The sequence below is a fragment of the Castor canadensis genome, chromosome 6 (genome assembly GCF_047511655.1).
Source record: "Castor canadensis chromosome 6, mCasCan1.hap1v2, whole genome shotgun sequence".
NCBI classification, from domain to species: domain Eukaryota; kingdom Metazoa; phylum Chordata; class Mammalia; order Rodentia; family Castoridae; genus Castor; species Castor canadensis.
Window position 1 is genome coordinate 94,884,237 of NC_133391.1, and position 144,179 is coordinate 95,028,415.

At 37.9% G+C, this 144,179-nt stretch overlaps 1 protein-coding gene and 1 pseudogene across 2 annotated transcripts; both read right to left on the reverse strand.

Moving 5' to 3' along the window:
• Nucleotides 1–24,793: 24,793 nt before the first annotated feature.
• Rgmb (repulsive guidance molecule BMP co-receptor b) lies at nt 24,794–66,864 on the reverse strand. Of its 2 annotated transcripts, XM_074077037.1 has the most exons (6): nt 66,730–66,864; nt 66,224–66,489; nt 65,217–65,292; nt 61,952–62,214; nt 56,287–56,795; nt 24,794–43,366 (listed from the first exon to the last, which is right to left on the reverse strand). In XM_074077037.1, exons 3-6 carry the CDS (start codon nt 65,219–65,221, stop codon nt 42,698–42,700), a joined length of 1,446 nt encoding a protein of 481 aa, XP_073933138.1. In that variant the 5' UTR covers nt 65,222–65,292; nt 66,224–66,489; nt 66,730–66,864; the 3' UTR covers nt 24,794–42,697. The 2 variants fall into 2 exon arrangements, with proteins under 2 accessions (XP_073933138.1, XP_020026654.2); XM_020171065.2 differs by lacking the exon at nt 66,730–66,864 and having other exon boundaries at nt 66,224–66,570.
• Nucleotides 66,865–131,738: 64,874 nt separating this feature from the next.
• LOC141424473 (small nucleolar RNA SNORA73 family) lies at nt 131,739–131,860 on the reverse strand (annotated as a pseudogene).
• Between the last annotated feature and the right edge of the window lie 12,319 nt (nt 131,861–144,179).

Consider the following 144,179-nt stretch of genomic DNA (forward strand, 5'->3'; position numbering starts at 1 on the left):
CAAAAAAAAAAAAAAAAATCTTATTCGTGCCTTCACAATCTTTACACTTTTTTTTTTTTTTTTTGGCCTTAATGTATTTTATAGGGTCTCTAATATCAAGAGTGAACATCTTTGCCTTATTCCTGTCTGGGGTGGAGAAAATTAAGAATTCAGTTTTTAACCACTGTGTATGGAATTATCCATAGGAATATTTTTTTTGTAATGTGCTATCTTGTTAAGGAAATTTTCCTCTAATCTTAGCTGAGAATAAAAATAATATTTGTATTCTTAATGCTAAGTACTTATTTACAGAGTTTGTGTACTTTTGCATGACTCATCAAAATCATATGGGAAACTGCCACACTCATTACCTGTTGTGTATTAATTTTCTCATGGAACTTGCTTTTTATCAAAGAAACAGCTAAGCAAGAGCTTTATAATGCAGTGGGGTTTCATGTTGAAACTGTGAGCTTCCCAAGTTCATGCTATTTTGGATATATGAACATTATCACTGGTCCCTTCCAGGGTTTCCTGCAACACGTACCCCTATACCCCTGTGTTTTCTCTGCATTTGTACACCATAACACTGATCCACACTCAGCTTTTAAGAATTCATTAAAATTTAGCTGCTTTTTTCTTATCTACTTGACACACTGTCTTTCTGACATGTACCAACTATAGTATAGTTTGTCTATTTCAGCTCACTCCCTGTCTTGCTGTCTTGCTCAGTCTCTCACTTTCTTTCACCCTCTTGCTCTCTCAGGAGTTGAACACAGCTTCCTGCATGCTAGTGAAGTAAACCACTGACCGATTTTGCCCAGACTGGCCTCAGCCTCATGGTCTTCCTGCCTCTGCCTCCTGGATAGCTGGGATCAGAGGACTGTGCCAGCATGACCAGCTTCAGCTTTTTTTGGCTGTTATGGGGTTGGAATTCAGGGCTTCCTGCTTGCAAGGCATGAGCTCTATTGCTTGAGCCAGGCCTCCACCCCTTCATTTCCTCTTCAAGTGTCTTGTTACTCAGAATTCAGCTGACTTTGTAGACTCATGACCACTGTGCCGATGAATTAAAAATAATATATAGATTTCCATCTTTTTTTTCTTAGGATGGGTGGAATATTCTCTTACAATTACAACCTAAGAAGGGAAACAACTGAGTTACTTTTCTCTTCCCCCAAAAGTTTTCATTGTGCCCTTCTCTATCCCCATTCCTAAACAATGGCCCAGGAAACCACTGACCTGCTTTAAATTACTGTAGGTTAGATTCACCTATACTAGAGTTTCAAGTTGTCAGGATCATTCAGCATGTACTCTTTGTGTTTGACTGACTGCTATTGCACAACAGTGCTTTTGAGATTGGTGCCTGTGAAACAATGCCATGTGTACATAGACTGCTCACCTAATGAAGGGGTTCTTCCTGGGTTTTGATTAATTGAATAAAAAGTTCTATAAACATTTATTTGCAAGTTGTTCTATGTGTTTTCAGCTTGGTCACATGGCAAGTACATAATGAATTTTTACAAAAGCTGCCAAACTTCACACTGGCGGTACCATTCGGCAGTATACGAAAGTGCAATGGTTTTGCATCTTTGACAGCTCTAACTACTATTTTTTAAAACTACTACAATAATTGTGTAGTGGAGTCACATTGTGGCTTTAATTTCCATGTTATTGGTGATTAATAATACCTTTTGAATCTGCTTTTGGCCATTTGTTTACTTTATGTGAAGTACTTAGCAAATCCTTTGCCCATTTTGTACTAGGCTTGTTTTCTTGTTACTGGCTTGTAAATATTTTTAATATATTCTGAGTACAAGTCCTTTGTCTGGTATCTGTATTACAAATTTATCCCCCAACATCATCTTATTAATAATATTTTCAAAGAGCAAATGTTTTTCATTTTAAATTTACATTTTCTCATTTTTCCTTAATTAATACATTTTGGATCTTACCAAAGAAACCTTTGCCTACCCTAAAGTCACTAAGATTTTCCTGTTCTTTTAATTTAAATTTTAACTTGCACATAAAAACAAAAACTACATATATTTAAGGGGTGCCATGTAATGTTTCCTTACATAGATACATTGTGTGATACTTAAAGCAAACATACTATCTCCAGAAACATCTATCATTTCTTTGTAGTAAAAGCTTTCAGGACTCGGGTGTGGCTCACACAGTAAAAGCACCTGTCTAGCAAGAATGAAGCCCATAGTTCAAACCCCAGTACTGCCTCCCCTCCAAATAAATGGATTTTACATGTTTGGGATGAGACTGTAGCTCAGTACTAGAGCACTTAATTATTACCTGGCATGCCTTAGACCCTTAATTTTATCTCCAATGAACAAATAAAATGAAAATATATACCCACAATGGAATATTCAACAACAAAGAACAAAATGTCATAAGCACATTAAGTGAAATAAACCAAGCATAGAAAGACAAGTACAAGCGGAAGTAAAAAAACTTGATGATATAGAAGCAAAATACTTCTGCTCCAACACACACTAATACTTTGGACTGGAGGTGTGGCTCAAGTGGTAAAGCAATTGCCTAGCAAGCTCAAGGCCCTGTGTTCAAATCCCAATACCTCCAAAGGCAAAAAAACCCCTCAAAATTGTTTCTCCTAGTTTCTTGAAATGTATAGTGTATCACTGTGTTCTGCAATCTCCCTACTGTGTAACAGCACTTCCTATTTCTAATTATAACCTACTATCCTCTAATCAACCTTTCCCCCATCACTCCATCTACCTCCCTCCCTAATGTCCTCAGCTGGTAACCACTATTCTATAACATCGAGTTTTTTACTTCCGCTTGTACTTGTCTTTCTGTGCTTGGTTTATTTCACTTAATGTGCTTAATGCGCTTATGACATTTTGTTCTTTGTTACTGAATATTCCATTGTGGGAATATATTTTCATTTTCTTTATCTGTTCATTGTTCATAAATACGTAGACTGGTGCCATAATTTGGCTGTTGTGAATAGTGCTGGGTGTGCAATTATCTATTGTATGCTTAGATTCCTTTGAGTATATACTAAGTAGTGGAACAGGAGGATCATATGGTGGTTCTACTTTAGTTTATTGAAGAAACTTCAAACTGATTTCTACAGTGGCTGCACTAATTTATATCCCCTCAACAGTGTGTAAGGTTTCCTTTTTCACTGCATCCTCACCAGCATTCATTGTTTGTTTTCTTATAGCCATCATCACTGAGTTGAGATAAAATATTAATGTAGTTTTGACTTGCATTTAATGGACTTAATGGACAAAGATATTGAACATTATTTTTCATGTATTTATCAGACATTTGTACTTCTTTTCAGAAATGGCTGTTCAGTGTATTTGCCTACTTAACTGACTGGAGGCATGGCTCACATGTTAGAATACCTGTCTAACCAAGTGCAAAGCACTGAGTTCAAACCCTAGTACCACTCCCCCCCCCCAAAAAAAAAACCCTACTTACTGATTAGGTCATTTGTTATTTTAGTTTTTAATTTTTTTGAGCTCTTTACATATTTTGGATTTTAATCCCTTGTCAGATGAATATCTGACAAAGATTTTTCTCCCATTCTTTGAATTGTCTCTTTATTCTGGTAATTCTTTCCTTTGTATTGAAGAAGCTTTTTCACTTGATGCAATCCCATTTTGTCAATTATTGCACTCATTTTTTGAGATATTAAGTCCTATGCAGAACCTTTTTGCCTATGGCTATATCTTAAAGTGTTTTCCCTGTGTTTTCTTCTAGTAGTTTCAAAGTTTCAAGTCTTACATTAAGATCCTTGATCTAGTTGGAACTGATTTTTGTACAAGATGGGAGATAGGGTTCTAGTTAATATTGTCTCCATGCTGTTATTGTTTTCCCGATACCATTGCTGAAATTTTCTCTTTCTTGACACCTTTGTCAAGAATCAGGTGACTATAGCTGGTGGGTTTATTTCTGGGCCTTCTATTTTATTCCACTGGGCTCTGTGTACATTTTGTGTCAGTATCATACTGTTTTTTTGTTGTTTTATTATGAGGACTTCTCTTTTTTTTTTTTTTTAAATTCTTGGGGTTTGAACTCAGGGCCTCATGCTTGCTAGGCAGGCATTCTACCACTTCAGCCTCTCTGCCAGCCCTTTTTTTGTGCAGGTCTGACATTTTTAATGTGTTGTTAATTCAGCTGAGAAATATTAAGGATTTTTGTGAGTGTTCATCAAGGAATTGATCTAAGTTTTTCTTTTTCATTGTGTTCTTATCTAGTTCTGGTTTTAGAGTAATAATGGTTTCATACAATGAGTATAGGAGCTTTAATGTTCATTCTTTTCTTAAAGGTCTGATAGAATTCAGCAGTGAAGTGATCTGGTTTTGTGGTTTTCTTTGTTGGGGCACTCTTTAATAAAGTTTCAATCTCATTTCTCATTATAGATGTGTTTAAGTTGTTTATATCTTGGTTCAATTTTGGTAGGCCATACATATCTAGAAATTCATCCATTTCTTCTAAATTTTCTAACCTATTGAAATATAATTTTTCAAAATATTCCCTTGTCATTCTCTAGATTTCATTGTTATCCATTATAATATCCCCCTTTTCTGTAACTTTATTAATTTTAATAATTCATTGAGTTAGTTTGGCTCAGGGTTTATCCATCTTGTTTTTCTTTTCAAAGAACCAACTTTTTTTCATTGGTGCTTTGTATTGTTATTTTAATCTCAGTTTTATTTCTGCCATGATCCTTATTGTTTCTTTCCATTCATTGCCTAATTTGGGTTTGGCTTGTTCTTGTTTTTCTAAGATCTTGTATATCATTGGGCTATTGATCTCAAACAAATTTTGAGATTTCTCTGAGTTTTTAATATAGTCTATATGGTAAAAAATAAAATGTGATCTATTCTGGCAAAAGTTCTTTGAGCTGCTGAGAAGAATTATATTCTATAACTGGTGGACTGAATATTATGTCATTGTCAACTCTATTTGCTCAGTGGCTCAGTCTGACTTGGAAGTTTCTTTTTTTCTTTTTGGTCTGTACTATCTGTTGATGAGAGTGGTGTATTGAAATTACCCACTATTACTGTATCTGGACCTGTTTGTGCCTTTAGATCCAGTAGCGTTTGTTTTATGAAACTGGGTACACCAACATTCAGTGCATATATATTTACAATCATGATAGTTTTCTTGATGGATTGTTATCTTTACTAATATATAGTGACCTTCTCTATCTCCTCTAATTTTGGCTTAATGTCTAATTTGTCAGATATGAGTACAGCTGTTCCTGTGTCCTTTTGACTTCTATTTGCTTGTATACTATTTTTCCATCCTTTGACTTTCAGTCTGGTGTGTCTTTGCCAGTGAGGAATGTTGTTTATAGACAACAAACAGTTGGATATTGTTTTTTAATCGAACTAGCATGTCTTCATCTTCTAATTAGAAAGTTAAGACTATTTACATATAGGGTAAGTATTGAGAGATATTTTCTGATTCCTGTAATTGTGTTGGGCTGTTTTTTTTTTTTTCTGATTAATTAGAGTATGGTTTGTTCTTTTTTCTTTTTCTTTGTGTTACTGGAAATTGAACTCAAGGCCTTCACATTGAGCCACTCTGCCAGCCTTTTTGTGATGGGTATTCTCAAGATAGGGTCTCATGAACTATTTGACTTTGTACCATGATCCTCCTGATCTCTGCTTCCTGAGAAGCTAGGATTATAGGCATGAGCCACCAGTGCCTGGCAGTTCATTCTTTTCTTTCTCTCTTATTCATACTATGACTTTTCTGGTTTACTGAGTTGAACATGTTTAATTCTGTCCGAATTCTCATTTGGTCATCTATTCCTCTTGTGAAATTTGTTCTTTCCTATGTTCTTGTGTTTGGTGACTGTCTTCCTCATCTGTGTGTAGGATTCCTTTAAGTACTTTTTGCCATGAATACTTAATGGTCATGAATTGTTTTAGTTTGTGCTTATCTTGGAAGGCCTTTATTTCTCCATCAATTTGAAAGATAACCTTTCTGGATATAGTAATCTAGGTTGGTATTTATTTACTCTTGGAGTTTTAAATATATCATTCCACGCTTTTATGGTTTCTGCTAAGAGGCCTGGTGTTCTGATGAGTTCCCTTTAAGTAAACTTAGTGTTTTCCTCTTAGCTTTCAGTATTCTTTCTGTCTTGGCATTTTAACTAAAATGTGACGTGAAGAGGTTCTTTTCTGGTCATGTTTCTTTGGGGTTCTAATTGTCTTCTCTACTTGAATGTCCATATCCTTTATATGCTATAATTTGAGTAGATTTTCTATGCCTTTAGCTTGGCTCATATGATAGCTCCGTCTTCTACCTATGAATTCTTAGGTTTGGGTCTTTCTTTGGGGCGGGGGGAGGGGCTGTTGAATTCAGGGCTTTGCACTCTACTGCTTAAGCCAGATCTCCAGTCCATCTTGCTCTGGTTATTTTGGAGATGCTGGTCTCATGAACTATTTGCCCAGGCTTTTAAAGTAGCTAAGATTACAGGCATGAGCCCCTGGCACTCAGCAGGTTTGGTCCTTAATTGTGTCCCAGAGTTCTTGAAGGTTGTGGTCAAGTTTTTTTGTTTGTTTGTTTTTCTTCCTGTCCGAATATAATATTTTCTTGATCGTCTCTTCTATTCCTGATATTCTTTCTTCTGTTTGACCTACTCTCTTAGTGATGCCTTCCCCACTGTGTTTCTTATTTGATTTATTAAGTTTTTCATTTCCAACAATTCTTTTTTTTCACTGTCTCAAATTCCATGTAGCTGATTTTTTCTTGTCTAAGCCTTGAATTGATTTCCTTACTTCATTTGTCTGTTTGAAGTCATTGATCACTTTAAAAACAAGATTTTTAAATTCTTTGTCCTACATTTCATCCATTTTACAATGTTTGAATTCAATTACTGGGGAGTGATGAGAGTTTGGAGGAGTCATATTGTCTTGCTCTTTCATATTTCTTAGGTTTCTACATTGTGATTTGTACACCAGAGTTCAGGCTGCAGTTCCAGCAATGTGTTCATCCTCAACTTCCCTTCTCTATGCAGCTCACACTGTCTACCCAAACAGATCTGTGTCTGTGAGCCTGAATCCATGTCATTCATGTCAAATCTTTGGTCCACAGTGATTCTCAGGGAAGTCACTGATTTAGTCAGTGGAGCGGAAGGAAGCTTATGTTTTATCTCAGATTCATGGAGATGCAAGCATCCCCCAATCTGTACCTGCCTCTTATTATTGTGCAGGAGCCTGGGGACAAAGACAGAGGAAAGAGGCTATGTATGCTTACAAATGCCTTATTATTTGTTCTTTAAAAATATTCCTTGTTTCTTATTTTTAAATATACTTTATGCTGGACATACTGGTATATAACTGTAATCCCAGCACTGGGGAGGCTGAGGCAGGATCATTTCAAGTCTCAGGTCAACTTGGGAAATTTAGCTAGACCCTACTCAAAACCAAACAATGAATAAAAACGCCTTTATTTTTTAGAGAAGTTTTAGGTTCATAGCAAAATTCAGAAGAAATATAGACATATACTATATATTTCCTGCCCCTGCTCATGCATAGCTTCCTCCATTGTCAACATTCCCCATCTGCACTGCACTTGTTGCAATATTTGAATCCACACTGATACATCATTATCAGCCTCCCAGGTACCTAGGATTGCAGGTGTGAGATTATAGGTATGAGCTACTGACACATGGCTTGCATTTACTTTTCTTGTCTTTTCATGACATGGTACTCCATTCTTTTTTTTAAATATTTTTAAATTTTATTTTACTTTTTGATTAGTATACATTGATAGTGCCAGGAGGTTTCATTGTGATAATTCCATAGATGAATACCATATACTCTGAATAAGTCTACCCCCTCCATTATATTCACTTGCCCCCTAGCCCATTCTTTGTAGCACTGCATATTTCATTGTCTGGATGTACGACATTCACAAACTGAAGGACATGTTCACTTACACGTTTTGGCAATTATGAATAAAGCTGTGTGCAAATTTTTGCATAATACAAGTTTTCAGCTCTTTTGGGTAAAAACGAAGGAGCACTCTTGTTGAATATTATGGTTAAGGGTATGTTTAGTTTTGCAAGAAGCTTTCAAAGTGACTAGACCATTTCGCATCCTCGTTGACAATGACATTTCCTCTTCATACCCCATTCTCATTACAACTTACTGTTATCAGTGTTTTGGATGTGGTGGTTCTAATGGGCATGCAGTGATGCCATCTCTAGTGGAATTCCATGGTGACGTATGATGTGGAGCATCTTTTTTCAGCTTATTGTCTATTTTCGATGGTGAAGTACCTGTTTAAATCTTTGGCTTATTTTTTTAAACTGAGGTTGTTTTCTTATTACTGAGGTTTCAGCATTCTTTGTATATTTTGGATAACAGTCTTTTATCAGATTTGTCTTTTGTAACTATTTTCTCTCAACCTGTAACTTGTCTTTTCATTCACTTAATAGTGACTTCCAAAGAAAAGAAAAATTTAATTTTGAAGTTCAGTTTATTTTTTCATGATTTGCACCTTCGTTGTCTTATCCAAAAGGTCATTGACAGTTGGGTGTGGTGGCGCTCACACACAATCTCAGCTGCACAGGAGGTGGCAACAGGAGGATCATGGTCTCGGGCCGACTCTAGACAGCACAAGACTCTATCTTAAAAGAAAATACACCAAAGAAAAAAAGGCTACACGAATGGCTCAAGTGGTAGATAGAGTGCTTGCCTAATGAGAGCAAAGCCTTGAGTTCAAACCTCAATACTTCCAAAAAAAAAAAAATTAAAAATAAATATGTCAGTACTAAGTCCAAAGCCACCTAAATTGTATCTATTATCTCATTATTTTATTGATTTATTTCTATCATTTCTTTACTTCTAATGTTTTTAATTCTTCTTTTTCTAATTTCCTGATGTGATAGCTAAGTTCATTGATTTTGAGCCTTTCTTTTATTCTAATATAATCATTGAAGGCAACAAATTTTCCTCTGAGCAATACCTCTACAGCAAATTTTGCTGTTCAAAATATTTTCTAATTTATTTCATGAATTATTTTTTGAACTATATGTTAATTAAAACCTTATGGTTTAATTTCTAAATATTTTAAATAGCATCACAATTGTTTATTATTGGGATTTGGGGGATAAATGACTGATATGAGACATAGGCCTATACAGTTTTAATATGTGTGACTAATTTATCAAGGAGGACCGCTGCAGAAAGCTGAAGAATGTGAATATGGGAGATAGACTTCCACATTCAGTTAGGAAATTGCAGTTGCAGTGGTAAAAGAAAGTATTTAATAAATTTGGCTAAGGAGATTTCTAAGTTCAACATCGGAGGTCCTTATTTCTTTTATTGGTATATAATAAGGTATTGCTAAAAAGAGATTAGCTGGAGAAGGAATCATTTCTTGAGAAGACTTTAGAAAAATACAGAGGACTCAACACGTATCTATCCCTCACAAGAATTCTGAAGAGCTTAAAGCTGTACCTTATAGACCTTCTCATATAGTCAATAGTTCTCCCAAAAAGTTTTAAGCATTACCACACAGCAGCCTGGTATGTCCAATGCAGAGTAAAGAATGAATTATGAATGTCTTTTGGAGGCATTAAGCCAACCCAATAAAAATCTCACAAAATATTTAAAAGCATTTTATTGCTAACCCCTCCTCCCACCTTCTTGGAATAAATGAAAAGAAGCCCCTGGATCTCCAAATTTCCATAAGAAAGAAACACAATGAGAAAACCACTGAGCTATAAAAATGGACCATTTCTTTTGAAAAAGTAAAAGAGACCAGGAGGTAGAACTAAAAATTACAGAGAGAAACAGATTGGGAACTGGCCCCTATTAAAGGAACTCTGCCTTCTTCCAGGTTAGGGGTGCTGATTATGAGAGACAGGTGGGTTTCAGAAGTGCTATATGGTTTACTGCTGTGTGCCGTCCTTTAGTGTCTATCACAGTTGTCTTATCCCCTTTTCATTGTGTAGTAGGTGTTTGGGATGCAAACACTTTGTTTTTCTACTTCTTAGTTCTCCAGAATAATAGGAATAACTCCTGAAGAGTTTCATGATACTCAGTCTGATTCAGATGATTACATCTAGGCTTAAGCTTAGCATCATAAATGAATGAAACCTTGGAGTCTTGGGATGGAGGAAGGGAGTTATTTTGCATGAGTGTGAGGATATGAATTGTAGACAGAAGGCAGACTCCAAAGCAGAACACTGATATTTCATCCCAATCTGTACACATATGTTGTATCTAGAATTAAGAGGTGGAATCTATTTTTCCTATTGAATCTTGGCAAGCCATGTGACTCACTTTGATTAATAAAATGTGGTCAAAACTTGACTTCTGGGCTGAGACCTTAAAAGATGCCACAGCCTCCATTTTCTTCCTTTTGGATTTATTCAATATGTAAAGAAGCTTGGGATAAACTTTAGAATTACGAGACTCATGTGGAGAAAGAGGCACAGACAGCTTCAAGCCATTTCAGTCACCTCAGATAAGACATCAGATATGTGATGTGAGTCAAGCCACCAGGGTTCCTGTAGCCCCTGTTGAACCATTCCAGCCAAGACCAGATGGACCCAAGATGAGCCATTTACAGCTGAGCTCTGCTCAAACTGCAAGAATTGTAAAGCAATAATAAATGATTGTCATTTTAAGCCACTGATTTTGAGATTTTTTGTTACACAGAGATATAGAACTGTAACACATATGAACATATGTATGCATATATATGTTACCCAATTTATTAAAATAAATTCTGTCATTTTCATCCTACTCTTATATTTCCATCTACATAATTAATGACTTGCCCATTAGGAGACCTTTAATCTGGTTCCTTTGTCTTTTTCCTAGATCCATTGACTTGACTTAAAAGCATTTTTTTTCTTTCTGGCAACAAAAGCATTTTCCAGACCCATCTTTATTTTTTTAAATGCCCTGTAATAGAATCATATTCATTCACTCTAAGGAGTTCTGATTCTTTTTTTTTTTTTTTTTTTGTCAGTACTGGGGATTAAACTCAATGCCTTGTACTTGCTTGCTAGGCAGGTGAATACCACTTGAGCCACACCCATAGCCCCTCTTCTTTAGTTATTTTTGAAACAGGCTCTTGCATTTGTGTTCAGGCAGGCCTGGACCATGACACATTGCCCAGCTTTTATTTTCGGTTGAAATGGGACCTTGTGAACTCCCTCCTTCTCCCCCTGGGCTGTCCTGGAATAAAGATAATCCTGATCTCTGCCTCCTGAGTAGCTAGGATTATAGGCATAATTCTTTATATGAGGATAATATAGATTAAATGATTAACTGGGGTTTAGCACATGTATGTTGGTAGATCAAAAGTGCTATTCCTGTAAGATTTTTTTATTGTCATTTTTTTCTACTTCTGCCAAAACGATCTTTAATAGTCCTTTCATTCCAGTTAACCACAGTGGATCATTTAAATAATGATTTTTGCCACTGTTTTCCTCAGACCATAGTACCAGTTCCTTTTATGCCCTTTGCATTAGCGAACAACCAAACCTAGGTTTTGGTCAGATTTCTTAGTTACACACAACAGAATCCACTCTGGCTAATTTAACCAAAGGACTAATTTAACAAAGTACTTAAATTACATTGGAGAGTTACAAAAACTTGATTTGTCAGACAACCAAAATTGGTCAGGAACAATGCAGCAGGGCAAGACCCATCGACTGTTCCTGTAAATTCTCTTTGGCTGCCACTGCTCTCGCAGCATGTGTGCATTGAAATCAGTTTTGAAAAGCTAAATGCATACCCGTCAAAATTCAGCATACCAGAGACTGTGTTCCTGGAACAGTCTGATGATTGCTAGAATATATCCAAGAATATTAAGTATATTCAGTGCATCATTCACTAAGAATCTCTTTGGCTGAAGAGTTCCAATGTAACCTGTCGCTGATGAAGCCATTAGAACTGTAGGCTCAATCGTTCTATTGAATCACCAATGTCTCAGTGCTTTGTTCTGTACAGCACCACGTGGCTGTATGTGGTTAGTCATGATTTTTTGCCGGTGAGAGTTTTGAAACAAATAGACAATTTGCTCATACCATTTACAGAAATATTTCTTGTTCATCAGGGAAGACTGACCTACAGATGGGCTCTTTTGGGTTGCTGTAACCATCAGTGAGTAATTCCATAAATGTGTGATTTGGTTTGTTCATTGTTTTTTCTTTTTTTCTTCAGTACTGGGGTTAGAACTCAAGGCCTACACCTTGAGTCACTCCACCAGCCCTTTTTTGTGATGAGTTTTTTTGAGATAGAGTCTTGTGATCTATCTTCCCTGTTCTGACTTTGAACCTCTGTACTCCTGATCTCTGCCTCCTGAGTAGCTACAGTAACTTGATAAAATAAAAAGTGTTTCTATTTTTATTTTTAAATTTTTCAATTAAAATATAATATCATTGGTGTTTGCTTTAAGATAAATGCTTATAGCATAGTTCCAATTATGTGGAGGCCATGGTGCATAATTGTACCTGCTACTTGGGAAACTGAACTGGAAGGATTGAGAGCCCAAGGCCAGCCCAAGCAACTTAGGGAGACTTTATCTGCAAAAGAAGTAACTGGAGTTCAAGGAGAATCTGTTTGAGGGTAGGGGTAGTAAGAATTGTTTGTTCTTAAAAGAAGCAGATACTTCATGTTATTTTTTACTGATGGAAAAGTTCCCACCAAGAGAAAAGTGATGCTGCAGAGCAGAGAGGGCAAACAAATTGTTTTCATGGCCGACTGAGTCATCAAGTCCTAATTTTCAGTCTTGTTAAAGTCCAGAGTTCATAAAACTTGCTATTATTTAATGCAATGTCTGTTTTCCCACATGCTGCAGGTTCAGATTTGAGCCTCGTGTATTCTTGACCATTTCAGCCACCAGAGGGCAGTAGACTCCACCAGTTTAACCAGATCATAGACAGAAAGTTAATTTTGACAGGCAATTTACAAAATACTTCATTTTAGTCTGCTTAATAATTTCAAAAACTGACTCCACTCAAATAATTTAAGTTTATATCTGCAGTTGTTAAAAATAAGGACATAATTATTTTGTTATAATAAAACAGTTCTGCTGTATTTTAGGTACTGACATTTAGAAAACTCTTCCACGTGTCCCACCACCATCCATTTAAAGATGGTATGGAGGGCTGGTGGAGTGACTCAAGTGGTAGATGCCTGCCTAGCAAGTGTGAGGCCCTGAGTTCAAGTCCCAGTACCGCCAAAATTTTTTTATAAGTTAAAATTTAAAATGGCATGCAGAGGGGTAGAAAAGGGAGGATACCAAGGAACTTCTGCTTTCTTCCCCTGTGTGGTCTGGCCTCATCTTTGTATTTAATTAATTAAACAATACTTTTTTTTTTTTTTTATAAAACCCAGGCTTGAACTCCTGGGCTCAAGTGATCTTTCTGCCTCAGATTCCCCATTAGGTGGGACCACATGTACTGCCCCTTTTTAAACCTAAAAGAAATACACACACACTTTCTTTAACAATTGGGAAATTTTTATTTCTACCTTCTTCTACTCACCCGCCTCCCTCCTCTTACCTCTTGGTTTTTTGAGACAGGATCTTACTCTGTAGCCAGGCAGGCTTAGAATTCGTAATCCTCCTGTCTCAGCCCCCCAGCTGCTGGGATTACAGCCATGCACTACCATATCTGACATATATTTTTTTCTAAACTTAAATGTAAATTGCATTTCCATCATAAAATACATTCTTTTAGAATTTTTTTGATGACCTCATCATTCTTGCAATGTAAATATATAATTGAAATACATTTTCTGAAAAGTTTCGAGTAATCATACGACTCTAATTATGATAATATTAATATGTGATTAGCCAAAATAGCATACATGTATTGTATGTGTTGAAAATAATTATTAAACCTAAATAGCAAAGCTGTAATTGAAATGTAGCTATTAATGAAGTGAATAGAGATGTACTGATTTTAATATGAGAGAGGATTCAGCATCAATGTTATTTTTGACAGACTTGGTTACATAAATAAGTAGTTAGAAGTGGAAATTTTATTCAGACATCATCACAAAATTTCTCCAAATTCTCTCACGTCATATGACAAAAGTTGCCCTTGTGATTGATCATTATTATAATGATCAATTTACTTACAACTGCTTAGATCCTCCTACTATTTTGTGGTAAGGAAGAAAATTACTTGATTTGAAAAATGATCATCACCAAATGTTTACAATCATTTACTCTTAAGCAACATTATGAATTGTACCATTTCTTGATACTTCAGAGGTTTTCCAACTCTGGAGTTTGTTCCATGGTGCTTAGGTCTTCACTGTCCCCCAAAGTCTCATGTGTTGTAGGCTTGGTCCCTCATGCAGCAGTGTAAGAGGTGGGCCTTTGGAGGCGGTTAGATCATAAGGGCTGTGACCTCATCAATGGATTAATCCGTTTATGGATTCATAACTTAATTGGCTATTGGAACTGGAGGTGGAAACTGAGAAGTGGAGCCCAGTTGGAGGAAGTAGATCAGTGGGATGTGCCCATGACATGTACCATGAGGTAAGCAGCTTTACTTGCCACAAGCTCGCTGACATGATGTTCTGGAGTCAAATGACCATGGGCTGAAACCATGCCCCAAAATAAATCTTTCTTCCTTTTAAATAGTTTCTCGCAGATATTTTTCACAGCAATGAAAAACTGACTAAAACACATGGATACTGTACTGTGATCACAGTATTTGTAATACTGTGCCCTTGTGATTGATCATTATTATAATGATCAATTTACTTACAATGCTTAGATCCTCCTACTACTTTGTGGTAAGAAAGAAAATTACTTGATTTGAAAAATGATCATCACCAAATGATTACAATCATTTACTCTTAAGCATTTGTAATACTGTGATTACAAATTAAATATCTTCTCTTCCTTGGAATTCGTGCCTTGGTTTTCCCTTACTTAATTTTTCATGTGCTAAATCTGGTCTGAGTCTCCCATAATTGTATAAACCTTTAATTAATATTTTCGAACACATTAGGTACTGTACGATTTCACCTTCTTTAAGTCCTCCAAAGTCCTGTGGCCTTTCCTTTTGAGGTTGCTGTGCTTCTAGTCTGCTGCTCAACCATGCCATAGATCTTCCTTCACTCACAATAAGGACTTTCTGTGCTTCATCCTTGGTTCTTAGATCCCTGTCTTCCTACTTGGTTTACTCTTTTATTTTTGTGGGCATATTCTGTAATATTATTCTGAGAAAGGATGAATAGGAATTAATTGGAATGTATTTTGAAAATTACTTTTTTCTTACCTCTAACTTACTTGATAATTGGACAGGTTTTAAAATTCTAGGTTGGAAATAATTTATTTTGTCTAGTTAATGTGCTTATTGGAATATATTACTTTTAATCTTTCTCACACTTCTGCGACCTTCTTCTCTTTGCCAAAAATCCACTCTTTTAGGCACTCACAACCAGATTTGGAAGTTCTTTAAAATATATGCTTTTACCTGTGGTAGAGCTTTGAAATTAAAAAAAGAAGAGTGCTAAACTTTAAAACTAAAAATAAATGGAAATGTACTTATCATCATTGAGGAAACAAGGAATCTCCCTTTGAGTGAACTTTGTAGACATTTTTATCTCCTATCTACTGTTTTACACTCCCCAAAACTGGTCTGCTCACTGACCCAAACTTACCTTGATTATCACATTTCTTGAACTCAAAATGTTTCTGTATCAGACTCCAGTCTGTCCTTCAAAGTTCACTTGATTTCCTATTCCCTTCATGACATTTTCGTAATTTACTTCTAACAGAAAAGGTATTTATTCTATTTTAAATATTTTACCCAAGTTTACTCCAGTGACTATGGGCCTATTAAATGAAAATTACAAACATCAGTTTTTAGACAAATAAGGAAAAATGAATTCATTACAATTTTTAAAAAGGAAAGCAAATACCTAAAATGTTAATGATTTTTGTTTCAAATCACATAAATGAATGGCAGTCTTTATGAAGGTAGCACAGTGACGTTTCATATCTAAAAGGTTTTCTATCTTGATCCTCATTGCAAATGAATTAGAAAATAACATTTGTGAATCCCTGAGAATGGAAGTAACTGGTTGATTACAATTAGCTTTCCATGTTTGTATTGAATGTGAACCCAGAAGTTAAAGAGATTGCTCACTAAAAATGCTTTCATCACTTTGATGATACATGTTGATGAGTTAGCCTATGAAAACAACAACAGCAACAATTGAGGTTGAACTTGTAGGTCTCATTTAGCTCTGGAATGTTTCTTTTTTTTAACACCATTTTTCTTTTTTTGTATATTTGTTAATGGGTGTATATGATATGCTTTCATCATATTTATTTCCCTCTTACCCTCTCTTGTCTCTCCTGCCTCTTTCTGCTGGTTCCCTTCCCAAATAGTAATCATTCTACTTATTTTTTTCAAATCTAGATTTTACATATAAAAGAAAACATGCAATATTTGTCTTTCTGAGTGAGTATGGCTTATTTTGCTTAGCATGATCTCCAGTTCCATTCATTTTCCTGCAAATGACAATTTTGTTCTTACAGCTAAATAATACTCCACTATGTATATAGACCACATTTTCCTTATTCAATCATCTGTAAATGGATAATGACTGATTCCATAACTCAGTTATTATGAATAGTGCAGCAATAAACATGGATATGCAGGTATCTCAACTGTATGCTGACTTAGACTCCTTTGGGTATATGCCTGAGAATAATATATCTGGATCATATATGGTAGCTGTATTTTGAATTTTTTGAGAAAACTCTACATTGGTTTCCGTATGTCTGCACTAATTTGCATTCTCATAACAGTGTATAAGGGTTCCTCTCTCTCCTCTCACTTCCTGGTTAGCATTTGTTGATTGCCATTCTGACTGGGGTAAGATGAGGTAGGTCCTAATGTAGTTTTGATTTGCATTTTCCCGATGGTTAAACATGTTGAACATTTTTTCATGTATTTATTGACCATTTGTACTTCTGTTCAGTACTGTCTGTTCAATTTATTTGCCCATTTATTGATTGGATTATTTGTTCTTTTGGTGTTTAATTTTTTGAGCTCTTTATATATTTTGGATACTAATCCCCTTTCAGATGAACAGCTGGCAAAGATTTTCTCCCATTCTGTTGGATGTCTCTTCACTCTTGTAATTGTTTCTGGAACATTTCTTTAAGTTCTGTTTCAGAATTGGAGTGGGAGACTTAAAGTGTGTACAACAATAGATCATTCATTTCATTCCCTGAAAAATGAGCAAATACCAAGGCTTGAAAAGAGTAAAACTCAACAATGCAATAATTTGAGCCACAACTTGGTCTTCTTAAGAAAATTTCTATCTCCTATTCAACATACAAACTTGTAAGATTTTGGTGTTGAAGTGGTGAGATCTGGCTATTCTCAAGAGTAACACATCATGACACTAAAAATATGATCTTTGCTGACATTTTCAAGGATGTGATACAGTGTTTGAATTTCATTTCTCCTTTTCAAAGCCCAAACAACTTCCCCTTCAAAAGCAAGGTACTGTGGTCTGAAAAAGCACAATCATTTTCTTACTTCTGGCTTCTTCACATAGCTTGAAGATAGGAGTTATGGTCATTACCACAGCTTAGTTTTATCAATACTTTTAATGATTTCATTTAGTGCTAAATCATTTAGGATCAGGTGCCATATTTTCTAAATCTCTTTTCTATGACTTAAACAGTGTATAATTGGTATTAATGTATAAATTATTTTATTTACAATTTATTTTTTTTCCTTCCTGCATATCCAGCAGGAGCATTGGAGCCACCTATTGCAGTTTGTGTCAGAAGTCAGTACATATTTTCTGTAAATGACCAGAAAGTGAGTGTTTAGATTTTGCAAACCCTATGGGCTCTGTTGCAACTTTTTGGCCTTTGTAGCATGAAAATAGACACAAATAGCACAGAATCAAACAATGTCCTTGTGCTAAAACAAAACTGTATTTATGGATGCTGAAATCCCAAATTCATATAATATTCGTGTTAGAAAGTATCAATCTAAGAATTTTATTCTTTTAAACTCCATAGAAATATAAATCTTAAACTAGCAGATTAAAAGGTACTGGATCAGATTTGACCTGGGGGCCTTATATTTTTCCAACCCCTCCCCTGTATCAGGAAAAAAAATTAACTAAATGAAAATTCTATTCTCATGTACTCCTGGTTTTCAGTAATAAAACAAATGAAAATCATCAACTATTTCTACTTATATGTATAGCATATATGATTAAGTCTGTGTCATAATTTGATCACCAGTGACTGTGTAATAGTGAGGTGGATTATCTGCTAGCACATGAAAAACTGTGCTTTCTCCATTGTGTACCACTCATGGCATATAACATCTAATAAAGTCACTTGAAAAAGGATTTTCTTTACCAATAGCTTAATTTTTCATTATTTGCTCATTAGCAGACAAATACAATTTTTGATATTCAAATTTTATAACAAATTTGTTCCACTCCAGCTCAGATATTTTTATTCCCCTGGTAAAAATTGTACTCAAGACATCCCAGCTCAAGGTCAATTGCTCTTTTAAAAAAAAAAATGTGTTTGTGGGGAGGATGGGGGAAGGAGGGTGGGAGAGAGAAACTTGATTTGTGTCTTTCATCAATTTTGGAAAATATTCAGCCATGCTCCCACTTGCTCTAATAGTTCCCTCTGAAACACCTATTATCACATGATGGACCTGACATTCTATTTTCTTAATATCTTCTTTATGTGTCTTACATAGTCTTAAGTTTTTTTTACTATAAACTATTTTAACTATAAAGTAGAAAATTACAGAAAATAATACTATCTATACCGATAAGCCATTTTTGTCAACTCATAGTATTTTGTCATATATGCTTTTTTGTTTATTATTGTGTTGTGTGGGGTACATTGTGGCATTTACAAAAGTTCTTACAATATATCAAATATATCATAATTGAATTTACTCCCTCCACTGTTCTCCTTTATCTTTCCTGCCCCCATTCTTGGAATAACTTCAACAGATATCATTTTTCCATTTACACATGTGTGTACCATATTTGTACCATGGTTACCCTCCTTCACCATTTCCCCAACTCCTCTCCTCTCCCATTGGTACCCCCCCTGCCACAGGACCTGTTCCATCCTCCTGTTCTCCAATTTTGTATAAGAAAAACAGAAAAGGAAAAAAAGCGACATTTTTGTTTGTTTAAGATAGCTACACAGGGAGTTTCCTTGTGGCACCTCCATGTATGTGTGTATTATAGCCCAATTTGCTTCATATCCTCTATTTTTCTTCTTTCTACCTTAGTCTCTTTCTTATGGTGGTTTTAACTGGTTAAAAAATTCTGTATTCATTCCTGTATAGAGAGGATATCAACTATATTCACCTTCTCAGTTTCCTTCTTTTACCTTCCCCCTCTCATAAGTGACCTCCACTTAGTGTGACCAGTTTTTCATAATATTTCTGTATTTGTATTAGGTCACATATGATAGAAAACATGTGGCTTTTGGCCTTCTGAACCTAACTTCACTTAAGATGATGTTCTCCAGTTCCATCCATTTGCCTGCAAGCAACAAAATTTCATTCTTCTTTGTAGCTGAATAAAATTCCTTTGTATATAAGTACCACATTTTTTAAATCCATTTATTACTAGTGGGGCATCTTAACTGTTTCCATAGCTTAGCTATTATGAATAATGCTACAATAAACATGGGTATGCAAGTGTCTTTGTAACCTGACTTAAATTCGTTTGGGTATATCACAAAGAGTGGAATTGCTGGATCAGTCATATATGTTTCTTATACATACTGTTCACCAATAAAGATACAATACATAAGATATATAGTATGTATTAGTTATATAGAAATAATTGAAATTTCCTTGTACCTTCTCTGAATATACTTCTCTTCGTTCTTCTACCAAATGTTTTCATAGTTTTAGTACATAAATATGTCCTAAAATTTCATGTCAAATTTACAGATTTTGATGAAATCAGATATATGAGCCTTTCAATTTATTGAATATGTTTTTCTTTTACCACTGATTTCAGTAGTCACTTATGTTATATATCGAGTCATTCTGTCTCTTTCCATATGTATACATATATTTGCTAGGTCAATTTCTAGCCTCTGTTCTACTAGCTTGTTAAATTCCAAGGCAATTGTTTTGTTTATTTGTTTGCTTGTGTTTTGAGACAGGGTCTTGCTATGTTGCTGAGGCTACTCTTGAACTGATGCTTCTCCCTTAGCCTCCCAAGTGCTAGAATTACAGGTGTGTGCCATCACACCTGGCATGATACTGATTTAATGGTATGTGTTTTACAAGTTATTGATACCTGGTTAGATACACATTTGGACATGGTTTTCTTCAAGACCATTTTACTCTGTCTCCTATATGACATTGACATTTTTGTTCATTTTAAAAGCTTCACATTAATAAAGTATAGCAGTTATATACATATGAATAAATATCAGTTTATAGTTTAGTCACTTATTTGCCTTCAGAAAATAAACAATTGTGTAGTGCTAGCATGATTTTATGTAGTTTTGTAAAACTGATTGATTTTTACAAGAGGAGTTACTATACTTGAAATCCTCTAGGGTTATATGTCACAGTAGACAAGTGCTTTAACAGATAACATATTGGAACTGGTGGCAGTGGATCAATTTTCCAATGCTGTTCCTTTATCTTATATTTGTCATAGAGCTTAATCACTCTTTTCTTCTTTGGCTGCTTGTACAAAATCATTACACATTTAGATTTATTTGCTTCGGTCCATGCAGATTCACAAGCCATTTCACACTGGAGTGCTGCTCCTTTTACTTCCAATCTTATTCTGAGTCAGACTGCTTACATCACCATTGTCATCACTGCTTTCAATCTTAATGAGTGACTTTTGACCTATGGATACATTTTCTTTGAATTGGGATGATAACAATGAAAAATGCAAATGTAACACATGTAAGTGATGATGTCCAATTGACTTGAAAACACCATGAGTCAAGAGGCAATATTTCAGTTTACATGAATGTTAAGCAAAAGTCCAACCTCTGAAAGCTTAGGAATTATTAGAACACAATGAATTCTTTGTGTGTGTGTGTGTGTGTGTGTGTGTGGTACTGAGGCTTGAACTTAGAGCCTACACCTTGAGTCATTCCACCAGCCCTTTTTTGGAATGGATTTTTTGAGATAGGGTCTCTCAAACTGTTTGCCAGAGTTTGGCTTTGAACTTCGATCTACTGATCTCTGCCTCCTGAATAGCTAAGATTACAGGCATTAGCCACTGGTGCCTGGCTCAATAATGAAATATTAAAAAAAAAGTATAATTAATCTTACATTTCAAGTTGTAAGTTTTTTTTTTTAATTTTAATTGTCAAACAGCCTGAGGACCTGTCATAGACCATAGGAGACCTACAATGAAGAGGAAAGAGGAAAATAATTTGAAAAACACTATAGTATAGCATTTACTTCAAGTTTCATAGTTTTGTATATACTGCATTTCAGAGAAGTAGAACTTCGATAACCTGACGACACCTGAGCTAGCAGAAGAGCAATGCAGATCTCAGGTGTAGCCAGATCCATCCCTGCTTTTCCAGGAAGCCCTGGTGTGGTCTTATCCATGTACCACCCAGGTGCTTCCTGCAAACCACAGCCACTGATCAAAGTGTGGTCCTGTCTACAGCTTGAGACGTTTGTATGGACGTTTTCATTATAGTTTTCATTTTTCAGAGTAATCATGCTTCTGGTTTTAAAAAGTTTGATGTATTAAAAGGCTTAAAAATGAACACACTGAGCAGTTTCCCTGTCTCTTTTACATCTGAATACCACTCCCCAAGCAACCAATTTAAATCTTGAGTTTTACACCCCTACTGTTTACCCCCACAGTCCTGTAATTTATTTAATGTTTTCCCTTATTTTTATCAATGTTAATCATTTTAAATTAATTTTTGTGGTAGCACATAATTGTCCTCATACTTATATTGTTCACCTCTTTTTTTTTTTGTTCCAATATAGCACTAAAACTATTAGGTGCACTCATTCAGTGTTCCCATTTGTGATATACAGTCAGATTTTTCTCTTCAGGGAGCCAAGCAGTGCACTACAACTCTTCTTTCTTTCTACTTTGTCTTTGATTTTACTTTTTAGTTAGCATGCATTGGTAGTATAAGGTTTCATTGTGGTAATTCCATGGAGGCATGGAATGTACTTTGAACAAGTTCACTCACTCCTTTACCTTCTCAAACTCCCCCTTTCTCAAACTGTGTTTGGTGGGTTTCATTATGCTGTCTTCACACACACACACACACACACACACACACATACACACACAGTCTACTCACCCCTCAGTATCCTTTTCTTTCCTCTTCCCCCCACTACAACTCTTGTTTGTACAACTTTTTCAATTAATTGTATTACATTTTCATTTGCTTGGCATTCTTCAGATCTCTTCCTTTGAACATTTTTTTCAGCTCAGTTTTTTCGGTAATTACTCAGCTGATAGTCACATCCAAGCTTGACACTTTAAATTAAAAAAAACAAAAACAATAACAAGAACTATTCTGTCAATTTGTTCTGCCATCTTGAAGATTTCCTAGGCTTATTTCCCAATTTTCTAGTGAGAAGTTTAATTCTGATATAGTACATTTTTAATTTCCAAGAGCTCCTTGTTTGTTTTCAGGATTAAATCCATCCACTTGGTCTTGGATGGTTTTATCTGAGGCTGTCCCCCTTGAATTGTTTCCATTTGTATTCTTTTTCTCTCATGGGGTTGGGGGTCAGTAGGGGTTTCCATCCCATTCCTGTGGAGGCTTCCCTTGATTTGCTGGTGAGCCTAGTTTCCTGTTTGTGTATAGGACCCTCAGAGGTTCAGTGAAAGGTCCATGAGCATTGTAGGTGCTAATACCCAGTAGTTGAGCTTCACTGAAGGACCATGGGGAGCACATCTGTGATTTTTATTTTCTCCTTCAACTGCGGTATCCATCCATAGGTTGTTTGTCTGGACCAATCTTTTAGAGACTCAGGTTCTAATTGTTTTATATAGTTTCCTTATACTCTGTTGCCAGAATCACTCAAGTCTTTCTTGGTTCATGGCTCCTCCAGTTCCTGAGCCTTTCAGAACTGCTACAGGCAAAATGACTTGCTCCTTACCGGTATCTACCTTCACCTGCTGGGTATTCCTTTACTCTGGTTGACAAGTGACCATTTCATCCCTTACACAGGATTTAGCTAATATGGATTTCTTTTAGTGTCATTAAAATCTGACTTTCTTCTTCTTTTTTTTTTTTTTTTTTGTGCTCATTTTCTGAGACTTGCTGATTTGGTGGTGTTTCATTCAGCTTCTGAGTTTTCCAGAACCAAGAGCATTAGACTTTGAAGAAAGAAAAAAAAAAGGACTGAGTGGCATGGTGGTGCTTGTCTGTAACCCCAGCACTCAGGACGCCGAGGCAGAAGCATCACAAGTTCCAGGCCAGTCTGGGTTACATACTGAGACTATGTCTCAAAAAAGAAAAATCATTTTTGAAATCACTTGAAGCACGTTTCTCTCCCTTTCTCCCTCCCTTCTCTTCCTGTCCTTCCCTCCATGTCTCCCTCTCCCTTCATCCCTCCCTCTTCCTTCCTCTCCTTCTCTTTCTCTCTCTCTGATATATTTGACCCTTTTGGGAAGTAAAGCTATCCATATAAGTGAATTTTTCAGTAACTCTACTTGTTAATTGTGAATTGCCAAATATATATATTTGTTTTCTGAAAAGATTTCCTGTCGATTAAAAGAGATATATGTGCTATGTCTTGTCCCCTAGAGTTTGTGTGCTTGAGACTTGGTCTCCAATGTAATGTGTTGAGAGGTGCTGGGACTGTAATTAGATTATTGGAGCTCAAACCATCATGAAGGAATTAATGTAGTTTCTGTGGAAGTGAGTTAGTTACTGGGAGAGCAGTTTACCCTTAACTCTTTTGTACATGTGCTATTTGCCCTTCTGCTTTTCCACCATGCACAGAACATCATGAAGCCCTTACCAGAATATAATAGACCTTGGTGTCTGTGGGTATAGGTTCCACAGAGTCCACCATTGAGGAAAAACTACAAATGTTCAGGATGCGGAGCTCAGCACTAAACTGGGGATGCTTGCATTTTCCCAATGTGACCCAACTTCCACTAAAGACATGCCACCTCGCAACAATCTCAAATTTTTACTTTATCACTTAAATTAAGCACATTACATTTACCTTGCCCTTTTGGGAACCATTTGCTTTTTGGGAGGAATATTCTCACAATATTAAAGGCAGGAAACACTCAGCAGATCATACAATGATTTAAATACAACTGATGGTAACACAAGACTTGACTAGAGCATCATCACAACTGAGCTGTATAATGCACGCATGGCAATTAAAAATTTTTGGTTTTGATTTTTAAAATATCTTTTACTGCACTTGATCAAACCCATGTGTAATAAATCTTTGAATAAAGCAGACTCACAGTATACAGTCAGTCACTCCATCTTGGACTACCAGCCTCTAGAATTGTGAGCTAAATAGACATCTTTTATTTATAAATTACTCAGTCTAAGGAGTTTTGTTATAGAAACAGAAAGCAGACCAAGATATTACAACTAATCTCACCACCTCAGTTTTTAATTATCTACAAATGGAAATGATAGTCCTTACCACATGGGGTAATTATGAGAACTGCATGAATTAATACCTGTAAAGTACTTGGAACAGAGGTCAACTGATATAAATTATATACAGGAACAAGTTTTAAAAAGTAAAATAACAAAATGCCGTCAATTCAAAATAAGTGAAAGTGAGACAAAAATATGCTAACAAAATACAACACACAAAATAATTTCCACTTGTTTTATTCTTTCATGTCAATAAGGGGGTGAATCCCCATTTGGGTTCAGAGGTTTTTGATAAAGGCAAAGTAGTAACAACAATCAGTTCCATGATTCAAAGAGTCCACAACTTTAGTACAAGAGATACACTTATTCCTAATATGAAAAAGAGACAAGAATTCCACATCCTTATATCTATTATTTCCACTAAGTTTCTCATAATGAATCAAGCAACAATTTTTATTGAATTCAGAATATATTTTAACCTTTTCATGATGATCCGTTACACTATAATGAAACTGATTCTTCAAGGGATGTTGAGATTCACAAGCCTGTTTACTTCCACCCACCAATTTTAGAATGATGTGTCTTTTATTCTGATGTGTGTTTCCAAGTTCTTTTCTCCTACATACAAAGCCATTGTCAGATTTATTTTTCATTGTTTGCCAGTGTTCCTGCTTCTTCTCTCTGCATGTTTGTTGCTTTTCTTCTGGTAGAACAGGAAGTTGGTTGATTAAACATGTAAGAATTGTACCTAACACAAAAGGAAATAATTTTTTTTCTTGTAATATTGAGGTTTGAGCTCAGAAGTAAGTAAGTCTTGAGTACTAGCCAAGAGAGACAATCCTGTGAGTAATATTCTATAAGAGTTCTTTGATGACTCACATAACTTTTCATCTTCCTATTTATTATTGGATGTGCTCTGATAGCTGAGGTTTTTTTTATGGTGGTAGTGGGGTTTGAACTCAGGGCCTCATGTTTGCTAGGAAGGCATATACTTTGAGTGTCATGAATTACTCTGTAAGTCCTGATAGTTGAGCTTGCCAGATAAGTGATCTTTGTTAAAATGTAATATTAATTTACATATTAGATAATATTATGCTGAGTTAATGTCAAAGGGAGAGCTTTCTTGCTAAATACCTCATGAGAGATGAGTGAAGTTCTGCTGAGAAGGCTGGGCATAGTGGTGCACACCTATAATCCTTGCTGCATGGGAGGCATAAGTAGGAAGACTGTGGTCTGAGGCTGGCCCCAGAGAAAAATGCAAGATCCTATCTGAAAAATAACTAAATTAAAAAGGGATAGAGGCATGGCTCAAATGGTATAGCATTTGCCTAGCTAGCATGGCCCTGAGTCCAAACCCAGTAGCACCAAAAAAAAAAAAGTGCGGCTGGGAAATGGGAAATTTGCCCTGTTTTACATAATAGACTAGTCCAGGTAAAGGGTATGGAGGAACCAGATAAACCAGACTGTAGAAGTGAGTCATCCAAGATCCAAAGGTGGGAGTTGAGGTCTTAAGTCTCAGAGCTGCAATGTCCTAGATCCCCACCTGAAGCATCACTTGCCTGCCCTGACAGCAAGAGTTTGGTGTCACTCAACCCAAACTCTTATCATTTTCATATTCCACAGGTGGAGTGAAAGAACATTTCTTCCTTTCTTCTCTGAAATTTGGGCATGTTGCTTCAATTTCATTCAGTAATTTCATTGTTTACCCTAAGCATTTTGAAGTGCCTGGAGATGGGAATGGCTGAGGATAACAGAGGTCATTTTAGTTTTTTAAGGGCATTGGTGTAATCAGCAAGCCTAAGATGTGAAATAAAATTTTCAAGTGAATAAGGAGTGTATAATTTGTAAAAAAAAATGAAAATCCTTGAGATTTACTTTTCTTTCAGAAAAGTATTATCCAAAATGGTGACTGGGACACAGATGCTGACAGCATGAGCTCCAGGAATCAGGGACCTTGCTGAGACACTGGAGGCACACTTGGCTGAGGTAAAGCACAAGGAAGAGCTGAAACTTCAGCACCCTGAACCCCTAGCTTGTGGAAGTCTTCTCCTCTATGATACACTGAAAGAACAGGTGGGCTACCACCCTGATACTGCTAACGCCCACCGGCCTGCCCGCCAGCCCGCCGGCACACCAGCCACCACCCACCACAGGAGGGCTCCAGCACCACCAGACACCAGCTCTCAACCTGCCTAGGAGATGCATACAAACAGGACTGGATGCTAAAGGAGTAACACCAGAACTACTAAGACTGAAATTCTACTGTTTCTAAACTGGGATTTTTTTTTTTTTCTTTAAGTGTTTGTTTGTCTTGTTTACTGTTTGATTGTCCACCATCTCTCCCTGTTGGGTCTCCATTTTTTTCTCTTTCTTTTTCTTTTTTCTCCTTCTTTTTTGTTTTGTTAGTTTTACTATTGTAACTTAGCTAATACTAAATTACCATAGACCAGGGATAGAAACAGTACCAAGTGGAATGAAAGGAAGATGAAGAAGGGATGAAAACCTTTCTCCCCACAAAAAATAAATAAGTACAAGATTCAGAGGGAAATGAAGAAAATGGATACCCAGATCCAGATTCCAACAAAACAAAGATAAACTATACCAAGGAACCCAACAGAGTCCATGAGAACACCCTGTAAGAAGAAATTCTGCAAGTAATCAATGAGAATTACGTAGAGATGTTATTAGATATGGTCAACCAAAATGTAAAAGAGGTACTCAAGAAATTCCAAGACAACAAAAATAGAGAATATGAGAAAACACAAAAACAACTAAATGAACTCATAATAGCCCTAAATAAACACCAAAGTGAAACAGAAAACACCATAAACAGAGAGACAAATGAATTAAGGATGAAAATTGACAATATTAAACAGGAAGTGACCCATGATATGGAAAACCTCAGAAAAAAAGAATGAAACAGAAATACAAAACAAAATGGAAGGCCACTCCAGCAGACTAGAACAAGCAGAAGACAGAATCTCAGAACTTGAAGATGAAATGGTAATTAAAAGAAAAACTGAAGAACTATTAATCAGACAATTCAAATCCTGTGAAAGGAATATGCAAGAACTCACCAACTCCATCAAAAGACCAAACCTGAGAATCATGGCCATTGAAGAAGGAGAAGAGGTGCAATAAAAAGGAATTAATAATATATTCAACAAAATAATAACAGAAAATTTCCCAAATATAGAGAAAGCTATGCCCATCCAGGTACAGGAAACCTCCAGGACACCAAACAGACTTGACTGAAATAGAACCACCCTACAACATATTATCATTAAAACAACAAGCACAGAGACTAGAGAAAGAATACTGAAGGCTGTAGGGGAGAAAAAACACATAACATACAAAGGTAAATCCATCAAAATCACAGCAGATTTCTCAACAGAAACCTTAAAAGCAAGAAGAGCATGCAGTGAAGTATTCCAGGCACTGAATGAAAATAACTTCAACTGTAGGATACTCTACCCAGCAAAACTATCATTCAAAATAGATGGAGCAATAAAATTCTTCCATGATAAGCAAAAACTAAAACAATGTATGACCACCAAGCCACCACTACAGAAGATTCTTCAACAGATTCTGCACACAGAAAGTGAAAGCAAACAAAATGATGAAAAGCCAGGCAGTACCAAACCACATTAGAAGAAAAGGCAAGAAAGTAGAGAGTAACATTGATTCAGGTGCACACAATCAAATCCTTAAACAACAAAGACAACTAAATGACAGGAATCACAACATACCTACCAATACTAACACTGAAAGTTAACAGACTTAATTCCCCCATCAAAAGACACCGCTTGGCAAACTGGATTAAAAAGGAAGAACCAGCGATCTGCTCCCTACAGAAGACCATCTCATCAACAGAAACAAGCACTGGCTTAGGGTGAAAGGCTGGAAGAAAATTTATCAAGCCAATTGCTCTCAAAAACAGGCAGGGGTAACAATATTTATCTCTGACAAAGTAGACTTCAAACTTACATTGATCAAATGAGATAAAGAAGGACACTCCATACTAATAAAAGGGAATAAAACAAAAGGAAATAACAATTATCAACTTATATGCACCCAATGTCAATGCACCCAATTTCATCACTCTGAAGGACCAAAAAACATATATACTCCAACACAGTGGTAGTGGGAGACTTTAATACCCACTTATCACCAATACATAGGTCATCCAAACAAAAAATCAATAAAGAAGTTCTAGAACTAAATCACACCATAGATCAAATGGACCTAGCTAATGTCTACAGAATATTTCATTCAACTTCTGCACAATATACATTCTTTTCAGCAGCTCATGGAACCTTCACCAAAATTGATCATATCTTAGGACACAAAGCAAGCCTCAGCAAATATTTGAAAAGAGAAATAATCCCATGCATTCTATCTGATCATAATGCATTAAAACTAGAAATCAACAACAAGAACAACAGTAAAAAACATGCAAACAATTAGAAGCTGAACAACACATTGCTCAATGATCCATGGGACATCGATGAAATAAAAGACAAAATTAAAAGCTTCCTGGAAGTTAATGAAAATGAAAACATGACCTGCTGGAACCTATGGGACACAGCAAAGGCAGTCCTAAGAGGAAAGTTTATAGCCATGAGTGCATATATTAAAAGGTCAGAAAGATCTCAAATCAATGACCTAATGCTACATCTCAAATTCCTAGAAAAATAAGAAAAGCAAATCCCAAAATAAGCAGAAGGAGAGAAAAAATAAAAATAAGGGCTGAAATCAGTGAAATAGAAACAAATAAAAAAAAAAATACAAAGAATCAGTGAAACAAAAAGATTGACACACCCCTGGCAAACCTGACTAAAATGAGGAGAGAAAAAACCCAAATCAGTAAAATCAGAAATGCAAAAGGGGAGATAACAACAAACACCACGGAAATCCAGAAAATCATCAGAGACAAACTAGTTTGAGTACCTATATTTTAATAAATTTGAAAATCTTGAAGAAATGGACAGATTTCTAGATACTTACGACCATCCAAAACTAAACCAAGAACATATTAATCACTTGAATAGATCTATAATACAAAATGAAATTGAAGCAGAAATAAAGAGTCTCCCAAAAAAGAAAAGTCCAGGACCTGATGGATTCACTGCTGAATTCTATCAGATGTTTAAAGAAGAATTAATACCAACCCTTCTTAAACTGTTCCATGAAGCAGAAAGGGAAGGCACACTACCTAACTCATTTTAGAAAGCCAATATTACATTCATCCCAAAATCAGACAGACACCTCCAAAAAGGAGAGCTATAGGCCAATTTCCTTCATGAACATCGATGCAAAAATCCTCAATAAAATAATGACAAACTGAATCCAACAACACATCAGAAAGATCATCCACCATGACCAAGTCGGCTTCAACCCAGGGATGCAGGAGTGGTTCAACATACGCAAATCTATAAATGTAATACAGCACATCAATAGAAGCAAAGACAAAAATCACTTGATCATCTCAATAGATGCAGAAAAAGCCTTTGACAAGATCCAACACCACTTCATAATAGAAGCTCTAAGAAAACTAGGAATAGAAGGAATGTACCTCAACATTGTAATAGAAGCTCTAAGAAAACTAGAAATAGAAGGAATGTACCTCAACATTGTAAAGGCTATATATGACAAACCTACAGCCAACATACCTAATGGTGAAAAACTGAAATCATTTCCCCTAAAATCAAGAACAAGACAAGGGTGCCCACTATCCCCACTCCTATTCAACATAGTACTGGAATTCCTAGCCAGACCAATTAGGCAAGAAGAAGAAATAAAAGGAATACAAATAGGTAAAGAAATTGTCGAAATACCTATTTGCAGACAATGTGATCCTATACCTTAAAGACCCAAAAAACTCTACCCAAAAACTCCCAGATACCATAAACAGCTTCAGCAAGGTGGCAGGATACAAAATCAACTTACAAAAATCATTAGCTTTTCTATACACCAACAATGAACAAACTGAGAAGGAATATATGGAAATAATTCCATTCAAAATAGCCTCAAAAAAAAAAATCAAATACCTAGGAGTAAACTTAACAAAGGATATGAATGACCTCTACAAGAAGAACTACAAACACCTGAAGAAAGAGATCAAGGAAGACTACAGAAGATGGAAAGATCTCCCGTGCTCATGGACTGGTAGAATCAACATAGTAAAAATGGCTATACTACCAAAAGCAATCTACATGTTAATGCAATTCCCATCAAAATTCCAATGGCTTTCATCACAGAGATTGAAAAATTTACCCTAAAGTTTATTTGGAAATACAAGAGACCACGAATAGCCAAGGCAATACTCAGCAAAAATGCAATGTTGGAGGTATCACAATATCAGACTTCAAACTATATTACAAAGCAATAGTAATAAAAACAGCATGGTACTGGCACAAAAACTGACATGAATACCAGTGGAACATAATAGAGGACCCAGATATAAATCCACACAACTATACTCACCTTATTTTTAACAAAGGTGCCAAAAATATACGACGGAGAAAAAGCCTCTTCAACAAATGTAGCTGGGAAAAGTGGTTATCTGTTTGCAAGAAACTGAAACTAGATCCATGTTTATCACCCTGTATTAGTATCAACTCAAAATGGATAAAGGACCTTAATATCAGACCTGAAATTCTGACATTAGTACAGAATAGAGCAGGAAACACTCTGGAAGTAATAGGTATAGGCAAGGACTTCCTCAATAGAACCCCAGCAGCCCAGCAACTAAGAGAAAGAATGGACAAATGGGACTTCATAAAACTAAAAAGCTTCTGCACAACAAAAGAAATGGTCTCTAAATTGAAGAGACCACCCACAGAGTGAGAGAAAATATTTGCCAGTTATACATCAGACAAAGGACTGATAACCAGAATATACAGGTAACTAAAGAAACTAAACTCTCCCAGAATCAATGAACCAATAAAGAAATAGGCAACTGAACTGAACAGAACTTTCTCAAAAGAAGAATTTCAAATGGCCAAAAATCACATAAAAAAATTCTCACCATCTCTAGCCATAAAGGAAATGCAAATCAAAACCACACTAAGATTCCATCTCATCCGTTAGAATAGCCATCATCAAAAACACCACTAACAAGAAGTGTTGGCGAGGATGTGGAGAAAAAGGAACCCTCATACACTGCTGGTGGGAATCCAAGCTAGAACAACCACTCTGGAAAAAAATTTGGAGGCTTCTTAAAAATCTAAACATAGATCTACCATATGATCCGGCAATCCCTCTCCTGGGGATATACCCAAAGGAATGTGACCCAGGTTACTCTTGAGGTACCTGCACACCCATGTTTATTGCAGTGCTATTCACAATAGACAAGTTATGGAAATAACCAAGATGCCCCACTTCTGACAAATGGTCAAGAAAATGTGGTATTTATACACAATGGAATTTTACTCAGCCATGAAGAAGAATGAAATCTTATCATTTGCAAGTAGATGGATGGAACTGGAGAACATCATTCTGAGCGAGGTTAGCCAGGCTCAGAAGTCCAAAAATCGTATGTTCTCCCTCATATGCGGACTTTAGATCTAAGGCAAATACAGCAGTGTGGTTGGACTTGGGTCACATAACAAGGGGAGAGCACATATGGGATATATGGGGACAGGTAGGAAACCCAAAACATGAAAGTGTTTGATGTCCCCACTGTAGAGGAGCTAATACAGAAACCTTAAAGCGACAGAAGTTAACATGAGAAGGGGATCAGGAACCAGTGTAAAGATCAGTTAGAGATGAATCAACTTGGGTTGTAACACATTTGTACATGAAAGCAATGCTAGTAGTCTTTCAGTATAGCTATTGTTAACTCAACTAGCAAAAATGCTTTGTCTTTCTTATTATGCTTATGTCTTCTCTTCAACAAAATTAGAGATAAGGGCAGAACAGGTTCTGCTTGGAATTGAGTGAGGGAGGCGGAGAGGATTGGAGATGGGGGCAGGGGGGAGAAATGACCCAAACAATGTATGCACATGTGAATAAATGAATAAAAGAAAATAAACTTGCATTGGCCATTAAAAGAAAAAAAAGAAAAGTGTTATCCAACATATAACTAACAAAGAGTACATTTAGAGAGTATTTTTAGGGGCTGGGACTATTTCTGAATAGTACAACATTTGCTTGGCATGCATGAGGACCTCAGTTAGATTCCCTGCACTGAAAAAAAAAAAAAAGACTGTTTAAATTTTATAGTCCACACTCTGTACCTGTTGGAGTATGTGCTTTCCATTTTAATTAGATAACCATTTGCTATCACTGAGCTTCTCAATGCTGCTTGTTAACTTTATAAATCAAATGGAGAGTTTAGAACACTGACCATTTAGTCTTCTAAAAAACAAACCATTCATCTTTGTTTCTGAAATTTCTTTCCACCTTCTGTCACTTTGGTGTCTGTTATTTCCAAACATCCAATGCATCAATTTTTTAGGGGGGGAATTGGCTTCAAAGTGTGTGATCCTTCACTGTGCATTGGCTTGTTCAATTTACTTTAAGGTCCTGTAAAAACATAATAATCGCAATGATAAATAAATTGCTTAAGTTGAGTTCAGAAGGAAGTAGTAACTTTCTTCATTGAGCCACTCCCAGAATTCATTGACCCACATACCCTATTATGTGTTCACAATTCATTTCAACTGTCCTGCAGTGAACCAGCCTCCTGGGAGCCAGCAGTGTTGTCCATGCTGATAAATTGCAGCAAAGCTTGGACTGGGGATGAGAGGTAGAAAAGAGAATTGAAACTGCTCACAGGAAGTGTGTGATGCAGGGTGTGCTTCTCTCCATTGTACCAAAAGACAAGGCAAGTTCTTGTCAGGAAAAATTGCAACTGAGAACTTCTAATATCCTTTTCTCTCTTCCTGCTATAGTAGATCATATTATTTACTATCTGGGATTTTCAAAGTACCTACTTAACTCAACTGTCTTGTTTGTTGTTTGTTTTTGTTGTATTTCCTTTTGAGACAGGGTCTCAGGTTGTCTACATAACAAGTCTCAAACTTGCAGAATGCTCAGATTAGAAGTATGTGTTACCATGATGGGGTTAAATTGTCCTTTAAAAGACCAAAACACATGGAAAGGGAGAAAATTTTAAGCATTGGGAAAATACGTAAAAATGAAGAGTTGCTAACAGTTTCCCAAAGTTAGTTTATGTTAGCCATTATAAAAATTACTCATAGTTCATTTTCTCTGGAATAGTAGGGGAAAATGTTGAGACTATTAGGGTGATCTTGCCTCATTGATGGTAAAGAAGGATACTTAAATGCATTTCTCAATGAATAGGCTTCTTAAAGTTAGTTCTATATTTTGCACAATTTGTTCTTGAGCCATTTTGGAGGGGAGCTACTCACTGAGCTATGTGAACTGTCGCTGAGACTAATCCTGTATGTTTTCTGTCTTTTGACACAGGATGTAAATTCCAGGAAGACAAAATTTCTGGCTTCTAGTACTTTTTTCTTTTTTTTTCCAGTAGCACTGGGGATTGAACTGAGGTTCTTGCATGTGGTAGGCAAGCACTTTCTACTGAGCTACATCCCCAGCTCTGAAGTGTATGTTTTTGTATAGCCCAAAACATTTAATGATATTATGTAAATGGCTATGAATTGTGTACAAGTTAGACTTGAACTTGTTTTACCATTCTGGGGTAGTTCCTTTTTCAACTGAGGTATGTCCTTCTTTCCTATAGGAAAGTGTAGATAGGATCACTTTGCTAGATAAATGGTAATTTGCTGCATCTAAAAGTTTTAGTACAAGGCTAAAATGATGTGAAATGAAACATTACCTGAAACAATAACTTTTCTGTGTCAGATCGTGTTTTCAAAGGTATCTTAAGATATCTTTAATCCCACATTACCTTCTGCAATGTGGTCTGAGTTCTCTCCCTATCTAGAGGTAGAATTTATTCTGTATGCTCTTGAATTTGGGTAAGTCCTGTGAGTACTTTAACCAATAGAGCATAGTGGAAGTGATACTGTGCTAGTTTTTGGTATAGCCCTTAACTGTGTTTGATTTATTATCTTCTCTAGTTATTAAGAACTGCTTCTGCTCTATGCTTCCTTTTGTTATGCTCCCTTTCAGAGTCACCATGCTACAAGAATCCCAAATCAAAGACACAAAGAAAAACCGTATAGTTCACGGCCCCAACTGACCTCTCAGTGCTCTGCTAGTCCTTTGAGTTGGTCATCTTGGATGTCCAGCCCAATGGAGCCTTCAGTTCCCTGCCACTCCAGGTGATTTCTATATTAGAGATCCCAAGGAAGAACCACCCAGTTGAGCCCATCTAATACAGGCCATGAGAGAAAGTACTCTACTTCATTGAAATAATTGCTAGATATTATAAAGATGAATTACACTTGATAGATGAAACTATATTAGCCCATTTAGAAAATTCCAAAATTGAGCACTGAAAGTTGAATATAATATTCCTTCTTGAAGTTTCTCTAGGTTAAGGAAATGTGGCTGTTCAACACTGAATGTATAGCTTTCAACTGAGTGTTTGGATTTCGTAGGTATGAGTACCTATTAAATGTAACAAACATTTATAAGTACCTAATAAATGACTCTCCCTTCCACACTATGGCCAGTCCAATTTTCCTACTCACTGAAATTCAACTGCTCTATTTTATAAGTTAAATTCATAATCCTATCTCATGATTGCCAAAGAATGTGGTTCTGATGAATGGACAAGTTTCAGCACATTCTTACAAAGTAAATAGTAATCCTGAAATTTATATAAGGTTTTATCAACATTATACATATATATATATGTATGTATACAGATGTTTCCACATAAAAACAGGCTAACTATTCTTCAGTGTTTGAACTCATTGATTCAGAAAAAGATGATGAAGTTCATTTTTACAGTAACAAGTGTTTGATAAGTAAGATCATAGGATGACAAGAGTTTCAAATATTTTGGATGAAGCCAGGCAAATGCCTACTGCCCTTTGTGTTACATTGTTTTATGTGGCCTAAACAGAGCCAGAGAAACTCTCACTTGGGACTGAATTTTCTGTAGGTAGATGGAAGCATTCTTTGTAAGAAGGCCTTGTTCTTGCCAAGAGTGTCCAGGAGACAAAGCAATCAGCCTGCAGAGTGAGAGAAGAAAGTGCTTGTTGAGAAGGCGGCAGAGGTGAGACCCAAATAGCTCCCCAGGCTTGGTTTCTAGCCTTGTGTGCTATCTGTATTCTTGCCCTTGGGTTCCATAAGATACCTCTGTAATCTTACAATAGGTTCCTCCTTTTGCCCTTCCTGCTAGAGATAATTTATATTGGATTTGCTGATGTAACAAACAAACAAAAATCTTGGTCCATTATCATGCTCTCCACTGCCTGAAAGACATGTAATACATTTTAAAGGGAAATATATAAAAAAGAGGATACCTGATTCCCCCATGTCACTGCTCTGCTTTATGAATACTTCACATACTGCATGCATTTTCACATCTATTCAGTGTTATTAATTGTATCTACAACTCTTGTCAATCATCTCTCCTTCACCCTTCTATCACTTTGTCCACTTTGGCTTTCCCATTTCATTATATGCCTTGGTATCTTCAGGTATATGGCTCTGAGGGGACTGCAACTGAGGAAAAGCTACAAATACTCAGGATGGGTAGAGTTCAGTGCTCTAATATTACTCAAATTTACCTATACTGTACATATATGTACTGTTCTGTACAATAGGTCTGAACATCCATAATTTGAAATTGCATGGAATAGGTCATGTTATTGTCACAAAAATTAATTAATTTTTGCATTAATTAATGCACATATTAATACTGCTCACCAAAAACAAGATCTTATTTCATGCTCATTATCTTGAATACTGTGAATGCTTGATTCTTAGTGCCACCCAACTTCCACTAAAGACATGCCACCTTTCAACAAGTTCAAATTTTCACTTTATCACTTAAATCAAGCACATTGCATGCCCTTTTTGGCTTGGAAGGATTATCGTAACTTTTGCCATGCTTTCGGGGCACCATTTGCTTTTTAGGAGGTGTATTTTCACAAAATTAAGGGCAGGGAAACACTCAGCAGTTCACGCAAGGATTTAAATAAACACAGCTGAGGAGACTGTGGAACTGACTGAGAGCGTTCCACATCAACTGAGCTGTGTAATGTGCACACAGGACTTAAAATTTTTCGTTTTCGAAATTTCTTTTGATTTTTAAATAATTTATTATTTTTTTTGACCATGCTTAGTCAAAACCATGTGTAATAAATCTGGAATAAAGCAGGCTTATGGTAGTCTTTTAAACATCTTTTCACTAGCTTTTTCTCATGTCTTTTTTATTGAATACATGTGTGTAATTTCTCACAATTCCTCTCCTTCAGCACTTGAAAAAAATCTTAAAATAAAAAGGAAGAACTTTGCTTGGTGGGATCAATCTAAATCTGTCAGCCTCCTGTAGGGGGTCTCTTCTTTATTTTTTAATTCAAGCAGTCTGGATAAGGATGCTATCGCTGGCCTCATTTATTCATGTTATGGTTCAGACATGAACACTGATGCCCTGTTTCTACACCTGATGCCCTGTTTCTACACGTTTTGTATGCAGCATAATCTGTGGAAACATTTCAGAATGTTTTAATCCGAATTAGATGTTTCCCCACTGGGACCCTCATTTGCCAAGGTGTATAAATACATTGTCAGTAATCTCTAGCAATTTAATTTGTAGCAGCTTTCCCTCAGAATTCTATCCTGGGGCCAATCATAATCCCTTAAATTCTGTCCAGGGCAAATTGTTGTTTCACCTGGGTTATTTTCTTAATAGGAGCCTTATGGAATTTATGCTGATATTCCTGGGGTGACTGCAGTGAGCAGGGGAGAGAGGCACATCTATACACTGCTTTGGATTTTTTCTTAGGTGCTCTCCTGGAAGATACCACAGAACGTTCATCTCCTTCATGGATGTTTCTAAACTCTCTGTAGAACTTTGGCTTAGCCCTAAACTCTTGAATGTTCACAAGGCATAAATATAAATTTATTTTCAGGAATAGCTCAGGGGCTTCACAGTTCCCCACGGTGAACATAAAAACTATTTTGGGTACATTTGTAAGTACTGTATGGTCTGTATTTGGCATTATGCTAAGAAATTTAGGTAAAGTAACAAATTTACTCCTCATAATGAATGTTTGAGGTGTGATGTCCTGGGATTCTCACCATAAAGATGAGGAAACAGAAGTTGGAGCAAGGCTTGCCATATCTGAGGATTTAAACTCAAAGCTGTGTGATTCCAAAACCTGTAATCTTGTCCACGATGGCAGGCTGCCTCCTCTCATGTAGAATATGCAGACAAACCCTGAAAAACAGCTCTGTAACTTAGAATGTTACCAGATGCGTTCCATATTTGTCATTTTGATTTGTGAGTTCTCCTGTCTGTTGCTACTCTTCCAGCTTCCCAGATAAACTTTCACCTCTTTCCTCTGAACTCCAAGTATCGCCTACATTTCCAGTCTGACAGGGGGCTAAAGATCTTATACTTTGTTGTATTCCAACCTATTTCAGTATTCTTTTTCCTTTTCCTCCCCAGGAAGGAAAATGAATATTCATGAGGAGACCCCCAGAACCCTTCCTTTGCACTTAAGAGCAATCCAATCAATAACTCCCCCCAGTCCTCATGGCGCTGTCAACCACCAGTGCATTAATGGCATTGCTATTTAGAAGCGCAAGGGAAAGCACACTAGAAAGTAAATTTATTGTTCCTCTCATTCTCCCCTTTCAGTGGATCCTACTTACTGTTTCCTGTTAGGCTTTGCAGGCCCTCTGGACTGCCAAATAGCACCACTTTCCCTTGGCAGTGTTTTTACACTATTGATTGATATAACCTATTTTTAAAAAATGTTTATTAATAACAGGTACAATTATACTTGTATATTCAATCTGGTAGCAGAATGCTTACCATTTTAAAATTTTGGAGTTAGAATTTTCATTATTCAAATAAAAAATGGATCATAGAAATATTACTCATGAAGAACTATCAATTCGAAAATGTTACTCTGTTGCTTTCTTCTTGCGGGAGTTTGATGGACCTACTTTAATACATTCTACTTGAGAAAAATGATTTGCTTAATTGGTGTGAGCATCATTCTAATGAGGCCAAGAGCACAGACTCTGGTTCTGTTTACTTAGTGTAATTAGTGTGTCGTCCTGGCCCTCAATTCCCCAGTGTCTGTAAATCTGCATGCTGTTCACAAGAGAGATGAGACACAAGGACATCACTTTAAACCATGGCATCACATTTTTTGGGTACAAAGGCCAGTATAATTGTATTATTTAGTTCACAGTGTCAAACATGTCCTTACCAATGATGGAGGGGGGATGAGAAAAGTAAATTCAAAGGAAAACATCATCTAAATAATAGTATGAACAGACTTATCCCTTTGGAAGACATAAGGGGATAGAATTAGAAACAAGAAATAATAAAGAATTGTGAACTGCTTTCTTTTGAGTGCCTTCATAAAATTCTGTGAGGGAGATGTTCCTTGGTTCCCACACGTTTATGGGACGTGGGAGGGGGCAATCTGTAGCAAGGTATCTTTGCTCAGAAAAGACAACAGTAATCTAAGACTGTTATCCTGACTGACACTGCCAGTGCATATGACATTAAGGAAGATGAAATACATCAGGTAACTAATGGGATTCTTAGCTTTTGTGTCATCATTTGCTGATTAAGAAAATGAAAATCTCTTTAGGTTTCAGTCCCTGGGAAGCTGGAGGTCTGTGCATGGTGTACATTAAAGAACTGTTTGACTTCTAAGCACAGACTTCACTGTTAACACAGATTGTGTTCATTAAGTGCGAACATACATGACATGTACTCAGTGAATGTTATTATCTCCTATTTTGTGTATCAGCTGGCTTTTTCCTTTTATTTTCTCTGAACTGCTACACACAATTTAAGAACTATGTATATATTTCCCCCATTCAGAATTTTGTTCCATTTAGTATTCTACAGAATAACAGCAACAGTGCTTTCCTGAGCCTTCGAGTTTCTTTCAAACTTTTCTACCCTTTGGGATGTTTCTTTAACAAAAACAAACTTATGATATTGTGATGTCTCTTTTTTAGAACATCAAAGAGGTAAGAATTTACACAAAAACTTTTCAAGGACAGAATATCTGAAATATTCTCCCACCAAGAGTGTTGTTGTAGAACACGCTGCCTTAAAAAGAAATCAGAGTATCTTTGGAGGAAAGTATTACTAAAGACAGACCTTTGGGACAATACCAGTGGATCAGTCTCACAGATACTGGTTTATTTGTAACAGCCTAACATTTATAAAGGAAAAAACTACAGTAGTAGTAAAGTGAGCTAGCAGGCAAGCAGTACAACTCAGTAAATGTTGGGGACTCTCCCTTCTGCAGCTGTTTCTCAGTTATTCCAGCAGGTGTCACTATAATCACAGAACAAACATTCCACAGTATGGTATGTAACTTTATTTTTCTAGCATAATAATTTAAAGTATTTACACACTACACACTCACTGTTTTTTACACAGATACTTATTCATATACCTATGAACCACATCTAAGACTCTTTGCAAAGACTCGACACACTGTGGGTTTTTTCCAAGCATAACAAAGAGAAAAAAATTTTTGAGTCTTTTAAAGATAGCCATGTGGAGCATCTGTGAAAACCAGTGTTTCCCCCAAGTTTTAAGCTCTCCCAGGAGACCTGTGAACAGCTACAGGCTATCCAGGCATTGGTATGATCTGAAACTCTTCTGGTTAAGGACTTCATGAAGCACGTGTAAACAGCATTTTCTCTAGAAACCCTAAAGAAAATAACCTGGCCTTTATCTAGAGAAATAATTTTATTTCTAAAAGCTATCTGCAGGGTTTATAATGGTCTTCTGCGGACAATGATGATAAAGGGAGAGTAAGTCAATAGACTGTTAATAAACCTAGCGATGGAGGCAGGGTGCTATTTAAGTATCCCTTTCAGATAAATGATATGGCAAAACAACCCAAATTTCTCTTCCCAACTATTAGTAGAGGTGGTTGTTTTGTTTACCATGAAAAGAACAAAGGTTATCTCAATTATATATGCTTTAAACCCAGACACTGTAGAAATTTCTACTATTGCTTTTATTTTTTATGCAGTTTGCACAAAGATAGTGGTTAATATCCTCAATAGTTTTCCTCCCTTGTTATACTCAATTACAAAAGTTACTAGCTAACAATACCTTTTGAACTTGGCACGTGGCTCCATAGGTGAGCAAAAGCAACCATGGTTCAGAGCTCATGGTAGGTCAGTCCTAGTCCTAGTCCAGTTTTCTTAAAAGGATTTTAAAGAAAGATCATTTAAAGAGTTAGGTCCCAACTCTCTGGAATAGAACTGCAGAAAGTAGGAAGCTGGGTGCCATCACTATTTCCTTCAAGTTGCTTTGGATTATTCTCTCATACCCTAGAAGGCAGAGAGATTTATTACCTCTACAGGAACTCACAATTTCACCCTGTGAATGTGTATCAGTATACTAAGACACAGAACTTCATAAAATTACATCCTCCTTGTTGCCAGCCTGGGCATCTGCCAGTGCCACTGGTCAATAGGCCAAGGCAAAAGATATCACCTGGCCAAATAAACTAAATTATTATTTCATCTTAAATCAAACTTGAATTTTTAATGTACAAATTCTATCAATTCTTGGAACCAAACACATTTAGATTTAACAATATAAACCTACCCATTCTGAAATTAACTTACTACTGTTGCTGCCTTTTGCAAGGGGTGCCAGCAATGGGTTGGAAAATCAAGGAGTGATTACTTTATTTTATAGGGGTTTTTACTAAGTGACATGAGCAACTGACTAATATTCAACTACAGGTGTTAGAGGGATAGATCTAGAAAAAAAAATAAAAGAATACTTAGGGAGCCTAAGGTTCAAAGGCAATGTCAGGACTAACAAGCACCCATAGTTAAGTGCATACTAAGTCAGGCTAAGGAAGATTTTCTGTCCTTAAGGCCCCACTCCATGTCATATGCATATAGACAAGCTAAGGACTGTGATGAAGATCAAGGAAGAATAGAAGACTTTGTAATGGGATCCGGGCTTCCATATCAGAGAAACACTAACACAGCCTAGTCTGTGGAGTCATAAGGTGAAGATGAGGAGGTCTTACAGGGGTGGGCAGAGAATGGCGTTTGGGGCTCAAATAGCCAAAGAAGAGAAAGCTAAGAAGATGGGCCTTCACACATTATAGAGTAAAAGAGCAGGCATGATTATTTCTAAATTCATGATTTCATGATTTAATGAAGAATAGATTAAAAGAGAAAAACTAGTTAAACAGGGACACAGGACAGGCAAAAGTCTGAGAGCTACTGAGGTCTAGCAAGAAGCCTGGTATTTATCCATGAAACTGCCATCACTAGACCCTACAAAAACATTAGTTTCAGATGGGTCAACAGGATATACTGCATGGGTTCAAAGAAAACAAAGATATAATCAAGAGTAGTAAGAATTGTAGTAGTACTCTCCCCACATTCCAAAAAAGTGACAGCTGTTAGAAAGACAGCTTATATTAAGATCAATGTTTAAGAGAGTCAAAAGCACTTGTAAGGAAGGAATTAACTGTCCTCTCTAATCGAGTGAGGGCACCAGGGGTAAGGACATACTTCAGAGGAAAGTGGCAGTGGCCATTGACAACTGCACACTGTGGTAAAATCAGTAGAAATGGGAAGGGCAGAAGGGAATAGCTAGAATAGCTACAAACAACTGGTCACCTTCAAAGGGAACGCTGCGTATGGTATCTGTGTATATGTACTATGCATACTAACCAGGTACACACATAAATATTTAATATATAAAAAATAAAGTGCTTTCTAACAGGTCCCTGGGCAGGGACATTATAAAACATTTCACAAAACTGCAAAACAAAATTGATACAATCAAAGAACACTACATCCAACATATGTGAAAACAGCCAAACACAGTATGTACAATCTGGTAGTGTCCCAGGACAAACATCCTGTCATATACATGGTATATACATATATACTCTTTCACTCAATATATTATGACAATATATATTTTAAAATTTTGTTATAGACAAAACAAAACAAAACAAAACAAAAAGGACAACCCCTACAAAAACACAGTAAGGATCAAGCATGTGAGTCCTAGAATGACAGGCAAATGGCTGCCTCCATGGGGAGTCCCATTGCTGCTGCTGGGAAAGATGTGCCAGCGTTCCTTCCTTGGGTGCAGCGCCTCTACGTCCTCCAAGGCACTGTGGGCTGCGGTGGTAAAGTTGGCATCACCAGTGGTGAGCAAGTCAAAGACACAGGACTGGAAATAGATGTCCTTCACTGGCATCTTCTCATGGCATTGAGTGTTGGCTGTCTCCAGTGTGTAACCAGACCAGGCCTGTGCCAAGGAGGTGTGAGGCAGGCTGTGCCCCAGGATGGCAGACACCTGGCCCTGCCCATCATCAATGCGTTCACTCAGGGGGCAGCCATTCACACACAACTGCAGGTCCTGGCTTTCCTCGTAGGACATAGCCAAGTCTTCAGGCATTCGAATGGCGAGGGTGAGGTAGCGACCCAGCTGTCGCACAAACACGGTGGTGCCTAAGTAACGGGCATGCATCTCCACATAGCGGCCACTTTCCCTCTCCACGATATGTAAGCTCTTGGCATCACCGTCCCCACCACTGGTGGTGCCATCCACAAAGGCAGCTGGCAGGTCATCTGTCACAGCTTGGTATACTTTCTGATCTGTACACTCATGGTGAGCTTTGAAGATGATTGTGATCTGAGGAAAAGAACACGCACAGAGTTTAACAGGATGGGAAGGAAGAACAGACCTCCCCTCCACTACAAGAGTGCTCTTCCAACTTGGAGTGGAATAACTGCAGACATTCTCCAAATTCAACTCAAAAACTCTTGCCTCATGAATGAATGGTAAAAATTAAACTGTCCCATGTATTTAGAATTAAAATATAACATATATCCAGGGAATGAGTATCAATCAAAAAACAAAACAAAACAAAAGCCCTGTTTACTTTCCTAAGATAAGAGGACAGTATTGCTATTGGGAAACAGGCAATTTTTGACAATTTCTATTTGTCTTCTTCCCAGAATGGATGAGGAGTGGCCTAGCTGTGAATGGGAAAAAAAGGTTCCTTTATAAGTTATACAGAACTTGAAGGGGCTTAATTAACAATATATCTGCCAAAACATTGCTTTCTATAAAGATTCTTCATTGGACTATCACCATGTCCTATGACTCATTCTACAAACTTAGTATAAATACCAACAGAATCAGAGGTGGGGGTGGGGGCAGCCAGCAACAGCTACCAATCATGTGCCTCAGGAAAGATTTCTGTAAGTCCCTTAAACAAATGTTTCACATCACTGACTAATTCCTGTGACCGGGAAACAATTTGGCAAATACAGTCCCTAAGCACTGGCAGAGACCAAATATTCCAAACCTAGTTATAGCAAATGTTCTTCTCAAACAACATTAGGGTCCTTCAACTCCTTGGGTTTTTTTCTCAATTTTCCAAATGAAGTGCAGAATTCAGGGAGAGGGGGGAAAAAAAAACCTATGGATAATATAAAAGTCTCCCTAAGGAATCCTTTAACTAGAACAATCATTTAAAAAATAAAAAAAACAACTGTACCTTTACATACCTTTGCCTACCAACATACAGTTGGTGCTAGAAGGAAGGTAACAAGGAAGAGATAGGCTCTGTGTCACACAAGATGGGAAAACTGTTCCAAAGACAAAGGGACTACATTTTTGAGATGTGTGTTGTTAGTAACTGAGGCAACAGCTTATTTCCTTCTTCCTTCTTAAAAAAATCAGGTAACCTCCATCAAGAAGGAAGACAGACAAGCAAAACACTCTGTGTGTTATCTAGATGGAGGGAACTTTCAGCTCCTGCTAAGAACTAATCAGAACAATAGACCCTTGTTTAAAAGGCCAGAAAATGCCCCCCAAGTCCTCTCCACCATCCTCAAGTTTATGTCTGAAGTTTTCCCCAATTCAGCCAGCATTTGCTCACACTATTTAATCCCAGTGGTGTTACTTGACTGGAATTTTCCAGCCACTTCATTTTACTTCAGCCAGTTATAAAGCCAGATCTGAACCAGCTGCACTACAGTGGTTAAATCCATATCTGCAGTTTGCAGCTGCAACTAAAACCCAGACAATGTGCTATGAAAACGCTGGGTTTTCCCTCCTAATTACCCTGAGCCACAATCTGATTTCACTACCATCCTTCTCACATTTCAACACCCTCTTAACTCAAAGGAGGTGTATCAGAGATCATTTCAGGAAACTTGCTGTGCATTCAACCATAGGACCTTCCACAGTGAATGGGGGCTTTGAGCTAGATATCTAATGGGACTATAAAATAGATTTAGTGGCTCTAAAGTCAGTTGGACAAGTGCTTTTCTTTCTTTTTTTTTAAGGCACTCTGGGATCCACTGGATGTGAAAAGATTAAATCAAGTAAATGCTGCATCTGAATATGTTGAAAGTTAACAATATAGATGGCTAAAATAAGAATTAGTAATAGACTTTCCCCATTTGCAACTATAACACACTCAAAGGCCGAACAAACTCTTCTATAAGAAAGTAGTTTGTCTTTCTAGCCTTACAAACCTCAAGTTTAAACCACCTTGGCATTAGTTGTAAGAACTAGTACTTGTTGTTCTTGTTTGGAAAAGTAAAGAGCAATTGCTTCTGTTGGGACAACAAAGCAGAGATATCCAATTGGAAACAAATTTCTGAAAAGGCAAGCAAGGGTCAATATTAAGATAAATGGAATAGTTCCATATGTCTAACCAAACCTGTTTTTTTCATTAAGCACATCAATTCCAGGTCAGGAACGCAGGAGTCATTTCAAACACCTCTAACATTTTCATCCTCCGCTATGCCTGTGAGGCTAACAAGAATTCCACGTATCTAGATCACACAAAAGCATGATTGCTTCGCTAGACTCTATACTTTAAAAATATCCTAGTCTTCCTCACAGAGTTTTGTGTCCTTCCCATTTACTAGGAGTGATTTTCTCTATGAACATTATGGTGGTATTTGTCATGTGTGTGAGGTAATTCTCACATGGAGCACCTGTATAGAATTATCTGTTGAGTCAACAAGTTGAGGTGATGAATTGATCCCAAAGCATGAGTGAGGTTTCCTGCAAGGTCCTCTGTAGCTCAAGCATGTACTGAACATGTATCTAGATATATAATCAATGTAAAAGTAGAAATCTTTGCATAGTAGTTTCATGTGAATTGAGTTTTGTAAAGCAATTTCATTCCTCACAACTATTACAACATAAGCTCTTAAAGAGCAAGCACTCAGCCACGAAGGGCAAGAAATTCACTTTTAGATTATCTTCCTCTTCAGGAAAGCAAGATTAATTTATTCTTACTAATTCTTACTTCAAAAACATTCAAAATGTTAATTGGCATTTTTAGAAATTCCATACTCTTTGTATTTCCAAATAGCAGCCATCAGAGCAATAAAAACTATTTAAAATTGTGTCCTAAAGCTTTCACACAGCATTTAAAAATGTAAAGATGTCAGCAATGCTGCTTACCCCTTCCCCCATGAACTCCATATGCTGTAATAATTCAATTTGGCACATCTGTTGTATGCCACACCATCTATTATTGATGGATGGCATTTCTGTGCATTTAAAACATCAATGTCTTTTGTTAAACCTCCCCCATCCAGTCCTTGTCCACTCCACCTTAGACAAACTGCTCTCCTCCTCCTCATTCATTTTTAATGCTTTAGTCCCTGAGATATTTACCACCCACAGGGTCTATAAGGAGAAAAGACACCAGCTACAAGTGAACCCTTCCACACAAGAGGCAGCAAGAACTCAAGAAGGTTTGTTGTGATTATCAAAATTAAGGGGCACCTGCTTCTCCCTCCCACCAGCACATACACAAAAAGATGATATATTGAATGAAAATGGGGTGGGGGGGTGTAGCTTAGATGCACAAGACCCTATGTTTGGTCTCCAGCACTGAGGAGGTGGGTGGTGGGTGGGGCGGAGAGCATCTTTGGGTTGGGTACATGGCTCAAATGGCACAGTACCTGCCTAGCAAGTATAAGGCCTTAAGTTTAAACCCCAGTGTGTGGGGGGGATGCTAGAAAATGAGCTAGCCCACAGCAAGGAAAACTTGGTCACTGCCTTGCCAAGAAATACTGAGGTACCTTCCCTAGGCACAACAACCTTGCAAAATGTTTCTTTTTGTTTTTTCCTTTTCCCTTTTGGTAGTCCTGGGGTTTGAACCCAGGACTTGCCCTTGCAGGCCACACACCTTATACCACACCTCCAGCCCTTTTCTCCTTTAGGTTACTTTTCAGATAGGATCTCACATTTTTTGCTTGGTACAGTGGACTGTGATCCTCCCATGTATGCTTCCCACAGAGCTGGGATTACAGAAGTGCACCACACCCAATTTTATTTGTTGAGATGGGGTCTCGCTAAGTTTTTTTTTTTTTACCCAGGCTGGCCTGGAACTGAAATCCTCCCAATGTCAGCCTATGTCTACTTTGTCATGTCCTCTGAATGTAAAATATGTTCAAAAAACAGTTGATTTTAAGGTTTTAAGACTCTCTTGGTCTCTTCACTCTTAAGCATGAGTTGCACACAGCCCTGATAATCAGTCGTCTAAAGAAAACAACAAAACCATTCCAACAAGTACAGCAACTTCAGAAGAAAGAAACATTCAGGCTTTTCTCTGTCTCTAACACAACCAAATTCTACTTTGGAGGATCAATTTTTTTCTAAATGTTGAGAAGTTAAGAGTCCAGAAAGCCTCAAGCTCTGACAGCTCAGCATCTCCCCATCCTACCTTCCCACCTTCCAGGGGAACCACAAGTGTGGGTCTCAGTCCAGCAGAGCTACTTCCATCCAGGTGGGAGGCAGCTATACTTTGGTTACATAACAATGGGGAGAACTGTGTCTCTCTTCCTTTAGTGAGGCAGGGGAAAAAACCACACACATTCATTTAATAGCTTTCTGTCTAAACAATTTCACACAAAACTCAGAGGAGTTTTTACATGGACAATATTTAGGAAAAACTGTTGAGCTGTAAATATGTGATGTCACTGACAAGTTTCCAAAAACCTAGGGATAAGTATCTGTTAGGAAGATGTGAAATTAAGAAGTCTGCTACCTTTACAACAGGTATTCTGCAGGTTGGTCTACCCTGGAGACTCTTTCCAGAGCTCCATTCTCAGAGCCTTCACAGGGTCCAGAGCAGTGGAAAGGATCATACTTATTCCTCGGTGTTGCCCTATGTAATAAACACACGCAGGAACAGGGGCTGCCTTGGCTGCTGGAGGGGTACTTGGCAGCAAATGGAGAAAGAAGCCGCCAAACCAAAGGGAAAGGACACCCACAGCTGAAGGCTGCTAGGGTGGTCCAGAGAAGCATGCCTCTTGGTAGCTGGAAAGAACACCAAGAATGCAGGGGAAGCTAGCCCAAGGATGACACATGAAAGGGACAGGCACAAAAATGCCTCAAGAAGTAATTTCTATACATTTAAAACAAGGAAGGCTGGAAGCACATACAGGCACAGAGACAGGGAAGCTGGCCAGCTTCCTTCTATTCACCAGAGTAACGCTGAGCACGAGGAGGAAAGGTTTAGGCCTGGAAGTTTCAGCCAAACTCCAGAAGAAACACCTCCCTCAGATAGTCTACTGCTTTCAGACTTTGCATTGTGAGGAGGCCAGCAGATGTAAGAGCTCAGGATGCTTCTACATGTGAAGGTGAGCATGTGTGAACAGTATTATAGGGTTAAGTTGCCACTGGCCTTTCAGACCAGAGGCAAAAAATACTTCTCAAAGGTGAGTCTAGGCTGGAGGCAGTAACTCTTTAGCCAGGATCTACCCCAAAGCAGGTCTGCCTTTAGGCATCGCCCTCCAGGTGGGAGTAGGGGGCAGGGCCACAGATCCTGATGGGACCTTGGGCAAATGCTTTGGGCCTAGGTTGCAGCACTGTTGTCCCAAACTGAATATGGAACTACAAACTCTTTGATCACTTCTCAGCACTAGGAAGTAAAAAAGTACAAGAGCTTGAAGGTCTTCACAATACACACAGACCTTGTCACTTCTATGCCATGTCCTCAGGGCTACAAAAAAGGGAAGAAACAACAACAACAACAACAACAACGAAAGGCACTTTTTAAAATCAGTATATATTAATGATAAAGGGTTCCACTGTGGTATTTCACACATGCATATGTTGTGCTTTGATCGGATTAACCCCTTCTATTATCCCATCTCCCTTCCCCCCAAAAAAAGACTCTTGAGAACTCAGAAAGGAAGCTAGAAGCGGTGACAATTTATTTCAAGAAGCCAGCTAACTGGAATGCTACTTAGTAATATACTGGTGTCTGCATTTTCCATAGGCAGGGAGAGAGGAACACATCAATACCCCAAGCACATGTGGCTGTGCACGTGCATGTGAACACACCCTAAATGGAAAGATTAAACCCAGACCCCTGTTTCAGGAACACAGTAGAGCAGATGAGAAGTTAGTATTTAAATGCTGTCATATCAATTCTATCCACAGTATACATACTATGTTCCAACATAAAAGAACACCACCAGAATTAGCCAAATGTTCTTTTGGCTCCAACTCAGACTCTCCAGGCAGAGTTCAAACTCCAATATCACCAAAAAAATTCTCCCTTCTCCACAGAACCAGGTTCACTTGGAGTTCTATCTAGACTCAAAAGCACAGTGTGTTTACAACAAGGCTGTCTACTTCAAGTCTGTATCTTAGATGTGTGTTAGCTGTTCTTGTTACTTATCACTTACCAACAAGTTAAGCAGTTAAGCAGTTTGAAAGTCCTTAAGTTACTACCCCCCCCCACCGCCATGAGAACACAAAATTCAAAACAGTAGAAGAGCAAGTTCTACAGCAGTCAAAACAAATAAAGACAAAATGGGTAAGGTAGTATTTCTTATTGTTCAACCCCGAAGGTAACTTTCTACATGCCACATTCCATACTGACAGAAATTGTTTGCTTAGCATTAATTGAAGCCAACAACAAAAAAAAAGTACCAACCATTTAATGTTTCCTCACTCCTTCCCCCAAAATATTGACTCAAAGAACATTTAGCAGGGCACAGAGAGACATTTGGATATGTGACAAAAAACAAGTTCTAACTCTCAGCTGTGGATCAGACTTTGCTTCCCGCCTCTGATTTAAACTATGGAGTGTGGATTTGTTATAAAGAAGCAGAGGCCCATCACACTCTCATGGAATCCTGCCTGTTTCAGACAGGCTTTTGGTTGATTTCACTTACAAACAGGGAATTCTGAAGTTCTCTTCCTCCTTCCAAGCCACATCTGGGAAAAAGGGAGTGGCACAGTCAGGGAGATTACAAAGATGGTAGAAGACTTGTTACCCAGAATATTTTAAAGCATATGGAGAATATAAAGGAGTACTTTGTTTGAAAAATACGGTATGAAGAATAACCAAGGTGAGCCCATTCATCATACAAAATGATCTTTCATACTTAACAGATTCATCACACAGCTAATAATTTCTCCTCCTTTCACTACAGGTCCTTAAATTTTTTCTTACCTCCAGGTACTTTTCTGAGACTATATGAAGCAAAGTTGAGTGGTTCCTGGGCCTAAGACCTCATAATCCAATACAAAAAAGAGCTATACAGGATATAGGAGAAGACAAATGAAAACACTGCCACCTGGAACTATAACTGATTTCTGTACTTCTAAACCCCATTAGTGAATGTTTCAGAATTGTTTCTAAAATAAATAAATTCAGGAACGATGACAATGTCTAACATATGGTTTCATGAGAATTTTAAAGATGAGGTGGGACCCTGAAAAGTAAATTTAATTGAGACTGGTAACTGGAAATACAGATGCAGGTGAGGGGCCACCTTGACTGGGAGGTGGAAAGAGACTGTGTCAAATCCCAGGAATAGAAATCCTGACTTGTGAAAGCAACCAAGTCAGGGAGGGTGTGTCCTAGATGACAATGTGTGGCAGGTTTTACAGTAGTGGATCTCTCTGGCTCATTCTTACTGCTCTTGACACCCCTGTCAACTTGCTAATCAACTTGGAATCAGCTTAAAAATAAACTTCACCAATGTTCTATGAAGAAACTCTGAAAACAACTGGGTTTAAACACCAATTCCATACTTTTCTACTGACTGCTGCAAATTTAAGTTATGTGCTAGACTGAGGCAGAGGCTACATTCACACCCACATCTCCAACACACAGAGGATCCTTTAAATTAATCACACACTTTATCAGGAAAATGATTACACTGAAGAGGGAACTGTAACTACATCCTCCTTTCCCATTGGTTCCGAATACATCTCAACTCGTCTTAGAACTTTTTAGCATCTTTGCAAAGCAAGGAGGATCATAAGGAAAAAAAAAAAAATCTCAAAGGAGATGGCAAGAATTACCTGAACACATATACTCACAAAAACAGAAAAGCAAACTCAGATTTTAAGGATTAATTACAAATGTGTCTGCAAAATAGTTTGTGCTTTCTGAAAGAAAAGAACTCTATATTCCCAAAGAAGACATGTGTCCCCACCCCCTTAACAGCAACTCATGCAAGAACAGTGCTCACACACTCAAAACACAATTCTGCCAATGGGAGGAAGGAGCATATTTCTTTGTCTATAATATTAAGCTCTACTGTGTAGCTCACGTGGTCTCTACAGAGACACTAAAAACATAATGCGTTTTAAAAACTTGGCAGCAAAATACGTACTAGGCCTGGGGTCAAGAGAGAGCACATTTCCAAAGCTCGATGCAGAGATACACTTAAAATGACAGTTGACAGCCTTTGCCATACAGGAATGTCTGGCTCAGATTTTATAACCAACAGAGAATGATCCAGAACACTGATTTACATGAACATATGTTGGTGTGGGAAAACACCTATACGCTGAGGGTTTTCAAGAAAGAAGAATTAGGCCCACCTCATATCCTAGTTGCCTGCAAGGGACTGGTGTTCACAATGGAAAATGAGGAAGGCCTTAATCAGAAATGAACAAAAGTTGAGTTTTTCTAACCCTCTAGTGGAAAGTGTCAGAAACTTCTATTAGGTAGCTACAGAATTTGAGATTTAGGGATGCTGTTGATGGAATTAAAAAATACATACATGTAAATATCCCTAATGGGCAGGGTCTCCTACAGTGTTTTGGACAGGCACTGAGTATTACCAGGAGCAGGAGGCCCACGGCAGGAGCAGGAATATACAAAGCACCTTGGAGTGCCCACTTACCAGGTCAATAGTCATCTAGTTTGGTCAAGCACAAAAAGTACAGACCCTTCCCAAATGCAAACTGTCTCAGGGTGACTCTGTCTTCCACTCAAGGATGGAGCACAGCAAAATGTGTAGCACAAGATCTGTAACAGGACCTGTATTTGTCCCCAGTCTTCCTTCCTACTCTTTATTTTGTTTTTGAGACTAAAGCACAGTACAAGAAAGTCAGTGTGGTGCAAAAGGTTTGATTACCTTAAAACTAAAAGAAAAAATAAAGTTATTCAAATAGTTTGTAAAAAATTACTAAAAATAGTGCCATTGTTAGGTGTGCAATTTAATAATCAATTTCTGAATGTTTCTGAAAAGCAATCATTTTAAATGAATTTGAGAACTAAAAAAAATAATTTTCTTTTCTTTTTATTTTTTTATGGGGAAGGGGCTGTAACCCAGTGCTTTACTCATGCTAGGCAAGTGCTTCACCACTGAGCTACACCTTGGCCCTGGGGATTTTAATATAAGCTACAAGGAGTGCATTTGTGAAGTACAGAATCCTTCCCTAGAATAGAGGCTTTATACCTCCCCACCCCCTTCTGTGATCACACACACACAGATCCTCACTGAGCACTTTTGTTGAAACACAGAATGAACTAGAGTTGCAGCTGGAACAGAAGCTAACCATCCTCCCAAACAGATGACTGGGTTCCTCCGGAGTATGTGAGATGCATGGGAGCCTATAGGGTGTGGGTTATCACCTCCCACCAAACAAAAACTGCTTCTTCTTCCAGTGTAGCTAACTATGCCAATTCTAAGCCTGCCCCTCACATTTCAACTCTCCCCTAAATACTGCAGCCACCTCTCATAGCAAAAGGTGGGGAAGATGGCCCAGAGCTGATGTGGATCTCAGTCAAGGTGTGTGGGTGTGCCAGAAACCCCTGCAGTCCTGGGGTGGAAAGATGAAAAACCTGCCCTGGCTTCACCTTCAGTAATATATATACCCTTCCCAGCAAGCTGGCTGACTGGTGCAGAGACCTCTGGAGAGTAAAAACATAGCAGTCTGGCAGATGGCACAAACAAAAACAGAGACTCTGAGAGAAACACACTTGTGTACACCACCACCACCTGGAGAACAAGCCCTACCTTTCTTAGGGAAGGGGAGAACAGCAGCAGGAGGTAGAGAGCACAGCAATCAAGGGAAAATCAGGAAACATCACACTGCAGGCCTATCTGCCTTAAACTTACTGCTTATCATGTGACAAAAAGGCTTAACTAATAAATGAACCCTTGGACACAGATGACTTCATTTTCTTCAATTATGTTGTTTAGATTTTTTTTTTTCTCCTATCTTGTCTTTTTGTAATGAGAGAAAGTGGGGCACTTTTCGGCAGGGAGACCTCATTAAACTAGGCTTGAAGATGGCTTATTCAAGAAGCTCTATTCCCAGAACTGAACTGCGTTTGTGACTTCATTGAGCAGCACTTCAGTGCAGCACTGAAGCCAATGAGATGAATGGGTGTTTAGAAACAACACTTTCATTATCACAGCTGGCCAGCCACTGTCTATGAAAGCACTGGTCAGACTTTAAAGACAGTTAATACTGAGCACACAGTCATTACAAATGTTTTGAGCACACAAGGATGGTTTAGCATCTACAATGCATAGTACAAGGTATATTGTGTTATTCAACACTGGTCTATATATGTGTATAATTTCTCAATGTTTACCATACAAAGTGCCTTCCCATCATACCTACCCCTCCGAAAAAGTTTATTTGTTAAATGAGTGGTCCCTGGTTGATGAATTCAATCACTCACTGGATCATGGGGGATTTACTGGGAAGTGGTAGGAAGTAGGTCACTGGGACATAGCCTGGAAAGATAAGCCTTGTCTCTGGCCTCCTCCTATTTCTCTCTGCTTTCTGGCCACCTTGAGATGAGCAGCCTCTGCTACCTGCTCCTGCTGCCAAGGATTTTCTGCCTTGTCTCTGGCCCAAAGTGATGGATCCAGACTGGAACCCCAAAACAATCTTTCCTCCTTTAAAGTGCTTCTCTCAAGTATTTATCACAGTGATGAAAAATCTGACTCACATAGACTGAGGCTCACATGCAAAAAATCCTTTCAAAAGATTTTTTTTCTTTTTTTTAAAAGAAAGCATTGCAGAAATGCAATGAAAAAAATCAGATCTTGTTTGGAACTTATTTTGTAAACACTTTTTACCTCATATACATATTTTTAATCACCAATATCTTTTGATGCTTGGGGTCTTTAAAGGTTTTATTTTGGCCCTATGTAGGTGAAAGGAGATTATATTGCAAGATTTTAGGCCTTTGTTTGGTTTCACTAGCACATATCCTACCAGCATTGAGACAGGACACCAACAGTAACCTTCCAAATGCTTATGGGGCCCTGGAGAGTTACAAAAAGGGGGGAGGGCCCAAAACAAAAATAAAACCCAATAACCACCAGAGGTCCTGAAGCCACAGAGTAATTTGCTGCTAGACAGCATGGTCACCAGATGTGACTTTCTAATGGTGTAATTAAAAAGCCACACACTCTCAACTGTCCTCTTGAATGCACGTCAAACCACTTTTTTCTCTTCTTTTTTGAAATGGTAAAACTCTGCTCCTTGCCAAATACAGGGAGGAAACACAACTTAACTTTTTATTTGATAAAAATTAGGATTCCCTAACTGAAATGATCTTAACTACTGCAATGGACATTGTTCCATACTTTATCAGGTTACTGGTTGTCCTCCAAACATTTTCACCATAATCAGTAAAATACATAGACTTTAAAAAAGTTGAATGATAAACAGCAGCGACACGTGATTGGAGAAAAACAATTTTCCCATGCACACAAATTTTATTCATTTCTATAGTCTTAAAAGGAAGGTGACTAACAAATCCTAGATTATTTGAACAATTGATGACGTTACCCATTTTCAATGGACTGCCTTCTTGAATTTTTTACTTAACAATGACTATTCCTGGGTTTTAGGTGCCCTACAACTCCACAGCAATGATGGATTTTTGGCGATGGTATATCATAACTTCACAATTGTATATTTTATAACATAACTTATCCCAAATATATATTCTGAGATCAATATGTGAAAAATTATTTGCATGCATATAAAAACTAGAGGAAGAAAAGTTTATTTTGAGATACAGAATTTGATAACAAACACAAATGGCAAGCTTGAGCTTCTGTTGAGAGTTGAAGTATAAACATTTGAGGTTCCCTAAGATATCTTGACCAGTCCAGCAGCTGTCTTTGTTCACAGGAATGACTTCTATTTTTAGATTTGCCATACACCCCTGGGTATCTCTAGATATCTCTTGAAGTATAAATTCCCTCCACAAAATGCCAAGTAAAATAATTTAAATTCACTAAAAAAAAACATACTACATGTTTGGAGACAAGGAAGGGTATCCTGAAATCAAAATAACAGCTGCAAGGGTTTCAAAAACTTGACCCATATCAATTATATTTTAGTCTCAACTAGCTTAGGAAAAGATATAATAAATACAGTAAAATAAAGCAAAATGAGATGGTGTATATGCAGTCTTGTGGTTGGGAAGTCTGGGACACATTTTATAGAAAACCCCTTTGGACTATATTTACTAATGCCTGTATTAGCACTGACCGACAGCTGGAAACCCAGTTGATATCTTCTGTCTACCTACTTCCACTAAGACAGTAATGCCTTTAAGTTGGCATCAAGGATCTCTGTACATTATTAGTTTCTTTAAAATAAAGAACATGGATTACAAATTCTTGGTAGATGAAGTAAGCTTAAGTTTGCCAGCTTTTCCCTAAGCTTCTGATTTAAACTATTATCCTGAAGCCATGAGATTACAAGGGCATCATATATCGCCATTCACAGCATCCACTTCTTAACTTCCTTGGTCACCAAGAGGTTAGTAACTAAAACACCATGTGGGTTTGCCACTTAGAAGCATGGCTTAAAGCCATCACACTTACTATGGCTTCTAAATCTCCAATAAAATGTGTTTCCTGATGGGTCATTGACTCAGGCTTCACACCTTTCTTTATGCAGAACACCTACTTCAGTCACCTGATAAATGTGAATATGTATGTCTTCAAGAAAAGTCACATACATAAGCACTCAAAAGTCATCACCGAAAAAAAAGCACACATTTTTTTCATTAAATAGGTCTGCCTTTTCTCCCTAGAGAACTCCATTTTACTGTTTACTTTTTGTTCTTCGTATCATTGCCTATTTAAATTTGGATCCACATTCCAGAGCAAATTCCTTACTAAATTTTTATTTAATCCTTTACCAACTCTGTAATTGCTTTCCAAGAAGACAAGGTTTCCTCAAACTAGGCCCTTTATAACACATTTCAAAAGCTGTCTGGAGAATCAAGTATCTGAAAGTTATGAATAGAAAGAATGAAAAAAAGAAAGTACACTTGCCTTATTTGTAGCAGTAGCACTGGATCCAGGTACCACAGGCACATTTGTCACTTGAACAGAAAGATAATTATTATCTATGAGTGGCCAGGCCCCTTCCACTTTGCAAGTCTGGAAGTGATCCTTGAAAGTTCTAAGGTGAGGATCGCCGAACAAGCCACAAAAAAGGTAACTGGGAGGGTTCTGGTCCCCTCCCCTGTGTTCTCTGGCTTCTGCATGGCTGTGATAGTTACAAGGGTCATGGGTCACTTCGGGGTTCGTAGAGGATGTGGGTCCATCCTTGGAACAGTTCCTCTGGCTCATGAGGTCACTGATACCCAACACAGCAGAATGATATACCAGATTGCCACGGCAGGCTTTTGAAGTTCGTTGTGTGCAGCTGGCATAGGCACGGAGTGCCTTGCAAAACTCAGAGTCAAAGCCATCAATGGCAGAGTTCAGGTGTGAAGTCAGGGACACAAAGTCTGTGGTACACTTCTGGATTCGACATTGGGCTGGCTGTTGGCAGTCACCTATGGGAAAAAAGATAAGACCAAACATGTGTAATCGCTCCAGAACTTCCTGAGCTACGTGAGAAATCGACACTCTCCTCTGGGAACTGTCCGTTCTGTTTCATATATGCTTATTTTAAGAAGCCTTCAGAAATAGGGTTGTATTGTGCTCCCATTTCTCTCAATCTAAGGCACTGGTAGAGAAACTGCATGCAGTTACTTAAAACTTCACAGCATGGCCCTTTGTGAGTCTAGTTTAACATGAGTCCAGTCTAGTGTTCCTGTGTTAACATTATAAGGAATACTCAGTGAAGTATTTCATCAAGTTTGCTATTTGTTTATAGATTTTTGACAAAGATTCTTCTGTTCTAAAGCAAAGCCAAAGACATGAACTTTGTTTTGATTTTGAGAACTGCATGAGTAATTTGCTTTGGAAAGCATTGTAAGGACAGCACTTTGTACCAAGCCATGATTAAAGTGTCCATACCTAAGGAAGGGGTAAAATCCTAAATTATGGCATGATTACTTCAAACACCTTTATCTGATTCTTATATGGCTACAGGGTAAGAATATAAAGAAAAAAAATCTAGGTAGTCAGTTATTCCATCTTCCCTGAGGCATGTTACCAACGAACCACACATACACTACACAGTGTCACAATTTCCTAGTTTCTACAAAACATATACGTATGCTCTGTTTACAAAAATAATGAAGTGATTCACTTGACCAGGCTACATATTTACTTCTCTCTTAACAGCCGTGTCTATCATCCTATCATTCTAGTTCTCACAAGTATCCTAGTCTCACAGACTATGAGTATACTAAATAAAAAGCACAGAACTTCAAAATTATGCTGCAGAAACCAATGACCCCATGCATGTTTTTTTTCAAAAAGAGAATCAGAGAACTACAAAGCAGAAAAATCCCTAGAATATACGTCAACTTAACTTTCCCCCTTAAACCAACAATTCACGTAAACCTAATGACTTAAACAAAGGTAAAATGAAGACTCAAGTGGTACTGCCTCGATTTTCAAAAAAAAACAACCTCAAAATTATCCTTTTTGCCACTAGTCTCTCAAATAACGATTTATCAGGCATAAGGAAAAAGAAATCGCAAATCACAAGAACTGCCAACACTAGGTCAGTCATGTGTACCAAACAATTTAATACTCTGTTCCATAAAGTGAGAAAGACTTACTGAAAAGAGAAATACGTTACCATCAATCTTAAATGTCACAGAAATTAGCTGTAACATGTTTGTGTTACTTAAGATTCTTTCCACGTCTTTAAATTACGGAGGATTCTTAGTTTCTTTTAAGTCTTAGGCTCCTCAGCTGAGAAATGAGGAGGTTGTACTACAATGAACTTTGTGATATTTTCTAGGCATAAAATTGGGGGGGAGGAATAAAAATCAGTGGATTCTCTCTCTCTCTCTCTCTTTTTTTTTTAAGACAAGGTCTTACTGTTATGTAAACCAAGCTGGCCTCAAATTGGAGATCCTCCTGCCTCAGCCTCCCAAGATCTGGGATTATAAGTATACAGCACTATGCCTAGTTAATACCAGTAAATTGTTCTTAAAATAAAATTGTTTCTGGACATAGCTCAAGTGGCAGAGCACTTGCCTAACAAGCCCCAAGCCCTGAGTTCAATCCCCAGTACTGCCACACATACACACATATGTGAGTACTATAAACATCAGGATACTATCAAGATTTAGGACTTCATCTGAGAAAGAACTGTTAGATATTAATCCTAATAATGTTTTAGAAAGATGTCTTAACATTTTTAGTAGTACACTGCTTTTAAATTTAAATTAAATTTTAAAATTAAATTAAAGCCTATAATCTATTTCTGGTTTTAGATGGGAGAAAAGTGCTGGAAATAACGTCTGATAACAATCATTATTTGAGAATTTCAAAGACCAAAGCCTAGGCTTCGCATTCACTTAAACTGGAATAAAAGAGACCATTAAAGTTATTTTAATATTTTGGAGCTATGGATTTATAGCAATCTTCACATGCTTGGCCTATTTCATGCTTGCTTCCTCCAAAACCTGAAAAAAACAGCACCAATACTTCATTGGATTCCTTTCTCCAAAGCACAGCAAGTCATTTTCAGCTACATTTTAATGAAAATAAAAACAAAACAACAAAAAACACACTAACTTCCCAAAAGCCTTAAAGCCATTTTTCAGATGGGAAAGCCAAGGCAAAGTGGTGTTCAAGGCTTTGTTCTGGAGACTACACAGCTTAGTAGGCAGGCCAGGATGTGCTTACTTTCCTTCAGGATGGGCATATCTCCCTTAAATTCCTACCTCTTAACAACAGTAGTACTGATAGCTGAACAAAACACTGGAGTAACTATTCTATGACTTTTTACAAAATCAGATTCACAGCAAGTAGAAAACAAGAAGGAAAAACAGTCAAGGTCACTCAATAATGAACACATCTTAGACTACAAATAAATGACAGCAAACACAAGAACTTTCCGCTAAACTTGCAGTGCCTATTTGTTCTTTTAATGGTCTATAAACTCTATTGGAGCATACATTTTCTTATAATTATTTCAAGTAGTCATAAAATAACTAAAGTAAGAACAGCAGGGAAATAAATGCAGAAGCAACTGTTCAGAATTTAGATACCTAGGTCTTTTCCTTCCTTTCTCCCTAACCCTCACTCTCAACCATTCCTTTATCACAGCAGGTAGGTGCTGATTGCTTGTAGAAATCCCACACAAACCAGAATTCCAGTTCTTTTGCTTTGGATAAGATTTCTAACAGCCTTTTGCTGTAGAAATGACTGGATGGAGGGCTAACTAGAGAGAAAATGTTTTGGGGTCAGCATTTTCAGCTCCATTTCAGGCTCCTGTAAGAATGACTAATTTGTAGCATACACCCAGAATATCCAGGCTTCATGAATTTATAATGACAATGCACACTTTGCCTGTTACAGGCGGTAAAGTAAGCCTCCTGTCAAAATGCCAAGACAATGCAGAGCAGAAACAATCTCAAGGATGTGGCCACAAAGGCCATGAAGTGTATGAGTAAGCAAGAAACTCCCATATTGAATCTCCACTTAGGAACTGCAGAGGCTTACTTAAAATAAGATTTTAAATACATATGTATATACAAATAAGTAAAAGCCATTTCCCAAGGGCAGAATTCAAAAGCTGCACTTACACAGTTCTTTGGGAATCAGATCATCTACAATTGGTGTGACTGTATTTTCAGGCCAGATATTGAAAGTGCTAAGGGATTTGTAGATATAAAGCTTTCAGTTCATCATTTTTTAATGAGTCAGACATAAAGGCTTCACCATTCAAGAGTTTCCCTAAAGCCAGGACTCCATGTGTGAATTTGAAGCACAATCACCAGTTTATAATAAAAGAAACGAGATATGCTGAAGTTGAAGTGAGTGAGCTGCAGAGCCATATGGAGTGCTAAGGCAAATGATATGGATGCAGACATAAAGCATATGCTGCAAAGAGCACTTGATCGGCTCCCTGCCTCTGGGAAACAACCCTGCATTTCAACAGCACTTCTCTTAAAACATATCTCCCAAAAAGAGCCTCTTCTCTATATCCAGATTATTTGCTCCACTCCAAGCTGTCCACAGAAATGGAGCACACAGCCATGGAGTTCACAGCATTTTGGGTTGAATCTAATGGTGACTTAATGAAGACACACTGAGAAATTGAGAAGAGCTTCATGTTCCAAATTCTTAAACTAAGGCACCTTAATTTTGTAAACCTTTAAGCCAACTTCTTATGCTTTTCATAGGGAGCAGAGAAATGATCAAGAACCACACTTCAAACCTGTCATAGGACTCTATGACAACTATGGGAAACAACAATCCAAGCAGCCAAGGGTGACACAGTCCAACCTAGTACTTCAAATTCCATTTCATAAAACCCACACTTTGGAACTACAGACATTTTTTTCATACAGAACACTTTGGAATATATCTTTTGGCGCATTAAGAAAAATTTTCCATGAAATTGCATGCAGACTGATACTGTTTTCTAAGGTTCTAAAGCTACTTAATCGTTCTAAAACGTGTTACTATACTTTCTATTAAGACCAGTCCTTTTCCCCAAGTGACAGAGTTACAGTGTAGCTGTTACATCACAATGCAAAGTTAAAGTAATTTAAATCCTTGCCTTAAATGCCACATTTCCACCCCATGACTTAAAAGACCTCCCTGAATTTTAGCACGACTGGTATGACTTAATAGGTAAAAAGTTCTCCGCACAGTTGGGTGGCATTCAAGTTCAGGAGTCTCCAGATCAGAGCGTTGTGACTGCTATCATGTAAACATAGGACAAAAAGGCCTCGAAGAAAAACCAACCTAGGTTTTCTCGTACTAAAAGATGACTCCTTTTTCAATTCTGGCATTAAAGAAAAACTCTTTGCCCAAACTTCTCAAATTAAGTAGTCATTTGTAAAGAGCGCCCCGGATGTCAATGAAGCAGTTTTTAAAAAGGCCAGGCATCACGCGTTAGAGGCTCACGCGCATCCCTCCCTGAGAACACATTCCTCAAGGCGGGCCGGCCTCCAGCAGGCAGCGCGGATCTGTCAACCCCTCCCGAACCCCAAAGCGCGGCTAGCCACAAAGCACGAGTTTTCCAAGAGAGGCCGGACGCTGAGCTCAAAGCAGCCTTTGCAAAAAAAAAATCCCCGGTTCCAGTAAGTTTAAGTTACTTCGGGATTAACCCTCAGGTTTTAAAAACTGGTGAAAATCTTCCCATCTGGGGCGATTCGCTGGCCTCGCCGCCACCCCCAACTCCAGGGAGGCAGCACAAGGCTCCTTGTCTTCGCTTGGAGGCGGCGGCGGAAACCTGATCCCAGCCTGACTTTCAGTAAACACCAAGGCAGAGAGCAATAAAGCATCCGGAACATTTGTCCCGGGGGCTGCCGCAGCGCCCGCTCGCCCGCTCCGGTTTTTGATAAGCGGCTGCTGGACACGAGATTTATCCTCCGTCCCAGGCGAAGGCGGCGAGGGCGACCGGCAGGAAGGAGGGCTCTGACCCGCATGCAGAAGGTCGGCGGGGGCTCCCGGCTAAGGTGCGCGCCCGGAGCTCCGAGGCCTCGCCCATCGCGCCACGCCGCCTTCCGCCCCAAGTGAGCGCCCTGGCAATCTGGGGGCTGGAGGGGAACAAAGCCCGCGCACATCGTACCTGCGTGGAGCAGCCCGAGGCTGAGCAGCAACAGCAGCAGCAGCGCCAGCGGCGGCGGCGGGCAGAGCCGGGGGCGGCGGCGCTGCTCAGCCCCGGCGGCAGCGGCGGCGGCGGCGGCGCAGGAAGGTGCTGCTCTCAAGCCCATGCCCGTCCATGCAGGTCTCGTGGGCTCCGGCGAGGGTGGCGGCGCGGGCGCCGTGGCGGGTCGGGGCCCGTGGCTGCGGCATGGGCCGGGGGGCACGCCTCGCTTCCTCTTCTTCCTCCTTCAGGCCAGTACAGAAGATGGACCGCCGCAGAGAGCGGCGCGCCGCGGGCGGAGCGAGTCAGCGGCGGTGGCAACGGGGCGCAAAGGCATCGCGGCGGCCGGGCGGAGAGAGAAGGGCGGGAGAGAAGACACAAAGACCGTGAGCGAGTGCTAAGACCAGTCCCGAGCGGGCGGGCGCCCCGGCCCTGGCCAGCGTGGGCTCGGCGGGCGTAGACCTCCAGAAGGGGGACCAGCCCTAGCTAGCCACCCTGGGCGGCCCGGATATCTCTGCACGCTGGACTCCGCGGTCAATCAATCTCAGCCCCACAGTGCCGCCCCGCCCCGCCTGTCATCCGCCAATCTGCGTCGGCCACACCCCCAGCCACACCCCTCTCTCCTTCCCTATTGGCTGTAAGCGCGCGTCCGCCAGGACTAGCTCGCCACTCTCAGGTCTCAAAGCGCCTGCCTCCGCGCCTCCTCCCGCCTCCTTCATGCAACTCAAGTTCCGCGTCCGCCCGCTGCCGGGCGTTTTGCTGCGCCCGAGCCCATCCTCCCTCTCCGCTTCCTTCTGCTTTCTCTCCTCCACCACCCCCTTCCGCGATTTACTGCTCCCTTGCACCCAATAGAAACTCTCACTCTGCCGGCGGTACAAGGGAATTGGCCTTTAACCTGTGCTTGAGTTAATGTGGTCAGGTTCAACTTCCTCCAAGTTTTTTTTAAATTTGTAATCACCCTTTCTTTCCCGTCCGCCCCCTGCCAACTCCAGCTTCTTGGAGGAAGCCGGCGTTTGTCCAGAGCTCTGTGCAGCAGGTCCCCTCTCAGCCAATCGTATCTGCTGGCTCCGAGCCCTGCTGGGTTAGCTATCGAAAGGACTCCGCGGTCGGGAGCAGATTCGATGGGCCGGGAAGGTACCTGCGAGCCCACAGCTGACAGCTGCGTGACACTTCCCTGCCTCAAAGCGGCGAGGGGTGGGAGAGGGGGCGAACTTCAACGTGTTCGGTTACAATGTAATTAGATTAACGAGAGTGGTGAGTTTTTATGCAGTGTAATTATGCCATGCTTTGTTGTTGCTCAGTGGCTTTTCCACAAAAATTTCTCTTCTATTAGATTTATTCAATAGCAGATCACTTTCTACTTTTGAATTTTTTCCAAAAGTGTGAGGAAAGCCATCCAATTTTCTCCAAGCAAAATACAGACCGAGGAAAGCAGTTGTGAGATTGCTAATCGGGCTCCAATTTATTTATCAGTAGGTGTGAAGTGCTATCTCCTCTCAAGAATGGCCTCAAGGGTAGGAGCCACTTCGTACTTCCCAGGCCTCTGCGATTCCCCAAACCGTTCAGGGCTGCCATTTTAAATCTACTTACTGTGGATCCAAATTACAGTTTGCAACGTTACCCGCTACATTACTCAGAATCTCTAATTAGGAATTTTGTATCAACCACAGACACGTTAATATTCCACATGTTACAATGTGCTAATCAATGGACCAGGATAATTGGGGGGGCAAACCTCAGGTCTCACCAGCTTACTCATTAAGACACATTGTGAATTACTCAAACCACTAGGTCCCTAATGAAGGACACCTATGTGTTTTTACTGCAATTTTTCATTACTTATTACACACTATGATGACTCAAGTGGTAAACACACCTTTCACTAGCCACGATATAATCCAAGCCCTGTGTCTAGCTTTAATATGCTTAATAATAGCTTCAGAGTTGCCTGGAGAAATGACTTTTGATGGGGGCAAGGGCAGAATGTATCTGACACTTTTATGTAATTTGGGGTACTAAATGTTATTAGAGCAAAAAAAAAAATTCCTCTCTTGCAATCACTACATATGATCCATGAAATACGGTACACGAAATGCTAGTAAATGTGTTTTAAAAACTAATGTATGAGACACTTTTTGAAAGTGTTTAGCTAACAAAGACTAACAGTAAAATGTAGGGTTTTCACTCTTAAACCAAGATTTAATCCGATGTCTATAAAAAAACACCCAACTTTATTGACCATACTTCAAAACATGTTACCAAAGGTTAAGGATCAATAAATACAAATGGGCTTGATGACTTTTTTCCCCTCTCTGACACCATCCTGTTCTTTAAATACAAAGATGTTCTAGATTTTCTTACCCATAGAGGGCACCCTCGAGTCACTGCAAATCCGTGTCACGAAACAGAACTGTTCTTCAGAGGGAAAACTTCATCTTCTCTAAGGTGCTTTATTGCTCCTCTGTTGTAAAATTTGACAAGCTCAAGATTTATAAGCCTAACAATTCACTTTTTATTGCTGCATAAGTGTTCAGCCGCAAGAGGGAAATGCTAATTTTCACAATTAAACCGCAAGGTGGTTCCTATTTTCAAGACATTAGGCCAGTTGACACACTCGCGGGTAAATTTGGACTGTTGGCAGGATCTGAAATCGTCTTGGAAATCAAGAGCGTGCTGAACGGTCTTTTACAGTGCAGCCATTCCTCAAGCTGCAAGTTTAAGGGAGATTTTGGAATCCACAAAGAAAATACGGGGAGGGCAACTGGAAAATAAACATAAAATTGATGACTTATAAAAGTTTTACATTTTAATCAGAAAAAAACCATGAGGTGACTGGCAACTTGAACGACTCACATATTCACTCTGTTGCCACTTTTATTCTTTCTCCCGTCCTCTTTGTTTTCAGGAAAGAAAGATGAGACCAGAACAGTACATTCAGGGGACCCAGCAAGCATACCACTGTATGAATGTGCAAGTGGACAGAATTAAAACACATGCCAGAAACATTAATGGATTCTAAGTTTCATTTCCTGAACACATACGTGATGTCTTAACTGTTCCCCAGTTATATATATCTCCATTTCCAGAAATCTAACACGAGGATCTCTGCTTAACAGATCACCTAGGGCAGAGAAGCCAGGAATCAGACCTGAGGTTGCGATTTGTGCAAGCCATTGTAGAGAATGCAGGGGCAGAAATAGCCCGAGTCCAGTAGCCCAGCATCAAACAGCTCGTTCTTGGTACTTACATCATTCTTAACCCTTCTGCTCCTGGAAGGGGCTCAGCTGGATCAGGGGGCCCCCAAGCTCCGGAACACGCAGGACCTGGGTGTGAAAGAAGAGCCCCAGAGCTCGGCGTGAGTGCCGAGACCCCGGAGGGAGAGAGGCCGGGGTGCGCGGGGGTTCATCACCCGCGCTTACACCACGCGCCCACGCTCCCTGCGGACTCCGGCGCGGCTTGTACCGCTCAAAGCGGCAGGTGCAAAAAGCATTTGGAAGCTGCTTGCCAGTGCGCGGAGGTAATGCGCTTCCTGTCCATTTATCTCAGGAAACCAGCGCAGTCTTCCTTTCGAAACAAAATTAACCTCTCATTAGCCAACCACTCACTCCCAAGAAGGCCTTAAAAGCTTTACCAGCCTGCTAATGTATTTAGGCTTTTCTTCCAGGCAAACGCAGCCACGGCGGTGACTAACATCAGCCTAGGGGGTTCCTCTGGGCTCCTTCAGGAGTCAACCACCTACCTCTCTCCAGCCTTAAGTATGGGAAACTCAGGCTAACCTGGGATCCAAGTTTGTAGTACCAGGCAGACCTGACACCCCTGAACGAACTTCACACTAGACACCTCCAGAAGTGCTTTCCTCTAATTTCATATCAAAACCTCAGTTGCACTATCCTCAAGGCATGGGGAAGGGCACTTGGGAGGAATTTCAGTGACCAACTGTTCCCCCGGGTCGTGGGGTCTGCCTGCCCTTGGCAACGCCAGGGGTGCGGGAAGTGTCGATGGAGAGCGTGGTGGGGTGTGGGCAGCGTTAGCTAAGATTGTGGTGGGTTCCAGGCATGGAGAATTAAATGTGGTCCTAGACCTGCAAGTGGCGAAAAGGGGCTTTCTCACCCTGGTCCCCCGCCGCCTTAGGCTGGCAGATTTATACCACACAGGTGGATGGAGACCTAAACAAAACAGTCCCGGCCACTGCCTGCAGCTCGCCCCCCACGTTCTCCTGGCCCACCGCAAACTTCAACAAAATAAACAACTCACCACAGGCATTCCCTTGTCTGCAGCGCGATGCTTGCCAGCTGGGAAAATAAGCCGCAAGCCACGCGGCGGAGGCGCAGAGGGAAGGCAGCGCGGCTCCCGCCCCTCTCCTCTAGCTGTGTTTGGTGCGGGGGAGGGCGGAGGGGGTGCGGAACAGCACCCAGGGTGGGAGGACGCTCCTCCCGGGGAGTGTTCCCTAGCTCTCCGACTCTGGAGAGTGCTCCCGGCGAGGGGTTGCACCCTTGCAGCCAAAGTAATCTCTTTGTCACCTAGGGAAGAGGGCGGGGAGCCAAATCCCTCAATCCCTCTCCCCAACTTCCTCGAAACTGCTTTCTCCCCACTTCTGTCTCAAATTGATCGGGATAGAACGCCCCCCCTCCTCCTTCCCCGCCCCAGCAACCTCTCCAGCTCCACTCCGCCCCCTGACGGCGCTACCCGGATTGTTCTAGTGCGGCTCAGAGTGGGAGTGTAGGGTCTCCCAGACCCCTGCTTCCAGGCCTCTGCTTAACTCTCTCTTCTCCCCGCGTCCTACGCCGGCTCTGGCACAAAGACGTCTTTCACGCCGCCAATGCCACCCTCTGCTCCGCTCTCCAGCGCGCATCCGCTTGTCCACCCGTGCATCCGCTTGTCCACCCGCGGCACCAGCCAGTTCCCGTGGGTGATTGTGTGGTTTTACGCACCGGGCTGCAGGCAGCGCGTGCGGGCTGTTTCCCAGTCAGCGCTTCGCACGGGCAACAGACATATCTCCCCTCCCCCTTTCTCTAGCTGCCCACCAGCGCCACAAAAGGTGCCCCTTACCCTCCACAAATGATCCTTGGGGGAGAAGGGGTTCCTAATGTGTCTAAAAATGGGGGAGATAGCAGGACTGTTTCTTTGGACTTCTGCGGAAATAAGAGATCCAGTGATCTTTCCTGTCCACTTGAGTTGCCAATGTACTGGAACTTGCAAGGGCTAAAGAAACCCTAAGACCCAGGTAAGGAATAGTGTTGTGAAGAACAAGCCCAGTCAGCTTTAATCAGCGTGGAAGGGTGGGAGAGTGGGGAAAGCGATTAATGTTTTTGCCTAGGCTAATCTTTCAAGGTTGAAAATAAGCTTCGCAAATATTCAGCGGCAGTTATTCAGGTTGTTCAAGGTCTAGAACGAGCGTGCTACTTCTTCTAGTGGAGGCACAGGATAAGCATCTTTGGCTCTCTCCAGCCCTTTGCTTTTTCCTCTCCTCACCTAACCCTTCCTTACAGTTTCTCCATCTAACGCTAGAGGCAGCGTAAGGCAGTACAAAGAGGACAGGAGGGAGACTCCAACAAGAAAAGTCTATCTAGTTCTGATATTCTGGGCTTGGTCTTAGGCCACTGATTAACGTCTTTGAGCCTTGGAATCAATATCAAGAAAGATGTATAGGTATGATGATCCACATCCTCCCAGTTCTGAAATTCTATGACAATAGACCCCTCTTCTCATCCTCTGCAGTTCCCTTTTTTATGTTTTCTCATCTTGCTTTATCTTCTCCAAATGCAAATCAACCTGAAAAAAAAAATATGGAGAACGTTTCAAGGTAAATGTAAGATGCATTGAAACATGCTCAAATACTACCCAGAATTAAGAAGAAGAGAAAAAAAACTTTTGGTCTACAGAAACAAGGAATTTTAATGTCTCCACTTGCTTTATCTTTGAAAAGCCACTCCAGCAATCAGCAAAGCAGAGCTTTGATTTAGAAACTAAAGGCCAGTCTCCCATGTTTTTCCTTTTCCTTCTACCAACACAAAGACAAGCTGCTGCATAAAATAATAATGAAAAAGAGTTCAAAGCAAGCCCAGAAGCCAGCGCAAAGGATGTTTTCTAATGCAGCCCCAGTCCTTCACAACTCCCCTGCTAAGCTAGCTGTGGATGGTACAAAAAAATACAGGCCTGCCAGAATCCCTTCTTCCTCCCACCCATCTCCTACAAATACTGGTCAGTTCAACCTGGATGTTAACTTACCAATCATCGTATAAATGACCATCAAATCATACCTTTAATTTTTCCCTAGTTTCATACCTTTACTATTCTAAGTAGTAGTAGTTCTAATACTATGATTAATGAGGAATATATTTATTTTAAAATAGGAGAAAATTCCATTTTAACCATGTTTCAGTATATATTGTTTAGTTTAATCTTATCGAAGTACCAAATTCTTTTTTGTTTAATAGAGTCAGTTTTAAATTGATTGAAAAGATAAAGGTAAAGACATATTTCTATTTGAAAGGGTGAAAATTTGTTTTGCTTTTTTCCCCTCATGAGGATCCAAGATAATCTTAAACACTTCATGTTATGGTTAAGGTAAGAAATTCTGGTAAATTATAAATGTTTAAAAAATGAACCCCTGAACACATAGCCAATGAACAAAGAAAATTCAAAGAGATCAGAGTGGGGGTACAGGTCTGTGGTAGAATACATGCCTGGCATGCATTTGCCCCTGGGTTCAATTCCCAGCACCACACACACACACACACACACACACACACACAATTAAAAATAAAATCTTCACATGCTATCAGCAATGTAAGTATAATTTTCAACAGAGATCTTGCAATTCAAAAGTATTCCTACATAGGTACACAATAAAATAGGTAAATGAATGCATATTAAATTAGTAAAGTCAATATTCATAAAGAAATATATGAGTAGAAAAGAAAATTGACAATAATCTCCTTGAAGGACTAGGGAAAAAACATTTTGTTTTGGTCTACTTAATATTAGAAAAGCTCTTTTCATGTAACTTAGCCCTTTAACACAGAGTAAAATAGAACATAAAACAGCAGAGGATTGCAGTTTACCTATTGTACTTGTAGATTACAGTTGCAGTCTATAAATAGACACACACACAATCTTTTTTAAATCTTGTAAGTCTGAAGGGGAAAATATATATACCAAGATATCCATACTTATACATTATATTTCTCTGTAAAAATGAACTTTGAGAAACTTTTGAGAGCTTAACAGCAGTAAAGGTGTACATCTCTGAATAATTTACACTTATCATCATAATTTATAGTTTCTTTCTACAGTCCTTAAAGCACCATGAAATCTAAGACAAATAGGAAATTGAATACCTTCTATTCTAATAGCCAATACTATCAAGGCTTTAAATTAAAGGGGAAAACTGTGTATAATATGCAGATAAAACATTATATCTTACCAACAGTAGCAAAAACTCCAAGGACATATACTTTCAATCAACTTAATAAATTAAAAGAATCAGACCAAAGAAATCAATGCTCAAATTATTACAAACATAAAAATATTCAGTATACTTTTTTTTCTCACATTTCATCATCCTATCATTTCAAATTATCTGAGAGAGGCTCGGGTAGTATTTGTGCCACAAGCAAGTTTAGACTCAGGCCTGAGAATGTACTCAGAGATGAAAATAGTGCATGTTGACAAGAAGTTTGCATGAAAGAAATCTGGTTGAATTCAGGAGTGAGACTTGTTTCAAAAGAAGGTAGCTTGGGAATAGGACAGGCTTCTTAGAGGCCTGGGTGGTTGCTATTGAGTTGTTAATGTGCTCTTCAGCTGTCCCAGCTGGGACTGTCCATCAATGAAAAATGTGAGGAATGCATGACTGGTGCAGGCATCTAGGCAAAAAATGAAGTTTCCCTTTCTCCTGCTTCTTGGGGAGTGGAGGCTAGCAGAGAAGATGAAGCCCCATACCTCCTGGTAAGCAAGCAACATCCTTCGTCCTTGCTCCCTGTCAAGAAATGATTTAATACACACTCACACTCAGGTAAAAATCTGCTAGTTTCCCTAAATTCAAACCCCAATACTGAAGAAAAAAAAGCCATTAATTCACTAATTCTTTTATGTTTCACCCATTAGTGGGTGTTTTTTGAGCACCCACTAATGAGACTGGCAATCTTCTAAGTTCTGGGAATACTACTGTAAGCAATTGCAACAGCCTCGAGAATGTGCATTCTGGCGGTAGGAGGATAAACTGGTAAATCAATCAATAAACAAAGTAATTTCTATAAGACTATAAAGCTTAAGGTATGATGGAGAGTAACATGGGGTGAAAAGGAGCCACCACTCATGAAAGGGACAATTTTAGACACCACATTAAGGCCTGAATATGATACAGTTATGTAATAATATGGGGAAAAGTGTTCTAGGAAGAGGTCAAGATTTCTAGGTAAGAACAACACTAGAGTATTAAAAGAACAAAAATGGGCTGGAGCAGTGGCTCAAGTGGTAGAGTACTAGCCTAACAAGCATAAGCCCTGAGTTCAAGCTTCAGTACTGCTAAAAAAAAAAAAAGGAAATAAAAGGAACAAACACTATGGCAGAAAATATCATACATACCCAGGAGAATTTTTAGCAATCCAAAGCAAAGTCCATTAATTTCAAATGGACATTTGAGTGAGGGAAATATATTAGTTGTTCCCAAACCTCAGTGAAGTAAGGAATGGAAACAGCATTTATTTAGTAAACTCCACCTGGGGTTTGCACTTCCCTGATTGTGTGTACCATCACAACCTCTCGAAAGCACAGATGTTATCTTCATTTTGAAATTTAGATTGAAAGATTTAAAAACCTGCCTAATATAAGACAATGTATAAGCATAAATGTATCATATAAACGGATAAGTACAAAATGTTTTACAGAAACTACAATAATTAAAACAGAATGGTACTTGCTTAAAGACAGACATACAGACAAATGAACACAGAATACAGAGCTTAGAAATAAATCTGGAAATACATTGTCAACCAGTCTTTGACAATAGGGCCAAGAATATGGAAAGGAGAAAGGAAAATCTCTTTAGCAAATGGTGTTCAGAAAAGGGGATACGCATATTCAAAGAATGTAATTGGACTCTTATATCCCAATATACATAAAAATCAACTGAAAATTAATTAAAATTTAAATATAAGATCTGGAGCTATAAAAATAGTAAAAGAAAAACAGGAGGAAAAGCTCCGCCCCACTGGTTTTCGCTATGACTTCATGGATAGTGCATCAAAAACTCAGACAACAAAAGCGAAAAAAGACAAATGGAACTATATCAAACTAAAAATCTTCACAGCACTGGAAATAATCAATGGAGTAAAAAGGCAAGCTAAGAAATTGGCAAAAAATATTTGTAAACCACATAAGGAATTAATCGCTAAAATATATAAAGAATCCCTTTGCTCATGAGCAAAAAAACCCCTAATAACCAAATTAAGAAATGGGTTAAAGACTTGTCCAAAGAATACACAAAAATGGCCAAACCCAATATGAAAACGTACTCAATATCACTAATAATCAGGGAACTACAAATTAAAACCACAACAAGATACCACCTCATGCCTGTCATAAAAAATAAATAAAAATAAAAATTAAAAGCAGCATTAGTTAGGATGTGGAGAAATTGGAACTTTGTACCTGGTAGGAATGCAAAAATGGTTCAGCTGCTACAGAAAACAGTATGGCAGTTCCTAAAAAAATTAAAAATAGAACTACTATGTGATCCAGGATCCTGCTGGTTTTTTTATCCAAAAGAATTGAAATGAGAATCTTGAAGAGATGTTACCAATCTCATATTCATGCAGCATTATTCACAATGGCCAAGATTGTAAACCACCTAAATGGCCATTGATGGATGAATGGATAAAGAATATGACTGGACACACACACACATACCACACAAACACACACACACACACACACACACACACTATTCAGACTTAAAAAGAATGAAAAATTTCAAAATGTAACCACACAGATGAACCTGAGGATGCGCTATTAAAATGAAATAATCCCACCACAGATGGACAAACACTGTATGATTCCACTCATATAAAGTGTTTAACATAGTTCAATCCATAGACTCAATGAGTGGAATGGTCAATTCCAAAGCCTAGGGGGAAGGACAAATGGTGAGTTACTTAATCAATGGGCATAAGGTTTTGTTGTAGGCTTGTGTAGTCTCTAATCAGAAAATTCCCAAATTCTTTGTGTCCCACATGGAAACATCCAGGCAGGACACCTGGATGTAATAAAGTTTATTAAAGGTTAGGGGGAAAGTTACAGCCATGATTAGCCAGGTATGAGGCATGTTAGAAATAAAGTTAGTGGTGGTCCATTTTCAAGGCATTTAACCCTAGCTGCTTACTTGCATATCAGCTTGTGGATGTTAGGGGAGGGGCAACTGATATGGAAACTTAAACTGGGTGAGGTAAATCACAATAGAGTGAGGGAATGGGTTATGTGCCAGAAAGCACATATCACATGGAGACCTTCCCTCCACAAAGACAGATAGCCACCTAAAGCCCAACTCTAAAATTTGACCAATCTCAAGAGGCATATTTTAAGTACTTCAATAGCAATTAGGTGATGTCCAAGAAAAGAATGTATACTCCACAGTACTCAGTCAATGAGTAACCAAAGGAGGGACTTGCAAATTAAGCAATATAATGCTTATTGTAACAGCTTCTGGTGTCTCTGCTTGTCAGGCACTCAACCTTGAAAGGTTGCCATTAAAGTCTCACTTCTACTGTACTCCTCATGTCTCTGAGTCCATTCTTTGAGTCTGGACAGGTGAGCATATTTCTCACAGCCAGAAGCAGAGAAAGAAGGCTCTTCCTGTTTCCAGGTGCTAGTGTGGTGGGTGGTATGAGTTGTCCTTGTGCTAGGGCAAGAATGATCTGCACATATTGAAAAGAAGGCTCAGAGAAAGATAAAAGTGCTCAATTTGACATACAATATTGCCATACATATTTTAAGAGTCCTGAACTTTTCCTATCTTAGTCTGCCTCAATTTTAGTTAAGCGAAAAGAATAACTTCTGGAGATCTACTGTACAACATTATCCCTATAGTTAGTAAAACTATCCTGTACACTTAAAATTAGTTTGTAAGGTAGCTTTCATGCTAAATGGTTCACAATGAATTTAAAGAAACCTACTAAAAGATACATAATAAATTGTTGACACAGGATTTGAACCTAGTCTTCCAGTTCTGAAGACCAGTTGTTTCCATTAGACTGCATTGTTCTATGTCATGTACTGGATAGTTCTGATGTTAGGATGCACAAAAATTCATAATAAAGGGTTTGAGTCAATGGCAAATAAGTATCACTAATGGGGAATTGAAAATGTACTAACTGAAGGAAAAACTTTAATACTTATTTTTAGAAACTTTAAATCTATGGTCTTCTTTTAGCCCAATAAAGAACCTCACCTTAACAGTATAGAAAGCTAAAGAGTGTCTTATATCCTCAGTTCACATTCTTTCACTCTATGTGGCAGTTGTTAAAAGCTGAATGAACATTCTTGATCTGATTAAATGCCTAGTAACTGATCTTGGGAATACAGATTTGATACTAGTTCAATTGGAAAACTTTATTATGAAATTACCTTATATGCATACTCTCAAATGATTTACAATTTAGCTTGTGTCATTTCTTTGTGCTTTCCTGATTTAGGGTTGTATGATCATGGTGATGCATGCGTGGTATCCATGATGCTATGAAATACTTGTGATTTCCTGTTACATTCAGAACCTGGAAAGACACTGAGAGTAATGGTGTGGATAAAGTTCAATAGAATCTGATAGAATAATAATGTCACCATTTATAAATCGGTGGCCATTTTATCCTCAGACCTCATTTGAGAAACTTCCAAGGAAGTTCCTATGCTCTAAGACAGCCCCACCTGTAACAGAGACTACCAGGCATGTGCTAACTTCCTTAACCTCCCCCTTCTATAAAAGCCACGCCTGGCCCAGAATCACTGCTACGCCATCTTTTCCACGGCCAGCCTGGCAGTTTGGGCCTGCCATTAAACTTTGCTCTATGGACGTGAGACTTTTCTCATGAGCTTTCTTTGTGAGCAGCATTTTTCCTAACATTTGGTGCCGTGACTCGAATCGGGGTGCACTCCTGGCACTGACCTTGCTCTCCTGGCCTCCTCCACCCCATCCCACTCTCTCTCTCTCTCTCTCTCTCTACTCCCATTTCCTTCCTCCGGGATCAGGGTTGCTTTGCCAGAACCCCCGATCCTAGAAAGCAGTGTTCCCTCACTAGCTCACAGGGAATTTCCTCCACCCCAGCATGCCTCCAATTGCCATCCACCACCGGCCAATCTTCCCTCAAGGTCCTCTCTCAGTGAGTCCTCGCATGCAGAGCCATCTCTCTCTCATTTCCTTGAAATCCTAGTGCTAGGTCTTGGCTTGCTCCCATCCCTGGGATCTGGGTTCCCCACTAAGGACTGTGGACCCCTGTGGTGAAGATGTTCCCTCTGGGTACTCCACATCTCTCTCCCTCTCTCTCTCTCCTGAGGACCTGATATTTTGGGGACCCCTGCCATATATCTCCTCAATTCAGGCCTCACCATGAGAGTTGGGCCATCCAGAATTCCTTCAGACTCCCCATTGGGATGTCTTCTGGCCAATCTTGAGCCCCTACACCTAACACCTGATCCTAAATCATGAAAGCTTACTTTTCTCTGTAATCAAGCATGGCCCCAATACCCATTAGACAATGCCTCCAAATATTTTAAGGGATTTATACAATTTCTGTGAGCATGCTGGTAAATGGAAGGAACTTCCTTATGCACAATCCTTTTCCTATCTCAACACCAAAACCCTCCCTCTGTATTTCCTGTTCCCCTGCCCAGGTTCTATTAGCCTCTAAACCAGCTTCTAAATAAACCAAATCCTCTCCTGAACCTCCTCCTTCCCCATGTAAGCAGACTTCTTGCTCTGCTCACGCTGCCTGCCTCTTCCTATCTTCCTGAGGGACTTTCCCGTCATGGAGTTAAGCAAGCCACTCCATGCCAACTCTGGCCTCAAGGCAATTCCAGCTCTGGGAGAGCTCATGCTCCCTCCCTGTGGGCTGAGACCAAGCCTGGGGTTCATTCAGGTATGCCTCACACTACATTAGGGGAGTCCTGTTTGATTATGGCATCTGATGACTGCTTCTCTTTCCCCCCTTCATGTCTAATGCCCCTTCTTCCTGAGACAGCGACCAGAGAATGGAGGTTCCATTTTGCTGAAAGTGTTCCAGTACCAGTCAATGGGAGTGACCTAGAGACACAGTGATGGCTAATCCCTCAGGTGTGTGTCATGCCTTCAGGCTCTGCCTTCCCCTCCCTTACCTAAGATGTCAGGACACCTTTTCTGCCTCCTCCATGGTCTCACCACGTGTCCATTGTCTCTTTCTGCCTTCTCCTTCCTGGGCTTACTGGGACCCTACATCCCATGAAAAACTTGTAGCATATGACTTAAGTTATTCCAACTAGTTTGCCAGGTCTCTCAGTCTAAAGTAACTTTAAGTCAGCTGCTTTACAAAAAGCGCTTACAAAAAAACTATAGCTGCCACACTAAAGCTGTAGCTCTGCCTTCACAAGGGGAGGAGGGGAAGCAAATAGGTGCACTTGTGCACAGCGGGAATGCCAGCCATAGCTAAGAGAACCCAACACACATCCTAGGCCGCCAGCCGCACATATTAGTGGCTGTGGCCCACTGCCACTTCCCCTAGAATAAACACGTGCAGAGTACACGGGGGGGGGGGGGTGATCAGGCATAGACAGTCAGGCTCCCTTGTCCCAGGTGTGTGTGTAGGGAGTGGCGCCTTGCACAAGGCCTGCTCCTAGCCCCATCTCACACCTTGGGGCACCAGACCCAGCCCTTGTAAGCCAATTGTTAGCTCAAGGTTATAGTCCCAAAAATAACAAAATGGACATTAGTATAATAAACTTCTCATTTAAAATTTTCTATACTTTCAGCTTCAGCATAAATTTTTCCCTTCAAACATTAACACTAGTTGTCCCATACGATACTGTTATTGGCCCGAGATGCCCTCTGAATGCCCTTCTATAACTTTACAGATGATTTATTCCTTTGTTTAAAAAAGTAGCCTTTATTAAAGAGGCTGCCTGCTGTTAACTAACAGACAGGGTCCTAATGTCTTGTTCTTTCTAGATGGGATCTGTACCATCTGTACAAGCCAGTCTTCTGGCTTGTAGATGTTGGAAGCTTTGTACTGAGGCCTGGCCTCAGTATGCCTTGGGTGACCAAGAGAAGTGGCCTTCACAGGGTTCCTTAAATTGCAATACCATACTCTAATTAGACCTTTTCTATAAAAGGGAAAAAAATGAACTAAGGTCCCCTATACAAATTTCTACCTTTTAAGCCACCCTAATATTCAGAGCCTCCTAATGGGTGCTTCCCCCTTCAACAGGTAATGGTAGGAGGAGGGTAAATCTTATGTCCCCTTCCAGTTATCAGATCTAAGGGAAATTTAAAAACATCTGGACGGCTATACTGATGCCCAGACAAATACATTCAAGTCTTTATCTCTGTAATCCAAACCTTTCAATTGACACGAAAGGACATTATGCTTCTACTAGACCAGACTGTTTTCTCATTAGAAAAGCAATGGGGACTGGCCCAGGCCACTCAGGTTGGAAATGATTACCATTTACAATGAGCCCCAATACTAGTGGCACCTGGAAATGAGGGAATAAATGTGCCTATCTACAGGGGCACAGGCAGTCCCCTTGACAGATCCACACTAAAAGGGGCTGGTGATATGACTCAAGCAGTAGAGTTCTGCTTTACAGGCATAAAGTCCTGAGTTCAAATCCAGTACAGCCAAAGACAAAAAAGATATTTGGGGCTGAGGAAGTAGCTCAGTGGGAGAATGTTTGCCCAGCATGTGCAAGGTCCTGGGTTCAATTACTCAGCATTGCTAAAAAAAAAAAAAAAAAATGGTAAGAAAGATAAGTGGTGTTAATGTCACTTCAGCCATCTTATAGTGGAAGAAAGTAGTTTAACCTAGACCAGATCCCTCATTCTTCAAGTGAAGAAACTGAGGCCCAGAACAGTTCAGAGACCTGCTCTCCAGAGTGTCAGGTGTCAATGTAAAATACCAACTTTACTGTACAGCAACACCTTAAAGAAAATACCCTTACCTTTCTACAGCATCTTAAGGATGCTATCAGAAAGCATACCATGGTGGACCCAGAGTCACAGGTGAGAGAGGTTCTCCTCAAAGGTAAGTTTCTAACAGTCATCCCCAGATATTTGTAGAAAACTTAGTCTGTGGCTTAAGGAGAAAAGTCATTGGATTAACTAGTACAACTAGCCATGTCTGTGTACTAAGAGACATGACCTCATTGCTGCCCCCACTGACTGGGGCCTACATCTCGAGTTTGCTACCATGGTGGACAGGAGGGGCATTTTTGCAGAGAATGGTTAAGGGGGGACAGCCCAAGAGAGAGCCCTGCCCCCAACCAGGACCCTGCCCTCTCTGAAAAGGTAACCACTGGAGGTCTAAGTGCCCCCATCTTCAGATGAAAGGCAAGGTGCCACCTCCTATGGATTGATGGGTCCTGGCCTCCTGTCCACGCTCCACTTCTTGGCATCGATGTTGAGGAGCCTCATGGTAGCCATTATGGCAGAAAAACAAAAGATCATTTTCTGGCTAGAGAGTAGAGCTCAATTCTCTGTTTTACCTTTCTCTCCTGGTTCCAGGTCCAATGACAAGGTTACTGTTTGGGGCATATCTGGCCATCCCCTAGAGTGCTATTTTACCTGGCCTGTGGCCTGCTCTTGGGGAGACCTCCTCTTCTGTCACTCTTTCCTCATAGTACCTAAAACTCCAATGTCTCTGCTGGGACAGGATTTATTATCTCAACTAAAAACTCAAATTCTCCTCCCCCCGGGCAGCTATCTCTGCTGCCCCCTCCTTCAGGAACAAATAAATTCCACAGTGTGGACTGATGAGATGAGTGTAGGGTGAGCCAGGATGGCCCTTCCTATTCAAATAAAACTCAAAGATCCCTCACAGTTTCCACACCCAAAACAATATCCCCTCAAGCCTGAGGGATGATAAGGCCTTATGCCTATCATCAATTCCTTAAAAAACAAGGGCTACTAATTAGTTGCTCCAGCCCCTATAATAAATTTTAAATTCTTATAAAAGTTAATTTTAAAATATAAGTTACAAAGTCAACAACTGGAAAGGATATAGATAGGTAATAAATGTATTTTTTGAGATGTTAAAGGGAAAAGGAATGTTTTTAGAAGAGAAAGGATTTTGTAAAGAAGGGTTTGTCCTAAAGACTATTTCAAATAGCAGGGATAAAGACAAGCCATTAAAGGGTTTAGTATATTATATAAAGGTCTGAGTAAGTTTTAAAATTGTATAATAAAAAGCTTCGGTGTGTGATAAAGTTAAAGAGTTAAGAGTTGCCTAAAAGATTTTTAGGGTCATGTCAAACTAAAATCAAATTCTCTATGTCTATAAAATAACAGGGTTATCTTAATATTGTTCTGCTCTGAGTAACATCTACAAAAAACCATTACAGAGAAAGACTTTATCAAAGAAACTATTTGTGTTTTCTGCTGATCTTGTCAAGCTTTAAGTACTACTAAATCAGAGTTCATTTACATATTTGCTTGTGTGTCTTAAATGACCACCTTGTAACAGTGTTATGTTATGCTTTATCTAAATATGGTACAAACATTTACAAAGTTGTATAAAAATGAGCTAGAGCTCTCTTTTATCCAAGAGTGTTACACTTAATCTAAATCCTGACAGCCCCTGCCTCCCACAGGTCACCTGCCTTAAAGGTACAGACTCACTCTGTGAGTCATGAGTGCATCAACCCAATCTTCCATTTCCCTCTCCCTCATACTATAAGGCAGCTTAGAGCTTTCTTGGGAGTTAAAGGATTTTGCAGAATCTGTATCCCTAGATATGCAGTCCTTTAGCAGACACCTTTTATGCTCCTTCTAATAAACTTGCCTCCAACAGACTCTGCTCCTCTGGCTGACTACCTACCTTACCTTAACCTTCTCAGGGAACTTCTCAGAGCGCATGCAGACCAGATCCTGCCCCATCCTAGTACAATTTCTGTTAAACCAGGGGATCTTGTTCTCCTAAAGGATCTTCTACCCTCTCCATTGGGACTTCAGTGGACCAGCCCTCATCTGGTCATTCTCATGACACCCACTGCTGTCAAGCTCAATGGGATCCCCCAGTGGTGGCACCTCTCAAGGAATAGTTAAAAACATGGAGAAGGGAATTGGAGGACCCTTGAAATTGTTTAGGGAACAACATTTTGCAGTGGTTCTCCTGGCTAATGCCCATCCTAATGCCTATGTTTCTTGCTTTCCTGTTCTTAAGCTTCCTCCCTTGTATCACACTACATGTCTGCTCTTGCTAATCAAAAGTTTAACCAGCTGTACCTCCAGGAATATCAACCTACCAGGATGCAGGAGCCTGAGGATCCTGCCCCATACAATGCTCCCTGCCAGCAGGAAGCAGCTAAAGAGGCCAATGCTTTGCCCCAATTCCTGATCCTAAGCCCCTACCCCCATCATTATTAAAGAAAAAATGGGGGAATGATAGAACAATAATGTCACCATTTATAAATTGGTGGCCATTTTATCCTCAGGTCTCACTTGAGAAACTTCCAAGGACAGCCCTGCCTTTAACAAAAATTCCCATGCTCTAAGACAGCCCCACCCCTATCAGAGACTACCACACCTGCACTAACTTCCTTAACTTCCTCCTTCTAGAAAAGCCATGCCTGGCCCAGAATTGCTGCTGCACCATCTTTTCCCCTGCCAGCCTGGCAGTTTGGGTCTGCCATTAAACTTTGCTCTATGGATGTGAGACTTTTCTCATGAGCTTTCTTTGTGAGCAGCATTTTTCCTAACAGAATCCATAATGGACAATAATTCTGGTCATCCGAGCACAGCTTCAGCACATGTTATTACTTTAAACTCATAGCTTGTTTATGTATTCATTCATCCATTCAGTCCGTTAGTTGTTTGGTCAATCAGTCTTTCAATAGACATTTACTGAGCTACCTACTATGTGCTGGACATTCAGACACTAGAGATATATCAATGATATAGAAAAAGAGAAACTAAGAAATATATTAACCAATGAAACATAATCCTTCTCCCTCTTAGAGGGGAGATATATTATAATCATAAAACCAAGACTATTCTGCAATTCATTAAAGGGTGTAAAGTGTTCTGTGGCCAACCAAGCATAATAGGATATGGAATGTGTATGTATAGTTTTTAAATGGTGGCTAGGATGGACTTCACTGAGTGAATACTTGAAAGTGACACAGGATAGAATTAGGGACAGTTCAGGACTCAGAAACTATACTACATTTCAGATTTACCAAGTTCTGGTCCAGGGATTGCTCTTACCTAGCCCAACTGCCCATGCCTCTCCCCACTTATTGATTATTGGGTGGGAATCACCTGGTTCTTCCCTTCCCAGAGGTTAGCATACATTTTAAAAGCACCTGGAGAAGAGAATCACACATTCTTTGCCTCCAGATTCCACCTGGGCCTCACCATACTTCCTTTTGTATTTCTCTTCCCTAACTTTTATAAACTCCACTTACACCCACATGTCCTGCCATGGATTCTTCCTGGTGGGACACAAAGAATTTGGAAGCCTCCTGATCACAGACTGCACCATGCTGCCAATGTGTGTCAAAACCACCCAGGAGAAATGGTGAGCCCCCAGAACCTGCACTTTAGAAGCTCACTCCTATTCTTCTTTTCTTCCTTCTGCACAGCCGAGGGAATGGGCCAAGCTGGGAGACACTGGGTCAGGACTCACTCCCATTCCCTGGGTGGCACAGCGGGGTTGCACCCTGGTGGGCTAGATGCTGTGGTGTTGGTGTGCCCAGTGGGCGGGCATCTTGCCCCACACCTGGGTCTGGGATCAGCCTGAGGCCTGCAGTTTGCATTGCTGTGGTCCCGCTCCAGGGGCACATGACCCAGGGACAGGCTGCCTTAAAACAGGGATGCCCTTTTCTCTCCTCCCTCCCCTATTCTGCATCACACATGCAGTGCATGCACACCTGCACTTGTGGGCCGCACTCTGTGTTTCTTGCCTGGCCTTTCAGCATCTGTGGCTGGGAGACTTTGGCAGCCTCTGTTTGGCAGCAGCTTGCTGGAAGGCTTAAGTCATTAGGGGCAAGGTGGCCTACAGCCCAGATGGCCATCAGCGGAAACAGCAGTAGTGGTGCCCTTGAACTTACAACCGGGATCTCTAGTCCTGCCTTTAGCCCTGCCTCTCATCATGGGCTCAGGAGCCAGGAACCACCTGCAGCCTGGTAGACCAATGGGCTCAGTCCAGCCGGCTGTGGGAGGAGGGAGTGGCTCAACACAAGACCTACCACCTGCATGGCCTGGTTCCATGACCGCCACTCCTCCACCACAGCTGCTGTGAGTGCCGGTGTAAGCTAAAGCCGCCAGCTTTGTTGGCTTTGGCACACGTCAGACCCCTCTGTCCTGCAGCTGTGGTATGTCCTCAGCCTTCTACTTCTTCCTCCCCTGTTCTTCTCCCTTGCCTGTTTACCAGCCATGCTTCTGTTTGCCCTGGGAACTTGGTCCCAACTTTTGCACACACTGTCCTTGTCTCCATGGCCTGCAGGGTTTGCAGGAAGAGCTCACCCTGAGATCACATTCCCTTGTCCCAGGGACACATATAGTAGTAGGTGGCTGGCACTCTTTACTGATGGAATTAATGGGATTATTTACCAAATTCTAAAGATAAGTTTCTAAGTCTCCTTTCTTAAGGGAAGCTAACAAAGACTCACTGAACGGCTCAAGTGGTAGAATGCCTGCCTAGCAAGTGTGAGGCTATGAGTTTGAATCCCACTTTAATTTGTTTCCATTATTTGGTATATACTCTGCCCTTTGTTTTCTCTATATTAGGATAGCTGCATCCCATTTAGGAACCCTCATATGGGGTATAAAAGATGGGCCCTTTGGAGAATGGTAGACTTGAAGCTGGGGGACCCACTGCACCTTCACACAGACTTCTGCTGAGGACCTTTAGGGCAAGCCAAATCAGAAGGACCTGCAACTGAGACTTCCTTGATATAAGAGGGATGCATTGGGGTTCATGGAAAGCACTTGCTTTCTCTCAAAGGACAGTTTTCCTCCATCCCTTTCCCTGTCTCTTTCCATCAACCAGTGTAGGGAATTCCATTCAGGAACTCTCATGCAGGAGTGGAGGGGTGACCCTTAGGAGAATGGTTCTTTCTTTTAAAAGGTAGATACCCTCTTTCTTTCTCCCCTTTGCCCCCACCCCAATTCAGTATCCAGCATAGGAGAAGGCAACATATTCACCACGTGGTTGTATCCTTAAATACTAGGAGTGCTTTGATACTGCTAATATAAAAAAAGATGACTAATTCATATGGGCAGTAACACCTGTCTCTCAGAGGAGAGATTGATTGCTATTTTGAGCCTTTATGTTGCATGTAACATATTTGTGTTCCATTTGAAAGACCCTTTGTAGAGACCATGTAGTCATAGGAAATGCTACAACCATCATGAAGACATCACGTGTTCAACACCATCTTGCCACTCCCTAGGGATAGAAAACTCATGGGTGACATCATCTTCTCATCCTCTAGAAAAATTATAACCAAGTTGTTGTTAAAATCTGTACATTAATATAGTTTTTATACATGTTATTTTTAATGCATTCATCTGTAAGGATTGGACTAAGAATGGGAATTTGTGTTAAAGATCTGTTATAAGTTACTTAAGAATCCAGCTGGCTAACCTAATAAAAATAGTGACAAAAATGATTTGTGTAAGTGTGCACTCTGAGTTAATGTGATTGTTTTGTGTGTCATTGTGTGTGTTTTCTGTGTATGTCTTTGTCTCTTACTAATTGTGGCCAATGAATTTTTACTTTTTTGAGCTCATACATGCACATTTATATCTGACATTTTTTGACATGCCTAGGTCAAAACATCTGTGTATGTGTTTAGATGTCTTTAGGTTGATTCTTAAACTAGTGTTATAAAGTTAATATGTAAAATTGTTGTTTGGAAAGTTATCTAGAGTTCTAATTTCAACCAGGCCTAACTATCCTCTGCCTTAGGACTAAAAGAAAATTTATGGACAATAATCTGTTTCATTCTGTTGTGAGCATAATTTACATTTAACTCTGTAATAATTAGGTTTATTGATCCATGTATTCTTGTAGATTGCTATTTTTAAAAGGATGGTTTAATTTACTTTTCTTTCTTAGTCTTTTAAAGTATAAGGATGCTAAAAGTTTTATTAAAAACAGTGTTATCTAAATTTGAGTTTTTACAAAGGTTGTTTCAAACTACAAATTAAGGTCTGAAAACTTATAAGTTTATGTATGTGCTGTTGAGTTGGCTATAGTTTAAAGTTTGACTAGAGAGTTTTCTTATGTCAAAATTTAAGGTATTAATATGTATTTAAAAAATAGGTTTCTATTTTATCAAAATAATTGTCAGGGATTTTTGGTGCTCAGGCTGATACAAAATTTTACCAAAACCAAACAAAAATTCACCCTTCAGATGGGATGATAAAACCATAAGGGGTTATTAATCCTAAAATACTGGGTTGTATATGTCATTAACTCTCAGTGACAGCCTGTTATTCTTGGGCTCTAGGGGCTGCTTGGAGGTCAACAACAACCCTGCTGTATATCCCAAGCCATTTTGCAAGTTAACATCAGCAGTCTAGGATGTGATTTCTTATGAATATCCAAGCCATGACTCTCAGTCATTGGGTTTCCTAACTTTATGGTTACTCCCTTATCTCTTTTTCTGTATGTAATCATTTGAGACATTAATCTTATTAGGCTATCATTATCTTTTTAGAAAAGGTTCTTGTTCCCCCAGAAGGTTTTGCTATTCCTACTTGTACTAATGTTCTAAAACTATTCAGTTTTCTTTCACTGAGAAACTGTTTCCCCATCATTGACTCCTAACTTCCATCAGCCAAGCTAGGTAATTAATTCTGTACTGGTTACAGAAGTTTATATTAAGATATGTCCTTTTTAACATTCAACAGATTGTCTTATATTGTAATCTTTTTATTTTTTCATGTTTTTGGTATCAGCCTCTTTGCCTAGTGTTTGATAATTCTGATGTTGTATTGTTTATTGGTAAACATATCTTAAAACGTAAAAAAACAAAAAACTCATCAAACTTTGAGTAAGTTCTCTTCATAGTCCATTTAAAATTATTTACTATTATTTATGTCCTGCCTAAATTAATCTGTTGCCAGGTGCAAAAACCCTAAGATATTTTTCTGGTAACATTGAGGAAACTAAGTTTAAGCTAAGTAAAAATTCTTTAAAATGGTTCTAATACTGCTAGTGCCTTGTACATGTATCTAAATGTTATAAATTGTTTATGGAGTTAAAGGCATATGCATGTAAACAGCTCTATTTCTTTTATCTAAGGTACATTCTATCTACTGAGGTTTTTGACATTCCTACTCTTAATGACAAATGCTTAAAGTTCTGCCATTTAGGCCTGACCTCTTATCTGACATTGGATAGATAAACTTTGTTATTGCATATATATATTATACGCAATTGAACATTAAAATAAGCAGTTATCTGAGATTATTGACATTGCCTTCCCCTAACTAATGGGAAATTTAGGGTTTTTAATCATCAGTACTGTATTGACAGTGTTGAAACTACTAGCCTGATACTTTACCTAACCAAAATTCAAGGTTTAAACTGTGATGCTGCTACTGGCTCCTTTGTATGTTAGGTGTGATTTGTGTTCAAGTATGGAGTTGTAAAAAGACACTGTACCAAACTGGTGTCTTAGCTTTTTGTTTTTGTTTTTACAAGTTTGTACATCTGTTTCCAATAGTGATAAGAGAAGTTTAGTAATACTATATACAATTAAAAGTAATTACACTAGTATGTTAATTGCTTAACTGTTAACCATGGTTACTTTAAGTTTTGTCATTATAGTTCTAATCCTACTGAGACATGGAAAATGACTCTGACAAGTGCTTATCTGTCCACCAGGACAGATATTCTTAAGTATTGGAGACGTTTTGTATTTTCCTTGTAAAATTTTATTGTAACTGTTGTCTGTTGATACTTTATACAATTTGAAGGTGTCAGTACATCCCCTAAGGAACAGGGAATAGATTTAATTAAGCCCAACCTAAGAGTCATTTTTTAATAAACCTCTTTGTTGCTTAATTTGGTCAGAAAGGTCACATTAGCACTGACTTCTGATCTGTTTTATGTGTTACTCTGCCTCCTCCATGTACAAATCTGATGTTAAGCTGTGACTTTCCAGGAGAAGCTACTTCTGGCTCTGAGGGACAAAAGTGCCAAAGTGTCAGAATTTTCAGAGAAGACTGTTCAGAGAAACAGTTTCAGAGGATGTGAGCCCTGAGTGGTCAGCATCCCCTAACTTCTTAGAGGAACAAGTGGCATTTAGCCATCCCAGACAGCTCAAAATGACTATGCAAATGAGGGGACTTCTCCAGATCCAGGTGGAGTCAATTATGCCAGATCTCTAAAAATAGCCAAAGCTGAGAGATTTTAAAAAGGGGCTCTTCCACATGTGCTCTAATATTTAAGCCTTTCTGGCTTCTGGCAAAAGGCAAACTCATGTTTTTGGCCAAGACCTTCTGTGAAGCAAAAGCAATACAACTTTCAATGATACCTAATTTCTGCTTAGGGACACTGTGAGTCTTTCTGTACAGAACTGGTTTCTATTGATGATTACCCTCTAATTGGACTGGCACCTGCCTCCTAGTACACCTGATGCCTAATGTAGATATTACCCCAAATCATCAGTGTTGGCAATAATGGCACCGATAGGTTTTGGTTCTTACTGAACCTTTAAGCTTCTGTTTTCCAGGGTCACGGTCCTGCCTCAAGTCTAGCTTGAATCCTCCTTCTGCCCCAACCTCCAATCAGCATGAACCATAAGATCCTAACCAATCAGATCATGCTGAGTCTCACTGAGGGGTATTTAAGGCCCTGCCCTTCCTGCTTCTCTCTCTCTTGGCTCTCTCTCTCTCCCACCTGGCAATAAGGAATCTCTTGGCCAGATCACTCCTCTCCACATGGTCACTTTGGGGCCTACCTTTCCAACATTTTGGTGCTATGACTCGGATGGGGGCTCCCCACTAATCCTGGTGGGACCCCCATTCCAACTCACCCCACGACCACCCTGAGGACTTGACTGGCTAGGACTCATCCTCCTGATCACCCTGCTTGCGTCCAACACCAGACATTCTTTAGTGAGTCCACATACCCTTATTGGGCTCCCTTTGCGGTCTCTCCCTTCAGTGTCTCTGGGGTTTAAATACCCCCCCTTTTCAGATATCTCTGTGACTCAGACGGTAGAGGGAGGTTCTCTTCCCTCTGTTTGGCTTGGGTCTATTTTTGTCATCGGTCTCGGAGACTGCCCATCTGCAAAGCCCAGCGCCGGGTGACCCACAGCCTCTGGGCCCCGGGGGCCCTACAAGCCACTTGAATGCAGTGACGACTGCTTTTTGTGCGCCTTGTACCATTCTCAGGATATTCAAGCCACATGGGGACACTCCCTGATTCATACATCCTTCCAATCAATAGCGGGAGCCACCTCCTCTTTGTTGTCTGACTCCCCACTGAGATGCCTCCTCAATAATTTGGACACCTTGGGTTTGACCCCAGATATAAAACAAAAAATTTGATCTGCTTTTGCACTCAGATCTGGCCCACTTATCCTTTAGACAACCAAAATCACTGGCCCCTTTTTGGGTCTTTAGATCCCAACCTTTTACGGGACATATAACTACTGTGAGTGATCAGGATGATGGGGAGAGATTCCATTATGTCCAAGCCTTTTCATACCTCCATCTAAATCTGGCTCTCTGACCTTGAACCCTCCCTCTGTACTTTCTGTTCCCCTGTGTAGATTCTATCAGCCTGTAAACCAGTTTCTAAATCAGCCAATTCCACTCCCAAACCTCCTACCCCATGTAAGCAAGACTTCTTGCACTACTTACCATACCTATCTCCTCCTATCTTCCTGAAAAACTTTCCCTGTCATGGAGTTAGGCAAGCCACTCCTTGCCAATTCTGGCCTCAAGGCAGTTCCAGCTCTGGAGAGCTCATGCTCCCTTCCTGTGGGCTGAGACAAAGCCCCAGATTTATTCAGTGACCGGAGAGTGGAGGTTTTGTTTTGCTGAAAGCGGGCCAGTACCAGTCAAGGGAGCAACCTAGAGACAGAGGTGATGGCTAATCCCTTAAGCGTGTGTCATGCCTCCAGGCTCTGCCTTCCCTTCCCTTACCTAAGATGTCAGTGCACCTTTCTGCCTCCTCCATGGTCCCACCATGTGTCCTTTGTCCCTGTCTGCCTTCCCTTCCCTGGGCTTACTGGGACCCTGCCTCCCATGAAAAACCTGTAGCATGGTACCTTATGACTTAAGTTATTCCAACTAGTTTGCCAGGCCTCTCAGTCTAAAGTAACTTTAAATCAGCTGCTTTACAAAAGCACTTACAAAAAACTGCACCTGCCACACTCATGCTGTAACTCACCCCAACAAAGGGAGGAGGGAAAACAAACAGGCTCACCTGTGCACAGGATGCCAGCTCCTGGACACAGCAAAAATGCCTCCCATAGCTAAGAAAATCCATAGAGAGGACCCAGCAAATCCTGGGCCGCCAGCCACACGTGGTGATGACTGCGGCCCACCGCCACTTCCCCTAGAATAAACGTGTGCAGGGTACACAGGAAAGGGGGAGGGATGACAGGCCACAGGATCAGACCTAGGCAGTCAGGGTCATTTGTCCCAGGTGTGTGTGGGGGAAGTGGTTCCTTGCACAAGTCCTGCTCCTAGCCCCACTTCACACCTCATGGCATCAGACCCAGCCCTTGAAAGCCAATTGTTAGCTCAAGGTTATAGTTCCAGAAATAACAAAATGGACATTACTGTGGTCTCTAAACTTCTCATTTAGAATTTTGTATACCTTTGGCTTCAGCATAAAATTTTCCCTCCAAATATTAACACTAGTTGTCCTGTATGGTACTGTTATTGGCCTGAAATGCCCTCTGAGTGCCCTTCTCTAACTTTACAAATGATTTCTTTGTTAAAAAGATAGCCCTTATTAAAGAGGCTGCCTGCTTTTAGCTAAAAGACAGGATCCTAACGTTTTGTTCTTTCTAGATGGGACCTGCATCTTCCAGTCTTCTGGCTTGTAGATGTTGGAAGCTTTGTACTGAGGCCTGGCCTCAGTATGCCTTGGGTGACCAAGAGAAGTGGCCTTCACAGGATTCCTTAAATTACAATACCATACTCCAATTAGACCTTTTCTATAAAAGTAAAATAGTAAACTGAGGTCCCCTATACAAATTTCTACCCTCTAAGCCACCCCAATACTCAGAACCTCTTAATGAGTGCTTCCCTCTCCAACAGGCAATGGTAGGAAGAGGGCAAGTCATATGTCCCCTTCCAGTTATCAGATCTAAGGGAAATTTAAAAACATCTAAACAGCTGTACTGATGCCCAAATATATCCAAGTCTTTATCTCTGTGATTCAAACATTTCAACTGACATGAAAAGATATTATGCTTCTACTAGACCAGACTCTTATCTCATTAGAAAAGCAATGGGTTCTGGCCCAGGACACTCAGGTTGGAAATGATTATATGGTTCAAGCAGTAGAGTGCTGCTTTACAAGCATAAAGTCCCGAGTTCAAGCCCAGTACAGCCAAAGTGAAAAAAAAAGAATATTTGGGGTTGAGGAAGTAGCTCAATGGGACAATGTCTGCCCAGCATGTGCAAAGCCCTGGGTTCAATTCACCAGCATTACTAAAAGAAATTTAAAAATGGTAAAGAAGATAAGTGGCATTAATGTCACTTCAGCCATCTCATAGTAGAAAAACATAGTTTAACCTAGACCAGATCCCTCATGCTTCAAGTGAGGAAACTGAGGCCCAGAACAGTTCAGAGACCTGCTCTCCAGAGTGTCAGGTGTCAGTGTAAAATAACAACTTTACTTTACAGCAACAACCTTAAAAAAAAAAATCCTCTTACCTTTCTACAGCATCTTAGGACACTATCAGAAAGCATACCACAGTGGACTCAGAGTCACAGGTGAGAGAGGTTCTCCTCAAAGATAAATTTCTAACAGTCAGCCCCAGATATTTGTTAAAAAAACTCAGACTGGGCTGAAGTGAAAAGTCATTGAACCAAGTAACACAGCAGCCATGTCTGTATTTACGGCTATGTCTGTATGTCCAGGACCTTACTAACAAGAGAGAAAAAGATAAGAGACTGCATGGCCCCATTGCTGCTCTCAGAGAGGGCACCCGAATGGGGCCTGTATCCTGAACTTGATACCATGGTGGACAGGAGGGGCACTTCTGCAGAGAATGCTTGGGGGGGGGCAGCCCGGGAGACAGCCCCACCCCCAACCAGGACCCTGCCCTCTGCAAGGGGAACCACTGGAGGTCTAAGTGCCCCTATCTCTAGATGGAAGGTGAGGTGCCACCTCCTATAGATTGATGGGTCCAAGCCTCCCGGCCACACTCCACTTCTTGGCATCAGTGTTGAGGAGCCATAATGGCAGAAAAACAAAAGGTCATTTTTCCTCCTAGACAGTGGAGCCCATTTCTCTGTTTTACGTTTTTCTCCTGGTCCCTGGTCCAATGACAAAAGTTGTCATTTGGGGCAAATCTGGCTAGCCCCTAGAGCGCTAGTTCACCTGGCCTCTGGCCTGCTCTTGGGGAGACCTCCTCTTCTGTCACTCTTTCCTCATAGTACCTGAAACTCCAGTGTCCCTGCTGGGACAGGATTTACTATCTCAATTAAAGCTCAAATTCTCCTCCCCCCAGGCAGCTATCTCTGCTGCCCCCTCCTTCAGGAACAAAGAGATTCCACAGTGTGGACTGATGAGATGAGTGTAGGGTGAGCCAGGATGGCCCTCCCTATTCAAATAAAACTCAAAGATCCCTCACAGTTTCCACACCCAAAACAATATCCCCTCAAGACTGAGGGACGATAAGGCCTTATGCCTATCATAAATTCTTTAAAACAACAAGGGCTACTAGTTAGTTGCTCCAGCCCCTATAATAAATTTAAAATTCTTATGAAAGTTAATTTTAAAATATAAGTTACAAAGTAAATAGCTGGAAAGGATATAGATAGGTAATAAATGTATTTTTGAGAAGTTAAAGGAAAAAAGAATGGTTTTTGGATGAGAAGGGATTTTGCAAAGAAGGCATTTGTCCTAAAGATTGTTTCAAATAGGAAGGATTAGGACAAGCCATCAAAGGGTTTAGTATGTTATATAAAGGTCTGAGTAAGTTTTAAAAGTGCATAATAAAAAACTTCGGTGTGTGATAAAGTTAAAGTTGAATATAATCTAGGAGTTGCCTAAAAGATTTTTAGGGTCATGTCAAACTAAAATCAAATCCTCTGTCTATGAAATAACAAGGTTATCTTAATATTGTTCTGCTCTGAGTAACATCTACAAAAAACCATTACAGAGAAAGATTTTATCAAAGAAATTATTCGTGTTTTCTGCTGATCTTGTCAAGCTTTAAGTACTGCTAAATCAGAGCTCATTTACATATTTGCTTTTGTGTCTTAAATGGCCACCTTGTAACAGTGTTATGTTATACTTTATCTAAATATGGTACAAACATTTAAAAAGTTAAAAGTGTCAATTTATATAACATAATGAGCTAAAGCTCTCTTTTATCCAGGAGTGTTACATTTAAATCCTGACAGCCCCTGCCTCCCACAGGTCACCTAGGTGTGGCCTTAAAGGGACAGACTCACTCCCTTAGTCATAAATGCATTAACCCAATCTTCCGTTTCCCAATCCCCATACCATAAGACAGCTTATAGCTTTCTTGGCAGTTATAGGATTTTGCAGAATTTAGATCCCTAGGTATGTAGTCCCTGAACAGACACCTTTTTATGCTCCTCCTAATATTCCTATTTGGGTCTTAAATAATGTATGGCCACCCATTTCTCTCTCTGGAATTGGAGGACTCTTGAAATTGTCTAGGGAACAACATTTCACAGTGGTTCTCCTGGCCAATGCCTAATGCCTATGTTCTTGCTCTCCTATTCTTAAGCTTCCTCCCTTGTATCATACTACAGGTCTGCTATTGCTAATCAAAAGTTTAACCAGTTGCACCTCCAGGGATACCAACCTCTCCAAAACGCCAGGATAGTTGGCTGATACCCACCATGCGGAGGTCTGAGGATTGGCTTGAGACTCTTTACAACCTATGGCTATAAGGGAGCTTCATCAACTTCAGGGAAGAGGGATTTTTCATTTTTGGAGCCTGGGTGTACACCATCATGAGGCTCAGCACCCCAACATTGTTTGCCAACTAACCCTCCCTTCCCCTATGCCGCCCCTTGCCAGCTCGGAGAAGCCAGAGCGAACACAACGCCCCCCTTCCTTAACAAACAAAAAAGGGAGGAATGTTGGCAATAATGGTGCCGATAGGTTTCAGTTCTTACTGCAACTTTAAGCTTCTGTTTTCCAGGGTCACAGTCCTACCTTAAGTCTAGCTTGAACCCTCCTTCTGCCCCAACCTCCAATCGGCATGAACCGTAAGACCCTAACCAATCAGATCATGCTGAGTCTCACTGAGGGGTATTTAAGCACCTGCCCTTCCTGCTTCTCTCTCTCTTGGCTCTCTCCCTCTCCCACCCGGCAATAAAGAATCTCTTGGCCAGATCACTCCTCTCCATGTGGTCACTTTGGGGCCTACATTTTCAACAATCAGTCCTCAACTGCCCACTACAGTGGTAGTCCAAACAGAGGGCCATCCAAGGATTAAAAATAGCTACAGATACAGACCCCTATACAAAAAACCCCAACCATATAATGAATATATCCCAATAACAAATTTATAATAAGAAATAATCATAAGACTATCACTTTTCAAAATAAAAAAAATTAAATTATCCTTCCCAGTACACCTGACGGGGACCCTTCTGATGCTCCTGTCGATGTTCATGGTCAGGTCATGCCTCCCAAACAGATTCATCTCTTCCAGGATAAAAGCCTTTAGGGCCCAAATCATGAGGCAACAGGGCTATTGATCTCTACAGATGAATGAGATCTGTGTGAACAATCTAGATCTCCATGAAAAACCTTGGCACAGTTGTAACAAAGAATAGAATAGAATTTCTTTAAGTTGAGTGAGCAGGGGATAGTGGAAGATGGTAGGTTTATAGAAGTTATGGTTTATAGAAGTCACAGTCAGATTGAGGCAGGCTAAAAAAATAGGGAAAAGTCAGAACACTTAAATATATATGATTTAACATATTGTATTTCAGATGGAACATGCTTTTTCTCTCTTTCAGAACCTCACTTTCAATTGCAAAAAAAGTTTAATTGTGGTTAGGGCTCCTTTTCAATTGCAAATATGTGCAAAGTGATTCATCACCCTAGCATTGGGACCATCCTAATCCCTCCCCATCACCATTGACCATCAGGAACTACACAAATCTTTTCCTTCTTACAGGGATTTAAAAGCCATGAAACAGAAAGCCCACTACCTTTTCATCCTTGCTCACTGCTTCTCCACTGGGCCTGGCAGAGATCACAAGGCCCCTATGGTGATTGCCTCCCTCACTTACAATAAAGTTCCTAAATATATTTTCCCATCCAAGTACTAACCAGGCCTGATGCTTTTTAGCTTCTGAGATCAGATGAGATTTGGCGTATTCAGGGTGGTATGGCTGTAGACCTAAATATATTCTGCCTGGATTCCTCCATGTGGGACACAAAGAACCTGGGTGTCCTCTGATCAGAGGCTATGTGAGATGACAGCAGAATTATAGACAACTTCCAGGCCCTTTTAAGAACTCTCACCACAATTAGTAACCCATGGAAAATTTTAAGCAGAGAAATAACACATGAAATGATCTGAATTTTATGAGTTCATTTGTGATTTTGTTGAGAATAGCTGATAACCAGCGAGGTAGAAGCAGAAAGCCCAGTGGGATTGTTTTCAATAACTTACATAAAAAGTGAGAGTGGTTCAAACCATGGTGGCAGAATAGTAATTAGTTAGAGGTGGTTGGATTTTGAATGCAATTTGAAGTTAGAATTGAAAGAATTTCTTGGTATATTAGATGGGGATGCACAAGAGAAATAAAAAGAAACTAGTATGATTCCAAGGCTTTTGGCCTGTGCCACCATCCAGATAGAACTGCCATCAAACAGAGTTGGTATAGGTTTTTGTCATGCAAAGGAAAAAAATCTACCAGATAATTAGGGAGATAGCTTTATTCAGTTTATTGCAATAGGAAAGAAGTTCATTAATGAACATGACCTCAAAGATAAGGAAAGCAGACTTGGGGGAGAGGTAGATCAACAAGAGCATCACCTGGCCCTTTTCTGAAAGTGGTAAAGAAGGATGCAGAGGATCTTAACTGAGTCTTTGAGGAAGGTAGGTCTGGGTTACTGCAAAGATGTGAAAGTACAGAGCACAGATAAAGTTAAAAAATGTCAGATGAAATGCAAGACTTTAGTTTTGAACTTACTAGGTTTAAGATTTCCTGTTGAAAATTCCTTAAATATTTCTTTGCCTGATATCAATATATTTGCTATGTCCAGGTGTGAATTCTCATGTTGCCTGTAAAAATATATGACTTGTATAATCAAGTTGTTTCACATCAGCAGGCAAGTAAAATCCCTGAACTATTTCCTTTTTCTTTACATAAATAGCTTCATTTATAACAGCCTGCATATTACTGATCTATTTCAATAAAATTGGAATCTTCATCATCCCATATCTCAGTAATAGGATTCATGAACCACTAATGACTGCTAGGTACTTGCTATAATTGATTTCATATTTATACCTACCTGTGTATATTATGTTCTTTTCTTTTTAGGCACTTAGATGCCCAGCATCTACCTTTCTTTAGTAATTTCCTTTAAAGAAGCAAGAAAATTTTTTTGATTAACTATGTACTATAAAAAGTATAAAATACATGAAATAGATTGCATGTTCTTGGTCTAGATTTCCCCCAAAGTCCTCCCAATATCTCTCACAGAGTGCTTCAAATTTCATATGACACTCATGACAGCCAAAGTTTCATATAAGAATTGATCAGTTTGGTCAGAGAAGTGTTAAGAATTGTGGACCATTAAGAGAGCAGACTGGAAAAAAGTAGATTGCAAATAATATGCATGTCAAATGAGAAAAACTGAGGATTTAGGTAAGAAAGACATACGGCATTAGAAATCTTTGAATTTAAATTTATTTTACTTTTTAATGACAAAGTATATATAATAACTATTATTATTTGGGTGGTACTGGAGTCAGAACTCAGGGCTTTGTGCTTGCTAGGTAGGTACTCTGTTGCTTGAGCCAGATTATTTTTGATTATTTTGGATATAGGGTCTTGCTTTTTGCCCAGGCTGGTCTGGACCAAAATTGTATGCTTTCCACTGTAACAGGGATGACAGGCACATGCCACCATGCCTGGGTCTTTTCCATTGATATGGGAACTCACAAACTTTTTTTTTGCCTGGGCTGGCCTGGAACTGCTGTCCTGATTTCAGTCTGTCAGTAGCTTAGAATGACAGATGTGAGGCACTAGCACCTGGCTAAAAATTTAAGGTTTTTTTGGGTGAAACTAGGGTTTGTACTTGGGACTTAGAGCTTGCTAGGCAAGTACTTGACCACTTCAGCAGCCCATCCAGTCCTTTTTGCTTAATTATTTTTCGGGTAGGGTATCACACTTTTTCCCAGGGCTGTCCTGGGATTGCAGTTCTCCTAGGTTTGCAATCCCAAGTATCTGGGATTATAGGTATAAACCATTTCACAGGTCAGGCCTGAATTTAAATTTACAGCACAAATAATACAAAAGGAAGAGCAAACCTATAGTTCAAGGACAAAAGGCACATAGAAAATGTAATAAAACATAAAAAAGATTTGTTCAGCAGCTTTGTAAATCTGAATTAGACCACCTACTTTATGTGGGGAGAAGGAAAGATGACTTGATTTAAAAAATAATACATTCGTGGGAATCTATCCTAGGATTGCCTCTTTTTGGCTTTAGAAAAGCATCATTTTAAGTAAATTCTCTTAAAGAAGCAAGTGAGATTGAGAAATTCATGCAAGTTTTGCATGAAATGCAATCTTAGATGCCATTATTTTCTGAATTCTACAAATGAGGAAACTTAGAGTAAGGTAATTTACCAGATTATGCTCTTATTTTCTGTTGGACAGTAGGAAGTTGAGGTGGTAGAATTCAAACCCTTGTCTATGATTCTAAAAAAGAAAATTTTCTATTGTACCTTATACTACTTTCAATTTATATGTTATTCAAGAGTTCTACCCTTTGCTTTCTTTTTCTATGGGCTAATAAATTTCTGAAATTTTGCATTGGAGGTATTTCTTAACTTTTTTATTAATTCTTCTATTTTCTTTTGAGTGATGTAATCTGCCTGTCTCTTCTATTATATAATACTGCCAGAGTGAATTTCACATTTCACCTGGTACTAAATCAAAGTAATGGAAATGAAGTTCACTCAGTTGTGTTAAATAATGTGTTTAATGAAGAATAAATGCATTATGACATTTTTGTATTAATGATACAGTATTGCCATCTTTCATTTAAAATTTTATTTTGTTTTATTTTTGGTGATACTTGGGTTTGAACTCAATGACTTGTGTTTACTAGGCAAGTGTTCTACCACTTGAGCTAGGTCACCAGTCTAAGACATTTTTCATGCTTTTTGTTGTTCTGTTCTTGTTAATGGTTTGTAGTACTCACCATATAATACATGAGTCACTTCACATTATTCCTCTTTTGAATACACCACTTTTTATTGTTTTTAACTCATTTCACCAACTTTTTAGGTTTATATTCTATTTGTACCCGAATTTTCAAAACATTGCAATTCTAATCATTTACATTTCTGCTCAAAACTTCTAATGAAAATGTTGAATGAGTTTGGCTAATCAAGGGCCTCTGTGGAACTCTAAGCATTCTGTTCCAATCAGGACATCTTGTACTTATTTATTTATTCAGTACTGGGGTTTGAACTCAGGGCCTCACACTTGGCAGGAAGATGCTCTACTACTTGAGTCACTCCACCAGCCCTTTTTTTTTGTCTTAAGTGTTTTCAAGATAAGGTCTAGAGAACTATCTGTCCAGGCTGGCTTCATATTGTGATCTTCATGATCTCTGCCTCCTTAGTAGTTAGAATTACAGGCATGAGTCACAATATCTTACAATTATAATTACTTTTTGGGTTTGATTTTTTTCCACATGCCATAATACATTATATAACATCATCTAACTAGTAATTTAATTTTAGTTTCTCTTGTCTCTAATATCTAAGACAAAAAAGAAATTATATATACATGATATTGGCCTTATTAATAATTCCTACCTAAAGCTAATTAGGATGTATTTGTCTTTGGTCATTTTGCCTTTCCAGCTTCCAGTGTTTTAAATGTTCCCAATAATTGTTCTCAAAGGCAAACTTGCATAGAAATGAATAAGCCTACCAGACTGTGTACCTCAGTAATACCCCAAACCTGGTAACTTTGGGAATGAATTTCTAGTTATGGTTCCTGCAACTGGCCAAAATTTGGTAGTCTTAGTAAGTGAGCCAATAAAGAAATCATGAAACCAAAGAATCATTGAACTCACTACTCACACTTTACCAACCTAATATCTGGGTCTTGGGCTATTCCTTTACTAGACACTTTATATTCACATTGATTTTCTTAAACTGTCAAGACTCATGTCAATCAAACCTCATTTTCTGATGTGAAAACTTCTAGTTTTTGTTTGGGTTTCAGCCAGAATAGATTTACTATGAGTAAGTATTCTGGCCAATCTTTTCTTCTGTTTTCTTAAAGATAACCAAGATGGGCATGGTGGTGCCTACCTGTAATGCTGGGAGGCTGAGAGAGGAGGATCCATAGTTGGAGCCTGAACAACATAGTGAGATCTTGTCTAAAAATAAAAACAAAACCAAAAACAAACAAACAACCCACAAATCAAGCAACAAAACACCTTAAAAAAATGCAACATGAAATGGACTTTTCCCCTCCTTCTTTCCCTCCCTCCCTCCCTTCCTTCCTTCTCTCTCTCTCCCTTTCTTTGTTATCCTTCAGGAGGTTTAAACAATAAAGTGATACACTGTAAATTAAATAAGAGAAAGAATTCTTGTTATGATTCTCAATATACCTTTTATTCCCCCCATTGTTCTGAGAGTAACAGGTAATTGATAGAATGCTCGGAGCTTTACAATCCCCCTTTCTGATTTGATGCATGTGGTTAGCATCTAAATACTATAATTTAGTTCTGTAAGAATTCATGTTATTTTGAGGTGAATTGTGCCATAATTGTTTCTGTTTTTTTTTTTTTTTTTTTTTTGGTAAAAGGCTTTGATTTTATCATAACTGTATGAATTCTTACCTGATCCATAGAAGACTGCCAGGCACTTTTTTGTATCTGTTTTATAGACAATCAAATATTTTATAGATCCTGAACATCAATGAAAATTTAATTATTGAATAAAAAGTATTTATATAAGGAAAGTAGACACTTCCCAGTTCATCATTTTAAACATTTTATTTTTTGTGCTGGAGATTGAACCCAGGGCTTTGCACATGCTGAGTACACTATCACTGAGTTACAGCACTAGACCTCTAGCCTTAAACATATTTTGTTAATAAAATAATTTGACTAATTGTTCTGGAACAGTACAAAGAAAAAGGAAACAAATGATGACACATTAGAAATATATAGAAAACATAAAATATGATATATGTCACTCCTTCATATGGAGATGAGCCTAAGGGAAAATATTATTCTGAAAGGGTTACTGAAAAACATTTGGTGTGGGAAGAACACTATACTTTATTTTCTACTTATGGTACTCAGCTCTGCACACTTTAGTAGCATATATTTTCATTAGTTTGTATTGTGCCTTATGTTCACATACACACACACACACACACACACACACACACACAAAGATGCAAAGAAGCAAACGGGAACAAGCAAACAAGAACATAGATATACAAGGGAAGCAAAAGAATTCAAAGCATTAAAGTTTTTACTAAGTAGGGAAACTACTTGTGTGCTGTAACTGAAATCTGTGAGACACTGATAATTCAAAAATTGCATAAGCTTCTTTTAGTGTTAAGATGTTATCAGAGCCAGCCTCAGTGTCTCAAGGTCATTTCTTGACCCTCATCCAAGGCATATTTGTTGGCTTGTCTTATTTATTTTTTCAAAGAACCAGCATTTTGTTTCACTGATTTTTTGTATTTTTTTTGTTTCTATTTTATTATTTTTGGCACATATTTTTATTATTTCTCTCCTTCTGCTTGTTTTGGGATTTGCTTTTCTTGTTTTTCTAGGAGTTTGAGATGTAACATTAGGTCATTGATTGATATCTTTCTGAACTTTTAATATATGCACTCATGGCTATAAACTTTCCTCTTAGGACTGACTTTGCTGTGTCCCATATGTTCTGATAGGTCATGTTCTCATTTTCATTAACTTCCAGGAACTTTTCAGTTTCCTCTTTTATTTCATCAATGACTCATTGATCATTGAACAATGTGTTGTTCAGCTTCCAATTGTTTGCGCAGTTTCTACTGTTGTTTTTGTTGTTGATTTCTCATTTTAATGCATTGTGATCAGATAGAATGCATAGGATTATTTCTATTTTTCTTATATTTGCTGAGGCTTGCTTTGTGCCCTAACATATGATCAATTTTTGAGAAGGTTCCATGGGCTCCTGAGAAGAATGTATATTGTGCAGAAATGTGTTGAAATATTCTGTAGACATCAGCTAGGTCCATTTGATCTAAGGTGTGATTTCCTTCTAGAATTTTTTTATTGATTTTTTGTTTGGATGACCTATGTATTGGTGACAAGGGGATATTAAAGTCTCCCACTGTGTTGGAGTCTACATATATGCTTTTAGGTCCTTCCGAGTATGTTTGATGAAATTAGGTGCACTGACATTTGGTGCATATAGGTTGATAATTGTTATTTCCTTTTGTTTTATTTCCCCTTTTATTATTATGGAGTGTCTTTCTTTATCTTGTTTGATCAATACAAGTTTGAAGTTTACTTTGTCTAAGTATTGCTATTCCTGCCTATTTTCAGGGGCCATTGGCTTGGTAAATCTTCTTCCAGCCTTTCACCCTAAGCCAGTGCTTATTTTTGTGGATGAGATGGGTCTCCTGTAAACAAGAGATTGCTGGATCTTCCTTTTTAATCCAGTGGTGTCTTTTGATATCAGAGTTAAGTCTGTCAACATTCAGTGCTAGTATTGATAGGTATGTTGTGATTCCTGTCATGTAGTTGTTTTTGTTGTTTAAGGATTTGATTGTGTGCACCTGAATCAATATTACTCTCTGATTCCTTGTCTTTTCTTCTCCTGTGGTTTGGTACTGTCTGTCCTTTCACGGTTTTATTGCCTTCACTGTCTGTGTGCAGAAAGCTTGGAAGAATCTTTTATAATGGAGGCTTGGTTGTCATATATGGTTTTAGTTTCTGCTTATCATTGAAGACTTTTATTGCTCCATCTATTTTGAATGATAGTATCGTAGGGTTGAAGTTATTTTCATTCAGTGCCTGGAATACCTCACTGCATGCTCCTCTTTCTTTTAAGGTTTCCATTGAGAAATCTGCTGTGATTTTGATGGGTTTACCTTTGTATGTTATTCGTTTTTTTCTCTCTTACAACCTTCAATATTCTTTCTCTACTCTCTGTGCTTGTTGTTTTAATGATAATATGTCATGGACTTGTTCTTTTTGGTCAAGTCTGTTTGGTGTTTTGGAGGCCTCCTGTACCTTAATGGGCATACCTTTCTCTAGATTTGGAAAATTTTCTGTTATTATTTTGTTGACTATATTACAAATTCCTTTTGCTTGCACTTCTCTTCTTCAATGCCCATGATTTTCAGGTTTGGTCTTTTGGTGGAGTTGGTGAGTTCTTGCATATTTCTTTCACAAGTCTTGAATTGTTTGACTAATAGCTCTTCAGTTTTTCCTTTAATTTCCATTTCATCTTCAAGTTCTGAGATTCTGTCTTCTGCTTTTTCTAGTCTGCTGGAATGGCCTTCCATTTTGTTTTGTATTTCTGTTTCATTCTTTTTTCTGAGGTTTTCCATAGCATGGTTACGTCCTCTTTAATATTGTCAATTTTCATCTTTAATTCATTTATCTCTGTTTATAGTGTTCTCTGTTTCACTTTGGTGTTTATTTAAGGCTCCTATGAGTTCATTTGTTTTTTTCTGTATCTTCTCATATTCTTTATTTTTGCTGTCTTGGAATTTCTTGAGTGCCTCTTGTATATTTTGGTTGACCATGTCTAGTAACATCTCTATGAAATTCTCATTGATTACTTGCAGGATTTCTTCTTTTAGTATGTTCTTTTGGGCTTTGTTGGGTTCCTTGGCATAGTTTATCTTTGTTTTGTTGGAGTTTGGAACTGGATATCCATTTTCTTCATTTCCCTCTGAATCCTGTGTTAAATTAATTTTGGGGGGAGAATTGTTTCCATCCCCTTTTTGTCTTCCCAATGCTTCACTTGGTACTGTGTGACTGTGTTCTTAATAGGCTATTGGTGGTTTCAGTCACCTATTTTCTTTTCCTTGGTTTAATTTTGTTTTGTGGGTATGTTGGGTTTTAGGTTAGTAGATGTATGCTATTTCTGTCCCTGGTCTGTGTGTAATTTAGTATTAGCTAACTCACAATAGTAAACAAACAAAACAAAAGAAAACAAAAAACCCCAAAGAAATCAACAGGAAGAGATGGACACACACACACAAACAAACAAACAGGAAACAAAACAAACAAACACACAAAAAAAATTCCAGGTTCAGGAACAATAGAATTTCAATCTTAGTAGTTCTGGTGTTATTCCTCAGCATCCAGTCCTGGTGTTGGTATTTAATCAGAGGCTTTGTCTTAGTCTTGCCAGATGGTTGAGGAGTCTCGCCAATTTTTTTTTCTTGTCTTTCATTGGCAACTGCTTAGTCAGATCCTCCCTCTCTGAGGTGTGGCAGTTTGAGTTTGTATACATGTTCCAGAGAACAGCTCTGCAGCCCACCAGCCATCCTGCTTTGGAGTTGGGTTTTCACTGTGTTGGTTTTTTGGGGCTTGTTTCTTTGCCTTGCCCCTTTCTCTGGGGCTAGGTCAGAGATCTGTCAGCTGGCTCCCTGCTGTCAGTGTGTTATGATAGTTTGCTGAATGTTTTTCAACTTTACAGCATTGTTTGAGTTTAGATGTTGCTCACTGGCTTGGGAAATGAGCTTTGTGGACAGCTACCTGCCCTATTTCAGGCAGTGGTTATCACCTGTCCACTGTCAGCCCTTCTGCCTTTCCAGCCTTTATTTAGTAAAAGTTCACATAGAGATCAGCTCCTTGCCTCTGCCCCGTCTGCTACTTGTTCCTTTTCAATTCAGTTCCTTGTTTATTATTCAGTTTTTTTCCCCACAGGGGGTGGTCAGTCTGTCCAGGGAGCTATGCTGGTTTATCCCAGGGGTGGGAACACCATGTGCTACTTATTTGCCAGATGTCTCCCAAACAGGTTTGGAGCCAGCGTCTGGAAGTGTGGGAGCCAACTTGTTTTCTCAGTGCAATGCGGCATGGAGAAGCTTTGTATGGGCTGAGGGTTCAGGGTGTGGAAGTTTTTATTCTTCTTGGTGCTTTTTTTCTGCCAAGTGTGGCTCCAGCATCTCAGCAAGATTTTTGGTTTATGGAGCTCACACTGTCTGCTTCTGCACTCTAGACACCATCTTGGATCCTCCAATCTTTTTAAACACTATAATTTTTTTTATTTTTACTTTTTTTTATTATTCACTTATTCACATGTGTGTACATTGTTTGGGCCATTTCTCTCCACCTCCCCACCCTCTCCCCCTCCCCCCTCTTGCTTCCAAGCAGAACCTGTTCTGCCCTTATCTCTTATTTTGTTGAAGAGAAGATATAAGCATAATAAGAAAGACAAAGCGTTTTTGCTAGATGAGTTAAAGATAGATATACAGAGAGATTCCTAGCATTGCTTTCATGTACAATTGTGTTAAAACCCGAGTTGATTCATCTCTAACTGATCTTTACACTGGTTCCTGATCTCCTTCTCATGTTGACCTCTGTTGCTTTAAGGTTTCTGTATTAGTTCCTCTGGAACTAATCCAGAATTAGGAACTAATTTGGGACATCAAATGCTTTCGTGGGAGGAGGTGGGGGCAGGGGGTAGAAATGACCCAAGCCTTGTATGCACATATGAATAATAAAACAATTAAAAAAAAATAAAGGCAGGCATCTTCTCAAAAAAAAAAAAAAACAAGAAAATGCTTTCGAGTTTTGATTTTTCTACCTATCCCCATATCTCCTGTATGTGCTCTCTCTTTGTCATGTTACCCAAGTCCAACAACATTGCTATATTTGCCTTAGATCTAAAGTCCGCATTTGAAGAAAAACATACAATTTTTGGTCTTCAGAGCCTGGCTAACCTCGCTCAGAATGATGTTCTACAGTTCCATCCATTTACTTGTGAATGATAAGATTTCATTCTTCTTCATGGCTGAGTAAAATTCTGTTGTGTATAAATACCACATTTTCTTGACCATTCATCAGTAGTGGGGCATCTTGGTTGTTTCCATAACTTGGTTATTGTGAATAGTGCTGCAATAAACATGGGTGTACAGGTGCCTTTGGAGTAACCTGTGTTGCATTCCTTTGGGTATATCCCCAGAAGTGAGATTACTGGATCATAAGGCAGATCTGTATTTAGATTTTTAAGAAGCTGCCATATTTTTTTCCAGAGTGTTTGCACCAGCTTGCATTCCCACCAGCAATGTACGAGGGTTCCTAAAAACTACAATTTTTAAGAGGGCTTCCAGTATTCAGTGTTTCCATAGTTCTCCTAAATGTGATGATGATGTTGGTATATGTTATGTATACATTGACCATCCTTTATTAATGTTGTGTTTATATAAAACTTTACTCTTACCGCTTAAAGCTGACAAATTTATTTTTATTTAGATGTTATGGTAGCTAACATTTTATCAGCTTCTTTATCTTTTGGGTTTGTACATAGTTTGTAATCTTTTTTTCTTCAGTATTATGGGTTCAACTCATGCCCTCACACTTGCTAGGTAGGCACTCTATGCTTGATTAGGCCCACAGCTCTGTTTTACTTCAGTTTTCTTTTCAGACAGGGTCTTGTATTTTTGACAGAGTTTGCCTGAGACTGAAATTCTCTTATGTATGGCTTTCTGTGTAGCTAGAATTATAGGCATGTAACTCCACACCCAGCTTATTTTTTGAGGTGGGGTCTTGATAACTTTTTGCCCAGTCTGGCTTCCAACTGCCATTCTCTAGGTTTCAATGTACTAAGTAGCTGGGATTACATGTGTGTCTCACCATGCTTGGTCTTAACTGTCATATTCTTTGAATGTTTAGAAGTTATCTTTTTCTTATCCTTACTCCTAAAGGATGAGTTTAAATTTTGTAAAAAGTTCTAAATTGATATTTACTTTTTCCTTGACTCTTTAAAAATAATAATCTATTGTCCTCTGAATTTATTTTTCTGTTTATGGCTACTTTTTTTAAATGTAAATTTTAACCAGGTGTTTGATAATGTTAGTTAGATCGACTATGACTTTTCCAATTTTTTTTTCTAATTGTTTTATCATTTGTTCTGAGGGGTATTAAAATCTCCAGCTAAGATGGTAGAGTTTTCTATTTTCTACTTTCAATTTTTGCTTTATATATTTTGAAGGATGATAAAGTACATCTTCCTAATGTGTTAAGCCCTTTGTTTTCATGAAACTTCCTTTCCTTTTTATCTTTTGCAATCATCTTTTTATAATTTTCCTTTCATTTGATAATTATATAGGTACTTCAGTCTTCCTATGCCTATTTTCATGTTATATCCTTGTCCATTTTATTCTTTATCTTTATTTTTAAATATAACATATATCTCTTTAGACTTTATCCATTCTGAAAATCTTTGCCTTTTATTGGAGTGTTTCATACATTAATATTTAATTAAGTTATTCTTATTATTAGATTTTGGTTCATCATTGTGTTTTTTATTTCCTTATGGATTAATCAATTGGTTGGTTTTTGTCTTTTTCCTTTTCTGCTTTCTTTGGGATTGTTTCAATAATTTTTGAATCCCATCAAAAGTTACCTATTTTTAAACTCTTCATATTACTTATTCACTTATTCTCTTGGTTACTATATAATATGCATCCTTTACTTTTTACTATGTACTTAGAGTTAATATTGTACCATTTCACAAGAAATCTTTCAGTAATCTAGGTCTATTTACCTTCTGCTTCACTCTGTACTTGATATATATATATATATATATATATAGATATATACTCCATTAAAACTTTTTTTTGTTGGCACTGGGGTTTGAACTCAGGACCTTATGCTTGCTAGACAGGTGCTCTTACTGCTTGAGTCACTCCATTAAAGTTTTTAAAACCCACAATAGAATGCTAAATTTTTGCTTCAAATAATTTTGATTTAAAGAAATTAAAAGGAAATCTTGTTCTTATATTGATCCAGACATTTACCTTTTGTGGGGAAGGATTGAATTCAGGGCCTTGCATGTCTATGAAAGCATTCTACCCCTTGAGCTACACTTACAGCCCAACATTTATCATTTCTTCCTGAAGATTTCAGTTTCTATCTGGTACTATTTCACATTTGCCTAATGAATTTTTTAAAATTATTTTTTGTAGCATAACCCTGCTGGTAGTGTTTTGTTTTGCCTTCAAACTTGAATATTTTCACTGAATACTAAATAATCCTGAGTTGACAGTCTTTATGCTTTAGTACTTGAAAGATGTCTCTTTGTCTTCAAGCTTTCAGATTTTTTAATGATAAGTTAATGGTGGTGCAGGATGCTTTGTATACAATGTCAATTTCCTCTGGCTGCTTTCAAGATTAACTTCTTTGATTTTCAGCAGTTTGAATATTGTGTTCCTAGCCATAGTTTATGTTTGCCTTGCTTGGGGATCTCTGATATTTCTGAATTTGTAAGTTTTCCTTTTTAACCCACTTAGGAAAATTTCAGTATTTTTCTTCAAATTTTTTTTTCTGCTTTATTTTTTCCCTGGCACTACAACTCTGTTACAAATATATTAGGCATTTCCATATTGTCCATCAGGTTATTGAAGATCTATTTTTTTTTCAATCTTTTCTCCTGTTCTTTACATTGAATCATTTCTATTGAACTAACTTCAAGTGCACTAACTTTTTGTTGTCACCTCCAATCTGCTATTAAAGTCACAAACATATATTTTATTTATGGTAGTGTTTTCTAATTCTAGCATTTCTATAGGCTAATGCATTCTATTTATCTGATGAAATGTATTATGCATATATTGAGCATAGTTATAATAGCTACTTTTAAATCCTTATCTGCTACTTCTTTTTGTTTTTTTTCAGTACTGGAGTTTGAATTCAAGGCCTCATACTTGCTAGGTAGGCACTCTAGCACTTGAGCCACTTCACTAGCCCTACTACTTCTAATAAATAGATAAAGATATATTTTATATGTAACAAATAAATGTAAAAACATATATATTATTTTGACAGTGGTCCATAGTTTTCTGATTGAGTAACTTTTCATTTTATCTTAGATGTTGTGAAAAGTTATAAAGTGACATTCTCTAAGTTTACTTGGTTGGACTTAAATGGTAAAACTCCATCTGTTGTAGCAGCTAGGATCTTAATTCAATACTGGTGTCATTAACTGGAGTCTGTCCAATGTATGTATGGTTCAGAGGCTAGCCAGAGATTTGGAGGAAGAACCCATAGAAATCAAAGCACTCTTTCTACCTTTCTTCTTTTCCAGAATTTTTCCTCACTCTCCAGTGTTTGTGTGTTCAGGCCTGAAAGACTGATGTTCAAGTTGGAGTTTTATACAAGTTAAGTAGCACCAAATTTTACCTACCCTAATGATGCTGCTGTTTGTATTTTGTTCAGAGTTCATAGTTGTTATCTGTAGGAGAGTCAGATTTGGTGGGAGGTTTTCCAGGCCATCAATGGAACCCTGATCAGTCCTTTTTGTTATCATTTTGATTTTTTGTTTTGGCAGCACTGGGATTTGAACTCAGGGCCTCATACTTGCTAGGCAGACACTTTTACTGCATGAGCCACTCTGCCAGCCCTTTTCTTTTGTGATTAGTGGTTTCGAGATAGGGTCTTCTGAACTACTTGCCCTTTGAACTGTGATGCTCCTGATCTCTGCCTCCTAAGTAGCTAGGATTATAGACATGAGCCACTGGCACCTGGCACTAATTTAATTTTACATCCTCCCTTCCTATTTTGGTTTCATGCTGTCTTATTAAATGACCATCATTTCTCTTTGAAATCCTCCATATACTATTTCAAACTAATTGTTATATTTTATAAGTAAATTCCACCTTGACTATAATCTATTCTCATTTCCAGTTTATTTTATCAATAATTTTTATGTTCACAGTCATGTGCTGTATAATGACATTTCGGTCAACACAGACAGTGGTCCCATAAGATTATAATGGAGCTGAAAAACGTCTAGTGATGTCTAATAAGATCATAGTGCCTTGAATTATTGATGTTTGTGATGATGCTGGTATAAATAAACCTTCTGCTCTGGCATTTATATAAAGTATAGTACATTCAGCTATGTACAGAACATAGTAATCAATAATGATAATAAATATGTCACTGGCTTACATATTTTCTACAGTATACTTTTATCATTATTTTAGAGTATATTCCTTCTATTTATAGCATTGAGTTTACTATAAGATCCTATGCTCTATTTTGCCAGCAGCAACCTCATACATCTTGTGTTTAGCTCAACTCTTGATTGTATAAGAAGCCACATTGAGTGATTGGCCTATGCAATCTAGAGTTTTATAAGTGCACATGACTGTATTTGAAAATTTATCAACTTATACCAAATGTGCAATACAATGGGTTTTATTATGACATTTTCATACATGTATCTAACTTTTGATCATATTCACCTCCCATTACTCTGTCTTGTGCCTCTGCCACTAGTTTCCTTCCTCTACTCAAACAGTCCCCACTTCTAATTTCAAGTCTTTTCTTTTTTTTTCTTTTTTGGTGGTATTGAAGTTTGAACTCAAGGCCTATGATTGCTAGGTAGGCACTCTACCCCTTAAGTCATGACCCAGCCATAATTATAGTTTTGTGTCTTTTTAAAATCTAGATTTCATGTATGAGATAGTCACCTTCACATGACTGTATTTTAGAGTTTTGTAAGTCCTTATCTATTTTATGTAATAAAAAAATACTGACTCTTTCCTTTTTGTTTTTTACCTTGGCCAGTAAATGTGGCCTTAATGTGTGAAGCCAGGTTTCTTGACTATTAGAATGAAGGTAAAGAAGATGGAGCTAATGAGTATTTATGTGTGAAGTGGGTAACCAAGGGGAATGGTAGGACAGCATTTAAGTATGGAAGACACAATAACTTTGGGGTTGGAATGTACAGTCCAGATGTATGGACTTTACTATGTACTTCATCTGTGATGTTACAATGGTACTACACCTCTCTGATTCTCATATTCATTACCGACATCTGGCAATAGAATTCCCATTAGAGAGAGGAAACATAATTTTTGCCCAGAGAAAGGGCTTGATAGGCTATTTGGTGTGGAACATGAAAGCTGTACTACATGAATAATAACACTGCTCTAGGGTAAAATAATGGAGTAGCTAAAATGCTGTTTAGGAGAAAATAATTTACTTTATGTTTTCCTCCTGAAGATAGTATGAGTATGGAGAATAGTGTGAGACCAAGGCATGATAGGAGATGAATAAGCACTAGAAATTCTCCAGTGATAGACTGAAGGGTAACTTAAGAATGTGTAATATTTACTTTTAAGTTTCCTACTTTCCTAAACTATGATTCTGTCCTTCATTCCTATTCATAGCCCCAAACTTCAGTAAACTGTACTTGTCAGTGACTTATCTGAGGTTCTTGTGTGTATATTTATAATGTTTAGTGGAAATGGTGTGGCTAGGCCATTCATAAACTGAATGAAATCTGCAGGTGCTAAATGGCCAGAAGAGAGCCAGGAAAACATGCAATCCTTGGGAATTTGCAGAAATTCCAAGAAGGGATTCAGTTTTCTATAGGTATTTGAGTCTATTATATCAACTGGGAGATCCCAGTACAGTGGCTACAAAAATGAAATAGAGGTGAAAGGCAAAGTAAGAAAAGTTTCTGTTGGGGTGGGTGGAGTCTAATCTCCACTGAATCAACTTATGGCAGTTGTGGGGTCACATTGAAGTGCAACTTGAGGATTTTTTGCTATCACATAATAAATATGTAGATGAATTCTGAACCATAAGTATTTATGGTTAATTCCCATTTTAGCATTAGTTATTTTCTATATCATTACCACAAACACTGAATAACTGAATCTTGAACTTCAGAAATAGAGGGCTAAGTCTCTATGTCTCTGTCACAACATTTTCACAGCTGATCAGTACATAACTTTGCTGTATGTGTGTTTCTGTTTAAAGGCACTTTATTTAATATATATTATTGATTAATTAACATTAGATTCCTGGCTTTCAGCACCATAACTCAGGTTGGAATGAAGCTTTATCTTTTTTAAAAAACAGTGTATGTTAATTTTACAAAGAGATTGCACTGTGGTGTTTCACACAAGCATACATTTTACGTAGATCAGATTAACCCCCTCTGTTGCTCTCTTTTCTCCATTCTCCCTCCTCCTGATTTTTAAACAGCTTTTAGTGAGTTGCCTTGTGCCACCTTCATACATAAACATATCCCCACTCCCAGTCATTGTCTTTCTCTTTTCTCCCTTCTCCTTATTCCCCCAGAGAGTCCTTTAATCACAATCATATTCATATATGTGTATATATAGGTATATATATTTGTATGCACATATCTACACATATTTTAGGTCTAAGTCTGTGTATGAGAGAGAATATGTGACTTTGTCCTTCTTAGGCTGGCTTACTTCATTAAAATGATGATCTCCAATTCCATCCATTTTCCTGCAAATGCCATAATTTCATTCTTTATTATGGCTGGATAGTACACCCTTATTATACATATCACATTTTATTTATTCATTTATTAGTTAAAGGGTGTCTAGGCTGATTCCAAAGCTTGACTTTGTTAATAGTGTTTCAATAAACATGGGTGTGCAAGTGTCTCTGTTTTATCCTGACTTACATTCTTTGTGTATATGCTCAGAAGTGGTATCACTGGATCACATGATAGTTCCAAGTTTTTGTTTCAATTTATGACCTTATTAGCATATGATAGTTGTACTGGGGGATGCATTGTGATATTGACATATGTGTTTAAAATATATCTTAGTTGGATTTACCCCCTCCATCATTCTCCTTCTTTCCCCCTCCTCCCTTCTTAGAACAACTTCAACAGGTTTCATTCTTCTATTTTCATATATGGATAAAAAACAGATCCACCATATACACCTTCATTCCCCCTTTCCTTATGGCTTTACCCCTGTCCCAGTGGTACTCACCCCTAAAAAAGATTTATTTTTCCCTCCTGCCCTTCATTTTTAAAAAATTAATTGTATATTGTTAGTCAAAGGGGGTTTCATCTTGGTACTTCAGGTTTGCATATATCGTGCTTTTATCAATACTCACTCTCTATCACCATGTTCCAATATTCAACAGCTTACTGTACAGGGCATTATATTATATTCATATATAGATGAGTTGTCCCAGTATTTTTCATTCTCTAACATTTTTTTCTCTCTCCCACCTCCTGTAGCCCCTTCAGATGGACTCACAATATTTTTCATTCTCTAACAATTTTTTCTCTCTCCCACCTCCTGTAGCCCCTTCAGATGGACTCACTAATATAATTTTGTTCTCTGCCATTATATGTATGATCATATATATATATATACATTTGACTTATAGGTCTAGCTTCTACATATGAGGGAAAACATGTGACCTTTGATTTTTTTGAGCTTGGCTTACTTTGCTTAACATGAAGTTCTCTAGTTCCATCTATTTACCTGCAAACAGCATAATTTCATTCTTCTTTATGGTTGAATAAAACTCCATTGTGTATATATGCAACATTTTCTTAATCCATTCAACAGTTTTTGGGCATCTGGGCTGCTTCCTAAGCTTGACTATTGTAAATAGTGCTGCAGTAAACATGGGTGTGCAAGTGGCTCTTTTGTATCCTGCAGCACATTCCTTTGGCCATATGCCCAGGAGTGGTATCACTGCATCATATGATGGTTCTGTTTTTAGTTTTTTGAGGGCTCTCCATATTGCTCTCCATAGCAGTCACACTAATTTATATTTCCATCAACAGTGTGAAAGTGTTCCTTTTCCCCCACATCCTCTCCAGCATTTGTTGTTGTTTGTGTTATTGATTATAGCCATTTTGACTGGGGCAAAATGGAATCTCATTATAGTTTTGATTTGCATTTCCTTATGGCCAAGGATGGTGAGCATTTCTGATGGCCATTTGTACTTCTTCTTTTGTGAATTATCTGTTCACTTCATTTGCCCATTTATTCAGTGGTTTGTTGATTCTTTGAGAAGTTAGTTTTTTGAGCTCCCTGTATATTCTGGTTATTAAATCCTTGTCAGATATATAGCTGGCAAAGATTTTCTCCTATTTGGTAAGCTGTCTCTTCAGTCTGATGACTTGCTGTGCAGAAACTTTTTAATTTCATATAGTCCCATTTGTCAATACTTTCTCTTAATTGATGAGCTATTGGAGTTCCATTCATAAAATTATTACTTATGCCAATGTGGTCCAATGTGTTCTCTATTTTCTCTAGGATTAATTTCACTGTTTCATATCTTACATTAAGATCTTTAATCCATTTTGAGTTGATGTTAGTACAAGATGAGAGACTGGGATCTAGCCTCAGGCTTCTGTAGATGGAAATCCAGTTTTCTCAGCACCACTTTTGAAGAGGTGTCTTTTCTCAAGTGAATGTTTTGGGCACCTTTGTTGAAAATCAGATGGTCGTAGTTGCATAGGTTTGTGTTTGGGTCTTCTATTCTATTTGATTGGTCTTCATGTCTGTTTTTGTGCCAGAACCATGCTGTTTTTATTACTATGGCTATGTAATATAGTTTGAAGTCAGTTATTGTGATTTGTGATACCTTTCATTCCTTCAGATACATGCCCCAGGAGTGATATCACTAGATCACATGATAGTTCCAAGTTTTTTTTGAGGAACTTCCATACTGCTTTCCATAGTGGCTGAACCAATTTACATTCCAACCAACCATGGATAAGGATTTTAGACATCTCCCTGCACTGCATCCTCACTAGCATTTGTTGTTGTTTGAGTTCTTGATGATAGCCATTCTGACTGGAGGGTGGTGAAATCTCAGTATTGTTTTGATTTGCATTTCCTTTATGTCCAGGAATGTTGAGCATTTCTTTATGTATTTGTAGGCCATTTGTATAAAGCTTATCTTTCTCTTGTATTTTGCTCTGTAAGACACATCACAGCCTTCTGGTGCTTAGGAACAGTAGATTGCATTTTAATACTTTACTTGGCAGCCATTTCAAACAGCAAAGTCACCAACAACACTTTGAATTTGAAAAAGAGAATTAAATAGACCAAGAGAAAGATAATTGTTGCATAAAAGGCAGAATGTCACCCGTCATCTTGTTCAACCTTAGCTGGAGATGGGGCATGCCAGGGTGCTTAATGGTTTCCCTTCCACATGCATGAGTAAAGAACATAGTAAACATTGATTTGGGGATTACAAATAAATTTCATCAGGTAGGCAAACTCATAAATCCATAATCCATGAATAATAAGGATCAACTGTATTTTGATCCTGACAAATCTCAGTATGTGTTTAGGATTTGGCAGCCACAGCAGAATTTTCAACTCTTTCTAACTGAAAAGAAAAAAAATAAAATAAAATGCGATCTTTCACTCCTGTTCCAGACAGGGAAAATAAGAGTAGTTTAGCAACTTTGTTTAGCTATTATGATTCATAGCTGTAAACATGCATCTATACCAGAAAATTAAAGAAATTCTTAAAAATTTGAAGCTCAACGTTTAGTCGTAGCTATTCTTTTTATCTGAAGAAAAATTTGAAGTAGTTTGAGATGGTAAAATCAGTCTTTTTCTACACTCCCTGAAATCTAATTGGTTTTAAAATTTGAAACTATAGTGATTATTAGCAGAATATATCAAAATTTGAAAGTACCAAGTATGCCCTCTTTGTACCACCAACTTAAAAAAATGTCAAACTCAACAAATCTAACTCAACAATGTAGGTATATTAATTGTATCAGAAGTCAAAGAAACATGCAAACACATGAACAAAAATCAATTTAAGGTCACTAATGTTAAAAATATAGCTAGCATAGATATCTGACTTTAGGAAAAGAATCATATTATTAAATAGTCTATCAACTGTTCTGCATCTCTATCCTTTCCCTTTATTATTCTTGGGCAGCCAAAAGTCATCCAATATAAACAATTTATGCAACAGGAAACAAATTTTTTTAAAAAGTATTTTTTAAAAAGTATTTTTTTAAAACAAGTATTTAAAAAAGTATTTTTTTAAAAGTATTTTTTTAAATAAGTATTGGATGTGTATCTAGTGGTAGAGAATTGTCTAATGTGTTCTCCAGGGTTTGATTTCCAGCACTACAAAAATGTAAGGTTTATAAAGTATCAGCATAATAAGTGAAACATGGCAATAGAATATCAACTGCCTCTTAAAGGTTAAAAACAACACTCCTGGGTTCTGCCAAATGGGCTACTGTCAAATTGTGGTAATAAATCAGAAGAACTTTTAATCATAATGTAGCTTTAAGAACCTCAGAAGTATAGGCACTTAATTAATGGTCTGAATTTCTCTTCCATGAAGAGTGGAAGAGAACTTGATAGATTTTTGTAACAGTCATATTCTTGCTTGAATTTCCTTTTCTCTATGGAGTGAGTGTCTTAATTTTCTAGTTCTAGAGATAGATAAGCACTGTGTAATAAGATAATTCATCTGTACTAATTGGGCTATTCTGGATCTTTAACTTTACAAACTTGGCCTCACTGCCATGCTTGGTTTGCTAACCTAAATATAGCCTCTGATAATCTTGCCTTGCATATATGATAAAAATGCAATGTGTTTATTGATATGGATTAAATTGGAATTCACACATTGTCATGGATAAAAAATGACTATATAGTTGTTTTTTTGTTCATTTACCACTATGTTGGGCTATTTTAGATACTAGATTGATTAGCCAAAGAAGGGCATTAGCTATATGAGCAAGTTAAATTCTTACTGACTTAGGACTGCTCGGTCTGCTGGAGATGGCTTGTGCACTGCACAGTCTTTGAAGGTTTTTTTTTTTTAAATAATATTATTAGATGATCCCAATTTATAGATGGAAGTATGTGTGTGCATATAGGTAAATAAGTAGATAGTTGATAGGGAGGGAGGGAAAGAGAGGAGAGAGGAGAGAGAGAGAGAGAGAGAGAGAGAGAGAGAAAAGAAAGAGAGAGAGAGAGAGAGACTGACCTTTCTACCAGTGAACTCAGAGAAAAAAATTGATAGAAAATACACAAAAAATAACAACAAATGTTGGTGAGAATGTGGGGAAAAATGAATCCTCATACACAGTTGGTGGGAATATAAATTAGTACAATCACTGGGGAAAGCAGTATGGAGACTCCCCAAATAACTAAAAATAGAGCTACTGTATGATCCAACAATACCACTCTTAGGGTAACACCCAAGGAATGTAAGTCAGGTTACAATGAAGGCACCACCCACTCATGTTCATTGCAGCATTATTCACAATAGCCAAGCTATGGTAACAGTCCAGATGCCCTACAACTGATAAATGTATTAAGAAAATGTGGCACATATATACAATGTAATATTATTTAGCATAAAGAAGAATGAAATTTGTTGTTTCAGGTAAATGGATGGAACTGGAGAACATCATGCTAAGTGAAGTAAGCCATGTTCAGAAAGACAAAGGTCACATGTTTTCTGTCATATGTGACAGATAGATCCAAATACAAATACAAGCATTATCATAGATTATATATATATATATATATATATATATATATATATATATATATATATGTATATGTATAAAACATGTTTCCAAAAGTGGGATTGTTAGAGGAGATTAAGGAGGTGTAAAAGAAGAAAAGAATGAAAGAATGATAGGGAATATACAATTTTGAAATATATCACTTATATGTAGGAACAAGGCACAGTGAAACTCACTGAAAACTGTTGAACAATACAGGACCAAAGAAAAAGGATAAGGAAGAGTAATAGTGGGGGTTTGACTGATTAAAGTAGAATATGGTAAAATAGCAAGGCAATACCCCACTGAACAGTGAACAGACACTTGAGCAATGAAGGACAGGAATGTACGGGTCACGTTCAGGGGAAGGTGTGGCAGTCAGGGGAGAGAGTAAATGAAGAAGGTGAAGGAGGGTGAATATGTTGAGGCACTTTCTATACATGTATGAATATGGAACATTGAAACAGGTCAAAGTCATGTCAAGAAGGGGAATGCGGGAAGAGGGAGAATAATGGAGGGGATGAACCAAACTAGGATACAATATATGTATATTTGGAAATGTCACAAAAAAATCTCCTGTGTAACTATAATATACTAATAAAAACTTTTACAGAAAATAAAATATTCAAAAATATGTGATAAACTCCTTTACTTCATTGTATATGCAACTCCTTTATAAACGTAAAGTAACAAATGCTAAAAGACCACAAATACTTTGTTTCTAGCTGAAGCAATGACTTTTGTTTATTTTGAAGAATTCTAATTAGAACCTTTGACAACTAACCAAGGGTTCTAAGGATGGTTAATAAATAGTAAAGTACATACTTTGATCAGAAATTGCTTAGAATATCATTCACATTCATATAATTTGACTAAATTATCTACCTCCCCCTTGTTTCATTTTGGTCTTCATTTAGTTGTCAGTAAAGAGAAAGTATCCTGCAGTACAGTTTATTTTCTACTTGCTTGTTTTGTCTTAATGCATTTTTTACCTTGTCTTGGGAAGAAAAATGCAAAAATTTTCACTGATTTAAATGTGTAGAAAGATCTCAGGATCAGATTCTATACTTCTCTAACCTAGAAAGAAGGCAAACCTGTTAATGAGATTAGATTTACTAACAGAAACACTAGACTTATCAGTGCAGTCACTTCTAAGTAGTCCATTTTCTCATATGGTAGGATCTCTCCTATTTTTTGACTCTTGCATCCAGATGGCAAGAACACTTTAACTTTCATATCTGCAATCAGATATGGTCTATCTTTCCTGATCATGCTTAACTCTGACACAGTTTCAATTATCTTTATCGACATAAGGATCAGAAAAAAGGAGGAAGCCTATATACTGCATTACTGAGTCCATTCTATGTGACAGATTACATGTTAACATAATTCTAACACTATCATTATTTTATATTTGCTCCTCTAAACAAATGGACGTAGATACTATTCACACTTTATAGGGAAAAAAGTTAAAAGCCAGAAAATTTAACTTATTTGCCACAAATGACATAGTTAATAAATAGAGATGGCTGTCGAATCTGGACTCAAAGCAGAAACAGATGCATGGTGTCCAGAATGGCTGGGAAGGAATCAGAGGGATAACAAGCCCTAAAGTTCTTTTGAAAATTTCAATGACTTATTTTGTGGAATTAGATGTGTCACACAATTATTTGTGTCCTCATCCTTTCTCTCACAATAGGGAAAGTGTTTTAAAATTCAGGTTTTTAAAGCTATTGACAATCTCAAGTTGTCATCATATTTTTCCTTCTTCAAATATTCTGAGTAGATATGTTCTTTACCATGTTATTGCTAATCAATGTGACTCTTCAAAAGAAAAGAGTTAACTCTTAAAAATAATACATATTTTAATTTATTAGCATATAATAATTGTACATGGGGATACATTGTGATATTTACACATGTGCTTATAATATATCTTAGGTAGATTTACCCCCGCTGTCATTCTTCCTTTACTTCCCCCCCATTCTTAGACCAGTTTCAACAGTTCATTCTTGTATTTTCATATATAAATTCAAAATACACTCACCATATTCACTCTCATTCATTATTTCTTTATGCCCACTCCCTCCCTCCAACTTATACTCACCCCCCCAAAAAAAGACCTGTTTTACCCTCTTATCTACTTTTTAAGGTGTATATTGATAGTCCAAGGGGGTTTTGCTCTGGTACTTCTGGATTGTATATATTGTGCTTTAATTAAAATAACCCCCTCCATTACTTACTGTTCCTCTATCACCATGCTGCCCTAATATTTAACAGCTTGTTGTACAGTATATTATGTTCTTATAGAGATGAACTGTTTCAATAATTTTCATTCTGTAACATTTTCTTTCCCTCTCCTGCCTCTCATAGTCCCCTCAGACAGACACACTAATAATTTTGTTCTCCTTCTCACTATGTATATATATGATCATATGTGTAAAAATAATAAATATTATGTTGTGATATACTTGCTTCATTGTGTGAACTTTTATCCTTAAAGTATGCATTAGTTAGAACATTTCCACTCTAGCTTAGATGTATCCCATAGAAGAAGGCAGAAGTCTAAACACAAAACAAACCAAAATCAGAGTAATGAAGAGCTTTAAATACAACAGATTTGTGGAAAACATATAAGGCAGCTGGATACCAAAGAAGGAAAGCTCGCTTTATACATCTTCAAAACATGCTTGAAGAAAGAGGACCAGTTAGAGGACTTCTCTAAGTGTGGAGCCATTTCTTTGGCCAAGTTGACCATGATGACAGTAAATTTGGCCTTGAAATGGGTTAGATTTGATGAATCCAAATATATTGAACTTTTCCCTGAAGAGTAGTATTTTAATTATCCCCTGAAGAGGACAAGGAGACAAGATAAAGCATTAGGCAGTGAAGTTTCAGGTAATTATAATTAGATTGCTGTGTCAACGATGACAAGTTGAAGCAAGCAATTTCAGACTGTGCACATAAATAACTATTTGTGCTATGAGACTACCATTATGTAGTTAAATGGAGTTTGTCTTGCATATGCAAGGCAAGTACTCTAACAGTGAGCTATATCCCCATCTTGGTTTCTTCTTGCTTCATGTTTTCCAGTAGTCCAACTTCATACTATAGAGCACTAACTCCTCAGCACTTCCAGGTTATTTGGTCTCCCTGTAATAACCATTTAGACAGACAGACTCTATAGGAACAGTATGGCACTTCATACAAATGTGAAAGTGGAGAGTACACCGAACAGAGAGTGGCAGGAGGGAACCATGAAGGCATGCAGGCATGGAAATTCACCTGAAGACCCAGCTAGCTTGTGATGCTCACCAATGGTACAAAAAAAAGCAGTGGAAGACTAGTCCAGGCAGTGTTTTATATCTTTGAAAAGAAGAACTCTGAGACATTCTGAGAAAGCACATGGTTTTTATCCAATCATCTAGGCTATCAAAGACTCCTGGAGTAGGTTATCTCCAATCTAGCCAGAAGAGACAACATAGAGAAGCATATAAGAAAGTTTTTTTTTCTTCTAAAATGGGATAAGTGTCCAAGACACACATCATGTTTGCTCACATTTCACTGATAGAACTCAGTTACATGGCCATGACTAATAGCAAGGCTCCCCAAAAGAAGGAGAAATGTGTTCTGAGGGACATCTGACAAATCTACTGCATGTTTGAGGTGGTGAGGTCTAGAGAAATTGAATGCTTTGTTAAAAATCACACAGCTTAGATTCTACATTTTATGCAAACTGATGCTCTTTTTCCATCCTCCAAAGTTATTTGCTAGTCTCGGGATATGAGTATCCATACTTTGTTTGACATGAAGTTTTATTTAATTTTGAAAGGAAAGCATAGCACTTAGAAGATACATTTAATATACCTAACCATTTCTTACCTCTTTTGGTATCTTCAAAGGAAATCTGAACTCATGGGAGAGGTTTCAGTTTATGTGACATTAAAAATCAATGAAGTTTGCAAAATTGGTTGCTTAATGAATAAAAAAGGAAGCTTGTTTGACATTTAAGTGCACCATTAAACCAAAAGACTCAAATCTAAGGTCTCTCTATGAGAATATAGTGTACTTAGTTCTATGCTATTCTTAGGATTTGAAGAAAACTAAAGAATTCTACTTTAGCAAGTGTGAGTTAAACCAATCCAAAATATGTGGCCATAAACAAATATTACAAAGGAAGTATTTTAAATGTTATAGAACTTAATGATAAATAAGATTTTCCCTATACTTCAGAACAGTATTCAGCTTTGGCTAAGCTTCAAAGTTAAGATCAATGGATAATAAAGACTTCATGATTTAAAGACACGTGCTAAGAGACAGGTGGCAAGATAGGTGGCACATTCTGCATCAGACTGCTTGAATAAGAGTTTAGATAACCAAAAAGAGTCTATATACAGAAAAGAGTCTACATAGAGAAGAGCCAATGTCTACATACACAAAAGCATGGGAGAAACATAAAAATGTAGTTAGATATCTGAAAAATATGGTGAATCAAAAAGTCAACAAAGAAACAGCTTGCAGCACCACTCACTACTCTCCTGGGAGGAAAGGAAGACTTACCTGAAGGTAAGCCAAGCAGTGACCATGATAGACTAGCCAAACTAGCTCTAGGACAGTATTTATACCACCCATAAATCCTGACCCCAGTGTGGGGAAAATATCACGAGACAGTAATGTCCCCCTGTGCATCAGGCCACGGGCAAAACATGACAGACAACCTCACATTTCCCATACCTCAGAAAACTGTGGGAAGAATCATCTTGAGAGGGCTACTGAGTGAGTCTGGCTTCTCAAGAAAACTGGGTACTATTGAACATAGTGCTAGAATTCCTAGCAGAGAAATGACAGGAGAAAGAAATACAAGGGAATCAAATGGGAAAGGAAGAAATCAAATTGTCCCTATTTGCAAGTGATATTGCAGATGAAAGGCCCTAATAACTCAACCAAAAACCTCTTAGATTTCATAAATATATTCAGTAAAGTAGCAGGATACAAAATCAACACACAAAAATCAGTAGCATTTCTATACACAAACATAAACAGTCTGAGAAAGAAATCAGGAAAACAATACCATTCACAATAGCTTCAAAAAATTAAAATACCTAGCAATAAATTTAGCAAAGGAGATAACTGACCTATGAGAATTACAAGTCATTAAAGGAAGAAATCAATGAAGATATCAGAAGATGGAAAGACATATATGCTCATTGATCAGCAGGATCAATATTGTGAAAATGACTATATTGCCCACAGTAATCTATATGTTCAATGCAATCTTAAATTTCATATAGAATCACAAAAGACCTCAAATAGCCAAAGCAATTTGAAGCCCAAGGATTAACTGGAGGTATCACAATACCTGACTTTAAACTATACTACAGAGACATAGTAATAAAATCAGCATAGTACTGGCACACAGACGTGAAGATCAATGGAACAGAATAGAAGATCTTGACACAAATCCACACAACTTCCATCATCTGATTTTCAAAAAGGTGCCCAAAATATGTCTTAGAGAAAAGGTATCTCTTCAACAAATGGTTCTGGGAAAACTGAATTTCCACCTGCAGAAGACTGAAACTAGATCCCAGTCTCTCACCTTGTACTACCATCAACTCAAGTGGATTAACGTTCTTAATGTAAGATCTGAAACGTTGTTGAGATTAATCCAGGAAAATAATAGGGAACACATTGTTACACAGGCATAGGTAATAACTTTATGAATAGAACTCCAGTTTTAGAAGCGTGATATATATAGGCAGAAGTACCAAGATGAACCCTCCTTGGATTATCAATATACACTTAAAATAATGAAGGACAGGAAAGTAAAATAGGTCTTTTCTGGAAGTTGAGTACTAGTGGAAGGAAACGGGAATAAGGAACGAATGAATGAGGGTGAATATAGTGGATGTATTTTGTGTCAATATATGAAAATAGAAGAATGAAACTTGAAATTGTTCTGAGAAGGGGGAGGTTGAAAGAGAGAGAAGGATGGAAAGGGTAAATCTAATTAAGATACATTGTAAGCACCTATGTAAATATCACAATGTATCCTCTGTAAACTATTATATGTTAATATTTTAAAAACAAAACAAAACAAAAACCCAAAATAGCAAACACATAGTGATAATAAAAGACTTGTGCTAGGTATATCGCTGCAGTATCCACTTGATGGGTGTCTATGCATATCTGTAACCATCACTCAGCTGTGGATCAAATGGATTCTTTGAAGAGAATTTTTAGTTATGGATCATAATTAAAATTTTTTGCCCTTTAATTCACAGAAAAGAAAAATGAGGACAGGGAAGGTGTTCTTCCTTTTTTTCCTCAATCTAAGTGAGGGCAGGGGACTGAAAACAGCCATCCAGAAAATTGAAGCTGAGTTCTATCCTTGCCTTATGTCTGGAAAATTCAAAAAGAAGGAATCAGACAAATGTATTTCCTCTCTGGCAAGGCAAAGATTGAAGATACAGCAGTTGGTCAAGCTTAATTCTATAATTTGGTGGAAGTCTAACACTCAAGAGTTTTCCTGTGAGCCAAGTGGACAAATGATGATAACTAGGCTTGAGTTTCCTTAAGGCCAGGCCAACAGGACTGAGTGCTGGAAGAAGAGAAACCCTGCAGAAAGTGGGAAAATAGCTGAGAACCCTCCAGTGTGTTGTGTGGAGATTCTGGCATCAGATGCCTGTTCCCACTTCTTAGGAGATTCTGTTGGTTCCCAGACTGTTGCCCTGCGTCTGAGCAAGCCCACCAGTTCAGTTCCAACACATTTTCCCTTCTGTCAGCCCTTTCCTCATCTCCTTCTCCATTTATCTCTTTGCCTTCCTTTTCATATGAGGGGTTGAAAGTTGAGGTAAAAATTTAAGAATTCTTCCATGTAATTCTGATACCACTTAATTGCAAGAAAGCAGATGGTCTTCACATAGTGCCTTCTAATTTTCTTTCACCAGGTTGATTAACCTTTTGGTGTGTTTTTGTTTTTCTGCTTTTCTTTTGTTATTCAAATCTGCTTAGTTTGTGGTAGGATAAATTATTTAGGGGAAGACATTACAAGGATCTTTTGCCTCCCTTCAAATGAGAGACAAACAAGGCGATGATTTAGGGAGCTCTGTTCACTTCTGATGTGTATCTATTGTGGAGAAGGAGTTTTCAATTTAGGACATTTTATTTACATTGCCTTGTTAACATGCTTTCCTTCTCCCCAGACCACTGCTTTCAGCTTGGGAGGGGGGTGGGATTCTGTGGGATTTTTTTAGTCAAATGTGACTTCTTTCTTTTCACTACCACTTGAAGGAGTAAGAAAAGAGGATAGACCATTCTTGGGGCTCTTTACATTGTCAATACAATAGTAGAGGTCCTCGTTTGGATAGGTATCTTCAGAATTACAACACCTCTGAACAACTGACCCACATCAAATTTGATTAGGGAAAGGCACACTAAAGACAATGAAAACACAATCATTTTATTGTTCTTTTAAGATTAGATGTGACTAGAACCATTTAGACTATTAAATTATCTAACTTGATGAATTAAAATCACTACTTGATATAATAACAGTGGAAAACCATTCATAGAATTAAAAATGTTTCTTTTACAAAATGCAGTTCGTACATTTGCACATTCAAAATACAGTTGAGCTCTCATGAATGTACCAGCTGAAAAACAATACAAACTGACAAAGCAAATGAAACATCTTTCCTTCTTTCTGAAATAGTCTCTTTGGTAAGGGATATTAGATATTTAAGATTTCCTCCTTTTAAGTTCTTTTAATAATGTGCCAGGAAAGAATATAGAGTTTGTATTCAATAGAAATTCTCTGTATAACTTGAAAATAAAATGATTTAACCAGTTTTTTATTTAAAAGAAGAAAACAAGGAAGATATTTTAGAAGAGATAACCAGTTTTGTGTGGTTTTTACCCTCTCATATTTCTTTGGACATATAGAAGAGATTCGCTTGCATTTTATAGCTTCAGGAGGCAGTGTTTCCATCATGGTCTGTAAGAATAGCATCCCATGGAGTTTAAGGCTGTGGTATGAATTGTCCCACATGGCTGAATATGGAGGCCCTGCCATGGAATCTCTTTTATATTATCTTTAGAATAAAAAAAGATAATTCTTCTCATGTCCATTAAATTTCAGCTTATTCTCACTGAAGCATAAACAACTGAGGAACTCTCAAAAGGACTGTACCTCAGAGACAGCAGGGAGGGCTGCAGGGAGGATTGGTTGGTTTGTAAAAATAACTAGGGGAGGCAAAGATATGTGTGGGCTTGGCAGGAGAAGAAGCAATACCATGTGTGCCAAAACAATGACAGCTAGCATTCCATGGGTTTTTGCTATGGATCAGAGTACTCAAAATTGGGCAGCTTCAATATTTTCAATTTTGGGTGGCAGCTTTAATGGTCAGCTCTTGATCATTCTTGACCAGATCCTCAACTGATGGCCAGACTGATCTTTCCTATTTAGCTTTCTTATTGATATGAGGATGAAGAAAGAAAAAGTTCAAACAGACTTGCTTGATGTTTATGATAATGTTATACATTCAATATGTAAGATATCAGTCTTAAATAAATGACTGAAAGGTTTAATAAAATGCAATGTTTTCCAATTGCAAAATGTCCAAGGTAAGCAAACTTTGGTTTATAAAAATTTATTTGTGCTGTTTTTCTTCTGTGGTGCAGACTAAATTTCTCTACTTTTTAAGGTCTTTGCTCCTGAAATCTCTTTAGTAATGTTTATTCTAATGTTTTCTCTTTCCATACAAAATTCTCTCAAAGAACCCTGAGGAAGACAGATGGGCAATGCGGGGATAGACTTGCCTTTCATGTACAGTGGGCTCACGCTGTTGCCGGCCTCAACTTCATTTTTTATATAAAAATCATACTGCACAAAAACTTATTTATTTTGCTTAGCGATACTTGTCAGATGAGACTTTTAGTTAGCATAGCTTTAAACACTACAAAAGTAAAATGCGTGTTTTGAGTTGCTTTATAGGGGAGATGATACGTTCCTATAAAATAGGTGACATTTACTCTTTAGTTCCACTGCTCTGCCTTCCAATGCAGTGTATTTGTGAGATGGGTGATCCATGTAACTCTAGAAGCCCGGCACTATTTTCAGTGCCACCTCTTTTGCAAATGACCTTAGCTGTTGTAGGCTTTACTGCTTTCAGGATTTTGGATTTTATCTGATTCTTGTCATTCTGTTCCAGTGTTCATCCACTTAGAAGTTAAGAACTCTGTGATACTTGGCTATTTGGGTTCTTAGTTGAGCTACTGTCTCAACCCTAGACTGTCCCTGGATTTCTCTCTGGGAGAACAAGATCAAACTTATCAAAATTTAATGCCAGGCTAAGCAAAGAGCTGCTAGTGGAAACCAGGGAACTACCCCAGTCATTTCCCATCTATGTCCCTGAAAAGAGAAGTAATGCTTCCATTTTTCTTGGCTGGAACTGTCCCATTTCTTGGCATCAGTGTTAGAATTATGTAGAGAGCACTCTCACTCCCAGCTTCTTTTTGTTATTTCTGTATACAGGGAATGGTACACGATCTCATTTGAATGCTGACTAGCAAATCAATAGAAATGATCATTTAGGAAAAAAAATTAGACAAGAACAACTGGGCAATAGTGACTCAGAAAGCTAGGAAAAATGTCAGAGGAGAATCAAATTTTGGCATCAAAGTAAACTAAATAATGGCCATTTTTAGATGAACAGGAGTACTTTCTATTTGATGTTTTTACTGAGAGTAACTCAAAATTATTTACAGGCATACATTAATAATCAATTCCCTGTACACCCCCATTTTTTGAATGTTCAATGGAGTCCCAGGGATGGTGATTGACTTAAAATTCAAAGCACTCAACCTGATGGTGGCTGAATTTTGTTGAGATCCTTCATTCACTGTAGACCACACAGCTTCTAATGACCTATGTATAATTCATTTTGGCTTCATCCAAATTCAGAGTCGAAATTTTTTGGTAACACAAATCATAGCTTTTTGTCAGTAAAGAACCCCAGTGTGGGAAATGAAGACTGCTAACTTTGTTGTTTTTATGCAGATTTGAGAGAATCTCAAATTTACCACCTTTGTGTTGGCACATACGTTCATATGTTTATTGATGAAGCTAATTTTCAACCCAGGTATTTCCTTGGCAAGCAGGAAAGGAGTTCATTCTGAGGATTTTCTCCCAGTGTGGTTCAACATGAATTAACAATAAAAACAATAGACTCATTAAAATGCTTTGGGATCAATAAGTTTTTAGTAACCATTTAGAATAGTAACTGTCATCCTAAACAATGACATCAGGCTATTCTATTTCACTTTTTTTCAACATATTTTTGGCATTATAAAAGTTGTTTTTCTCTAATTGCTATATAATCTTTCTGCCCTTTTAGATTCTCCCTGTTGTGAGAGTGAATGTCTATGACAAAGGCCCAGTTTACTTCCTTTCTATGCTGACCTGCCAAGGACTTTAATATGATTTGAGGTCAAGCTGAGATATGCACATGTAAGGAGAGAAGTCAGTATGATTTGATCCGGAGCAGGACCAAGTGACGTCAGAAAATGTACTTGAAATTTGATTCCAAGTGGAACCAAGGCTTTCTCTTTCTATAACATGGGAAATAAATTTACCAGTTACACATCTGTACAAGTTGTGCTATGTTCTGAATAATAAAGAGTTCTAGCTAGAAATGGTCAACGTGCCACGCATACTTTGTTGCATATCTCTCTTTGAAGAAGTTGACTGGGTCATTATTAACATTTTTTCATAGAATAATTTTTTACTTTCCAGCCTTAGAAATATCTATGATTAAATTCTATTTAATTTCCAGAGTCTTTGTAGACACTGCCTAATTAATTAACCTTGCTTTAACCTTTTTTTCCAAAATAATTTCAATTAAATAGAATGAAAATATTCCAATTTAACCATGCTTATAGTTTTCAATAATTGGCTTTATCTAGCCAGAATTCTTAATGAATAGAATTTTTAAAATGTGACCTTTTCTGAGAAAGAATCAAGTTAACAAAGCTATTTGGGAGTTAAACCTAAAAATAAACTTAGACGGTTTGTCTTGATCAGAGCACAGCCATGACTTATCTTACATACCTACTAACCCTCATGGCCTGGAACATACCAAATCAACAGAAATACCAAATTTAAATTCACTCAAGTTCTATGTAACATTGGAGGCCTGTCCTGTCCTACTTGAGTAGATAGTAAGACAAGAGAGGATACGGGTTTAAACTGACCGCAGTTCTTATTGAAAGTTACTAGAAGGCTATGAGATCTGGCAACATGAGAAGGGAAACTCACCCTGAAGGGAGGAAATGACTGGGGAGACATTATGGTATGCTCTGTCTGAATTTCCTTGAGTTCACACAGTTTAAAGAACAATATACATTCATAATTAAAATTCACCTTAAACATTTTTAAAGCAGTTCTAAAAACTTTATTCAAGTAATTCTCACTTTAAGAAATATATAGTTGATCAGATCTCTAATCTGAAAGGGGATTTTAAAGCTACTTCTAATTAATATTCTTGTAGAATACATTTTAAATTATAGAATATTAGCTTACTTATTAACAATTTTCTGGGCACTTACTATGCACCAGCTACTCTTGAAAGAAATAGAGATAAAGAAAGGCAAAGTTGTCTTGCCTTACTAGACTTTATATTTTATTGAGATGGATAGCAATATTTATCATATTCCTATAAAGTCAGTTCTCTAAGTGTTTATGAAGAAAAATCAGCTGTAATATAATACTAGAGTCTATCAATGGAAATGAGAGGGCTTTTCTTAGACTGGATAGTAAGAGAAATCCTCTCTGAGGAGTTAACATTGTAACAGCAACTTGAATAATGCAAACAGGTGTTACAAGAATATAAGAGTACTGAATATTATGGCCACCAGATCAATGGAAAATACTACATAAATAGGTACATCGCTATGGGCTGGTTAGTCTGATCACTTTTAAAGCAAATCTAATCTTAAAAAAATACAAAATCCCCCTATAGTAAGAAAAATTCAGTACCTTTTGGTATCCAATGTGTAAAACACAGTGTGTCTGTTTCCATTTGGTCCTTTTTTGGCTATTAAGGAGAACAGGTAGGTGGGGTTATAGATTAGATTGATCTGTGAGAAGTAAGATTCAATAAAGAAAATCTTGAATTTTTTATTAAATTAATATTTACTTAACATCTAGTATGTGTCAGCATGATTCAAAATCAGCTTCATGAAAACATTTGCAATTCTTCCTGGCACTTTTTTTTTTAGCACTTGGAAATTGAATAATGTAGAATCCCAAATAAAATTGAATTAATGAAAAAGAGAATACAGTGGGTCTTTCTATGTCTTGTATATAGAAAACTCTGTAAAGATGGCAATGCTTTCTAATGATGTTGGGGTTCAGGACACTGTACCCCAAAACGTGCCAGTTTGGCATATAAGAAAACAACTGGAGCAGGAATGTCACTCTCACCGTTCCCCACCCTTCTCCCTGAAGCAGGTGACAAAAAAATCCTCATTCAAGGTGTGTCATCCAAGAAGAATGATTGGGGAAATGAATTCAACTCTAATATGTTGTAAGAACTTTGGTTAATGTCACAATATACCCCATTACGACAACAATTTTTTTAAAAAAATGTGTTGTCCCTATTCCAGGGGGAAAGGAACATCCTTATCTCTGAAGATAAAGGGTTGCAAAGATGATTTTGAACAAACCAGCCCTGTAACTTCCCCTCAGTGTATTGTCATTTTAATCATAATTTCTTATCTAATCATAATTTTTCCTGTCTACTTCATCATCAAAGCTAGCACAAATGACACAAAGATTTATCCATTTCTTTAGGTCCTCATTGTTTATGAAAGATCCTGTGTTATGTGGAAGCTATTAAATAAATTTTTAATTTATCTTTTGCTATAAGGGCCCTAACCATGCACCTTGCCATCAGTTTAGAAAACATATTTTTTCTTTCCTCATGAGGTTATTATCATTTCTCCAACTCTTTTATTTAATTTCTTGCTAATATATTAGATGTGAAATCTCCATAGCCTGTATATTACCTAAACTATATTTATTCAATGATTTAGATTTTATTTTAAAATCAACTGAAGTTATTTTATTAATGATGAAACTGAATGAGGAGGAATAGAATGTAACATGCTTAGATCAGGCAAAGGATCATAAGAGACTACTACGAATTAAATAACATAGGAGAAAAAATTCCTAGTCATATACAACCTACTGAGACTAAACCATCACAATGTACCCCACCCAGCACAACAATAAAAAAAGAACAAATCATGAAGACATAAACAATATCAGCAGACCAGTAAGGATTAAGGAGATTAAATCAGTGATAATATAAAAAAATCTCTCATCAAAGAAAAGTCCAAGACCAGATAGCTTCACTGCTGAAACATTCCAACAATTAATACTGATTTTCTCACTCTTCCAAAAAGTTGAAGAGGATGGGAAACTTCTAAATTTATCTTATGATGCCAGTATTACCCTGACACCAAAGCCAAACAAGAACACTACAGGAAAAAGAAAATTAAAGACCAATATTCCCAATAAACATAGAATGCAAAAGTTCTCAACAAAATATTAGCAAACTGCTTTCAACATAACATTAGAAGGATCATTCACCATGATAAAGTGAGATTTATTCCTGAAATGCAAGAGGAGCTCAACTTACACAAACAGATAAATGTTATGTACCAGAATAAAGGACAAAAACCAAATGATCATTTCAACTGATGTAGGAAAGAAATTGACAAAATTCAACATCTTTTCTTGATTAAAAAAAAACTTGATAAATTAGGTATAAAAGGAATGTTCTTCAACCATGTATCACGAGCCCACAGCTAACCTCATATTCAAAGGTAAAAAGTTGACAGCTTTTCCTGTAAAACCAGGGACACTACAAGGAGGCCCACTCTCACCACTTCTATACAATATAGTACTGGAAGTTCTAGCCAAAACAATCTGGTAAGAGAAGGAAATAAATGTTATACAAATCAAAAGCGAAAAAGCTAAATTGTCTCTGTTCTAGATGACGTGATCTTGTATATAGAAAATCTGAAGACTCCACCAAAAAAGTTAGAACTAGTAAACAAATTCATAAGATGACACATACAAATTCAGCTTAGAAAAACCAGAAACATTAGCAATGAACTATCTAGGATATAACAGTGAGGGAATTTCCAGCTGCTAATTTCATATACATATACAAAATAGAATGATGAAACCTCTTGCAATTGCTTTAAGTGGGGTGAGGAAGGGCTTGTTAGAGGGTGGAGGGAAGGAGGTAGGGTGACCACATCAATGCACAATATAAGACTATTTGAATTGTCACAATGAATCACCCCTGTAAAATGAATATAACCTAATAAAAATGAAAACAATGAACTATTTGAAAAAGTAATGAAGAAAATGATCCCATTTACACTAGCTACAAATAAAGATCATCATGATAAGCAAAATAAGCCAGACTCAGACAGGCAAATACTTTCACTTTTTCTCTCATATGTGGAATCTCAAAAAAAAAACCAAAAATACTTATGAAAGTAGGTAGAAAGGGTAGTATTTAGGGAATAGAAAGGGGGATAAGTATGGTTAATGGGGGATAAATACATATCTTATATACATGTATGAAAATGTCATAATGAAACCCAACATTTTGTATAATTACTATACAGTAATAAAAATAATTCAAAAAAATGCTTAGGACTAAATTTAGCCAAATTGCTGGAAAATTTTTCACTGAAAGTTATAAACCATTGGTTAAAGAAGCAGAAGATATACATTGGGTGTGGTGGCTTATATCTGTAATCCCAGCTACTCAATATGTAGAGATTGGAAAGAGTGCAATTAGAGGCCAGCCTGAGCAAAAAGTTAGTAAGATCCCCATCTCACCAAAGCCGGACATGGTGGTACACACCTGTGGTTCCAAGTAGGTCGGAGGCCATAGGTAAGAAGATCACAGCAGTCTAAGGCCAGCCCCATGCAAAAACACAGGGAAAACAACTAAAGCAAAGAAGAAAAAGAGGAGGAGGAGGAGGAAAAGGAGAGGAAGAAAGTCTGGGACATGAAACCAGTGCCTAGCAAGCATGAAAGAAAGAAAAAAGAAATTGAACAATGTAGGGGATATATTATAAGAGCTTTTATAAATGTCACAATGTACACCCAAGTATAACAATAAAAAAGAATATTATTAAAATGTCCAAACTACCCAAAGTGATCTACAGGTTCAGTGCAATCTCTATCAAAATATGATGACTTCTCTCACATGAAGAGAAAAAGATTCTTAAATTTATATGGAACTATAAAATACCCTGAATTAGCCAAAGTGATAGCAATTTCTATAAAAAAAGAACAAAGCAGGAACACTACATTCACGACCTAATTTCAAAATATACTAAAAAGCTTTAGGAATCAAAAAAGCATTATTCTTGCATAAAAACAGACCAATGGAACAGAATTGAGAACTCAGAAATAAATCCATACATTTATGGTCAATTAACTTTTTACAAGAATTCCAAGAACACACAATGAGGAATGGACAGGATCTTCAATGAACAAGGCTGAGTAACCTGCAGCTTCAATGTAGAAGAAAGAAATTAGGCCTACATCTCATGAGACATACAAAACTCAACTCAAAATGGATCAAGTATTTAAATGTAAAACCTAAACCTACTAAAAGAAAGCTTAGGGGAAATCCTCAGGCAATTAGTCTGGGCAAAGATTTTGTGGGTATAACCCCAGAAGCAAGAATAGACAAATGGGGTTGTGTCAATCTAACAGGCTGCTACACAGCAAAGGAGACCATCAACGAAGTGAAAATTAGGCCATGGAATGGGTGAATGGGTTTACAAATGTTACATATGGTAAAAGGTTAATATGTAAATATATACTGAAGATACACAGCTTAATAGCAAAAAACAGCCTGACAAAAACAGGCAAAATACATAAATAGATACTTCTCAGATTCAGACATAAAAGTGGCCAATAGAAAATGTCACAATAAAACCCATTAGTTTGTACAATGAATATGCACTAATAAAAATAAAAGGAGAAAGAAACAAAAAAGAAGTAATGAAGACAGGGAAAAAAAAGTCAAATGATAAAAAATGGCCTGTTAGAAGGCATATAAAAATGTTCAATATCACTAATCTACAAGAAAAAGCAAATTAATACTACAATGAGATATCATCTCCTACCTGTTGGAATGACTGTTGTCAAAAGCCAAAAGATAACAAGTGTCAGAAAGAATGTAGAGAAAAGGGAATCCTTATACACTGTTGGTGGAAATATAATTAATTCAGTTGTATGGTGGGAGGTTCCTTAAAAAACTAGAAACAGAGCTACCATATTATTCAATAATCCTACTACTAGATATATATCCAAAGGCATTGAAGTCAAGATGTCAAAGAGACATCTAGACGTCTATGTTTAGTGCAGTTCTGTTCACAATAGCTAAGATATGGAATCAACCTAGGTGTCCATCAATGAATGAATGGATAATAAAAATGTGAATATATATATATATGTGCATTTATATAGAGACTGAGTGGAATATTATTCACCCATAAAAGGAATTAAATGCTGTCATTTGCAGCATCATGGATGGAACTGGAGAACATTATATTAAGTAAACTAAGTCAGGCACAGAAAGACGGTGTCACATGTTCTCACTTATGTCTGGAAGCTAAAACGTTAATCCAAAAAAAACAAAACAAAGCAAAAAACAACAGAATAGAATAACAGTTACCAGGACCAGGGATGGGCATGGAGAGGGAAGGATGGAGAGAGATTTGCGAGTACAGTTGAGTAGGAGCAATATCTTCTGATTATCTATAGTGCAGTAGGATAACAATTGTCAACAACAGTTAAAAATAGTTACTAGAGACTGTTTTGAATGTTCATAACACAAGGAAATGGTATATGTCTAAGGAGAGAGATGTGCTAGTTACTTTGATCTAATCATTACACATTGTGTACATGTGTTGGAATGTCACACTGTATGCCATAAACATGTACAATTACTATGTACTAATCAATTTTTTAATTTTTAAAAAGAAACAAATCCTGCTATTTGCGACAAATGGATGATCCTGATGGACATTATGTTAAGTGAAATTAGCCAGACACAGAAAGACAGGTACTACATGAGCTCATCTGTATGTGAAATGTAAAAAAGTTAAATGCACAGAAACAGAGAATAAAATGGTGGTTACTAGAGGTTGGGGAGATATTGGTCAAAAGACATAAATTTCATTTGGATAAGAAAGATAAGGCACATCACAGTGATTACAGTTAATAACAATATATTGTATATTTGAACATGTCAAAATGGATTTTAAGTATTCTTACTCCCTCAAAGTGGTACTCATGAGGTAATGGGTATGTTAAATAGCTTGATTTAGCCATTTCACAATATATACATACTCAAACATGATGTGCAATACACACATATAAATTTCTACCTATCAAATTTTTTAAATTTTAAAATGAGTCCTTGAATTCCACAACTAGGACTTCCTCTTCTTCTGCTTCTTGTTCCTTGTCCACCTTCCTCTTTTCCCTCTTCCACTGATCTAACCTCATCACACAATGACTTTTATTTATTTATTTATTTTTGTAGTGTTTCCTGCATGGTTTATCTCCCCAGTAATTGTCCAGAGGACTCTGAGAAGTCGTAGGAATATGCAGGTGCACACAATGACTTTTAAAGCTTTCAGGGCACTTCTCTCAAAACCTCTGTATCAACCTCCAACCATAACACTTAAAGTAGATTAATAATTGTCAGATTATTCCTCAGAATAACAGGAGTCAGAACTACAGTCCTTGGAGTCAAGACTTCTCTTTCTTCATGATTCTCTCTTCATGGTTAAGGTCACTGAGAAGCAACAACAGGAAGAACAATACTACCTGATGTGTCTTGAAACTTGGTGTCTGTTATCCCCTTATTTTTGCACTTCACTTTTTCTGTCATGTTTCTGTAGCTGACCTCACCGATAACCAGAAATGAGATCTGAGCAACTTCTACTGCAGGTGTAATGTGGCCAAGGATTTGGATGAGAGAACAGTGTGTGCTTTGGAAACCGTTCTGCTCCACTCACAGCAGCAAGAAAATTAATGATTAATGGGTTGTTCTTTTATCTGTGAAGATGATGCCACTGACCCAAGACTGGACGTTCCCTCTGAATTATTTTTTGGAAGTGGGAAATGACCAAAATCTTTTACAGCCCATTGCTCATTCCCCTTTTATCATCAAGTTGCAGGTTGACTGTCTAGGATAAGTGAAGTCTGTGACCCGTAGCACACACACATCAAGAATCATTTTTTATTTTTTATGTAAAGGTGGCAATAAGAAAAGAGAAAGGAAGCAGTTAAGATTAAGGTTGAGTTGCTGCCAGGAGGAGGCAAAATAGAATACTGAAAGGAATATTAACAATTATTAAGGCATAAGGATCACATATAGGACTTGAAAATATATGGTCACAACCCAAACACTATGGCTGCATAGTTTTGCTGGGCCCTAGACTGAATTTTAACACTTCAAATGAAGATGGGTTCTAAGATAATAGATTGAGAAAAGTAGTTAAAGGATGAGATAAAAAAGAAGACACATTTTCTGCTGTAATTTTGTCTGTATGTAGTTCTTGGTCTCTGATACGCTTGAGTGTCAAGCACTAAAGAAAGTAAATAAATAAACTTGGACTGTATATAAACATAAATATTGAGTAACTTTGATTTATAAATTTAAGAAAAAATAGACAAGAATGGTTTAATTTTCTGTTGTTTCTTTGAAATACTAGTATGGGTTATAATTATGTCATTCAAATGTTCAAAATATGGTATATTTCAGCATATTAATATTTGGGATAATTAGATTATGTAATAACATAATCTTCTCTGTACATAATCTCTTACCTGTACTGCTTGTTCATCCTATAATCACTACAGAGTGACTGGAATCAGTCCCTGATCACTGAGTCAAAGAGCCTTGTTAAACTGTCCCCCAAAATCTTGCTCTTTGGATGAGAATAAACTATAAGGGTTTTTTTTCCCCAATATTGTATTAAACTTTCATGTTTTCTCAAACTTTTGGAAATGGCCCATTTAAATAAATAAATGCCATATGGACAAATCCTTCTGGTATAGGAGAAATCTAAGGTTCTCCTCCAAAATTCTAAATCTCCATGGATAGAGGATATAACTACAGAAACTCCCACTCCTTAAGTATGATTTTTGAGAGCAACACACAAAGTCCACATTCATGAAATGACATGATGTCGTCTAGTGGGAATACATCTAGTTTTTATTTTTGATTTGAATGTATATTTCAAAACTTTTCTCAGCAGTTAGCAAAAAGATACTATTTAGCCAATGGAATATAATCAAGAGATATTCAATGCAGCCATTCTGCTTGGCTCCAAAACTCCATCTCGCCTGCTGCCTGACAAGTTGGCAATCTTCATGTAACAGGAAAAGAGGGAGAAGATATCTCTGTCCCCATAGGTTAGATATATTAGTGTACTAAATAACCATGGGTAACAACGTCTGCTTTTCCATACATCACAGGACTGATCTAAAGAAGGGAAAGTATTAGTGTTTTTCACATTTGTATTATTGTGTGATTTTTATTTAAATTCATAAAAATGTCAAGCTCCTGTTTCCAAAACTCTTTTGAAAAGTCCACTCATTATAAACAAAAAATGCAAATTATTTTATTTCTATTTTATTGGAACAGTGGCCTTCAGATTTCTTGCTGATTTTCTTTCTGGTTTCATTCTTGTATACTTTCAGCCACTACATTTTCTTTCTTCCTGGCTTTGACTTATTTTTTTATATCTCATCTTTTGAATTTATTTTTTCATTCACTATATATTTTCAGCACCTCATCAAATATTTTGCCTGCCTTTTTCTAAGGTGGATTAAAGATTTCACAGTGCTTTTATAATCAAGTGTTGTTGTATCAAATATCCCTTGTTTATATTTATAGAATTTTCTTGGTAGATTTGATCAGACAAGGTTGTCTTTAAAACTTTGTTGTATTTCACAATCCAGTTGTAAATTTTTCAGTTAATCTTGACAGACAGAAATCTCATCCCTACCTTAATACTTAATGTGAAAGAATTATATTACTAATAATTTTGCATCCAAGCCTATCATATTCGTATTGAATCACACAACCAAACTATGAAACTTGTTTTCCCTTCATTACAGAAAAGGCAGCATTGACCACATATTTTGTCAACATTGAATACTGTGGACAAAGAGTGCTAAATTACATTTCTTAATCCGCAACACCACCTTGAATAGCATGGTGTTCAGACGTTATCTAGATGTTATGAGAAAATAGTAGAACGCTATGAACAAAGTATATTGGTGAGTAGCTAGCAGCTGAAGTTTCAGACTGTTCTTAACACGGTGATTGATACTGCAGACCTCCCACCCTCATTTTAGCAGTCTGTGAAATTTCTTTTGCATCACTGAAAAGCACTCTAATTGGGCTTCCCTCTAAAGACCACCCAGAAATTACATCTGGTGTAAAATGCAACTGATTGGTCCAATTTGCATTCACATGTGGTACATAGAGCTATGTATTTTTGAATGACTTCTTTAAAATAACTCTATTTCCTGTGGTCAAAGTGTGACAAATAAAAGAGCAGGTATCTTTCAGTTTTCTCTCCCCAAATTCTACATATACAGTTTATCATCTAAGCTGTAACACTTCTCATCATTAAAAAAAAATACTACTAATAATTCAACCTCAAGTAAAAGTTTCTGTTCAGGGTAAGGAGCAAGACAAAAATGGGAGCATCATGAAAAACCTACAGTTTTCAAATCCTATGCTCATATTTTAGCATCAACATCCCGTGTCATTGACATCTCACTAAAAGCACACAGGTCATTGTTGCTCTGGTTTACAGATGCTGATTGTTATTAGATACGTGATTACAACCTATGCTAAGCCTTATCTCTCAAGTTATAATTTAGTTAAATAAATATAATAGAAGAGAAAAAGGTAAATCTTTTCAGGATCCATTGCTAGGTTCCTGGTTAAGGCACTTATAACAAAAGAGATTAACAAGAAAAAAATTTACTATAATTTTTACTTGACATGGTAGTCTTCAAAAACAAAGAAAGGGGAGCCTATGTACTTTTATGCTAAGGTGTGATGAAGAGTGGACAGTTGTGCAGATGCACAGTTGGATAAAGGGGGCCAATCTAGTAGTAACAAACTGGGGGTGCAGGTGAGACCTAGTGAAGTTTGTTTGTTCAGATTCTTCTTTGTGTCCCTGTGTCTTCAGAGATAAGGACATTTCTTTCCTCTGGGTATAAAGTAGGCATTTCTAACATGAGGGTCATATGACCTGCTCTAAAGGTCAGAGAATTCTTTTATGACCTAATTCAGAGGAGAAGGGTGAGGACAAGGTCAGATTGACCTTTCTGCTTTTGCTGCTTTCTCAAGTGCCAAGGTGCCGTATTTTGGGAAGTCATGTCCTGAACTCCATCAATATGTAATGTAAATATTTTTTTACATATCTTAATTCCCTACTATTTTACTGTTGCATAAAAATTTTATTTGCATTTAAGCCCTATCCCTACAATATTAAGAATAAGTTATTTCTCTCTTTCTCTTTTTTTTTTCTTTTCTGCTTGTATAATAATCTAGGACTAGGAAATACTATGAAATAGCCAGGTGATTTTTAAATTTCTTTATACTTTTCTCTGTGCCCTTTGCTTTCTTTGTTATCATATCTTCAAACACCTCATCTCTTTCTTTTACAAACCCAGAGAGAATTAAATTATTAAATGAGTCAGTTTAAAATGTCAACAGAAAATCCTTTCCTTCCTCTTCATTGATCTTGGGTCTTTTCAAATCTCATCTAAAATATATTTGCATACTTCATTTCTATTGCCTGCAATGAAATAAATGGACTTGAGTTGAACACTAACATAACCTAATTTTAACCCAGAAATAAAGACTAAAATTGCTGGCGTTGCACAAAGCTGCTGGTCTTTTGACAACATGCTGCTCTGTGAAAACCCCAAGCATTGTGTTAACCAATCAAATATTTATTAAGTAACCCACATGTCAGCTGACCTTGGCTGTGGCCTCGGCAGGATAAGTATAGTATCACATGGTAGGGTGACAAGTCACAGGGCGCTGGAGCATGAGTGGGTTATTGAAAGCCACCACGTGTGGGAGGGACTAGAAGCTGGAAAGGGAGGTGGGTTTTGATAACAAAAGCCAGGTTTTTAAAGTTTAGAGAAGCAAGTTACAATATAAACAGTGATAAATTTAAAAGAAACCTATGTTTGCATTAGAATTAGAGATATTAGTACATTTGTGATTTTAAAAATTTGATTTTTTAAAAGTTGAAAATATTTTATATGCATATTTAAACATGTATATTTGTATATAAAGTATATGTAAGATATATGTTTATATTTATAATCATTCATGTATTTCCTAACTCTGTCCACTAAATGGGACAGGGAACAAGTATCAACATCTCAGAGCTGATTGTGGTTTCTAAATACTATGATCCACTGAAAAGAATGAAGTCTCCTTGGAGAAGTAACAGATACAGCTGGTAACAATCCCTCTAACCTCTGAATCTTCATGGGATTTTATGTTAACTCAATGTAAGTAATGATGTCCTGCTTTGTGTTATGACCCCATTTCTTCACCAAAACATGGACCTTGTCTTTTAGAGCTTTTAGATCTTCTTGAATGGTTTAGAGCTCAGTGTTTCTTAGACAATAAGGCTTTAGACAATAAATGATAGCGAAAGAAAGAAGGAAAGAAAGAAGGAAAGAAAGAAAATGAATTTCCAGATTCATATTTTTAAAATATGCATTTGGTAAAATGTGTTAACAGAGTTTTTCTCAAGCCTAGGAAATGATATTTGAAATCAAATATTACTGCCAAAACTATGACAAGATTTTCCAGTAGGTAAACCAGGCTCTGCTGATGGATCCTTAAGGCTTCCCTGGTTGATCTCCAGGCAGGCACCATTCGAACATTTTCCCAGGCACTATTTACCAGTAGATAGAAAGATACCGAGGACCCACGGTGGAACGGTCTAATCCCCTGAAATTTCAAGTCTTCATGGACCATGATTTTATTCAATACAGTGTTCCCTGACCATTCAAACAAAATGATGGACTAACAGACATGATTTTTATCTACTGATTACTAAAATTGAGTACAGATGCCCTATTACATCCAGTGATTTTTTTTTATAAAATGTTTGTTTTTCTTAAGGAAATTTAATAAAATAATTTGTGTTATCCAGAAAAGTGTATGTCAAAACATTGGACATAAAATGTTTGGTTGGTTAGTGTGTTGGTTGACTAGTTGGTTGTGTTTTAGGGCTGGGGACCAAATCGAAGACTTTATGCATTCTAGCTAAGCACTCTACTACTGAGCTATACCCCTATCCCTGGACAAGTAGTCTAGTATCTACCATTTATGGATTAAGACTAAAGAATAATTTGGGAGGCCTTATGCTATTACAGTTGAATTTTCTGATTTTATGCTTTATTTGTGAAATTATATTTATCAAAGACCTATTTTATTATAGACTCCTCACTTTATTAGTGAGTGAAGCTGAGTTTGGGGAAGTTTCATCATAAGAAAAATCATTTGATAGAAAAACCAAGCAATTGTCCTTTTCCCTATGTCATACACTCAGTTCTGTATTGGCTACAGGTGTGATATTTTTATATTTAGCATAAGAGAACTTACTTAATCTCATCAGGAAAAGTAGCAAACCTCTAAGTATTAAAACACAACAAAAATTTATTCCAGTATTAATCTCTGGTCCACAGTCACTTGAAAACCCTTTGTCAACATAAAAACTCTGGGTCTAATTTGTGCCCGGTAGATTTTTTTTTTTCCAGTACTGGGGTTTGAACTCAGAGCTCTGCGCTTGTGAGGCAGGTACTCTACCACTTCAGCCTTGCCTCCAGCCCTTTTTGCTCTGGTCATTCTAGTTTTAAACATTTTTATTAGCATATGTTAGTTGCACTGGTAAATTTATGCCATTTCCATATATGCTTATAATGTGCCTTGGTTACATTCACCCCCCTCTATCATTCTCCCTCATCCCCCTCACTTCTTAAGACAATTTCAACAGGTTTCATTGTTCTATTCTATTTTCACACAAGTATATAAAAAACATTGACCGTATTTACCCTTCTTTCCCTCTGCATCAGCACTCTTCTAGTAGTACTCACACCTGAAAAGGATCTGTTTTATGTTCCTTTCATTCATTCACTGTTCAAAGGGATTTCTCTATGGTACTTTATACATAGATATACTGTACTTATTATTTTGGAGATAACCCAAAATAACCCAGGCTCACTTGGACCATGATCCTCCCATTATAAGCTTTCTGCTGTCAGTCGGATGGCAGACATATGCCACCACACCTAGCTGTTTTCTCATTGAGATGGGGTCTTGCAAACTTTTTTGCCCAAGCTGGCATTGAACTGTGATCATCTCAACTTCAACTTCTGCAGTAGCTAAGATTACAGATGTGAGCCACTGTGTCTGGCTGCCCAATAGATTCTTTCATGTATAGAAGGTCTTCAATAAATGTGTAACAATTTGTTTTGCCTATTTAGCTTGAAGCTATCATTACATGTACTAGGTTGTTATTACATTCACTAGTGCAAGCAAAATAAAAATAATTTGAGGCTTTCAACTTTCAAATATTCAATGAAATGATAAATGTATTTTTGCGGTGAAATATCAGACTATGATAACTTGATCTACCAGTAAATAATTTTGTTTGATTTAAATTATGACTCAAAAATCTTCAATTACAAATATAAGAAAGATCAATCAACCAAAATAACTTTTTTTTTGATATTACATACATTGAGTATTGCCTTGGGTAACTTAAAATTAATGTTTATAACTGTTATATTTTAGAAATGTAAAATATCTGGGAAAAAACAACCATCAACTATTGTCTTGCAAAAATGCTGTCTTGTTGACATTTCAAGGTGAATTAATACTATCTTCTTTGCTTATACACCTTCATCACGTTCTCCCCATGGAGTGTTTAAGAGAATTATGGAGGTAATTTATACAGAAATTCCTATGAATCAATTCAATTACCAGAATTACTTGCCTTAGTTAAATCATGAAGTTGTTCTGAGGGTTTTCTCAACTGCGTAAACCACAATGACTTACACTTTTATCTTATTAATGGGAAAAATCATACAGACTTTTTATTCAATTGTTTATTCCGTGGACATCCAAAGCTATGTCCTTGCATCAGCTCCCTGGTACAATAGTCTCAAAATTCAATTTGAAGCTTTTGCCATTTGTCTGTTTTGATGCATCTTCCTAATACAAAAGGGGCTGGACAGTTTTTAATTGTTTACTTCTTACTCAAAGCCCACTACCTGGTCCAGAGTAAGCCATAGAAGAGAGTTGACAAAAGAATGTTGAGTGCTTATCACAGCATTTGTCATACTCTTGATTCTAGGAACACGTGTATCAATACTAGAGCAGATGCAGAGGAATCTCCCAGCAATGGGTAGATGGATGAAAAAGTGGATGATAAAATAGATCGTACGTTTCATTCATCTTTGCAAATACATGAGCCATTGAACGTCTGTCTGAGCAATCAGATGCTGTAGTTCCAATGAATTGAACAATGTTTGCACCATCAGCAAGTATTTTTTAGTTGAGTTTCCTTAATCCACACAACAGTAAAACTCTGGTATAATAAGTAATGTGTACAATTTTGTGGTGCTCATTGTGCTAGTGTTTGATTTGTGTACTAGATACTCACTTGTGATTTTTTTTATTTGGCAGTATATTGGAGTTTGAACTCAGGGACTTGTGCTTGCTAGGCAGGTGCTCTGCCACTTGAGCCATGCTCCCAGCCCTCTTTGGTTTTTAAGTTATCTTGCAGGTAGTGTCTTGCACTTTTTGCCTGGATCTGTCTTTAGACTATGATCCTCCCACCTGCAGCCTCCTGTATAGCTGAGATTGTAGACGTGAGCCACCACACCCAGCTTGTTTGTTGAACTGGGGTCTTGCTAGCTTTTTGCCTAGGCTTACCTTGAACCATGACCTTCCCAATCTCTACTTCCTGAGTAGTTGGGATTATAGGCGTGGAGTACCATGCCCAATCATTCATTTTTATTTTTAACTTATATGTAGATATTAAAATGGGAAAATATCAATGACTTTCTTGGAAAAAGTTGTAATAAATAAGATGGATTTTGAACGTTAATTCTCCCTCCACTAGTAGTATACCAGGTGACAAAGACTGATTGCGGTCATTATTTCTTGCTGATAGTTAGGATCGTCTTTGATATCTTGTGTAACACCATGAGAAATAGACAGGCCTGTTTTTATTAATATCACAAACTGCACGAATGTTAAACTAGAGAGCTAAAAATTTTAAAGAATTCTAATGAACACCGAATCCCTACTTTTTGTATTATTTGGGTCATGGATAAGCATGGATTATTCTTTAATTATCTTAGTCTTAATACACGTACTCTGTATTTCGACTTTTAACATAGAACATTGTGACATTCAAAGGAACTTTACATTTTTGGTTTTATCTAGGTGAGTTTCTATTGAAATAATTTGCTACTTTTATTAAAATATTTTACAAAACTGAGGCAATTCTAAAATAGGGACATTGGAAGATTATATTCTCATGAATCACTGCTATCTGCTCATTATAACTAGGTGGAGAGGGGATGGAGTTCTAAGAATGATGGCATTTTTATGTAAAAACCAAATTGATAGAAACCATCATTGTAAAAAGAGTGGAAGAAATGTATCATAATGGAATACCCTGTTTCTACAGTATGATGACTAGTGAAAGGCATATGATGCTAACTAGGAAATTATCTGATAGGCTGATCTGTTGTAAAACAGACACTGACTAGATTTTTGTACTTCCCAACACACCCGTAGTTAGAATAAGACCAAAGGGTCTTCAGTGACTCCATTTTATTATTGTAAATATTGGATTCATTTAGGAAGTACTCAACTACCAAATATATAACAAAGCAAATAGTGAAGTGTAGTGGAGATTTAGAGTAGGAGAGCAAGTATGTATTTCTACTATAAACATTATTTATATATTGTGAATAAATAATATGATACATTAAAAAAGATTGGGGCCGGTTGTGGTGGTGCATGCCGGTAATCAACGCAGCGAAGAGGATGAGGCAGGAAGATCACGAGTTTGAAGCCAGCCTGGGCTACAAAAAAAAAAAAAAAAAAAAAAAAAGACTGGGATTCAAACCTCAATCTAAGTAGTCTGATTTCAGAGTTTGTACTTATAGTACTGCTTCTGCAATGTAATAAAAAAATTGTGTATTTTTGGTTAACCCATACATATTTAAGAAATAAAGTTGAGTAATAAAAAAGAAATAGTACAGTACATGTTAAGTGAAACAAGTAGTGAAATAACACGCACACACACACACATATTCATTATCTACATGTATTTACAAAAGCATTCTTGGATATTGGAGTATATACCTCAAATATAATCAGTTATCGCTGGGTAAAAGTAATTGAATTGGGATCAGTGTTTATCTTTATGCACATGCAGTACTTGGACTCTTTTTTATAAACATGCAATATTCAAGTAATAAAACAATATGACACAAACCAGTAAGCCTTTGGACATCTCAGTGTGACTCAAGAAAATACCTTCTGTCTCTTGCTGGTTTCGTATGGTGCTGGAAGCCACATAATTCCTGATGTAGTGGAAGCTGTGAATCCATAGCAGGTGAGCAGGGAGCTGGAAGAAGAGTTTTGGGCCAAAACATTATGCCCAAAACTCAGATGCCCCATGTAATTCTCATATGGCCTCTGGTTCTCTGAAAATAAGCGTACAATGTACGCAGAATCTACCTCCACTGACACCCTTCATGCTGGGGATAAATTGGTCCTTAGTATGCCTAATGTTAAGTTGCTTTAGGTGTAGAGATAAAAATAATGTATAGTGATCTGTAATAATAATTTTAAAATATAGATTTCTCAGCAACATATCCATATAAAGTTAAACTTTTATATATTCTTGAGACTTTTCTGGGAAAGAAAATAAGGAAATCATAATCTTGTAACAACATTGGAACAATTTGATATGGAGTTTTAATTTTTGTTTTTATTAGTATTTTCTGAGACAGAGTTGGTAGGTAACTCAGGCTGGCCTGGAACTTGCTATCTTCTCATCTCAGTCTCCCAAGTGCTGGGATTACAGTCATGTGCCACCATGTCTGGCAATTCATATATTTGTTTTTTTTTCCTTTTTCTTTTATTATTCATATGTGCATACAAAGCTTGGTTCATTTCTCCCCCCTGCCCCCACCCCCTCCCTTACCATATATATTTGAATATTAAGATGCAAAGATACACATTCAAAAGTTCTCTAGATTTCAGAGCAGTTTGTCATTTTATAAGGGCAAACTTTCTATTATGCATACTGAGAATTCTTTTAAATATCTTCATGGTGACTACTTTGCTTCCAAAATAATGACTAACTCGAGAATAGATTGTGAAAAGCTAGCATAGCCATCAGCAAAGGATTTTAGTTGGTACTTTCTCATCATTAATGACAGTCAGATTGGCCATTACTGATTTTGGAGTTCTGATCTCTCTCCAGTTGTCTTTTCAATTGCCCACTTCTCATATAATCAAGAAGGATTACACAACCTTCTCCTGCCACAGCTGAGTGTCTCAGGGTATGGAGACTTTTTAGTTGAAACTGCAATTGTAAAGTTATTTTGAATTTATTTGGCACCTTGATGGGTCTTATTACAGTTTACCCTTTTATTTCCCCATTTTCAAATAATAGAAACGCAGTACAACTTTTAAGGAGAGTCTAAGCCACGGAAGTGAAATGTAAAATCTGCATTTACTTCTCCAAAGACCTCTTCTTTTAAAAAGTGGAAAATCCTCTAGCCTGGGTTGCAAATAATTGTGGCTTGCTGGAGGGCTATAGAAGTGTACTCGAAGGGAATTGACAAGAGGGCCTTTTTCATCCAGGATGAGCAATTCAGTTTTTTCCTCAGATGCTCCTTGTGGCATGCTCTTAGAAAGTGCTTTGAGTCTTCTCTCAGGCAATCTTCTAACATCCTGATATTTCTGTGCCTAGTTTACAGCCTTTCTAGATGTGAACCTGAACAAAACCTCCAGAGAATAATCGCTGAGCTTTATCAGCCTTGCGAGTCTCTCCAGGATGTGAGCAAACACCACGGAGGAAAGACATTTCCCACCTCCCCGCTCCTAAGCCTCTCACTTTACACAAAGCCAACATACTGTGTACTCCTTAGGCTTTCGCAGGAACAATGCAAGTACCCTGGCACCACCATATCAGCATTTTCCAAAATCCTTGTCTGGGGAAACAGTTATCCATTATAATAGGAACAAGAGTAAATTTATTTTTGCTGCTGAAAAGAAAAAAAAATCATTCAATTTAAGGGATTAACAGATATTAAAATAATATTTGTGTAAGGTTAAACCCACAGACTGGCAAACAGTGAGCTCTCTTGTACATTAATAATCTGGAGATAATACCTGCTATACTTCAAAGACTTTAAAGAGAGCCTCTCAGTAGCATGTGAATTAATATAGATGATCAAGAATTCAATTTTAAGCTGAATGATCAGGACCAAGGTTCAATCATTGTGCATTTCCTAGCAATTTGAAAATATGTAATCCAAAAACATCTTTTAAAGGAAAACTTCTACTTAGGTTGTTCAGCTTGAATGAAGAACATTTCATGTTAAATTCCATGAAATTGGTTATCCAAAATAAAGAGCTGTTTGTGTCACATTTGATGAATTACTGGAAGGTATGAGGGTCAAGTTCATTATGTAACCATTATAGATCATACACTGCATTATGCTACGTTTTAAAGTTTCTGCCAAGAATATTCTGGAAAGCAATGAACAGAACTGGAAAAAATAATCTATAAGAAAGGAAATTGAGGTGCGGAGATTGGAGGGAAGGTGGAATCTCAGTGTAAGTCATCAGAAAGCAGAGTGGGAGAGAAAACTTACTTGTAGA

Excerpts from the sequence above, each read along its gene's own strand:
- Rgmb (XM_074077037.1), bottom strand. Across the intron at positions 56,796-61,951 it reads CCTCGGGCTGCTCCACGCAG|GTGACTGCCAACAGCCAGCC; the intron begins GTACGATGTGCG and ends TTTTTCCCATAG. Across the intron at positions 43,367-56,286 it reads GTGCTACTGCTACAAATAAG|ATCACAATCATCTTCAAAGC; the intron begins GCAAGTGTACTT and ends TCTTTTCCTCAG.